Source organism: Heliconius melpomene, chromosome 7 (assembly GCF_056956725.1).
Source record: "Heliconius melpomene rosina isolate 202511_hmr_F chromosome 7, ASM5695672v1, whole genome shotgun sequence".
NCBI lineage: Eukaryota > Metazoa > Arthropoda > Insecta > Lepidoptera > Nymphalidae > Heliconius > Heliconius melpomene.
In genome coordinates this window covers 13,953,329-14,066,031 of record NC_140395.1, presented here as the reverse complement: position 1 = coordinate 14,066,031, position 112,703 = coordinate 13,953,329, and the positions used below count along the sequence as shown (strand labels likewise).

At 33.3% G+C, this 112,703-nt stretch overlaps 15 protein-coding genes and 1 long non-coding RNA gene across 28 annotated transcripts; 10 read left to right on the top strand and 6 right to left on the bottom strand.

The window, feature by feature from the left end:
* The first annotated feature begins 1,597 nt into the window (after positions 1-1,597).
* LOC146537959 (uncharacterized) lies at positions 1,598-19,689 on the top strand. Of its 8 annotated transcripts, none has more exons than XM_085188442.1 (7): positions 1,602-1,909; positions 2,447-2,652; positions 3,047-3,301; positions 5,757-5,970; positions 6,710-6,781; positions 15,366-15,648; positions 16,039-19,268. In XM_085188442.1, exons 2-6 carry the CDS (start codon positions 2,479-2,481, stop codon positions 15,635-15,637), a joined length of 987 nt encoding a protein of 328 aa, XP_085044568.1. In that variant the 5' UTR covers positions 1,602-1,909; positions 2,447-2,478; the 3' UTR covers positions 15,638-15,648; positions 16,039-19,268. The 8 variants fall into 8 exon arrangements, with proteins under 8 accessions (XP_085044565.1, XP_085044566.1, XP_085044562.1 ...); XM_085188443.1 differs by lacking the exon at positions 1,602-1,909 and adding an exon at positions 1,960-2,278; XM_085188439.1 differs by lacking the exons at positions 15,366-15,648; positions 16,039-19,268 and adding an exon at positions 8,405-9,111 and having other exon boundaries at positions 1,598-1,909.
* Positions 19,690-19,751: 62 nt separating this feature from the next.
* Positions 19,752-21,542, top strand: Cox11 (Cytochrome c oxidase copper chaperone COX11). The gene is made up of 4 exons (XM_085188446.1): positions 19,752-20,332; positions 20,466-20,621; positions 20,739-20,906; positions 21,274-21,542. Exons 1-4 carry the CDS (start codon positions 20,099-20,101, stop codon positions 21,415-21,417), a joined length of 702 nt encoding a protein of 233 aa, XP_085044572.1. The 5' UTR covers positions 19,752-20,098; the 3' UTR covers positions 21,418-21,542.
* A 635-nt stretch (positions 21,543-22,177) lies between these two features.
* On the bottom strand, positions 22,178-32,808 carry LOC146537957 (tektin-3-like). The gene is made up of 11 exons (XM_085188435.1): positions 32,680-32,808; positions 29,858-29,997; positions 29,498-29,749; positions 27,288-27,378; positions 27,070-27,211; positions 26,902-26,999; positions 26,460-26,579; positions 25,039-25,171; positions 24,614-24,744; positions 24,008-24,162; positions 22,178-22,432 (listed from the first exon to the last, which is right to left on the bottom strand). Exons 1-11 carry the CDS (start codon positions 32,722-32,724, stop codon positions 22,222-22,224), a joined length of 1,518 nt encoding a protein of 505 aa, XP_085044561.1. The 5' UTR covers positions 32,725-32,808; the 3' UTR covers positions 22,178-22,221.
* On the top strand, positions 30,421-40,622 carry Nubp1 (NUBP iron-sulfur cluster assembly factor 1). Its single transcript, XM_085188444.1, has 9 exons — positions 30,421-30,624; positions 30,705-30,785; positions 31,061-31,221; positions 37,035-37,136; positions 37,389-37,479; positions 38,182-38,253; positions 39,064-39,257; positions 39,808-39,994; positions 40,440-40,622. The coding sequence occupies exons 1-9, from the start codon at positions 30,594-30,596 to the stop codon at positions 40,469-40,471; spliced, it is 951 nt and encodes a 316-aa protein (XP_085044570.1). The 5' UTR covers positions 30,421-30,593; the 3' UTR covers positions 40,472-40,622.
* A 487-nt stretch (positions 40,623-41,109) lies between these two features.
* Positions 41,110-44,173, top strand: Alr (Evr1_Alr domain-containing protein Alr). The gene is made up of 3 exons (XM_085188447.1): positions 41,110-41,473; positions 42,343-42,536; positions 43,400-44,173. The coding sequence occupies exons 1-3, from the start codon at positions 41,363-41,365 to the stop codon at positions 43,560-43,562; spliced, it is 468 nt and encodes a 155-aa protein (XP_085044573.1). The 5' UTR covers positions 41,110-41,362; the 3' UTR covers positions 43,563-44,173.
* A 747-nt stretch (positions 44,174-44,920) lies between these two features.
* Positions 44,921-56,878, bottom strand: E(z) (histone-lysine N-methyltransferase E(z)). Of its 2 annotated transcripts, XM_085188433.1 has the most exons (15): positions 56,671-56,878; positions 56,403-56,586; positions 55,953-56,168; positions 54,624-54,760; positions 54,300-54,466; positions 53,978-54,141; positions 52,744-52,758; positions 52,168-52,268; positions 51,419-51,569; positions 50,973-51,163; positions 49,979-50,261; positions 49,393-49,618; positions 47,270-47,460; positions 46,724-46,889; positions 44,921-45,928 (listed from the first exon to the last, which is right to left on the bottom strand). In XM_085188433.1, the coding sequence occupies exons 1-15, from the start codon at positions 56,743-56,745 to the stop codon at positions 45,868-45,870; spliced, it is 2,328 nt and encodes a 775-aa protein (XP_085044559.1). In that variant the 5' UTR covers positions 56,746-56,878; the 3' UTR covers positions 44,921-45,867. The 2 variants fall into 2 exon arrangements, with proteins under 2 accessions (XP_085044559.1, XP_085044560.1); XM_085188434.1 differs by lacking the exon at positions 52,744-52,758.
* Positions 56,879-57,178: 300 nt separating this feature from the next.
* On the top strand, positions 57,179-60,346 carry COX6B (Cytochrome c oxidase subunit 6B). Its single transcript, XM_085188430.1, has 3 exons — positions 57,179-57,313; positions 59,652-59,735; positions 60,088-60,346. Exons 2-3 carry the CDS (start codon positions 59,656-59,658, stop codon positions 60,254-60,256), a joined length of 249 nt encoding a protein of 82 aa, XP_085044556.1. The 5' UTR covers positions 57,179-57,313; positions 59,652-59,655; the 3' UTR covers positions 60,257-60,346.
* LOC146537953 (uncharacterized) lies at positions 57,217-59,626 on the top strand. The gene is made up of 2 exons (XM_085188421.1): positions 57,217-57,313; positions 57,540-59,626. Exon 2 carries the CDS (start codon positions 57,593-57,595, stop codon positions 59,501-59,503), a length of 1,911 nt encoding a protein of 636 aa, XP_085044547.1. The 5' UTR covers positions 57,217-57,313; positions 57,540-57,592; the 3' UTR covers positions 59,504-59,626.
* Positions 60,347-60,542: 196 nt separating the features above from the next.
* On the bottom strand, positions 60,543-61,072 carry LOC146537951 (cytochrome c oxidase subunit 6B1-like). The gene is made up of 2 exons (XM_085188431.1): positions 60,836-61,072; positions 60,543-60,763 (listed from the first exon to the last, which is right to left on the bottom strand). Exons 1-2 carry the CDS (start codon positions 60,898-60,900, stop codon positions 60,598-60,600), a joined length of 231 nt encoding a protein of 76 aa, XP_085044557.1. The 5' UTR covers positions 60,901-61,072; the 3' UTR covers positions 60,543-60,597.
* A 301-nt stretch (positions 61,073-61,373) lies between these two features.
* Positions 61,374-62,843, top strand: LOC146537950 (uncharacterized). Of its 2 annotated transcripts, none has more exons than XR_014878142.1 (3): positions 61,374-61,659; positions 61,753-61,813; positions 62,061-62,843. It is a non-coding gene; the product is annotated as an uncharacterized LOC146537950 (long non-coding RNA). The 2 variants fall into 2 exon arrangements; XR_014878143.1 differs by having other exon boundaries at positions 62,058-62,843.
* On the bottom strand, positions 62,271-65,279 carry LOC146537949 (oxysterol-binding protein-related protein 11-like). The gene is made up of 5 exons (XM_085188429.1): positions 64,901-65,279; positions 64,580-64,741; positions 64,053-64,150; positions 63,154-63,232; positions 62,271-62,834 (listed from the first exon to the last, which is right to left on the bottom strand). The coding sequence occupies exons 1-5, from the start codon at positions 65,084-65,086 to the stop codon at positions 62,724-62,726; spliced, it is 636 nt and encodes a 211-aa protein (XP_085044555.1). The 5' UTR covers positions 65,087-65,279; the 3' UTR covers positions 62,271-62,723.
* Positions 65,280-65,563: 284 nt separating this feature from the next.
* On the top strand, positions 65,564-76,169 carry LOC146537948 (uncharacterized). Of its 3 annotated transcripts, none has more exons than XM_085188422.1 (7): positions 65,570-65,914; positions 66,025-66,096; positions 66,498-66,708; positions 67,022-67,332; positions 67,960-68,045; positions 69,217-69,419; positions 74,435-76,169. In XM_085188422.1, the coding sequence occupies exons 1-7, from the start codon at positions 65,819-65,821 to the stop codon at positions 74,620-74,622; spliced, it is 1,167 nt and encodes a 388-aa protein (XP_085044548.1). In that variant the 5' UTR covers positions 65,570-65,818; the 3' UTR covers positions 74,623-76,169. The 3 variants fall into 3 exon arrangements, with proteins under 3 accessions (XP_085044550.1, XP_085044548.1, XP_085044549.1); XM_085188423.1 differs by lacking the exon at positions 74,435-76,169 and adding an exon at positions 71,300-73,470 and having other exon boundaries at positions 65,575-65,914; XM_085188424.1 differs by lacking the exon at positions 66,025-66,096 and having other exon boundaries at positions 65,564-65,914.
* On the bottom strand, positions 75,948-77,947 carry Trax (Translin associated factor X). The gene is made up of 4 exons (XM_085188428.1): positions 77,757-77,947; positions 77,456-77,681; positions 76,962-77,383; positions 75,948-76,588 (listed from the first exon to the last, which is right to left on the bottom strand). The coding sequence occupies exons 1-4, from the start codon at positions 77,767-77,769 to the stop codon at positions 76,401-76,403; spliced, it is 849 nt and encodes a 282-aa protein (XP_085044554.1). The 5' UTR covers positions 77,770-77,947; the 3' UTR covers positions 75,948-76,400.
* Positions 77,948-78,300: 353 nt separating this feature from the next.
* On the top strand, positions 78,301-81,268 carry Arpc1 (Actin-related protein 2/3 complex, subunit 1A). 2 transcript variants are annotated; one of them, XM_085188426.1, is made up of 4 exons: positions 78,301-78,460; positions 78,569-78,650; positions 78,750-78,835; positions 79,753-81,268. In XM_085188426.1, the coding sequence occupies exons 3-4, from the start codon at positions 78,763-78,765 to the stop codon at positions 80,796-80,798; spliced, it is 1,119 nt and encodes a 372-aa protein (XP_085044552.1). In that variant the 5' UTR covers positions 78,301-78,460; positions 78,569-78,650; positions 78,750-78,762; the 3' UTR covers positions 80,799-81,268. The 2 variants fall into 2 exon arrangements, with proteins under 2 accessions (XP_085044552.1, XP_085044553.1); XM_085188427.1 differs by lacking the exons at positions 78,301-78,460; positions 78,569-78,650; positions 78,750-78,835 and adding an exon at positions 78,865-78,977.
* On the bottom strand, positions 80,813-89,584 carry Sec71 (ADP ribosylation factor guanine nucleotide exchange factor Sec71). Its single transcript, XM_085188420.1, has 3 exons — positions 89,215-89,584; positions 83,912-88,776; positions 80,813-81,789 (listed from the first exon to the last, which is right to left on the bottom strand). The coding sequence occupies exons 1-3, from the start codon at positions 89,336-89,338 to the stop codon at positions 81,649-81,651; spliced, it is 5,130 nt and encodes a 1,709-aa protein (XP_085044546.1). The 5' UTR covers positions 89,339-89,584; the 3' UTR covers positions 80,813-81,648.
* Positions 89,585-89,930: 346 nt separating this feature from the next.
* Bub3 (mitotic checkpoint protein Bub3) lies at positions 89,931-94,587 on the top strand. The gene is made up of 5 exons (XM_085188832.1): positions 89,931-90,280; positions 90,427-90,651; positions 90,864-91,134; positions 92,514-92,646; positions 92,847-94,587. Exons 1-5 carry the CDS (start codon positions 90,068-90,070, stop codon positions 93,001-93,003), a joined length of 999 nt encoding a protein of 332 aa, XP_085044958.1. The 5' UTR covers positions 89,931-90,067; the 3' UTR covers positions 93,004-94,587.
* The last annotated feature ends 18,116 nt before the right edge of the window (positions 94,588-112,703 follow it).

Genomic DNA, 112,703 nt, shown 5'->3' with positions numbered 1-112,703 from the left:
ATAATAAAGCAAATAATCAAAGCAATAATTACAATTAATTATATTCTTGTTTGAACAATATAGTGTGAGCTCGATTGTACCTTCAAAGATGTGTGGGTGCGAATTTCCTGTAAGGACGTAGCGCTCACACTGACGCAAATGGCAAACTATGGCAAAGGGATACCGCACTCTCATTTTTTGTACCTCAAAATTTATTGAAATAATTTACCCAATATTATTTTCTTTTATATAATCTTTAAGAAGTTTAAATATTGCCAGATATTTCTTTATTCATATTGCATAGTTTATAAGCTTGTATTATGCACACTGAATGTTTATGTTGTACATAAGTGTGTATATAGTTTATACACATATACGTTAATATCATGTGCCATTAGTTATATAAGCAGAAGCTTGGAATTGATTAATTATTTATTGACTCAAAAATGTTATTATACTTTTCGGGCTAGTCTTGATTTTATTCTCGACAACAATGTATGGAACAGCTGATTATTTTGCGATATTTAGATATCCTCATAAAATATTCGTTTTGCATAATTTACTACAACATAAACATGATCAGATATTTTAATTATCGTATAGGTAAATGTAATTTGCTAAGCGTGAAGTAAAACAACATAACAGGGTAACACTGATCGAACGTTCTCTGCGCATACGTATACTGCGCAATTTACCGCGCGTGCTTCCCATTATCAATAACATATTTGCCAGACTATATCATATGATATTATATTCATATTTCATAGTAATGAACTGATAGCGTTGCACTCGACTGTACCGTAGCCCGGTCACACCCCGCAACAATTCCCCGCGAGCCCTTACGGGGAATCGGTCCGGCGTGAGCGGGTGTCTATGTGCAGACATCAAAATACGCTTTCTGCGCAGTTTGCCGCGGGTGCTTCTCATTATCAATAACATGTTTGCCAGACTATACATTATCATTTAAATTAGTTCAAATATTTACTAGCGTTTGCAAGTTCAGTTGCTTACTACTTTGTTTTAATAGTTTGACTGAGTTTAAATGCCACGTGATAGATGGCGCCACTTTGCGCCTTACGGGGAATCGGTCCGGCGTGAGCGGGTGTCTATGTGCAGACATCAAAATACGCTTTCTGCGCAGTTTGCCGCGGGTGCTTCTCATTATCAATAACATGTTTGCCAGACTATACATTATCATTTAAATTAGTTCAAATATTTACTAGCGTTTGCAAGTTCAGTTGCTTACTACTTTGTTTTAATAGTTTGACTGAGTTTAAATGCCACGTGATAGATGGCGCCACTTTGCCTAAGAAACATAACAGCATGTCATTTAAGACAATACAAATACAGAAAGAATTTTATTTAAGTTTAGCAATGAAGTTATTGAAAATTATTCACTAATTCGTTATTCCACATCTATGCATATAATTATTACTAAGTGACATAAATCACGAGACGCTTTCATATAAAAGTAGGTCAAGGCTGAACCAATTGAATAGTTCTATAGAATAGATTACAGTATTTACATTACTTTACATTATGATAAACAAATCAAACTGATAAATCTTATAAGTATATTATAATTGATAAATTATTTATTGTTCTTTATAGTAGAAAATATACACTATTAGTGTAATATTTAAAAAATGAGAGTTTTACAAGCTTTCTTTATTATTGACAATGGCAACATTATTAGAGCTTATTTTGGGTCATTCGTTTGCTCGCTTCCAACTTGTACTTCGTTTGGGTTATAGTAGAGGTGCCTTTCGCTTCGTTAAACTTGCAACATAGCATAGTTTAGTATTTTCATTCTAAGAAAGCTGGCGGGTGTGCAAAATAAATGTGTTTATTATAAAACAACTGTGTCGCATTTACATTGAGAAGTACAACACCTCTAATTGTCTATAATATAGTGAATGATATAGTCGAGGTAAGTGCCAACGAAGTTTTGTAAACCACAATGAATCCGACAAGTGCTTACCTTGCTCTTACGACTTTTCATCTTGAAAATTTCCATTTGTGAACTTTCGAAGTAAAGTTTCGAAAAGTTTTAGCGAGTTTGAAACTTTTTTGAAGTTTCACGAGTATCGTGTGTACATTTATGTTGATTTAGTTAACGTATTGCGAATACTTAGCCCAGGAAATAGTTAAACTTAGAATTTTCGTCGCCATTTTATTTTTTGTCGCGCTGGAAAAGCGGCCATTTTCTTTGTGCCGCGTCGCTTACGACGACTCGTATGTGGTCCGTAAAGTTAATTTAGTTAAGTTGAGGCGTGATCTCATCATATGAAGTAGATCGGTGAGATAATTTGCTATATAACGTGATAAAAACAACGTCTAATGTAATATTTTAAGTGCTCCGAGTAAAGTTTTCGCAATGGCCTAATTACTGCGTGGTGTTTAAAGAGTGTAGAGCGTATATTTTGTACGTAGATAGCTAGTGTCAATTAAGTGTTGGGTGTCGTAGGACGAAGGGCGCGGCGCGTGGCAAGAGACACCATGGACGACGACCAGCAGTTCTGCCTGCGGTGGAACAACCACCAGTCGACGCTGGTCTCCGTGTTCGACACACTACTGGAGAAGGGCATTCACGTGGACTGCACCCTGGCAGCCGAGGGGCAGACCCTCAAGGCTCATAAAGTAGTCTTGTCTGCTTGCAGTCCCTATTTCGAGGTTGGTACGATGCTAACGTTATCTAGGTCAATTGGTATCGCGTATAACTAAGTTGCAGGCACAGTTTTGCTCTAATAAACATTCCAGTTGTTTCGTTCTAGCTTTCATATGTTTGCAATTAGTTTGGATTAATGTATAGATGAGTTGGCAATTGAAAGTTGTTGCTACTACTTTTCAAAATACGAGTTTTAAAAAACTATTACAAACGCTTAACATTAGACTTAATTACAATGTCACCAGTAATTAATTTGATAATTATACCTTAATTATCTCTTATTAACTTGATTGGTACAGTGACAGGTTTTTTTTACAAAGTGACAAAATAAAATAAAACCCAAAAACAAATATATGCATATTTATAGATAATAATCAATAAACATAATAATTGTTTCAGAGTGTACTATCCCAACAGTATGACAAACATCCTATAATAATATTAAAAGATGTTAAATATGCTGAACTAAGAGCAATGATGGACTATATGTACCGTGGTGAAGTAAACATATCTCAAGACCAGCTAGCTGCTTTGTTAAAAGCCGCAGAGTCTCTTCAAATCAAAGGTTTATCAGATAACAAGCCCTCAAGGCCACCGTCGCGCCCTGCCCAACCTACTGCACACCCGCCACGTGCCCCATCTCCACCTCCACAAGTAAGAAAATTTTTATTTATTGTACTTAATTTACCTTTACAATAAGTATTACAGTTACATTAAGATACTTAGTGTAAGTAAACATTTTAATTATTCCGTAAACTGTAAATTAGGGCCATAATGGCTGACTGTAAATATGATGGTTGTGTAATTAATCTATTTTCATTCATTCAGAGAATGAATTAAAATGATTTCTTTGTTCTAGAACTTAATGTCTCAAAACATGGTGCATGTTGTCTTAACTCTTTAAGTTCACTGTTTACGCTGCTATATGAAAAATAACTTGTCACATAAATAATGAAGGAATAGGAATTATGGAACAAATCTGAACTACATGCTAAAGTCAATTTCAACTATAAAAATATAAAATATAATAAATATTGTATACTAATATACTATTAGCTTTTTATATGAATAAATAAATAACAGGCATTATTAAAAAAAAAAGGATTTAACTGTAAAGAATGACCATAATACTTAAGAATCTTATAAATATAATGTTTTAGCCTACTAAAAATATTATAAATATAAAGTTTTAGCCTACTTTTAAAGTTAAAACTTATATTTTAAATTAAAAAACCATATTATTACCCTCAATACAAAAAATCATTTCAACATGCAAACAGAACAAACAATATGTTAATCAAATCACTAAATATTTTTGATTACTTGCCTGTAAGCATTTGTTGTGTTAATGCAAACTTCTGTAAACATGAAACATAATACACATTATGTATTCACGAGACACAATTCTAGGAACATTATAGTATTTAAATTAAAACAAAAGAAAAAAAATTTTGCATGTTTTATATTAATTTTACTTTATACCAAATAACTAAGGCTCATATTTATAAATGACTCCACTCCAAGAGTGATTTTAGGAAGCTTATTCTTATTCATAAATTATAATCATTATTAATAAATAATAAATACTTATTAATAAATTCATATTATGAATGAAAACAACACCCCAGGCTGAAGAGTTTTAACATGACAAATTCTGAATCTGTGTGGTAACCCTGACAGGGTTATTATAACTTATATATATATATAGCCTTATAGCCTACTTTGATAAAGTAACTATTCATTGCTAAAACTTTTTTCAAATTGATCTAGTAGTTGATATTAACATGTTTGAACAAACAAATTCTTTTATTGTATAATATGAGTAGAAATAATACAAATAACTTGTTTTAAAATAATAAAAGCTGCTGCTTAAAATGCAATATGTATAATTGTGAAATGAGGTGAACAGGTAGACCATTTGGTCTTACCACCCACCACTTGGCATTTTTTCATATATATAGCATGTGGGGAAAAAACATTAAACTGATAAAAAGCTAGGTATTTGTTTTCTTTAAATTATGGAGGATATGTTAATTACCGATAAATCTTAATAAATTTTAATATTCTATTTTGCTTTGAAATATAAATAAAATATTATACTTTATTAAACAATATGTCACATTTATGTGTAAATTGATATTACAAAGAGCTATTTAAGCTATTTTTTATGATCCAAGTAATTAAATTAATTTGCTTTTGAATGTTGTTTATCTTATATACAAACATAATAAATGTTCAAAATTTTAATTCATTAATTTAAATAAATAATATTTTTTATAAATACAAAATCTTGAATGTTTTAAAACTGCAAGCCAGCATAGTTCTTTTAAAAACTAGATGTTATCTTTGATATATTGTAACTAAACCTCTTCTAATATGATGACTAGCCATGTAAATAATTAATTGTATGATTATGCTCTTTGAACAGGTTTAAATATGAATTATGTTATTCTGTACAGCATTTCTTCTGTTACTGTTTATGTTTACCACCATAAATAAATATGGTTGACCTTGAGTAATAACTATGTTACACATGTCTATTTGCCTCATTCCATAGTGTTTATTCATAATATTTTTAAAGTTACTAAATTGTTATTGTTTGCTATATAAACACAAAATAACTCAGTGATTCTAAAAATAATTAGAATTGCCATTGAAGGTCACTGTAGGATTCCTTCCAATTATAATAATTCTATTTGCAACAATGTAAATGTGCTAATTTATTAGTTCTTAAAAATATTTCAACTACTTATGTCTATAACATTAATGAAATATTTTGAGAAATTGAGGAATTAATCGATTGTGCGATGCACAGGACGGTAATGAGTTTATCTATATGTTTGTTTCTAATTTCTATGCAATCCGATTTTTGTGACCTTCCTCTTAACTTTGCTAGTATCATTAAGACATTGCAATAACCTAAGTTTACCACAGTGACTCCCAAACATATTATCAAAATAAAAATAAATGTACTTGAATTCCTTAATATTATTTTTTTCTAGGCTACAGTTTTGGCTAGATAATATAAATATTGCCAGCTGTAGGCTTAATCAAAACTATTATGTTGTTGACATAAATATAGTAATAACAGCATAAATTACCTCCCCAGGTGAGAGATGGTAGCATCGACAGCCGCGAGGGCTCCATAAGTCCATCGCGACGTCGGAAGAAAGCCCGTCGTACGTCCACCGAGAGCACCCCCGTACCAGCGCCCGAGCCCGAGGACCTGCCATTGAAGGAGGAAGTGTCACGAGATGGAGTGGAGGATCTGACGTTAGATGAAGAGGCCGAGCCTTCTGTTACACATAATGATGTTGTACGCAGTAAGTATTGTAAAATGTTCTTTGTTTTCTTTGATTTCACTGTACATTCAATATATATATAGTACTTTTCGGTATATACATTGTAGTTGAGTGAGTCCAACTCAACGTCTCCATACTAGAGCAGAAAAAAGAAAATAATTAATTTTCCTGTACGGAAAATGAATCCACAATAATTATGTTTCCCGTTTTACACTGCTACTGTGCAACAACTAGGGAATGGAATTAAGCTGTCTATAAAAACCGTTGTTTAGTATCATGCTGCTCATAGTTCATGATTAATTGTGTCATGAACTTGAAAAAAGATTTATGGAGAGATAGGAATAGTAAGGTGTTAATGTATTGAGGGGACTGATAAAAGAAGACATGCAGAAGGATTTTACATTTAAATTATTATTAACTTAAATTACGTTTCCAAAAAAATATGGATTTTTTTGGGAAAAAACTTGAAAATTTTGCTTCTATTATAATATTTTTATAATTATTAAATAATTTAACAATTTATGTCCATTAAAACCTCTTCTAAGATTTTGCGCGTAACTAACTTAATTAATTTCTCTCAATCTTCGTATTTTTTGACATAATATTATCTCATCCATGCAACACTAATCTTTTCGAAAACTTTTTTAAGATATACTTATAATACTAAGCTATATTGGATTATATAGAACATAAGTCCCATTAGTCTGTTTAAGGGTAGCTGCAATTGCAAGTAAGATCTGATTAATTTGAATAATTTCAGATTTTCAATGGCATATGGAAAGATCTCAAGATGAAATGATGAATTCAAATGATAGTGTTCGAGAGACTCAAGGTAAGACGCTATCATTATAGCGATCGCTGTTACAGACATTTATGGGACACCATGAGTGCTTGTAAAAGCTATCTAACTTGGAACATCTTGTATTGCAAGTACGTTTTTTTATATGTTTTTATTTACTATTAAACATAATTATGTGTATTATTATTAAATTTCAATACAAGATGTTAAGTGGGACTCGAGATGTTTGTTTTTGGGGCAATCAACTTTTTTGTATCTTTATTTTGATATAATAGTATTTTATAATAGTACTTTATTGTTGTATGAAGAAAAAGATCATTGCCCCAGATGTACAAGGAACGGATGAAATGCGCAATGTCTTCCCATAATTTGAAATACAGACAAACAGTTATTGCTTAAAATAATGTATTTATCTTGTTATATATAAATATTATATACCAGAACAGCAGATACGAGAGTGCTAGTGTTTTCACATGTGAAATTTTCAACCTTTAATAATTACTTATCTAATATTAATATTATAAATTACTAATCTTATTGCAATTTTATATTTCCTATATATGATTTAGGATATTTCAGAGCAAGGTAAAGGTAATGGCTAAGAGGTATTGTTTTATTGTTTGTAGCCCGTTGAGGCGAGGTATGCGACAAGGTAAGTATAGGTTCACATTTATATCACTAGTTAGTGTAGTGTACTGTGTATTCGCTTTGTTTGTGATGTGGGACTCGAGTAGATCATTGCATGCTTCATTACTTTAGAAAATTTTACCCAATTGTAGAGTAAATTGTGAGCACACGACCTTCGGTGTCGATGTCTCCATATTTAATTACTAGTGCTAACTTTATTAATTTTTACATTGTAACATTACGGAGTGGACTATGAGACGGTGAGTACGAGACGTATCAATTACGCCCATATAAATAGAATATAGCAAAACAATTAAAGCCAGATAAAAATAACCTTATTGATGAAATTGTCAGTAGTGTTTTGTTATTGGTCAGTCGAGTCGAGTCGAGCGTACCGTGTTCTTGCCAGTTGTGTGACTGCATCAAATCATTTGTTGTAGAAGAATATGGACTCCCCCCGAGGCTTGAACTTTACAAGGTAAATCAAATCTATTCATTTTATCTCGTAGTTTGTTGGTTTATGTGGCTTATTTATTTATTATTTTTATTTTTTCGTTTCTTTATTTGCATTCACATGTGATTTCACTGCAGATGTTTTCTTAGCAATTCATGTTTAAAATTATTTTTTTGACTCTTTTATTTGCAAACGTGCATGTGTTCACTGGGTAATTTTTTTTTAATAATATTGAAAACGGGCATGAAAATTTCCTAGTGGATGCGCATTTCATTTCATCTTTACTAAATTGTAACAAAATGAATAAAGATTAGGGCTGCGGTGTTGAAGCTTTTACGACGTAATAATTAGGACAGGATATCAATGTCCTTAATACCTACTCCTTGTGCATAATCCCGCTAAGCTGTCCCAGCATGACTACACTCTTACTTCATTCATTTTTCTGTTATCTTTAAAAAAATGTACACTACAAAAACAAATTTAAACTTGCTAAAACATTACTATTGTCATTTACCTGTGCAACTAATTGTAATGCTTGTTAACCTCATTCTCGCTTTCATAATTTCCCCTTCCAGAACCATCCACCGATCTACCAAGTTACTTGAATTACATTAAAACTCCTTTTCCATTAACGCGCGGGTATCTTAAAACTATCAACGTGAAAATAGAGAGTAAGGAGGAGTTGACCGAAAACATAAAAGTTAGAGGTAGAAAACCCTATAAGAAAAGAACTATTAAAACTGAAAAGAAATTAAAAAAAAAGCGCGATATAATAAAAGAGGGTCAACGTACAGATAGAAAATACGTGTGCTCAATTTGTAAGAAGAAAAAATATAAGTATCGAAGGAATAAATTGAGACATGAGAAATATGAATGCTACACTGGGCCGCAGTTCACTTGCGACAAATGTGACAGAAAATATTCGCAGAAAAAAACGTTAACAATGCACATTGCGCAAAAACACGAGACGTCCAGCGAAATACAAGCCGAGACCAAACCCTCAATTGATCTATTTTGAATACTTGTTGCTTTTACTTTTGTTTATTATTATTTTTTCTTATTGTCTTTATTTTTTTTTCTTTAAAATATGAATTGTTAAGAATACTACATTTTTTTTTCAAGTTAAAATCATGTTTCTTTTTTGTTGATTTTTAAATGAAGCCAGTGCCATATTTGATTTTTTTTAAGTTTAGATAGTTTGTAGATTGCAAAAAAATCCTATTTTTTTGAGTTTGTTTTGTCTTGAAGTAAAAGAGTTTACGTTATATTTTTGTTGATTTTTAATTAGGTTTTTTTTGTTTGAATATACATATTTTGCTATATTATGTTTTTTCTTTAGCTTCTCAGTATTCGTTAGTAGTACATATAAAAGTCACAAGCGATAATCCGGACTGTACTGAAATTTTCATTTCAGGAAGAAGAACGACACCGAGACACAGTATCATGACACGTAGTAAAAAAGTCAGCGAGGAGACGAACACAACCACCCTCGCCATACTAAACAACGTCAGCGCGCCGCCGGCCGCGGCCCCCGCCCCCGCACCCGTCCCCGCCCACGACGAGGCTAAGGAGAATAAAAGACAGCGCGCCAAGTCACCGCCCAAGGCCAAAACCGAGCCCAAGCCTAAACCCGAACCCGAGCCTGAGCCCAATGACACCAAGCCCGACACCCGCTACCACATCTACTCGCGCGGCTCCCAGCAGCTGCCCTGCGCGCAGTACAAGACGGACAAGGGCTACCGCTGCCCCAACTGCCACCGCTGCTACAACGCGCGCAAAAACCTCGTGCGCCACGTCACGCTGGAGTGCGGCCGCGAGCCGCAGTACAAATGCCCGCACTGCTCCTACAGCAAGCACCGCCGCAACGAGCTCAAGAAGCACATCGAGAAGAAGCACCCCTCATGCGCAACGTCCCCCGCGACGCCTGCAACGCCCCTTGGTGTTAAGTAATCGCGTCCCTAAAATTACCCACGTGCCTTATATAAACTTCCTTTTTATATAATATTGATTGTAAAGTGTTATGAGCCTCGTTTACTGCCTGTGCTGCTACAAGGTAATGATGAGCGTTTCTACAGCAAGCATATGGCAATGAGCTCAAGAAGCACATCGAGAGAAAATATCCATCATCCCCAGCACCCTCACAAGCTCCTCGGTGTTAAGTAGCCACAACCCCTCCCCCTCACCCAAGTGCCTTACTCGCCGCGGCGAATTTCCTCTTAGATGATATTCGTTCTAAAGTTTAATGAGCCTCGTATACTTATTGTATTTTGTGATCGATATTCGACGATATATTTTTACTATTAAATGATGTATCTCGTCAACCGGACTTTGATTTCTCACCCTCGCCGCTCGTTTGCCGCTCTTATGGGAAGATAACTCGAACGCGGAGACGTTCGGTTTGTGCATGTCTGCATGAATTAGAAGCTTCGCCTCTTTTTGATTTCTAACAGAAATTAATTTTTTATTTTATTTATATATATATATATTTTTAATTATTATTATAACGCATTTCTTTGGTTCCTTAATTTTATTTTAGCCTCTGGTAGTATTAACAAAACGGCGTCGCCCGCAGTAGCGCTTGAGTTATTATTTGCAATACCGTTAATGTGTTGTATTTCAGAGGTGCGCAAGGAGGCCCTGCCGTCGGCCTTGCTCTCGCTGCTGTCGGCGCAGCGCGCGCAGGCCGCGCTCGTGCCGCGTCTCCTGCCTCTCCCCGACCTCCCCGACCCGCTCAAGGCGCACCTGCTGCAGCAGGCCTTCCTCCAGAACAACAACACCGTCGCCGCCGCCGCCAAGCACGACGCGCTGGACGACCGCGACTCGGACCCCGACCCCGACTACGACGACACGGACGACATCGTGCTGCCCGAGGAGGGCGACGCGGGCGAGCCGGGGGACGCAGGGGGGCGCCGCGACGACGATGCCAGTCGCCAGTTCGAGTGCCGACACTGCGGCAAGCGCTATCGCTGGAAGTCCACGCTGCGTCGCCACGAGAACGTAGAATGCGGAGGCAAGGCGCCGAGCCACCAGTGCCCGTACTGCTCCTACCGCGCCAAGCAGCGCGGCAACCTCGGCGTGCATATTCGCAAGCACCACAACACGGAGTGGTACATATACGCCAGCAACAAGGTGCGCCGCAACAAGAAGACCCCCGCCTAACACACACACACACACATACAAGCACACACGCGCGCGCGTCTCACACCAAAGTAGATACCCAACCAAATCGGTACTGCAATAATATTATTTATATTTACATTTTATTTTGTTAAAGACATATTTTTAATTTTTAATATACACTAAAGATAATAGTTGTAATTTGCACATTCCCTAACGGCATTAGAGTTAATTTGTTGTTTTTTTTTGTTTTTTTAGAGTTTATTCGTCGTAGTTAAGACTGACCCTAAGTATTTTTGTTCACGAGAACGTTTTTATTGTTGTATTTATTTCGCCGGCCGCCGGTCGAATCCCCTTCCAAATGTTAAATCTGACCTGAAAGGTTGTTTTCGTAGAACTATATAATGTTAACTCGAATTTGTCTAGTTTTAGTATCCTAACATTCCTTTTATGGAATAATTCCAAAATATGAAAACTTAGTGCAATTGATATTATATAAATGTTGATATTCATTTTGAGTCACTGTTACAATTATTTAAAGTCGCGGAAGCTTAGCACTTCCGACACGGGTAAATTTTTGTTTAAAGTTCTCCACCTGAAAGTTATGTTTATATGTTCTTGTTATATTTTAATTTAAATTATCTAACATATTATCAGGGACCATTTACTTGTCTTCCCGTTTGTAGACGATCCAAAGTTTATACTTTAATAGTTGTATTATTATTTATTAGGCTAATGATGGTTTTGGACCGCGAGGTCCGCAGTTAGGTAAGCGAGCTCATCGACTATGTGCCTACAATGTTACCTGTAGATAATATAAAATATTTATTATATATTATTATGATTATGTGGTATATCTCGGTTAAATGGGTTAAAAAAATGTGTTCAAAATTTAAAAAAATATATGTTGGTTGATATTATCTGATATTTTATCGCAATAATCAAGTTTCTTTTATCATATTGACTGTTGATATTTTTTGTTGTTAATTTAGGATAACAAAGCTATTTGACCAAAGTCAGTATTAGTTTAAAGTGTTATGAGTAAAGTCGTTGCTAAGCATTGAATAATGGATAATAATGAATGCAATGTCTCATCATATCAAGCTAGTTGAAGGTTTTAGGTATTCATTGTATGATAGAATTAAATTGGAATGTTACGATGTTCACATTGTTTGTTAATGTTATTGGATTGAATTAGTTAGAGTGACTTTTATATGAATATATTGGGGTTTACTTGGTAGAAAAGTTTATTAAAATATAAATATAGTGTATAATTATAGACTTTTTTATTTATTTTTTATTTACCCCTTTTTATTTTTTTTTGCATTTGTATTTTTTTTACATTCTGTTAGGTGAGTTTGCATCGTTTTTATTTATTTTTGTTTTATTTAACAGTGCATGGACGCATGATTCACCGCTTGCTTTTTGACTTTTGCATTGTTTTGTTTTTCTTTTCCTTTCGTTCATACTAATATAATTAATAATTTCAGGTAGACAAGAAAGCCCATGGGGTCGGGAGACTACATTTAATTAACAAAAGTTATTTAGAATAGCGCACACAGTGACTAAACCTAAAACCTTGTCGCTCGTATTGTACAGTGCCACGAGTCTCCTCTTACACGTTTGCAGGGACATACCATTAAAGTTACCTTCGAAATCATTGATCGTTTGGACCTGTCAAAATAAACGTTTTGATGATTCTTTTTTGTTCTTTTTTTTTTACTTTCCTTTTGCAAAAGCTTTCATCACAGCACTCGGTGGACACTCACAGTAGAATATATCGTATGTATATGTATCTATCTTATTTGTTTATGTATATATTTATCTATATATAATATGTATTGGTATTCTACATATGTATATATTATTTGTGATTCGTATCAGTATTATATAATTTCGTATATAACATGTATGTATAATTGTGCTTGTACTGGTTAACACTCGGGAATGTCGAATGTGTGTGGCGCAAGCGTGGCGCGTGGCTCGAGTAGTGACGGTGTCGCTGTTGCAGGCGCGGGTGCCGGAGGGGGCGGAGGCGGGGAGGACGCGTCCTTCACGCGGCTGGGCGGGCTGTCGTGGGAGCAGTGGTCGGCGCGGCTGGCGCTGCCGCTGGTGGCGGGCATGCGCGTGGCGGCGCCGGCGCTGCCGCCCGCGCCCGGCGAGCCCAGCTTCACGTGTCCCGATTGCGGCCGCGTGTACAAGCTCAAGTCCTCGCTGCGCAACCACCAGAAGTGGGAGTGCGGCAAAGAGCCACAGTTCCAATGCCCCTACTGCGTGTACCGCGCCAAGCAGAAGATGCACATCGCGCGCCACATGGAGCGCATGCACCGCGAGGTGCACATGAAGCCCGAGCAGTACATCAAGCAGGACAACGTGGACGCATGCACCTAGGCGACTTGCCGCTCCGACGCTTCGACTCTCGCTTATATACCTATTCAGGCTCCTCAAGATTATTGCCGATTGTGATAAATGTGATGAAATCTCTCTTGTGATAGTGACTCGAGACAGTCACGTTAGATGTAGTCGCCTGGCTCGTTACCGCTATACATACTCTATGAATTTAATCTCGCGTCGAATTTCTGTCTTACTATTGACACTGGGTGCAGATTTTGCAGCGGTGTGAGCGACTGTTGCATTTATCCAGTACGTTAAGGAAAGTGATTTGTATAGTTACGCTTTATATATTTTTATGTAGAGCATTTATCGTGTAAATGATCATTCCTGGTGTTCGTCGACGTCGGGCGTGTTCTAGACACTGTGGGCTAGATCGTTGCTTAGAAAAGTTTACTTCTTGTTACCAATTACAGTTACTACGGACTAAATTTTAACATTGATTACGAGATTATTAGAATCGTTGGCAAATATAATGTACCTACTTTACTCCTTGTCGAGTAGGTACCTAATGTAGTGAGAATGGAAGAGCTATGAACAGATGCGTTCGTTGTTTTATACTTTTAGTTATTAATTAAAATGAAGCTATTCGTCGCTTAGTTTGCAAGTTATAGGTCTTTGCCATAATGCATGTTCCATTATTTTTGTAATACTCAATGTAATTATTTTTTTTTACTTTTTCAATTATTTTAGATCTCTTTACGTGTAATGCATTTATTTTATATTAATCTAGAGCGTAAAGCCGGCCCGTGCGTTGCGCGGGGGCGAGATCGTATATTGTATAAGAGGTATTCATTGTAAGTTCCTGGAGACGTTATTTGATGTTATACTTGGGGCCAATTGTTAGTTAAGATATGGTTAGACCAGTGGAATCGAGTGCCTTATTAAAAATGATTGTTAAATTTTAGACTACACTTGTATAGACACTGCCATTGAGGGATTATTACTAGTGACCCGCACAAATCACGTCATATTATTAGGATGATAGCAAAATCTTCCACTTAGTGTTTAAGTATTTTTTATACATTACCATTTAGATATTATAAGTTAGCGATATCGCGCCGAGCAGAATCTTTCGCGTTCCCTTTAAGAGAGGCCTAGTTTTTGACACGAACGATTGTGTTTCCGCGATAATTGATTAGAATTTTAGCTGCAGGAGTTACCATCAAACAATCAATATGTAGAACTCGTTAAGTACAACCATTTAAAGTCATTTCAGTAACATTAAGTGCCTTCGAAAAGTTAGTCATTAGGATTTAAAATGTTAACAACAAAATATCTCGGTTGTGATCTTTGAAAATAACCGCTGCGACCGATGACGGAACAAAATGTTGCTTTTGTATTTCCCGAACATATTTTTAAGTACAACATATCTGTGATAAGGATATTCTCAAATTAAAGTAATTTCGCGTATTGCATTGCGAGTTTTTTTCACTCAATGACGCAGACCCAAGTCTAAGTGATCCTACGATAGCAGATCCTTCAATAAGAATTGACACCTAGAGCATTCAATAAACTGTAGCATATAAACTGACAATAAGAAGTTACAGTGATTATACGCATTTGATTGTATTTTATAACCTTTTTGTATTTTTAATAAAGTTGCTATTCTCGATATTATTTTAGTTTTTATTTATCATATGTTGACCTGCAATAAATGACCAATTGGACTTAAAACATGGATTAATTACGGTAACTAAGATTTTTAACGATTTTACCAATATATCCTGAATTTTAACACTGCATGTTCTCTCTTATATTAACATTTAATAAAATCACGTTTCATCTTCACTAAAAATGATGGTACTTTCAATTGAGGTGAATATGAAACCGATGGTCGCATGTTAGGGTCGCCTTGGTTGAAGGGTTACTAGGACAGTAGCATTAGTATGTTAGAGAAGGAACAAATTAATGGGAGACATGGTGCATTATCCTACGCTTCTCACGTCGGCACTGTGGTTTGGCTTACTGTTACGGTGGCAGCTTATTATTTGCACGTATTTATTTTTATTTGCGTTTTAATTTCAGTTGCACAGTTGTACACGCCTTATATATTGGGTTATGGTACGCCCGGGCTCAGTGGTGGCAAAGCCTGGACGCTCTATGAGTGCGTGGATTGTGGGAACAAATACAAGCACAAAGGCTCTCTGCAGCGACATATTAAATACGAGTGTAGAAAACAGCCAAGTTTCAAGTGTCCCTACTGTGTGTATCGCGCATATCAGAAGCATAACCTGCTTCTGCACGAGAGGCATCTCCACAAAGATTTACCAGAGAAGGTGGATTTCGTGTCGGAATGACACGAGTCAATGTCAGTAAACAATTATTTAACACTAACTGGCTAACGGGGACATATTGGGCATCCATTGGGCTTATTAACAACACTAACTGTACAAGTACATATTAGGATAGCTCACCAAGCAACCAAATATTTGTATATATATCTACATATACACGTATGACTTCTTATTTTCGCTTCTTAAGCTTTTTTTAAGTATTTATTATTTTTCATTTGTTACAAATATACATATTTTTAGTTGCTTCTGTGTAAAATTCTGTCGGCCTCCTTATTCATTAAGTAAAATTATTTGAATGTTAAATATCATCAATTACCTTTTACGTTCCTTAACTTTTTAATCTGAGAACATATCAATAATTGCAAATTTTAGAGTTATTAAAAAATCTAACTTTTATGTTACAGCTAATGAAGATCAAAAGAAAATTTTAAAGATGATGTCGTCGGAAATATCAATTGGACTACCGAATATTCGATTGCCGGTGATTAAACCGATCAAAATATTTTAACTAACATATTTACATTACAGAGCATTTTGATTTATATACATTTTGTTAAATATAATGTTGACAGGCACGTGGGATATAGGATCACGTGATTGATGCTAGATTTATTATTATATTCGTAATGGAGATATAACGTAGTCCTAGATTTAATATTTAATACATTTATTAAATATTTTGTAAAATGTTATACGTGGAAATGTATTATATACAGAATGTTCTATAAATGAACTAAGAAAGCGAAATGGAAGGCAGCGACATAATAATAAGCATAATACATATTTATAGTTACCACCGAGATTTTAATATAAAATTTGAAATTTTGGTTTTTGGTGGCAATGTTCACTTTTTAATATAGATTATACGTAAGACATGTTTTTTGTAATTTTACTTGTAGTTTGTTAAATTTTCTTGTTCTTGTTATTATTTTTTTGTTTAGTGTGTGTTCCTTGTTGCCAAAGAAATTTATCAAAGTAATTTATACGAAACCAAATAACTGTATTATAGTTTCAGTATTTTTGTTAAAATGTATAAATATGATATTTGCATTTGTTATTGTTAATAATAAGTTACCTTTTAGAGTTCAAATCGAAACGCGCAATATTTTATACCAAAGAATCTAGAATCGACCTGATTCTAGCCTTGGTAAGTGCCTTAATAACGCCTAATATATTGTTACTAAGTATAATGTTTTGTATTTAAGTTTATAAATATATTTACGTGTTGAAACTTATGCCTAGAAAAATATTTTTGTTGTAAATTAGAAACGCTATGCACGGATTTTGCCTAATGTTGCCCATGTACTAATAATCTTATTGCGATTCAAAGACTTACAAGAAACAGCTATGACTTAATTCGTTATAGCGAATGAAAGTTTGTTTATATTAAGGATTTTTAAAAATTTCAATTAAACTCGCTAAAATTCATCAATTAATACGTAGCCTTACCACAATATTTGGCAAATTACCAGAGGATTTTAGTGATATTCGCATATTGAAGTTTACAACAAGTTTCCAACTGCTAATGAAGAATACAGTAATTCCTAAAAGGAAATATTTAATTGTGAATGAAAAGTTTAATTTCATATAGTATATTAATTTTTGGTTCTACAACCATCTCAATTTCGTTTCTGATTTATGAAAATACTTTACGATTTATATAATGAATCATTAAATATATGTACAAAAATGTTATAATTTTTCAAGATTTGTTTGTGTTAGCCCGGACGGGCAGCGAAGTATGTAATGGTTTTCAATTCAAAATTTGAATTTCTACAAGAACAAAGCAAAGCTACATTAGCGTTGTACTAATTAAAATAAAAACTATTTTATATGAAGGCACAATATACAACTATACACCTTGTTATTCATATATCCGAGATGGATTCCAGTAAAATCTATTTTGATATAGGTCTTAACATTTATGTTATGCCCATTAGATGTTACATAGTTGTGTTAGCCATAAATTTGTAGTGATAGAATTCTTAAACTGTTCGTAGTAAGATTTGACAATCTTAATATCATCAACTTTTCATGTTGATTGAAGTCAATCAATAAATTACTTAGCAACCTCTAATGGTCCTACGGCGATTTTAGAGAATCATAGTTCAATTCAATTAAATATTTCTTTCACTTAAGAAATAAAATAAATAAATGAACTTCCCAAATGTACTTTTAGTTTCATCATCAGTTCATATACTTAAATGACCACATTTTTTATAATCTATGAAAACCTAACCAACCTTACACAAAGATGAGGTGGTATACATTGATAAGAAGAAAATGGGTAGGTTCGACGCTCCTCCAAAAATCTCGTTCTTCAAAATAATATTACAAAAATATTTTTTATATAAAATTTTTTATGTTGCATAATTGTTTACGAACGATTTATATCAAAACTTAATATGAGAATATTAATTCAAAAGGCCGACTTGAAAGTATGAAAAAACGCTTTAAAAGATATTAAGATACGTTCATTATGGAGTCTTAAAGTTTATTTAAATAATTTTGAAAAATACATCGTAACTTGATAAATATTATTGAATAGAAATTATAAAATTTTATTATCTTCTAAATAATTTGGTGTTAAGTAATATTATTTGCTATTTTTTAATATAGATTGTGCAAAATTCATGAAACAAGTAACAATTAAAAATAATCTTATGTATTAAATCCTTTTAGACGCAATTTAATTTTAATTAGAAATCGTTAAATTATACGAAGAGTAAACATTACGAAAAATATATTTTAAAAGTCCATATAAAATTTCGTTAGTATACATCTGCTTAACCTACGTTAGTAATTGATATAATTTTTAATAGAAAAATATTCTAACCACATTTTGATTAGTATATAAATAAAAAAAGAATATACTGATACACATTTTTTATCAAGATTTTGTTTACAGAGACAGTATAGAAGCTACATAAAAATATGTTTTATTCCTACACTTTATGAACCATTTAGTTAAATTTAATAACACTAACATTTCAAGTTTTATGTAATGTTTAATAAATTGCTAAATATTTTCTTAATGTTAGTGACTTGTGCCAAAGCATTATTAATAATGTATTAAGAATTATGTTTATTAATTTAATTATACATTTTACATTTACAATTGTACATGTTTAAATGATGGGTTTATATAAACGTTATTCAGCCACATTTAAGTAATATGATAAGTATCAATATCATATTAACAGAAATATGTATACATGGACGTGGGAATGGGGCGATCTGGGTAGGCCGTGCCGACCTCAAAAAAAATAAGTGTAAAGAAAAATACTTTCTAAGGTAAAGTCAATGCCCCTGGAAAATATCTCTAGATACGCCGAATTGACGTTTCAGAACTCTGTGTCGAGTTGTATCATATTTTTACCAACTTGAAGAACAAGTAAATTTTTATAAAATTTTTAAACTTATGTTAAATCAAAATAAATTAATAAAATCGACAATTTCAAAATGTTAATTAATGTTAAAGTCTGCCTTATAGTTCAAATAATTCAAATTACTTATTGGTACACCACAAAAAACTAATGAACTATTTTTATTTTATAAATTATTATAAAGTGGAGTGTGTTTGGTTTGTTTTAATTGCAATATGCATGAGAATAAATGTTCTGAGTTTAATAAATACTTTTCTTATGTACCCATACCCTCAACCCCCAACGGCTATCGTAAAGGTTATATTATGGCAGGTATCTAAGTAAAACAAGTCAATTATTTATAAATTGTTGGAATATACCTTGTTTCAGGTGAACTGGACTTCTTTAAAACAATGATGCACAATATGTTGCCCATCATGCCAATGAAGACTAAAAACTACTGGTCCCACTGTGACTCCACTTTTGAATGTGAAAAATGCAAGAGAAAGTATAGGCATAAAAGCACATACAGACGACATGTTACCTACGAATGTGGCAAGGAACCTATGTTTCGGTGTCCATTCTTAGACTGCACATACAAAGCTTATCAGAAGACTCATACAGACGCTCATATCAAGACAAAACATAAAGTTCTTACTATAGAATATAAAGGATGATGCGTCACTCAAAGTGAATATATTAAATGTGATATTAAATATAGTTATAATTAAAGTGACGGTACAGTTTAATGTAGTCATTTCATTTTTATTGGATAAGGTATAAAAGTAAATTAAAACTTACCACATTTCTGATATTCTCCGAGAACGAAATTCATAATGATCATCGAAACTCGAAAATTGCGCCAAAACTGTTCGGGATACACCATAGACAATCTATCCAAAATATTGTAATGCGGTATAACGTTATATTTTCTAAACGTGAAAAATTTATTTTTCTTTTATGTCACTGTCTATAATCTGTCATGAGAAGGAAATACTTGAAACGTCAAAATTCAATAAAATTCTTAATTTACGGATTTGTTTTACAATATAAAATGTCGTGATTGAATTTATGAATAAAACAAAAATAGCTTATCAAAATGAATAAGTTATTTTCCATAAACAGGTGTTACTTTAATACTTTAAGGTGTACTATTAGTAAAACACCCTCAAATATATTAGCAGCTAAGAATGTATTACCGAATATGTATATTGTCCGTGCGGCTCATGAGCAAAAGAAAATCCGATCTACTATGAACTATATGATAGCAATTGGTGTAATGACAGTCGGCTTAAGTTACGCAGCAGTACCTCTGTACAGAATATTTTGTCAGGTGAAATAATCTAACCTCTGGACATTATTTTTTTTATCTAAATTATTTAATAAATATATAAATTGAGTGATAACAGCTAGACACAAATCCATTTAACTTATTTTTGTACTTTTTCTTTTAAAATTCTTTATAGGCATATAGTTATGGAGGCACTACAGGTCAAATTGAGGCAAATGAAACAATAAGTAACATGAAACCTATTAAAGATCGACCACTCAAAATTCGTTTCAATGCTGATGTAGCTTCTTCAATGCAATGGAACTTTAAGCCACAACAGGGAGATATAACAGTGAGATTTTATTTAAATTAAAGAATTTTATGTAATATTTCTAGTTCAGTCTGTTCAACTAATAAAACTATTCAGCTTTATAAATATTAATATTAGCATTGATTTCAATAATTTCAGGTTTTGCCAGGAGAAACTGCCTTAGCATTTTACACAGCCCGTAATCCTACTGACAAGCCAGTAATTGGTATAAGTACATATAATGTTATTCCTTTTGAAGCAGGACAGTATTTTAATAAAATTCAGTGCTTCTGTTTTGAGGAGCAGTTGCTGAATCCCCATGAACAAGTACTACTTTTCTATATTGTGAAATGCTCTTTTTAGCTTTAAGCTTTATAAAGAATGTTCTCCAATTTTTTTAGGGATTGTGTATGTGTGTGCTAAGTGGCAAAACTTAGTGTTGTAACTCAATGCCTCCCAAAGTTGGGATGAAACCCTAAACTATCATTGTATATTGTAAAAGAAAAAGATATAACAAACGAGTGGAATCATTTTAAATAAAACAACTAAATTCAATTTGTGGTGTTGGTGTGTGGTAGACTGAGGTGTATGAATATATGCAATTTATCTGGTTCAAGAGTTTCATTGGAAATGTTATCTACACATATCATATCATGAAAATTAATAATTATATTAAATAAGTGAATATTTTCAGGTAGACATGCCAGTATTCTTTTACATAGATCCAGAGTTCAAGGAAGATCCTAAAATGGAATATATTGATGAAATAGTATTATCTTACACATTTTTTGAAGCCAAAGAAGGTCTCAAGCTTCCTGTTCCAGCCTATGCTAGATAAAATGCCTAAATGTTTGAAAACAAATGTAAATAATAAATATATGTAGTACTTAGTACTGGCTTAAGTTTTTTTTCTGCTATGTATTAAATTTCTAAATAAAGTCTATTAAAATATTAATTTCTTAATTAGTAGATTATTATTAACCTTATTATTGCGTTTTGTCATACCAAAGCAGGTAAATGATAAAAATATACATTAAATCATTACCCAAAGTGATTTTAAACCCATAACCATCGCCTTAATAGCATGCAAGTAGAAAATTTTATTCAAGTAAAATTTTGAGCTTAAATTGTCCAGAGTGAATTTTTCAACTCGGCATTCATATAGATTCCTGATTCTTTTGTCGTTAGATTCAAGAACTGTGCATTACACTACATTGAATGGCTCTCATTTTACATTTATGCCATATTGACAATATTAGTAATTAATTATTTTGCTTCATATATCTACATTTTAAATCTATCATTGTTATAATGTAAGGGAAATAAAACACATTTTAACTTAAACACTTGACAGGGCAAGTCAGACTTCAGAACGGTAATAAAATATCTTCTCAAACCCATTAACTGGACTCGGTCTTTAAACAGCGTTTCGTAGTGGTCTTATTACGGATCTCTGACTCGACACCCGCGTGAACTCCCAGAAATATATTATTACTATATATTAGTATATATAGTACTTGTCACACAAACAAATTTATATTACCTACCTAAAGTCAGAAATTTATGATTATTATTAAATAATGTCAAATAAAACGCAATTTAACTTGCACGATTTTTATTCAACAATACAAAAAGGACCGACTTAAGATTTAATAGCTGCCGTAACGGGATACCCTCTTCTCAGACCCATACACTGGTCTCGATCTATGAAAAGCGTAGTGGTCTTATTACGGAGCTCAGACTCGAGACCGGCGCGGACTCCAAGCAGGGTTTGATGGGTTCCTTCTGCTGTAGCTATCTTGGATCTTAGCATTTCCATGCTTTCTTGGAGGTCACACACTTCTTTCACCAACCTATGAAAAGAATTTGAATAAGAAGATTTTATTTAGCTTTAGCATAATTCCGCATGCTAGCAGATTAGACAGAAGCTGTGGATGAACTCAACGCCGGGCTTTTGCTTGTTACTGCGAGGAAATGAAAATAATTCATTCCCCCGAGTGGGAATTGAACCCATAACTATCATCGCGTTTACAGTTAGATACTGTGCCGCTGCGCCACGACGACTTCATACTAATTGAGGGATAAATTATTGTGATCGCCAGTTGTCTCTCCATTGTCTAGGTGGTAGACTTCTTTAAAGTATATTGTAAAAAATAAGTTTCATATAAAATAAATTTCGTATAAAATAAATTTCGTATAAAATAAATTTCGTATAAAATAAATTACGTATAAAATAAATTTCGTATAAAATAAATTTCGTATAAAATAAATTTCGTATAAAATAAATTTCGTATAAAATAAGTTTTATTGTCAAATTTCAGCGTGAATTTACTTTACAACTACTTTATCATCTGAACTTCGTTATATTGTAAACTTTAAATTATAAATTAACACACTTTATAATATTAGTGTAGATAAAAGCTACTATCGCCCGCCGCTTGCAGGCGTTCGCGAGTCTTACCACGCACTACGCGATGACTTACAATCTCAATACTCAATTTTGAAAATGAAAAAGGCTTGAAAGGTTGGAAAACGAGCTTGTAGGTTGGAAAAGGTGGTTGAACAAAAAAAGATGGACGAAGCGAAAGAGGTATGTCTCTGACTACCTCGCTAGGGATACAGCGTGAAGCTACGTTAAGTTATGTAGTAGAATGGTATCTAATGTTGTTTATTTCTTACTCATTCTTATGTTAAAATCCAGTGAAGTTACCTATAGAGGTACATATTATGATAAATAAGTATTTGTTAAAAATTTTCCTTATTACGTACTAATCTTAAGGAAAACCCTGCAAGACTACCTTACCTACTTTAAAGTTATTCATATAAGTATACGTACAAATAAAACATTACTATTTTTATTTCAACAAAATAAAATATGGCGGTAAAGTTTAAATAGCGGTCTATCTTAAACACACATAACCATTTATCATTTTTCGATGATTCGATTCGCACTCGGCGGATAAAACAATAATTTCACAATTTAATTGGATATAGCGACGCATTTGGTTTTCCACTGAACAAAAAATTGGGAGGATAACCGAATGTCTTAATAACTGACTGTAAACACGACAGGTTGTGGGTTCGATTCCCACTCGAGGAAATTAAATATTTAATATTTTCATTTCTTAACTCTGATGACTGGTATCGAGACAAAAGTGCACCGTTGATTTCCGCCACTCAACACGCAATACCTCCAGAAATAGCATAGGCTTCTTCCGCCGGGACCCGTCAATGCACCTAAACAAATGCTAACAACAAAAATATACCAACTAAATTGAGAACTACTACTATTTACCTTTTAAAGTCGGTTAAACATTAAGTTATAATAAGTATATTCAATAATTCAAGGTTCTAACATGAGCCCTTGCCTATACCTACCTCATAAAAACACTCAATCAACTTAAATTAATGAAGCACTCACAACTGACCTGTGCTGAGCCTCGTCCCTGCACTTCTCTAAATGCGGCCTGTTGGTGCGCGCCTGCAGCCGCGTGTGCGCCACCTTCATCGGTTGCAGCTTGTCCTCTATCGCCTTGTTCAATAACTCTAGCGTCTTCTCTACATCGAACATCTCTTGTTGTATCTTGAAAATAAGTAGACATTTTATTATTATTTGGTATCACATGACGTCCCGAAGTAAAGTACGACCGAAATGTCGTGGTCGCCTTGAAGTTAGACTTTCTGAACTTTTGAGCATTAATAACTGGCGAAGGAAATAATTAAAAATAATTACGTAAAGTGGCCAGAACTCGTCGCCGTACCTACTGCATAATTCCTAGATATATTAAGTAGGTACAGGTGGGTGCACTGCATTAATGTGACGTGTCTCGTATCTTTTCAAAAAGAAAACACTACAAGCTTTCCTTCGCTGTAAAAGTATTTTGCCTGGGCGCGAGTTAAGCTCGCTACGACACTGTTTCCAAAGATCTTTTAAAACACTTACCTATAATGAATTATATTACATTTATATTCGATTTTAGTAAATAAAATATGGCTATTTACTACAAAAACACAATTTATGTTTACAAAGTTACCTTATGCAAATGCAATTGCAACTTATTCTTTATTTCGATAGTCTCCGCGATGCGTCGTGTGAACGCGCTGTTAGTGTTGCTCCATTGATCCCAGATCTCGGTGGCCGACACATTAATCAGATTCTCCGCATCTATTGAAAGTGTGGTATATTTGTTAGGTTCTTTGGACGTAATAATTGTTGTTTTATCTATTTTCTTAGTTTAGATATTCTATCTAACTTGTTGCTTACCTGTATAACATCCGATTGTATTAAACGAATTGTTTGCATTTTCTCACTCTGGTCATAAAATAAAGCGCGGCGTTCCGCCACTCAAAAAATGAAGATACGAAAATTGGCAGTTGCGTGGGGAGCAAAGTGACTTAACAAGGTTCGCACCAACACTGCTAAAAGCGGGATAAAGCGTGAAACTTGTAAATAGCTGACCGGATAGCATCTGCACGGCCTTGGCGCGCTCCGACTGCGAGCGCTGCAACGTGGCGGCGGACGCGGCCGCCCAGCGCGCGCCGTCGCACACCGTCGGGTCGTAGCGCTCGATGCCCGCGTAGAATTGCAAGCCCTACGTACAACGTACAAAATATTATTCATTGAATTTTTCAATTATGCGGATTTGCCTTGGTTACTTGACTTTTGGTGCACATATGTAACATATATTGGAATTTTAATTTTCAATAAAATATCGGACATATTATATCCCGAATAAAGACAGGACTTGCACCCATAGAAATCCAAAAAGAGAAGACAATTATCAACATTGAACTTGGCTCTCATTCTCGTTTATATTTCCACATTTCAATTTCAAAATGCTCTTGTTATGAAAATATTGCCATAAATTGTCGTTGTTCTTTATTTATGGCGTTCCCAGAGTGCCAGTTCAGCACTTATCACTTCGCCAAAGTCACGTTGAATGGAAAACACATAAAGGAGAATGTACGGTAAAAAGAGACAATATTACGCAATAGTAGAATGCACGTTAAAAAGAGATCCAGCTAAGATACTGCCTTCACCTATAAGATAAACAAAAATGATATACAATATATACATAATAAAGGGTTAATAATAAGTAATATTTTACAAAATTGTTAGCTTATACTTTAATATTATTATATCTAATATATTTACATAAAAATTTGCACACAGGAGTGAATACAAACATTAACAAACATTGAACATTAAGGGGACGGGGAACTATATGAGGAAGGACATCATACAAGGGACAGATTAACTTAGGACAGGTGAAAAGGATGTGGGAAGGGGAACCTTTATCCAGGCGACATTCACACAGTGAGTGGTCCCTGACCCTGATCTTAGCTAGTTGCACAGGTGTACATGTATATCCATGGCGCAAACGGCAAATAGTTGATATAATTGCCATCAATGGTTGCGAATAAATTATAATATGTTTAACTTTGAACATGACAATGACATATGACACCGAAAGAGGTGTAAATAATTAAATATGAGTGATAAAAAAATAAGTTGAGGCAAGTCGTGGCGCAGGGCCACAAACTATGACTGTATGCCCAACTGGTCGTGGGTTCAATCCCCACTCGAGGAAATGAAATATTTATGTAGATTTATAATTTCAGCTCTTAGCTCCTGTGTCGAGGCAAAAGGGCGACGTTCAGTTCCGCCACTCAACACGCAATGCTTCTAGAATTCGGCGGAAAGTGGGGAACGGAGTGTCTTAACTTCAGGTTTTTTCTGCCTACGCGTGATTTATTTTTTTTTAAAATACGCCGCCACTATGAGCTGCTAGACTTTTCTCCAATTCCGCTAAGTATGTTAAGATATTTATCCATTTTCTAAAATACTTGAAAGCTATAAAAATTAAGGTATATACTTACCTTGGAGAAGTTATTGAGCTGGTGGCACATTGAGTCGATGCCGAGCGCGTACTCCTTGTTGCGCATGTCCGTCTCCAGCTCGTGCTGCGTCGCGCGGCAGTTCTTGGACTGCTGCCGGACCTAAGAATATCAAATAGATAATATTACTATTAAAATTAAGAGGAGATAGAGAATTATGAAGAGAACTGTTAAAATTAAGAAGAAAAGTACCTACTATTATAATTAAGAAGGACTTGTTCTGTATCTGATATGTGTGTAATTATATAAAGACGTATTTAGGAATAGGAAGGAAAATTCTAAGTATGACGAACAAAACCAATTTAAATATGACATTCTTCAGAATAACTTATCGTGTAAAGTCCAAAGTTCTCATTTACGTCAAAATAATTTTCCTCGTATTTTACTTATAACTTTTACATCATTAATATAATTTTCTTATTACCTTTTCAAGCATATTACGAAATTTATCTTGACTTTCACGAAGTATGGCCACCTCCTTCAAAAGTGATTGTTCCACTGCATCATGAACTTGTTCCAAACCTGACAATTTATTGATTAATATTAAAACAGTAAGTTTTAGAGTTGTATAATCTAAATTATATTTTAAGACCTTGTCTTTTTTCTCTATGATAAAGACATTCTTGTACAATATGCAAGGGTCCTTCAATCCCAGCTATTGCTCTTTCCAGTTGCCTCCTCGTATCATTCAATTTCTGACAGGTGGCCACCAACCGTTCCATTTCTATAGACACCTAAAACCGCAGTATTCATTTATTTTTTATATATTTTAATATTATTATTTTTGAGTTGAAAAAGGAAAAATCTCACCTCATTTCTCCAAAACGTAGTATCGGTAATTCTTTCGCCGATTCTTCTACCGGAGTCTCGTTGACCCTGAGTGCCAATTTCATCTGTTTCTCTAAAGAGAAGCAAAATTTACTTTAATAAAAATAACTTTTCATTAGGCTATACTTAGTTTGGTTGAGCTGAGAAAAAGAAACTGCAGTTTGTCTAACTAAACAGTTATAGACCACTAGCGGACGCGCGCAGCTACGCTTGCTTATTTGGGGGTGAATTCTAGAAAACCATGAAACACATGTTCAATTAAATATTTTTAAGAGTCTAAATTTTCAATTTTATAAAAGTCGGTGTCTATTTAATTTTTTTTCCATACAAACTTTCAACCGCTTATTTGCACCCTTAAGGGGTAAATTCTAAAAAACCGTGAAACACGTGTTCAATTAAATATCTTTAAGAGTCTGAATTTTCAATTTTATAAAAGTCGGTGTCTATTTAATTTTTTTTCCATACAAACTTTCAACAGCTATTTCACCGCTTTACGGTTAAAATTTCTCAAAATCCCTTCTTAGTGGATGTCCAGATTACGAAAGTAAACATTTGTCCAAATTTCACGTTCCTACGCACAGCGGTTACGGCTGTGCGTGCGTCTTACCTCAGTCAGTGAGGACAAGTCCTTTTATATATATATATCAGATAAGTATAATATAAGAAAAAAGTAAAAAAATGTGTCTGCACATTGAGTATATTTGCGAAAAAACAGTAGTTCTGTTTGTACACGCAGATATTCTGAACTCTACTGGATAGAAATCGGTAAAATATGATAAAGTATGTAAAAAAGGTTACTTCATTTGAAGCTAATAGGCCTACGAAAAATTTAAGCTATATTTGATTTTGAAGACTGGCACATCTGATGTCGAACCATAATGGCCCAGCTAAATTTTTGAGAAATAATTAAATGTATAAATATAAAAATCGATCACCTGATATATTTTATGAATAACCATAACTGTCCACCTAAATTGTAGGAAATAATGAAATGCCGCATTAGCTTTAAATGTTCATCATCATGGATATTTGATATTGATATTAAAAACTATAATAGTCTCACCTACATTATAAGATAAAAATATATTGTAGCCAATCTAATAAGTCCATATGGTTGCTAAACCACCACACTGAGGATACCTACTGACAAATAAAGATATTGAAAATTTTAAATGTCGCGATATAGGTAACTAGCGGACGCGCGCAGCTTCACTTGCGTATTTAAGGGTGAATTCTAATAACCCATGAAACATGTGTTCAATGAAATATTTTTAAGAGTCTAAATTTCAAATTGTATAAAAATCGGTGGCGATTTAAAGATTTTTCCATACAAACTTTCAACCCCTTATATGCACCCTTAGGGGGTGAATTCTAGAAAACCACGAAACATATGTTCAATTAAATATTTTTGAGAGTCTTAATATCAAATTTTATACAAATCGGTGGCGATTTAAAGATTTTCCCATACAAACTTTCAACCCCTTATTTGCACCCTTAGGGGGTGAATTCTAGAAAACCATGAAACATGTGTTTAATTATATACGTTTAAGAGTCTGAATTTAAAATTTTATAAAAATTGGTGACGATTTAAAAAAAACCTATACAAACTTTCAACCCCTTATTTGCACCCTTAGAGGGAGAATTCTAGAAAACAATGAAACACGTGCTCAATTAAATACTTTTAAAAATCTAAATTTCAAATTTTATCAAAATCGGTGCCGATTTAAATTGTTTTCCATACAAACTTTGAACCCCTATTTCACCCCTTTAGGGTTAAAATTTTTCAAAATCCCTTCTTAGTGGATGTCCAGATTACGAAAGTAAACTTTTGTCCAAATTCCACGTTTCTACCATCAGCGGTTAAGGCTGTGCGTGCGTCTTACCTCAGTCAGTGAGGACAAGTCAGTCCAAGTTTTATATATACAGATAGTACCTACAACGCTTAACTGTAATCAAGATCGGTATGAATTGGTATCTATTCGGAGTAATTATCGGTTCGGTTCTTTATTTATGGCGCTTCGAGCGTGCCAGTTGAGCACTATTCACTTCGCCAATGTCACGTTGTATGAGGAGTAATTATTATATCTACACTGTTTGTGTGTGTATACGGTGGTTGACTTGTCAAGGACCGTAGAACACACTAACCATAAATAAAACACACAAAAACCTAAAAAAATTAAAAATATACAAACCTTAACAACCGCATAATATCATTTCGAACACGTTCAGAATAATTTCTTTTAGCGTCTGATTCATTATAATTTTTTATACTGTTCTGGTTCCATTCGTTTTGGGTGTATCGCGTGTAGAGGGCAGCTCGAGCCGCGTGCTCGGGACTTCTGTCGAACCCGGTTACCAAATTTGGAAATCGTAGAGGCTCAGTGGCCATTCCAGTCGGCGTGTAACAAGGATCTACCATTGTGTTAGTAATTGGCTGAGATGGCCTATATTAGGACGGAAAAAATGTTATTTATATATTTTTTTAGCCTCATACTTAAAAAGGAATAATTGTATAGTCGGCCGATTTATTTTTTTTCTTGCCCTTTACTAACATTGGCGTTACTTCTATCTCTTCGTAGCCCATTATAGGTCTCCATGGGTGTTTTTTTGGAGAATGGAAGCAGTACCCCACTTGAGGCGGTACACTTGGGGCACCTGGTGTCTCTTTCACAGGGCTCCATTGTTGAAGTTGCTATAACAAAACAATATATAATGTTTTCCATAAAAATCGAATTATAGCTCAAACAGAACTTTCAAGATATTTACAGTGCACATAGACACTTCTTTAGCCATTTTGTGTGATAAAAACTAATTAAGATAAAAATATATATAATTAAAAATAAAAGTAAAATATAAATATTCAAAATTTAATCTAACGTCATTATAACCATATGACGGTTACTTTAAATGAAATTTATATAAGTGATCTCTGTTGTATAATAATAATTTATCTTATAATAAAAAAAATCGACTATATTGACTGATTGAATTATGAAATTTAAATAATAATAAAATAACATAAACTAATTAATAAAATCGTATAGATATTTGAACATAGCCTGACGTTTACGTTTGTTTTATCTGCAGTCGTTTATGTCAAGTCAAATCTATTCAGTATCAGTCTTGTCAATGTCAAAAATAATAAAACTAGACAGAACGAAATATAAACCTTGTAAACGAAGAATAGGTGATTTATGCGAATATTTGGTGTTATATAGAGAGCATATTACGTTATACAATTAAAGTGACCTTAACCATTATTTCATTACTTATATAACGATTTAAAAAATGAGCAGCGTTCCGGAAAACGCGCCACATCGTAAGAGATTTTTAATTTAATCAAAATAAAAATATTTTTAATTTTTTCGAATTTATATCTTATTTTTTTATGGTATTTAGATTGTCCTGGGACACAAAGCGAGGACGCAGGCAAGGCCTCAGCTTGTGCTGGTTGCCCCAATCAAAATATTTGTGCATCAGGTACTATATCATTTTATTATTCATTACTGTTGTATGAGTGTATCACCATTGTTCCTTTTTGTACACGACACTAGAATATTCTGGTGTATGTATGAAGATATGTTTAATATAATTTTTTTCTGTAATAATCTGATTTCCAAATTAAATGTACACCTTATGTTTGTCTTAATGTATTTGCTCCATATTATTATTAGATTTTGAATGGAAATGTGAATTGCTTATACATTATTTAAATTAAAGTGGTATATAGAAAGGCATTTTATATTGGTTTTTAGGTATCCCAGCTGGACCTGATCCTGCTATAGAAATCATAAAGAGCCGTCTAGCAAATGTTAAACACAAAATACTGATTCTCTCTGGAAAAGGAGGTGTTGGTAAAAGCACAGTCACATCACTACTTGGACATGGGCTTGCCAAACTTAATCCAGATTTAAATGTGAGTTTTTAGAAATAGAATAAGATATTTGCATAATATTTCACCATTACACAATATACACCACCATGCTACAGTACACAAATATTAGATATGCTCTAGTGTACACAATATCAATAAAATATCACTAACCAAATAGTGTATTCTCATTTTTATTTTAAGAATAGAAATCAAATGTATCTAATAATAATAATAAAAATATTTTAAAATACATGATAAAAATAATAATAATTTATATACCTAAAAGAAAATTATCATTGCCTTATATTGGCTGGAACAAACATGCTTATCACATTTGATTGACATGTAATTGATTGGTCACAGTAACACAAAATATTATTTTGACTTTATCTTTAAAATTTACTAGATAGCCATCCTATCTGAGTTTATTAATTTTATGCTGTACTGTACCACAATTCTTAAGATATCAAATATATGTTATACTAGCTTTTCACATGTGGCTTGACCTGCATGGTCAAACAGAATTTACTATGAGTCGTGTTTTACTGCAGGAGTTAACTGCAGGTACAGTGGGATAGATTAAAAGGATTGTTGTAATATAATATAATGTTCCTCTGTAAATAGACTATACAACACAATAGGATTTTTTCAATTTGAGCCTACTAGTACTTAATAGAGATTCTGTCATTTTTGTATTCTAAAAAATAAATTATCTTAAATATATTAGTATAAATTTGTTAAAGCACTTATATTAAAAATATTTAATAAAAATTTTAGTAAACAATTTTATAAAACATAAAAATTTTAATATTGTTTGGTTCAAACTTGCACCTGTTTTACTCTCTCAAAAGCGATATAATATAAATTTGATCAATAAGAATATATACATTCTTATACATTTATTGCTAACAATAAATAATATACAAATTTTTGTGAATTTATATTAATAATATTCTTTACTCAATTAGAGCCATTACTTTGGAATGGTCAAGCTACATTTATAGATTGGTAGTTTAATTTCTGCTGGACCATATCAGAATATATGTATAAATATGCGCTATTATTATAAAAAACAATTACAAATAACTGATAAGATAAACACCATATTCTACAATTATGCACAAGTAAAAATCTATAAATAGGGATAGGGATTATGATATTTAAAAATATATATATATTTGACATGTGATTGATTTATTTTGTAAAATTACTAATTGATATCAGAATCAATCAATCAATGTGCAGATATTATTGTGCTAGAATCACAGTGGACATGGACTAGTTGTTCTTAATTAAAAGGAAGCCCTTTAAATTATATGGTAAATATATTCTATGTTTAATATATTAGTTCAGTTTTGATAAAACTTCGTTATAAATATACATTTTAGTTCTAATAACTTCTAACAGTGTTTCATTATAATCTACAAAGATAGATAAGTGATATCAATTAAATTCTAATTCTATTTCTTTATTATATAGAAATAAATAAAAATACTTTACCCTATTGTACCTGGAGCGTCGTTCGTGAGAGTTCCCAAAGTCCATGTCCAAAAATATCCAAAAATACGGCACGTGTATCGATTACGAAGGCTTCAGTAAGATTTAGCAAAGGCCCACTGTTGTAGCGCCGGCACGGGGTGGCACAGCCAGGCCTTGGATATATAGAATATAGGTCAATTGTTGTGCATACCACTCACTTAACTAGTTGTTGCCTAACGGTGGTAAAGCTAAAATACCTATGTTATGTCAATAAATGAGTGTTGGATCACGAGATATGTAAAGATTAACATTTTGTCTTAAGTTCTACATATTATATTTTATCTACTTCATTGATTTACAATTATTATCAATTTATTTTACTTTTAATGCTCTAGTCGTTGTGCCTAAAGTACGTACATACAGTACGCTATTCTTAAAACTGTAGGTAGTCGTCTATCTAGCTCTATAGAAATAGTACCTACGATTTAAATTTTCCACTTTGTAGAATAATATTGCATTATTACAGTATCTTTTTGATTGTATAACACAATAAATACAGAGCATAAAGCTTTATAAGCAATTTCTACTTTAGTCTTTTTTACCGCTTTCACGCTGTATTTCGCCATTAGTAGGCAGAGACAACCTTGGAACCAAGTGTTAAGATACTCCTTTCCGAATTAGACTTCTAGTTCCCATTTTACGCCGTAATCCAGAAGCATTGCTTGTTGAGTGCCGGAACTCAGCGCCGCGCCTAGCTACCAGAGCGAACAATTGAAAATATTTCATTTTATCAAGTGGGAATCGAACCCACAACCTATAGTCGCATACTTGTGCCTCTGCGCAACAACTGGCTTCCTGACTATAGTCATGAAAAATATATTCTTTGTTGTTTACATCGAAAAAGTACGATACTGTGTTATGCAATACACAAAACGTTTTCAGCCATAATAAACATGTTATACAATAAAACAAACAGACACACCCACGCGGCTGAGGGGCTTGCTTTTTACTACGATTTTATTTTTGCATAAACGTCAAATAAGATAAATGAATTCCACACCAACTAGCAACAAGCCATTCCTTTCTTGATAAATGCGGAAAATTTTGGTTGTCTCGCGAACTTTACTTTCTTATCAAAGGTGATTATATGTTTCCATTTCAATAACCAGTTATTTTTATATACTAAGTTGTGATTATTTTATCAGCTATGTTTTATTAGATTGTTATTAATAAATTGCTTTTAATATCGTCTCCACAAAAATATTTTAATAGGTATTTCGTACTAAGTACTTACTTAAAAAGCGTGTTGAATTCTGCTAGAATTGACTTGAATACAAGCTCTAACACAGAATGTCTCTGAGGTTGGACAGAACGATTCTTAGATTTTTAAGACTAGCTTTCCTCTGCCTACTCTGCTATAGGAGAGAACGTAAAGCTGATTTTCCTAAGAAAATAGAAGTCACGTAGGTACAGAGCATAAGGACTTTGAATCGATTTGCCAGCTACGTTTATTTTTAATGTTAGAAAATTTCCTAAAGAATATTAAAATTATGTCTTCTTTTCGTTAAAATTATTATTATTTATTTCAATTCATCATACATATATATCAATGTAAGTTACCTAGTCCCGAGACGTGGTTATCTAGATGTGGCGGAGTTGAACTCTTAAACAGTTCAAATATTTATATAGAAAAGCTTTTGATTTTGCTTTTCTCCATCAGTTTGAAATACAAATTCTATTCTTATCTACTCTATTAAAATCAAAAGTGTATTATAACACCAATCCGGAAAGACAAGAAGGTCGATATTTTGACCTTATCTAAAACTTGTTTTTGAACAAGACTTTCTAGTATTTAAAGTATGTTTCAAGTTACTTTGACTTCTTTACTGGCTAGATTTATACTTCTTAAAAGCTGTTTTTTACAATCTGTCCTACTAACATTATAAAGCTGAAGATTTTATCACGTTAATCTTTAGAACTCCTAGTTACAATTGAAAAAATATTTTAGTGTTGAATAGTCCATATATCAATCTATTGATCTGTTCTCTTTATTGATTGACCGATTTAGACCTTTTATGACCTTTGAACTTTATACAAGTTCCTACGTCCAAACTGTTAAGGTACCTAGATTAATTTCTTTAATTCTGGGTTTGAAATATTTAACCCTATATGCAGTTTCAGTAAAAGGAGCGCTGCCTCTTCCACCCTGTATATTTAGAATTAACTACAAAAATCATATTAACAGGATGTATTACGTTATTTTTCGAAATACACATTATATAAAATACATTTAAATCCATATAAAATCGTTTTTATAGTCTAAATAAGTATTTTGAGTTCACTTATAACGATAGCCGTGAATAAATAAAATATTATTATATTTTTATCTTCACTTATTTCCGGTATTGTCAGAGAGAACTTAAAGATAACCGCTAATAAATCGGTCCGTTTAGAAATTGTATGCTTTATCGCAGTGGCAAACTCTTCTTTATCTTATAAAAGAGAAACATTTTAAACATTTATACCTATTTTTTAAGTGTTAAATATAGTATATCATTATACTATATGTTATTATTAATAAAAGGCACATATCGTCGGCGTCAGTGCACGACCTTCTAAATGCATACATTTTTTTACATTAAATAGTAAAAACTGACCTAAAAGTGATGTAACTACTTTAAAAAGGTACTGAGATTCTCTGTTTTATCGATATAGGGTACTTGCAAGCTAATATCATTGCACCACTAGATAGAGGGATATTTCAAGTAGCCATTTCCCATTTCCCATTTAACTATTAATAGGTAGCGGGACTCGAACCCGAACTTCTTGCAAACCATTTCCATAGTGGTCATGGCATGGTCAGTGCGTTTGGACGGTTTCGAGTCCTGATACTTTTAAAAATTTATACATACATATCTAAATATTCTTTACAATTTTACCTCAAATAAGATTAATATTTCAAATCCACACTTATTGCATTCAGACTTTGACACGCTAACTACGCCACGATAGGGTAATAGGAAGTAGAAATGGGAAACGAAGTTATTTAAGCAACTGTTAAAGTTCAATGAAATATTATTCCTTTCTAGTTGCATTCGGTAGTACAAGGCCCTTCCTATGTTATGCAAAGAGAATGAGATACTGAACATTTTGTTAATGTTTAATGATATTGGTGGTCCTCTGATTCTGCTCAAAATATTCGTGCCCCTGGGTGGTAGGTGCCACGACAGCCTTGAAAAAATAGTATTAAACAAGGTTATTGTCATATTTCGCAATTTATAGCGTTTATTCGCAATCGTTATATATCATTGTATAATATCTTTGAGGGCAGCCCGTGGCGCAGGGGCACAAGTGTGACTGTAAACGCGACTAGTTGTGGGTTCGATCACCGCTCGAGGAAATATTTATTTAAATTTATATATTCATTTCTTCGCTTCGGTGTCCGCTACTCGGCACGCAATGCCTCCAGAATTCGGCAGAAAATTGTAAACCGAGTGTCTTAACATAAGGGTTCCCTCTGCATACCCTGCTGCGTACGGGATACAGCGTGAAACTGAAGTTGTATAATATTTTAAAATGTTCAATTATTTGGAATTATAAAAGCAATGACATATCCTATTTGAACATAACAGCTGTTTTGATCGGATGTGTGTAAATAATATCAACGTTACAATATTATATAAAAAAATGTTACCTTCTTGAATTGTTTTCCTCTGTAACATTTTTTATAACATTTGGATTACAAGGCTTTCCTATCAATGAAAGTATCAACGCTATCCATAGAATTTGATTGGCTTAAACGGTTTGATAGTATCTAAGGACCACGAGATCAAATATGATATTAATACAGTGATGCAGTAGAGTATAAACTTCTAGATTCTAATATAGGTATAGTTAACGGCTCCCACACCATTGATAACTGCAGTAGTGTGTATTTATGATCAAACTGAAGCACTGGATTATTGATCTGAAACACCTAGATAAGTCACATGTCATTCCAGCGCGAGTGGAATCTACTCCTGCTCGGACGATCTTTTATTTATAACAAAGATAATACCATCTTTCGAACTCTTGAATATCTAGAGAGAAATACAAATATATCTGTATGATTAATTTTATTTTATCGTTATGTGTTTTTGAAAATGTTAATGACTATGTGCTTGGGAGCCTGGGAATAGTGTTTCATACGAGTAGGTCCCGATTTTCACCGCGAACTCGCAAAAATAACGAGCAGAAAGTGTAGGGAAGTAAGTACCAAGCACAAAACTTTGTTCATGGGAATCTCGGTAAAAATCGGGCTTAGCTATAAAACTGATCTTATTATAACACTTATTTTATGTAAAGCAATCAACCGAGCCTCCATATTTTGTATCCAGATAGGTATCTTGGACGCGGACATCTGCGGACCGAGTCAGCCCCGCGTGCTCGGCGTCAGGGGAGAGCAGGTGCACAAGTCCGGCTCTGGGTGGTCGCCCGTTGTAAGTCAAATTCAAATTCCTCTTATAAAGTAAGCACGCAAGTTTAATAGAACGAGAACGAGATATTTAATAGATTAACTATTAATATTTCCTTATTAATTATTTATATTATATTAAGAAATATTCAAGTGATGCAATTATTTACTAAGGTCTGTAATGTGCAGTATACAACGTAAAAACAATATTAGATTTTTTGTCATATAATAGAAGGTACTGAATTGTTAAACCTACATAAAATATTTTTGTTTTTAGTATGTAACAGACAATCTATCACTTATGTCCATCGGTTTTCTATTGGGAAGTCCGGATGATGCTGTTATATGGAGAGGGCCCAAGAAGAACGGTGAGTAATACTTACATAATATAAAAAGATATTAAATCTATAAATATATGCCTACTCTGGACCTTAAAAGACATAAATTGGACTTAACTAACTGGACTGGACTTAATTTAACTTGCCTGTAAATGAGACAATTGTGAGTTCAATTCCCACGTAAAGAGAATGAATTGTTCTCGTATCCTCGTTCTGGTAAGAAGACAAAACGTGGCGTTGAGTGTCGCCATTCAACTAGTCTCGGAAATTGGACGGTGCGTGGGTAACGGAGTGTGTTTATGCTAGGTTCCCCCTGCCTAATCTGCGGTATTATTTACTATTTAAAGAACCAATTAAATAATAAATTCTTAAAAAAATCCAAAGTTTCAATAATTCTCAACTATTATAAATTTTGTCGTCCTTCTTATAAAAACAAAAAACTACAATGATATTTCTTATTTTATATAGATTATTTATATAGAGAAATTTAACTTATCCAGTAAATTATTACAGAAAAAAAATAGCAATGTAATAATTACTATATTTTTTATATAACAATTTATAAGCCTCTAAGTGCAATTAAATCGCTGCGCCATATACAGTAATAAAATTCAGGCTCAGAGAGGGACAGCGTCCGGATAAATGGTTCTCTCTAAAACTAAAACTCTCTAAATTATTCTACAATGCTGAAGGGTGTCGTTTTTATGACTATTTATTGTTATGTTATTGCAGGCATGATCAAACAGTTCCTCAGCGAAGTGGACTGGGGGGATTTGGATTACTTACTAATAGACACTCCGCCAGGTGAGCAGTATAAAACAACTATTACACAATAATTTAATGAAATGAAATACTAATAATTAGCCAAGGCTTGTAATACCGGTATTTTTTGAGTATACGCAACATTGACCCTGAAGAATACTGCTATTGTAATAATAATGGTATTGAATTTCATTTAATTTTATTTTACTTATTATATACAGTTTTCATTTATGTAATAAAATATCCAAATTTAATAACTATACGGTATCTCCTCCACAGTACTCTACACCACAGATTGCCATTAATGACCTTTTGATGTATTTGCACAGTTAAGAGCATGTACATATTATAATACATTTTCATTAACAAATATTCTCCTTCTACCGATTTTTGATTATGCTGACATTTGCTATCTTGACTTAAGAGGGGATCAAATAAACTTGTGCACATACAAATTTTATGTATTCGATTCATTCAGCCTATGCAAATTTTATCACATATCTAATTTCCTTAAAAAACTCGAGTGGCTCCCTATCCGCTATTCTCTGCCGTATTCTGTTCAATTTAATTTCCCCTCCTTACCTTAAAGAACGTTTTGAGTTTTTGGGCGAGACATGTATCCCATCTCGTCACTCTGAACTATACCCTAAAAATACCTTTTCACACTTCTTCCTTTTACAGTGGTTAATTTTCTGTGACGGCGTGGAGAGTTCTTGACATTCATAAAGCCCCGACCTACAAACTTGACGTATTTGGCGATCTACAGAATCTAACTAACAATTTAACTAAGCGGCATTAAGCTACCGTTAAAAGTACGCATCTTATTATTATTATTATATTTAATTAAAACAGGTACATCCGACGAGCATCTATCGCTAGTGCAATACCTGTCAGGCGCAGGCGCGACCGGCGCAGTGGTGGTCAGCACTCCACAGGAAGTGGCCCTGCTGGACGTCCGCAAGGAGTTGCAGTTCTGTTCCAAAGTGGGGCTGCGGGTGCTGGGCCTGGTGGAGAACATGTCCGTGTTTGTGTGTCCTAGTTGTAAGGTGAGGAATACACTTGGACATAAGTTAAGTGTGAGTGTGTGTGTCTGCCACTGCGGCAGTGTTTCAAAAAGCGCCTCTATCTCCACCTCAAAGGTTGTAACGCACCTATAGCTCCTCTGATCCTACACAGGTGACCCATACCTCGTTTGCCTTGTTTTTGGTTAGTGGTTGTGAGTTTGATTTTTTAAATTTTATATTTAGAATATTCATATCTTTTAGTCCTAGTACATCTCTTAACCATGAACGAATGGCTTACTGGTCAGAGCGTTAAGGCGGTTTCCGTAGTCGCGCTCGCGCTCGTGTCTATTTTTTATACTTTGTATAACTATCGAGGTCAGTCGTGGCGCAGATGCACATGCTGGTAAACTGTAAAAGCGACTAGTTGTGGGTTCGATCCCCCATTCGAATGGGGGGTAGTGAAATATTTATTTCTAATTTATATTTTCACTTCGCTTTGGAGTCGAGGATAAAGCGCGGAGTTAAGTTCCGCCACTTAACGGCGGTGCGTGCGTAACGTGTCTTAACACCAGGTTCCCCCTTCCTCCCGCAGTCCCGCAGCGAGGTGTTCCCCGCCACGACAGGCGGCGTGCGCGAGCTATGCACGCAGTGGTCGCTGACGGCGCTTGGCGCGCTGCCCATAGACCCGCTGCTGGCGCGCTGCTGCGACTCGGGACGCGACTACACGCAAGAGCTGCCCGACTCGCCCGCCGTGCACGCCCTGCACGACATCGTTAATAGTGAGTAAACTGTATATACACGCAATAACAGCAGCAACACATAACATAACACACATTCGGCTACAGAGAGAGATTCGTAGTAAAGCGCGGAAGCGTCTGCGCTCCTTTTACGGGAGCAGCATATAGGGAAAATATTTCACACTCACTCACACCTAAAAAAGATAATCAAAATACCTCAACAGCTTAAACGTAGGATGCTATGTCCTGTTATGTACAAGATACAGCGTAAAACTAAAATAAGAAGATACTATACTATTCTATATGAAAACAAAGCCTACTTAATTTAAAAATAATAATATTCAAAATATATTGTTAAAATATTAGAACAGTTCCATAACATTTTTATATAAGTCATAACTTGCAAAAATCTATTCCATGACTCCTGAAGTCTGAATATAAGAATAAAACATACCTTTTAAATTAAGTCACATTTAACCTGTTACAGAACTCGTCGCCGCCTGTGAACAATCTACGTAATTTGAAACTTTGTGCTTTAATAAATAAATAAAGAATTATACTGTACTTGTAAAGCCTAGTCACTGTACCTACAAATCAATCGGACTACGCAATGTACTGTTAACTATATTATATGTATAAAAAATTAATAATATAATTTACTGACATATTATATACGTGTTTTATTTTACACTTAATAAATTATTTATTAGGCACCTGCGAAAGTTGTGTGAGCTGTTAAACGTAAAATTCTTTTTCTGTAGGCTGTAGAAATTAGAGAAAAACTTTCTTGAATTTGAGTTGAAGAGTTGTTTCGTGTGTAGTTCACTAGTCACTGTCAGTCACTCAGTAGCAGAAGAGATTTTTTTAAATATCAATTTATATTAAAATAATTGTTCAGTCAGTTACCAGTAGTTTTGACGTTCCAATTAGAGATAAGTTCATTTTCATTTTTATCATTTAAAAAAATATATTTCTTAACTTAACATAGCTTTTTGAAATTTTTATCTTTTATTTACCAGTCGATATCATAGTGTAGGTCTGTGTTAATTTTTATAAACTAATTGCAATTTATTACTTCTCTAGTATTTATATAAGGCAATTTTTTATTATTTCTGCGTCAACAGTGTGGTAACATTCAATTGATATGAATTTATCATTTCAATGTCACATGTATTTGACAGCTTATTTAGAAAATTGGAGCTATCGTGAATTTAGAATATTATAAATTATTTTAATATTTACAAAATAATACAGTGACTCTTATTATTACATTTTCAAAGCCGAATATAGTGATAAAATGAAAAATCCTGCAATGTTATGAATATCATGTTATACAAAAATATACATCGGTATTGCAAAACTATTATAACTTTTTGCAAACTATTCAAATTTAAAACATAATATAAAATAATGCCGTCACATCACGGTGAAGAAGAGGACAAGCCTTGTAGAGCGTGTTCAGACTTCAAGTCCTGGGCGAAATCACAAAATAAAACCAGCGTTAAGACACTCGCTACACCGGTGAGGTTATCTTTAGTTTCATAACAGTAGTCTTTAATCTAATGTCTAGAATTTTCTGTACGACTTAATTGAAAAAAACTAGTAGTAACTTCAAACTTTAGTTTTACAATATATATATATATATAATTTATAAAATTACATTTTATAAAAATTTTTTTTTGCATTTTCCAATATTACATTTAATACAATCATTGTAAAATGTAACACAGAAACACACTTATTGCAAGAAACTATAAGTATTTTTAACTTCATGTTTAATTTTTACTGTATAATGAAAAAAAAGAACCTCATCCTTCACTCTCTACAAGAGAAATACAAGAGCTCATAAATGGTGAAAAAAAATATCATCACTACATGTCACATGGCACATTGGTGTAGTCTTGACATCTTTATTCAAATAAAAGTACATATTATCTGTGATTTGACTTAACAAGAGTCAACTATATTAACAATATCCTATAACACCCATTAATCTTTTTTTAATAAATCCTTTATGGGTCTGAGTATATGTGTTTATAATAAAATTCCGCAGTGTATTCTCAGTTTGCCCCTACAAAAATTTTAAAATATCTGTAAAAAAAATTCTAACAAGTAAAGCGTATTACACTGTTCAAGAATATTTAGAGGATAAGCATGTATGGAATTAATGTCTATTGAATGTAATGCAGGATGGCTGCCAGCTAATGTAATAGATTGTACCATTGATTTTGAAAAGAGCAACTGTTGAGTTTCTTGCCGGCTCTACTCAGCATAACTGCCTTCCGAACCGGTGGTAGCTTTTTGTTCATATGTTCATTCTACGATTCAAAAGTGCTTATAATAATTACCAATTTGAATAAAGAATATTTTGAATTTGAATTGAATTTCAGGCACCATCACAAAAAAAAGATTGTCCTTTAGATAAAGATGAGCTTGGCAGTTCTACATGGGGCTTTCTACACTCCATGGCGTCTTACTTCCCTGAGAAGCCCACCAAGTCCCAGTCAGATAATATGACACAGTTCTTTAATATTTTCGCCCAGTTCTACCCTTGTGAACCTTGTGCTTTGGATTTTCAAGAAGAGTAAGTTGATATTTAACTAAAGCCTTTATGACACAAAAAAACCGAATAAATTTCTGTGTAAAAGTTCTTTATTTTTAAGTAGTGCATTGAATATTGAATTGAAAATATTTAATTGAGAACCTCCTCCTTGTTTTGAAAGTTGGTTAAAAATATAGATTTATCATAAACAAATACAGATTTATTATAAGTATAAGTATAGATATGAATTGCTTTATATTTGCAGGCAAACTCATGCTTTTCAAATGCCTATAACTTTTTTTTTTAATGAACCAATTTTGATGAAACAAACTTTAGGTGTTGAGTTAAAACAAACAATTGGTGAAAGTTGAAGTAAATTGGTTTAGTATTTTCAGAGATTAGCATGACCATACATACAAACAGACAGACAGACAAGAAAGATATTTCTATTATTCTTTTTAAGTGTCCATTCATTGTCCATTTCAGTCAAAAATACTAAATGTACAGACAAAATATTTTTCCTGTTTTGTTTTAAATATAGAATAGATTTCTACATTTTTATTTAAAAAATATAATGGAATATGCTAGTTAGTAGCTTTTTAGGTATAATGAAGTATAATAATGATATTTTAGCTTGATAAGCCCACTGTGTTGCAATTACAAAATATATTTTGTCTCAAAGTGCTTTTCTTCAACATGTAATTAACAAAATATAAAACACCTAAAACATGGCATATATTAGGACTTTGACCATAGAAACTGAAAAGTTTAGACAACATTAAAACAAGGTTTTCACTTAAATTCCATCCCAGAAATCATTTGATTATAGCTAATCAGCCAATTGTAGATATAAAAATATATATATGTATTTCAAATATTATAATCATCTATTATTTTAATTCCAGCATAAAAAAGAATCCACCTAAAACTAAATCTAGAGATGATCTAGCAAAGTGGCTCTGTGAGAGACACAATACAGTAAATGTAAAGCTCGGCAAACCTACATTTGATTGTACTAAAGTGCATGAAAGATGGAGAGACGGCTGGCTTGATGGCTCTTGTGATTAAACGTAACTATAATTAATAATATATGTACTGAATATGTGACCTTTTTAGTAATTATGTACCAAACACACCTATTACACCATTTTTCTTATCACATGTTCTATAATCTATAGGAATGCTTTATTTATAGGTTGAATAAATCTATAGGTTTCACTTATTTTTAAACTGAAGTTGTGAATTTATAAATTTTGAACATGCATGTCTACTTACCAAATTATTTAGACCTCATACAGTATCATAGTTGTGTATTGAAGTCACAAATGGATGATATATCATGGTAGAACACTACAGCAACAAAAATTGTTGTAAACGCCATTGAATGATTATTTTTAAATAAATAAATGTTCAAACTACATTGACAACATTCACTTTTATATGTATATAGTTGTTGCTGTTTTTATGTAATTGATTTATCTTTTATGGCTGAAATGAGCAAAGTATTTGGGTTATTATATATATAGCATTATGTTGAGGCTTCAAAAGGGCTGTTAGTTATTTAATAATGTAGTAATGTGATAACTACGTGAAGTTTACAGTTTTACAATACTTGTACAAAATGTTATTACTAAATATTGTTATATACTGTAGTGGAAATAAATAAGTTGTTTGAATAATTTTGTTGTTTATTCATCCTTACCGCTAGTAGGCTAGTCGTAGCGTAGGGGTACCGTAGCGCGACTTTAGTCGCGTTTACACGCGGCAGGTTGTGGGTTCGAGGAAATGAAACATTTCCTTTACATGTAAATGTCAATATTTAACTATTTGCCCGGTCAACATTAACCTTGGCTATAAAGGCTTAGCAATGGTAGTAGCGTATTATAGTATTGTGTTAACACATTTAATAATGCTAATTACTAATACTTGTTTTTCCAAATTCACTATGGGGCAATTTCATTGATATATCGATGTTTTTATTTTCTTCTTTATTTTTTATTTAATAATGTTGCGAGTCGTCGCAGTAGGATAACATGGATAATGAATTAGTCGAGGCATTGCATTGATTGCTGCCACATTTGATTTGAGTCATTGCATGTCTCCAATATTACTACTAAATACCTTGCTATATAAATATATTGCTATAGCCCCACATAATAAAGAAACAAAAAAAGACCAGATGCCATTGTGCTTGTGTTGGATTATAAAAATGTACACATGAATACACCCACAAAGGTTTGATCACTGCACAGGGGATAGCTGGCGTATCTCGAAATTACAAAAAAACGAGGTCTTCTCTTCATCTCTAAAGAAAACTTAGCAAGACTACTTTTTAAAATTTTAAAGTATTATTCCACACTTAAACAAACATTTACTGAAAGTGAATGAAAAATGCTGTATTAGAAAATGGTAATAAAAACAAGAGGTACTTACAAATACCAGATTTATTATAAAAAAAAAATACGTCAATAATCCTTAACAACTCATGCTAACCTAATATTTAATACAAATTCTCATTCAAAGTTCTTGAAATTATACAAAAAAGATGTATGAAAAAATAATATTAAAATAATTAATGTTTTAACTTAAACCAGACTGTGTCAAAAGGATACATAATACCTACTTTCTGGCACACTTCACAGCCCAAATAGGTGGACTGTTTGTGACATATGATGTGTTGTTTAATTCTAGTAGCATGTCGCTATTAGGCAAAATTTTTGAAAATTATTTTCCCAAATGGAAAAGTATCTTTTCTTCCTACAGTATATTGGGTATCAAATAAATAGCTTGTTTTTAACTACACTACAGACATTTCGTATGCTATTTTTATAATTATACTAAATTCACTCCCCAAATGAAAATTATATCTGCAAATTCAAATTTTTGAGAAATTACTATAAAATCGTAATAAAAGAAGCTTAGGTTTAGTTTTATAACATAATTAAAAGTTATTAAGTGCTAAATACATTTTTATGCTAATGGTGCAATATTTATAATTTATGTCATGCATGCTATATAATTAAATATTTTAAGCATTTCCAATGCAATGTCATACAAATACATATTTGATGTGGGAAACGAACAAGCAACCTTTATTCTACAACATGATATACTTAAGATATTTTAAAATATAGATAACATTACTTCATAATACAGCTACACAGATATAAAAGCTACAATAAATACAACTGTCACAGATTATACAATATTTCATATTGAACTTTAGTGTTCTTTTATATTTCCTTCATTTTGCCACAGAAAACATTTTTTTCACAGATGTTATGCAATTTCCACAGATAACATATATAAAGTGTTGTGTATTTCAATCACTGTCCGAACAAGAAGGCAGTTTTTGTTATTGTTTGTTCTGGTCTCATAAAAATTCCATTTCACGTTCTATACCGACAAACTTCAGTTGTTCTGTTGGTCCGTATCTGTAAATATTAAACAAATATATCATACAGGCTGTTTTTGTCAGCACCACTTTAAATGAAACCACAGTTTTAACTACTCTATAAAAGCCTAAAACAATTTTTAAAAAAATCCCAAAAATGAAAAAGTTTTTTTTCAAACAAAATAAATAATAAAATTATCGTTGTAAAATAAAACGCCATTAGTTAAGGACGACGCAAGCACACCAACCTATCCGCAGGGACACCGCCGCACACGCCTCATTCCGAAATAGAGTCGTAGGTATTGGCGTTCAAAGTTGTTTAACCTTTAATAGTATTTTTGTAGACATGTGTTTACGTTATTGGTCTATGCGTTACTGCACGAAATGCAGGTATATTTCGTGTAACACAGTGTGTGGGGATAAACATCATAAAACGAAAAAAAATCTTACGTCTAAACTGTTGAGGTATCTTGATTAATTTCTTTAGGTTTGAAATATTTTAGCCTATATGCTGTTCCCGTAAAAGGAGCGCTGACGCTTCCACCCTGCAAAGACCAGCTGGTCTTTGATTATAAATACGACGGTTGTGGGTCCGAGTCCCTCAATATCCCGCATGCAGCCAGGGTACGCAGAGGGAACCTGGTGCTAAAACACTTCTTTACCTTTGGCGTAATGCGGAAATCAGCGCCGCTTTTTGTTTTGTAACACACGGCATCAGCATCAGCGCCGCTTTTTGTTTACACGAGTTTGAAGAAAATCACACGCTGCACCAAGACAGTCTCAATATTATCTAATAAATATATAATAATATCCAAAATCTAGAATATAAGGTTACCTGTAATCAAAGAACAATTCCTCTCCAGGCTGTATGGCGCGCTTCGCAAATATCCCGATGCGGTGGTCGCCGTTGACCATCATCACCTTGGCGTAGCAGTTGGGGTTTATCGAGTGGTTTGCGAAACGGATCTTATTACCTTTTCTTGTTGCGTCCACTACGAAATCTGTAACAAATCATTTTTTTAAATTGTTATGAAAGTCTTTAAAAATAATAATGAAATCTATATTGAATTATTCATTCTACACAACCCACTGGTACAGGTGCTTAATGTTTCATGTGTCATACATAACATTTAGTTACTTCCATTGAATTAGGTAAAAGTTAGTACATAATGGGACGTAATAACACGACGATTGTGGGGTTCGATTCCCACACGGGAAAATATAATACGCCATTCAAGAATTTGGTGCAAAGTGGGGAACAGGAGTGTCCTAATAGGACGTCTTCCTAACGGACCATCTTAACATTAGGTTCCCTTTGCCTACCCTGCTATGTGCGGGATACAATGTGAAGCTAGTGCACAATAAAAATATAAATACTAACCATTATTAAGATTAAACAAGAAGGAGCACATATATTTATCGTAGACCTTCCCTCGTCGGTCGGCTTCGTCTTGAGATATGATTTCTCCACAATATTCCGATATGAATTCATTCTTGTGTGCGGCTTCTTTTAGGAAAATTCCCCAACCGGCTACGTCTGATGGCGCTAATAGCAAATGCTTATGAAGACCCCTGAAAAAAATATATAGATTAATATCAATATTTGTTATAGAATAACAAATAAAAGTAATTAAAGTATAGGATTTTTTCAGCGTCACGCTGTATCTCTCACACAGCTGGGTAGGCAGAGGAAACCTGGTGATAAGATGCTCCGTTTCTCATTTTCCCCCCGAGTTCTGGAGGCATTGCGTGATTGGCTGCCGAAACTGAACATCGCACTTTGCCTCGACGCCAGAGCGAAGGGAATGAAAATATTAAATGTTTCCTCATAACCTATCGCGTTTACTGTCACGCTTTATGCTCCAGCGCCAAGCCTGGCCTCAAAAGAGTTTTTTCTTCTTGATATTTTTTTTCCCAAGAGAATGTGCAAGAATTCAAAAAACCTAACCTCCACCGATAAAAACCCCTTTTATATTTCTTTTGCTTTCTCAACTGCCAGATGAACATAACAAATTTCATATCATAAATGCTTATAAGCTCCTTTAGAAATACTATTATATGTTAATAATATTACTGTAGTAATAATAGACAAGAAATTCAACAATTCAAAAATATATTCTACTAGCGGACGTGCGCAGCTTCGCTTGTGTATTTAAGGGTGAATTCTAATAACCCATGAAACACGTGTTCAATGAAATATTTTTAAGTCTAAATTTCAAATTTTATAAAAATCGGTGGCGATTTAAAGATTTTTCCATACAAACTTTCAACCCTTTATTTTTGCAGGGTGCAAATAGGGTGCAAATAGGGGGTGAATTCTAGAAAACCATGAAACACATGTTCAATTAAATATTTTTAAGAGTTTAAATATAAAATTTTATAAAAATCGTTGGCGATTTAAGAATTTTTCCGTACAAACTTTCAACCCCTTATTTGCACCTCTAGGGGAAGAATTCTAGAAAACGATGAAACACGTGTTCAATTAAATACTTTTAAAAATCTAAATTTCAAATTTTATAAAAATCGGTGCCGATTTAATTTTTTTTCCATACAACCTTTGAACCCCTATTTCACCCCTTTAGAGCTAAAATTTTTCAAAATCCCTTCTTAGTGGATGTCCAGAATACGAAAGTAAATATCTGTCCAAATTTCACGTTTCTACGCACAGCGGTTACGGCTGTGCGTGCGTCTTACCTCAGTCAGTGAGGACAAGTCCTTTTATATATATAGATAATATTTACAAATGCAAATATTAAAGATAATGTTTTAATAATTGATATAAAGGGAATGAGTTCAACAATTACAACAAATTATGTATGACCAAAACATAAGACAACCCATTTGTCTGTCCATTATCAAATACAAGGGGAGCAATATGGGCTAAAGCCTATGAAAATTCTTACAGTACCCGGTTTAAACAAATTTATACATGAGACAGGCTATATGTCATAGGATTTTTTTTTCTAATAACTAACTAGCTGACCTATACAGGGTGGAATTGTCAGCACCACTTTAAATGAAACCACAGTTTTAACTTCAAAATTCTGAAAAAAAATAATTCCCAAAAATGAAAAGTTATTTTTTTGAAACAAAATAAATAATAAAATTATAGTTTTAAAATAAAACGCCATTTGTTAAGTATAACATAAACACGCACACACTTACCTGTCAAAGCGGCAACGTCGCATACGTATGTGTGCGGCACACGAAATACAGGTATGGAAAAAAATCGTAAAATGAAAAAAAAATCCTACGTCTAAACTGTTGAGGTGGTACCTTGATAAATTTCTTTGGGTTTGAAATATTTTACCTTATATGCAGTTATATTAAAAGGAGCGCTCCCTCTTCCACCCTGTATACTCTAATAGTCCAATAGAACACAGGTGATCTGAACGAGTATGCATGGGACTGTCCATGGGTCTGGTTATTAATATAAGCCTGGCCACGACAAAGGGTCAGGGATAAGGAATTAACTTCACATATGGCACAAAGTCTGTAATTTACCTTTGCACACTAATATTCCTACAGAACACAGGGGGTCTGGAGGAACCTGCATGAGACTGGGTCTGGCTGTGCACATGGGCCTGGCCGTGTCCAAGGGTTGGAGAAAGGGCGTCAGCTCCACACGCAGTACACAGGTCTGGATCACACTCTCGCACCCCAAGATAGCAGGGACATTGCTTTGTATTGCACTGGGCCTTGCAACGGCAGCCAGGGAACCGATTTTGACCTAGAAAGGTTTAATTTATATTAAATTATTATTTTCTTTTGAGTTGAAGAGTGAGAACAGTCAAAATAAGAAAAAAAAAACAGATAAGTTGAGGTTTGGAATATTACACTATTTTATAATTTAATGTCATATAATCTTTTTTGTTTTATGTATTTTACCAATAACAAAATGGAACAAGATTTCAATGTCACGAAGCGCTATTGACAGCACATTACAATATTCAATTTTTAAAATATGGAGAAACAAAAAGAAGTTTCACGGTTTTGCCCACACTAAGCCAGCAAGGGGAACCTAATGTTAGGATACTTCATACTCCACTTTACAACTAATTAAGAAATAATTTATCAAAATAGAACTCACAATCACTGCTACACTGACAGAACTTTTCGCAGAAGTTCTGGGACTGCAGACACGGACACATGGAGTCGCACGGCTGGTTGGGGTGGTCACACGGAGTGTAGTTGTACACGTGGTGGGACGCAGAGTCCTTCTTCAGCTGTATCTTCCTACAATGGACGGACCAGAGACGATGCTTCTTCTTTTTCTTCCTCGGAGGTGTTCTTTCTGGTTGTGATGTTCGGAGGGCTTTGCCCGTGCCCGTGCAGTGCTTGTAGACTTGTGCACAGGTCTTGGATACCATCACCTATATCATCATAGTTTTTGTCATTACCACTTTAAAAGAAACCGCAGTTTTAACTACTCTATAAAAGCCTCTATAATACAATTAAAACAATGAAAATGAAAAAGTAATCTTTTCAAACAAAATTATTTTGCAATGATAACTTTATTAAAACGCCATTGTTAAGAACGACGCACGCATACATAAACCTATGAAGTGGACACCGCCGCACACGCCTCATCCCGAAACAAAAAGGAAAGTCCGCCTTTAGTAGTACTTAGTAGTATATGTTTACGTTATTAGTATCTATTCGAAGCACACGTAATAAAGTATGTTAAATCGTGAAATTAAAAAAAAACTGTTGACGTATCTTAATATTATTATTATATTTTTCCCTATATGCTGCTCCCGTAAAAGGCGGGCAGACGCTTCCATCCTATAAATATTTATGTACATATGTATTCTGTATGTATATAATAGCTATATATATATATAGTGGCACAACAATCTTGCTGTCAACGCGACGATCGTGGATTGTGTTCTCGCTTGACGAAATAAATAATTTAATATTTTCATAGCTGGTAAAACGCGTTGTTAAGTTCCGCCACTCAGCACGCAATTACTGTGCGTAAAATAGGCAAGAGGGTGTCTTACCAATTTAACATTAGATTCCTTCTGCCTGCCCTGCTATATGCGGGTTACAGCATGAAGACAAAAAAATAATATTATATATACCTGTGCTATAGCACAGTATTGGCCTGGGAATACTTTATGTAAGGCTCTGAATAGAGATGAGTCGGAGCCAGTCCACTCAGATTCATCAATGCCGTCTGTGCCTGCCAGGCCCAGGGTGTTGTAAGAGGGCTCGGTTAGTGCAGGTTTGGTGCCATTGCTCCAGTTGCTGTTGCTTGAGTTGCTGTTGCTGCCTGTCATTATTTTTTTTTGGATTTTTCAATTGCAATAAAAAGTTGTAAGTTAATTAATAGTAATTAAAATTAAATATTAGTATAATAACATTGTGGCATCTAAATAGCCACATACTTAATTAATATGAAAGTTGTGACTTTTTATTTTTATTGTGTCACTGTAAAGTATTTTAAAGGCCAGAAAATATTAAGCTGATCTAAAACTATGTAATAATGACTGCTACTATTAAAGAAATGACAGAAAGTAAGTGAAACCTTTCTGGTATCTATTGCTGTCATTGCTATCCTCAGACGAGGCGTCGTTCGGTGAGTCTATTGCTTTGGAGTGTTCTCCCTCATTCGCCTCAGCCGCATCACCAGCTTCGCCATCCGCTTTTTCACGTGCTAGTTTTTCTTTCATACCCTCCTGGAATATTAAATTATTATCATTGATTTTAACCCTTAATCCAGTACTGGAAAACATTTTCCCAGCATTCCAATATTCGGTTATAATCCAAAATCCAGTAATGGGGCCGTCATAGCGCAGGGGCACAAGGGTGTGACTGCATCACGACGGATGGGGGTTCGATCCCCACTCGAGGAAGTGAAATATTTATTTACGTTTATATTTTCATTTCTTCGCTCTAGTGTCGAGAGGCAAAGCGCGGCGTTGAGTTCTGCCACTCAAAACAAAATGCCTCCGTAATTCGGCAGAAAGTGGGGAACGGGAGTGTCTTAACACTAGGTTCCCTCTGCCTACCCTGCTGTATGCGGGATACAGCGTGAAGCTGATTTTTTTTCTTATTATACTAAATATAATAATTTAATGCCAAAAGAAAATAATTTACCAATATTTTTTTTAATGTGTAAAGACAAATTATTTTAAGAATACAAACTCTCACTCTCACTCTCTTTTAAACAGTTAGATTATAATTTTACTACAATAATAAAGATTAATGAAGGAACGGGAAGTGGGAAACATAGTGTCGAGTATTAAAAAATAATCAATTTTAATGATTTCTCACCAGCAGCATATAACAGTTGGGTCCACAAGGCTCTGGGAAGGACTTCAAATCCGGGCCTTTGTGTTTAGAAAGATTGGGTCGAGGATGACATGCCTGTAAACCTACATTACAAATTTATTTAAAAAATTACAAAAAAAATATGAATAACAATTAAATGAAATTTTAATAGAAATATTTTTTTAGTTTTCACTTTAACTAATATTCCTAAATATCACAATTTAATAACTATAATATAAAATATGATAAAACAAACATACAATAAAAAAAATATACATATAAAAATCTAAATTAGTAACATGAAAAAATATGGATGGATTAAAAAAAAATATGTGTACATTGCAAAATAGGTGTAATTATTGTTTATAAACATACTCATATATAATACTTACATTATATATATATATATATATATATATATATATATATATATATATCAATTCTTTTAAAGAGTTTTTTATATACAGCCAATTCTCCAGAACTTTTTTGTAATTTTTTTATAAAAGACATAGATAATTGCAAAATAGCCAAAACATAATAGGAGAAAAGGTGATTTTTTGTATATATTTATTGCCTTACCTGAGGCCTGACTGCCTGTCGAAGCCAAACAGAACAAAATATAATGGTAAGGCAGTCAAAATTATCACTAGACTAGATAACAAACTAGGTCTATCACTAAAAACTATTACGAAATACACACATATATGTATATAATCTTTTGTATAAAATAATTAAATATTTTAAATTGTATGTATTTATACTTATATAATAAAATGAATGTTTAACTGTCCAAAGTCTTATTTATATAAGAAACACATTTCTCAGATTTGAAGACTATAGAATTTTTATAAGTAATTTTTTCAAAGTGGTATTCCCACACTAGGGTAAGAAAAATATTAAGAATAGAATAAAAATTTGATGTTATCAGGATTTGAACCTCCACCTCCACCTCTTGAAACCTGGTCAATCGCCCTAGGGAACTAAGCCATAGACTCTTATAATAGAGCTATGTTGAAATAGAATGCCATTTATATATAAATGTATATTTCAATATTTCTTAGTGAGAATCAGTGAAAGAATACATATTCCCAGTTACTTTACTGATATAAACTTGGAACAAAATAACTTTATGAATTTCCACAAATCTGACTCACTGACTTTAACAAATTTAAAAAACAGCACATAACTAAATTGTTTCTGCCATAATCTCTTTAAAATAGTAACGCCTCTGAAATTATTAGAATTGAACATTTATACAAAATAAAACTCATTTCACACACATAAGAACCAAGTTTATATGCTTGTATGTATATGTAGTGCAGTCAGCAAGGTCAAAGCCGGCTTTACACGTGTGGGGGTAGATGTGACATCAGTCGCGGCGGTTTATACTGGTTTTTGCAGCCGACCCTAGTACTAATAGCACCTCACTAATGATAACTATCACTAATTAATTACTAAAATCTTAGGTTTAGGTTCAATTTATTAAAAGGGAAAAAATTTTTTTTTTCCCTATCAACACACAATAATGCATAAATATATGTGACCAATGTATACAGTTTCATGGTCACAACGGTGTTCTTGATGATGTAAAGGAACAATTCAGTATTAATTTAGATGAAACGTCAGATAAGAGTTGATATGAAGATGCAATTTGATTTCCTGAAATTATATATTTTTTTTACCTTGAATCTTTATTGATTTTAATAAATTATATTTTTAAATGGAATTGAATATATATGTAATAAGAGTTCTAGTGTATGTATGTGTATAAACGTGCATGTGTTCGTATTTGTATATAAACAAGAACACTCACGGTGCAAGAAGCAGTCATACTTGAAGCATCGTCTACAGAACAGTGTGTGGAAAGAGTGCATTGTTTGATCTCTGGACACGGACTCAGCTAGCGGTCCGTCTATATTGGGAGTGCACTCCGGTGGAAGGGCATTGGGGTCACTGCGGGATGTTAGCTCTATGTACCTGGAATGTTATATTTATAAATATAAATGATTGCAAATTATATGTATTTTGTAGGCGTTTTTAATACCTTGTTAAGATAAGAATAGAATTATACACTTACATAGTATGTATATAGTTTTTGATTTTTGAAAATCTATTAAAAAACTAATGAAACATACTTCTCCCTTAGTTCTTGAGCTGTTCCCTTATCCGGGAACTGAGAACTGATTGCTTGAAATATAATAAATATTGGGAACTGCTTCTCATATACCATTTTCTTCTCTTCTTTCATTTCTTCTTTATCTTTTTCCTTATCCATGTCCTTTGAATCTTTTGTGGCTTCTTTCTGTTAATAAATATAATGTACAAAGTTACTGCTAATTACAGCAGAAATAAATTAATGACAAACTTACATCTAAAAAATGATTTTTATATTTATAAATTACACAAAAAATTACTTATTTTAATTTTAACAAAAGAAAAGATATCAAGTACATAAATACCTCTTTCTCATCTTTAGAATTGCGTAACTCCCGCTCCTTTCTTTCTTCGGCAACTTCTTCTTTAGTTTGATATGTAACTAACGCGTGAACTAAATCTACAAACAGTTGGTCATCTATAAAACCGCCTTCTTTATCACCTACAATAAAAAAAGAATTGTTAAGTTCACGAAACAACATAAACAAATAAATTATAACATTTATTTGTTTTCTGTTCAAGTTCTTTATTTTCTATAGTCCCTAGGTAAATTACAGAAGTGAAAAATTACACATTTCGTTAATTGGGGTTTTGAACTACTAACAAGGTAGTTTTCGATTACATATACATTTTAAAAACGCATAAATAACAGTTTTTATTTTAATTTTAAAATAATTCATTAAAACTACACTTTATAGTAGTTCAAAAGAGTAATAAAAACATTTTAAATTTTTCACTTTGAATACTTTACCTAGGGATCATCATTTTGATTTTGATAGTTTACTTTTAAATTTTATCCTCCACATTATTTAAATAATCAAATAAGCATCTTGTGGTTGCTATATGTACATAATATTTTCAATGCCCACAAAATAAAAAGTGAAAGAAAGAAAATATATATATATATATATATATATATATATATATATATATATATATAAACCATTATATACATATATATCTAATACATATAGTAAAACTATAACTCATTGCTGTATGTACATGGAACATTTATGAGGAAATCTATTATTGAGGGCATTTATTAGTCTAATAGAAGCAAACATTTTTATTTTTAAATTTTGATTGCTTTTCTGTGTGTTTGTTCACACTAATTTTAGAAACAGCATAACCAATTTAAATGCAGTTTTTAAAAAACTTAACATTTCTTAATTTATTTCAATTGGTTGATAATTAAAAAAAACATGTCAATATAAAGATTTGCAAGTGTAACAATATTGCTATAAAATGTTTTATTGGCTGAAATATAGTCTAGATAGTGTTATTAGATTATGGAAGTAATTCAGATAATAAATAATTGTCGTAAATGCAGGCGAAGCCATAAGTAGTACATAATAAAATGTAACTGATTTATCAAAACATTTATCAAAACAATAGTACCCATAATTTTTATATTTTGTGTCTATTTGCCTTTGTTTATTTGTGCACACTAGTAGAAACAACAGAAACAACTTAATCAATTTAAATATCAATATTTAGTATTTATTTTATTTCAAATTGGTTTAAAAATAAAATAGTTATATTAAATTTATGAGAATACAAAAGTATCTAAATAGCTAATTCAAATCTAAAATACTGGTTCAATCCACAAACATACTGATGTCAAGTCAATGTACCATGTACTTTCCCATCGTAGTTCTTTATGAGCTCCTCAATGAATGTACCATCCTGGTCAAGCACCTCATCTCCCATATATGGTATATTGTGGAGTACAGTTTCGTCTTCCACCATAAAGTTCTTTTGTGTGGGCGCCCAAGTGTACATAGTAGGAATCGGATTTACTGAGCTGATGATTCTTATTGGCACTTGCTGTGTTGTGACTACACCAGACACTGATAATAAAAATAAGTGTATAAATATGTGTATTCTAATTAACTGAGGCCATTGTGGCCTATGTTAGTGACAGTAAACAATGGTTGTGCGTTGGATTACTATTCGGAGGACTTCATATATATTATTTTCATATGCTTGCTCTTGCAAAAAGACAAAGCGCGACGTTGAAATCCGCCATTCAACACGCAATGTCCCGAAATAATTAATTTAATAAAATATATATTGAAAATTACCGTCAGTAGAAGTGACTTCAGCGCGTTTCATGAGGCTTTCGTGGCTTGAGGTGGGGGCCGGAGGTGGCCAAAAAGGCCTGCGACCACGTTCAGTGGTCTCATTTTCACGAGACTCGATCGCCTCCGACATTATACGTAAATTCCTAGCCCATGCCACTTTCACATCATCAGCCCGCTTGAATCTCTTCAAAAAATAAAAGTAATTTGATTAGAAAATCATAAGACTAAGATCATTCATAACATAACACCAATGGGATGTTTCCTATACCTTTACTTGTCGCAATCGCATGTACTCCGATTTTACCCGTTTCTTCCATTCTGCTGATACTTTTGATTTGTTCATATGTTAGACAAATAAGGAAGAATTAAATATTTTGTGAGAAAAGAAAATTATAACAAATCACATATAAACTACACTATAAGTACAAATTGATTTTGATACAAATTACAATAGAATACACATTACACAGACTCACAGAACCACAGAACACATTTACTTTCACAGGCTCGCGCGCGTTTACCGGTCATGTCAACTACATACACAGACTCAACACAGACTACAAAACAGATTAAAATTGTTTAAAAGAGTAAAAGAAATTGTAAAAATGTTTATATTTCTAAATTTTATTTATTTCAAAATATACAATAGTCATAAAATAAACATTTACTTTAAATATTAAATATACTGTGTCTTTACTCTGTAAGACATTAAAAATTATGAAGGAGAAGGAAACGTCTTCATATATTTCGAGATAGCAATTTGTTTATGGTTCATAGAAATATTTTATAATTTATATTCTATATTAATATATCTCTTGTATTGTCTATAGCTATCTTGGGAAGCGAATGTGTTCGCTGCCATTTTCTATGAAATAAAACTTGAGGAAATATATATAATAAATACCAAAAAGGTGAGCATGAGTAGAAAGGTATTTTTCATTTATTTACATTCCTTTATGCTTTATGTGTATCGCATGCCATTTCATTATAATGTAGTTTAAATGGACTCGTATTACGTAATTTATGTTTCTTCACAAACATTATTTACAACGAAACATGATTAGCGTTCGAGAGAGCGATATCACAGACGCGGAAGATAGAATTGTTGTCTACACCGAAAAGTTGTTCTTTTTGTAGGTGTGAGCATACCTACAAACTGCCGCAGGTTATGCGAAGAGGCTCGTATAAGTATGTCCTCGTATCGCGGTGGGCGAGTGGAGGCGGGCGCGTGGGACGGAGGGCCCCCGGGCGCCGAGGCTGACTACGTGCCGCCGGCGCAGGCGCCCCCGCTGGCCGCGCCCTTGCCCACCACCGATCCTTGGACTGGGGTCAGCTACAGCCAGTACGGCCAGCCTCAGTACGACTATCAGGCGTACAGTGCCAGTGCCGCTCCTTACGGTTACAATTATGATTCCACCCAGTATTACCAGAGACCAGAGAGTACCTATTTTGATAATTCTAGGGCTCTTTACCCACCCGCGCCAGACTACGACTACAATCAATCTCGTGAATCAAGATCAAAGCGTGTATCTCGCGACTACGACCGCCAGCGTTCTTCCTACAGGTCTGACTCTAGGAGTCTTTCACCTTACAACCGTGAACGGGAGTATTCTAAAAAGAGAGAGAGCAGCTACGACGGTCGGCGACGAAGGTCTCGAAGCCTCTCCAAGCTAAAACACTCAAAGTACTCATCCAGTGATAGGTCGAGCCGATCTCGATCGTACTCAGAATCGCCAACTAAAAAGGGCAAAAGCAAAAGACGATCTGCATCATCCAATTCCTCAAGATCTGAAAGGTCTTATAAGAAAAAGGAAGTAAGAAGAATTGATCATTCTCTAACACCACCTCTAAAAGGTCGAACGTCACGTAACAGATCTTACGGGAAAGAGCAAGATAAAAGTATCTACCCCAGATATAGCCAAGAAAAAAGTAAAGGAAAACGATCAGCTTCGAGGAAACCGACAAAATCAAAAGATGGAAGAGAAAGAGATGTTTTAACTCCACCAAAAATACGATCAACATCGCCAAAACCACATAAAAAGTCTGATAGATCCTCTGGGACGCCTCCAACTACATATAAAAGATCTGAGCGTTCACCACTTAAAAAGATTAAACGAGAGCGAGAATCGCGAACACCGCCGCCCAGAGACAGTTCAGTAACACCACCTCGATGTTACGCACGGAGCCGCTCATCCTCCACATCTAGGTCCCGTTCGAGATCTTTAACCCCAAAATCGAAACGTAAACGATCACGCACACCTAAAGCAAGAAGAAGTAGATCTTCGTCGAGTGGATCATCTCGATCATCGAGATCACATTCAAAAGCACGACGATCGAGACGTAAATCACCGTCTAAACATAGATCTCGGAGCACAAGCCATTCCAGGGAACGGTCGAGGAGTAAAACCAGGTCCAAGTCAAGACGTCATTCCGTTTCAAGATTTAGGGGTAGAAGGTCGAGAAGCCATAATGAATCTAAAATATCGCGTTCAAGATCCAGAAGTTCTCGATCGCGCAGTCGCAGCCGAACGCCAAGTGACGAAGAATGTCGTGGACAGTTCACTGTGGCCGACAGAAAACGATTTTGGAAATTGCACAGAAACAGGCAGGAGCAAGCCGAGAAATGTAGAACCCCGCCTAAAGAAGTCAAACCACCGCCAGGAGCTATAGAATCGACGACAGTGGATGACATAACTTATGGAGACCCACCTGAGGTTGAAGGACCAAATTTTGCTGACCTCCTTCCTACTCCTGATCAAGTTATGCAAGTCCCATCGAGCTCCAAGTCCAAGCCAATGCCAATACCAATAAAAAATGATGGCAGTTTCTTGGAGATGTTCAAAAAAATGCAAGAGCAAACTAAAAAGGCTGAAGAGGCTGAGAAAAAGCCCAATATAAAAAAACCTGTTTTGCCATTCATTGGCAAGAGACGCGGTGGACGAGTATTGAAAACGGGACTAGTTAAAAAGGCTAAGGCGATAGATGAACAAACAGTAGATAACACTCCAAAGGATGCATGGTCATTGTACATGCAAGAAGTTAAGAAGTACCGAGAGACATCCTGTGAAGAGGAACGGAAGACTAGGCCTCTTGTCAAATAGATGTTAGATTTAGTTAGGATTCCCCTGCATTTAAGCAGTTATTATATTTTTTTTATGTAATCACTTGTCTGTTTATCCCCTCATATTTTTATGAAAATTATTCCCAATAAAGTATTATAAGGATGATTTTGTTGTTCTTTCGTTACAGTAAAATGCCTGAAATGATCAAATCACCAGCAGACATCAAAACTGCCCCTTTTGATCCGCGGTTCCCTAACCAGAACCAAACAAGGTAAATTTATTATGCTAATTGCTTGATGCCGCTGCAGATGCCAGAAGGACAACCTTATGTAATATTGAGTATTTAATTATAGCTCTAATAATAGTACTGGATATGGGATATTATTGGTGTATGAATAAACTATTTATAAACATTTAAGAGTGGCAATTTTCTTATATAATAATTTATATGTAGCAATGCTTGCTATATAGTATTAAAATTTATAAGAAACATTATTCATACACAATTGATAAAAAATATATTACTTAATAGTTAGGATGCCTGTACGGTTTCCAAAAGCTCTGGTTCAAATCACCCTACATATATTTTTTTTATATATTTTCTAAAACACGAAAATTTACAGGCATTGCTACCAAAGCTACCTAGACTTCCACCGGTGTCAGAAGGTCCGCGGTGAGAAGTACGAGCCTTGCCTGTATTTCAAGAGGGTCTACAAGTCCCTCTGCCCCAACGAATGGGTTGAGAAATGGGACGATCAACGCTCTGTGGGCACTTTCCCCGGCAAAATATAAATATACTAAACTATTGATTGTTTAGTCATATTAATTTATGTTTTCATTTCCCATAGGATGCGTGATATAGAATAAATTCAGTTACAGTTATCGGTGTTTTATTTGTATTGTTTTAACTTACATAATTTTCGTTATTAGGAATGACTTTTGAGTAAATGATTTATTCAATAAAAATATGTCGTTAAATTAATAATTTTAATATTCATACAAATCTCTTTTATAATTAAAAAACTGATATACGAAAATTTTTGAACATTGATATAACACTATATTCAATAAAACAATGTTTGTAATAAATTTGTATAGCATTTATTGCTCAAAATCAGAATTTTATTTTTAAATTAAATGGGCCCGGGGAATGCTCCTTTCTGTCTTAAATCGTCCCAATGTTCAATCCAGAAATTAGGGCATATAGTTTGAAAGTACCGCTTGAATATCTTACAGTCGTCCACATCGCCTAATAAACGAGTACATTTGTAAAAATCGCAGTAGTTATCGTAGCAAGCTCTAAAATAATAAAATATATATTAATTTTGTTAATAAAATAATAAGAGATATTTTGAAAATAAAAATTATTACTTAGTTTGGTTTTGAAATGGATATCGAGGATCCAATCGTTGAGTTCTGAATTCTTCATCACACATTTTGAAAAATAAATATAAAAATGGTTACAAAAAACAATTTTAGTAATTGAATAATCACAAAACAAAATAGAACTAGTTACGTCAAATAAAAATTGCTTAGATCTCGATGGCGTAGTTTATAGCACTTAACCGACCTCTTTTCTTGTCGTAGAAAAATATACGTGCATACTTGGTGTGTATTAAAATCCTAACAAATTAAGAAAGTTAATCAACATTTTTTTTGTTTCACAATATATCCCGCACATAACAGGGTAAGACGAGAAGAGAGATAGAACCTGGGAACCTAATGTTTTCTGGAGGCATTGCGTGTTGAGTGGCGAGAGCGAGGAAAAGAAAATATTAAATATTTCATTTCATTTCTTCGAATGAGAATTACCACGATTGGCTTCGACACAAATTATCAAAATTTAAAAATGCATATAATACTTAATCTAATAAGATATTATTACACATAATATCAAGGTAAGCACAAGCTGGGGCTCTTAATAATAATCCGCTTCTTTTTCCTTGAATTGCTTAAAATTTGTTGTATGTATGTATGTAAAAAAAATAATGGTTAGTGCACAATAAGCATTGTTGGAAACTCGAAAGCTATTAATATATTCGTTTCTTGAAGAAAAATTCTTGCCCTATATGGAACTTTAAAGAATACAGTGGCATTTGAAACCGTGCCAAGAAATTATTGATCATTCTGTGCTCGTGCTTTTACCTCTTACGTAACAATGCCGCATTGCCTTTTGAGTTAACTGAAAGTTTAATGTTAGTAATCTTATTGTTTAGTAATTCTAGTTTGTAGTGTAAATTATAATGAACGAGATTTCAGATTATGAATAATTTCTGACAAATTTGCAGGAAACTTACGACGGTCGTACACAGGTGCAAAATCAGATTAGTCTATTTTTCAAAAGATCTGGTAAATAACTTTCAAATATATTAATCTTAAAATATAAAATAATCTAATTCTTCATAAATATAATTTTAAATGTAGTGTTATCTTTTAATGGCTTTTGATAAAATATGAACGTAGCATAGTGACAACTATAATTTCTAAAACACATTATTTCTGTTACATTTTTTTTGGCCTTCTGTTTTCTGCAATCATATGGCAATGGCAGTAGCCAATTCTTTTTCTGCTTCACCTCTTGTTCTGTATAAAGCAGAATCGACGGAGGGGTGGTGGGGTGAAAATAGAAACAGTCAAGACAGTAAGTTCTTCGCTTTCTGCCCAAAGTCAAGACATTGAATGTTTCGTGACGGAAAAGAACGCCGCGCCGCGCGCAAACGCCGCCGAACCACAACGAATACATTTACATTCAGACGCCGCCCATTGAATCAGCGGCATGATTCTCCGATTTAATAAAACAAAAATATTTTCATAATATATTTATTTGTAGCACAATTAACATACTAAAAATTAAAAAAATGAGAAATTAATTTATAAATTCGGAATGATCACATTTATTACAACTAAATAATAAAACCATTTAAAATATTATTTTTCATTTACAATACAACATATTTGAAATCTGTCCAATTAAATATTTTGATATGATCTACTTTTATAAATTATTATTATTTTTAAAATATATTTATGAAAATTTCTTTATTACAATTATTCAAAATTTTGAGTTAATATTTACAATTTACATAATTATTTATAAAATGAAATGTTGAAAAATTTTTAAAAAACAATAATAATATAGATATAATTTTAGTTATTTTATTGTATAATAAAAATAACTATGACTAAAAAGAGTAACAGCTTAATTCCATAATGTACTAATGCCAATAAATTATATACAAAATAAATATCTTTTTAATAACTAATGATCGTTACTAGATGTTTTAGAAATACTTAGCGTAGCATACTGCTGTTGACGTAGAAGTATACCGAGACACTGTAGAAGGCATTGCATACTAGCTGCTGAGGTTGCCTAGAAAAGAAAAGGTTATAATATAGGATATAAACAGGGTAGAGAGAACCTGGGAACCTGATGTTAAGACACTATGTTCCTTAGACATTACGTTTCCCTAGTGTCTTACACTTCCGTTTCCTACTATCCGTCAAATTCTGGAGCCATTGCGTGTTTCATCGCCGCGATATTCCCTGGTTTCCAAGGGAATGCCAGGGTAGGAAGTATTGTATATTTAATTTACTCAAGTGGGAATCGATCCCACAACCTATACTGTTTACAGTCGCACGTTTGTGGTTCTGCACTGTTACTTGCTTCAAAAATATTAAAATGAATATACCTTTAAAAGTAACAGATCTGGATCGGTATGTGGGAATGGAGAGTCCGATGATTCAATGCACCTTGCTAATGCAGCGTCACTGGAAGCATTAAAAAATATATATAAGTATTGAATTAAACAACTGTACAATATGAATGTATTGAGCTCTACAATAAAGGATATGTTTATTTATTTATTTTACAATTATACCAAGTGTGTTTTCATTGATATTGTGAAAATGTTAAGCTTTAAATGCGATAATTTCAAATCAGTACAAGATTGATTTTTTTTTTTTTTTGATTGATTATATTTAAATTATGCACATTTCCTTGCTCTGGTAACAAGATAAAGTGCACGTTGAGTTTCCCCATTAAACACGCAATACCTTAAGAATAATCAAAAATAATAATTATCTATCTATGTAAGGTAACTTTACAATAGCAATCTATAATTAGAATAGACAAGTATTCTATGCTTGGTATTTTTTTGGCATCACATTTTCGTGTCTATCCCTCAGCATATTATTTATAATTTGAGAGAGAGTGTAAGACACTCTGTTCTTTTCTTATTGTCTAAATTTATTGCATGTTTGTCAAGAGTCGGAACTCACCGCTGCACTTTGTCCTGTCAGAATGGGTAAAAGAAAAAAAATGATTCACCACATGGGGATCAAATCTGTGAATATTATGATTATAGTCACAACTCAGATGTTGCCCCGCTGCACCACAAGGCTTCAATCTTGATATTTTTTAATTTAAGCAGAAAATATGTGTATTTCACGAATTCCAGCCTCTAAATAGCATCTAAAACTAGTTATTTAAAAGTTTCTGATAAATGTTTGAGTTTAACAAGATACAAACATGACTATATAATAAGTACAAACTAAATATAAAAGTGATCATAGATTGCTTCTAAAGTACCTCAGCTCAGTAGCTTGTAGTTGTTGACGTGCAGATGCCATAGCATCATGGACTGCAAGCTGTTCACGAGGCTGTAGCGGTGGGTTTGCCCCCATTGCCTATAGATAATATTAGTATTATCCCTTATTATTTTTTTACCTACCTTTTTTTACCAATAGTTTTATGTAGGCATTTTTATAATCATATTTTAAATTATTTTTGGGTTAAACTTAGATAACATTATCCAAAATAAGAAATTAATATATCTACTTCATTTTCAATGCTAAATAAAAAATCATTAAAGTTAATGAAATAGATGTACCTATTTTAATATAAATATAGATAGGATATTTTGATCAATAGAACTCTTACCCAAACAATCTTTGTGACCCTTCTCCTGTTTTACAACAAGAAGCATATTGAAAAAATATATATATGAGTGTGAATTAAATTTGAATTGAGAGATTTCCATAGACTTTCTATAGGTTTTCCTGTAATACTAAGCAAAAAACAGTTTTTTGTATTTTTTTTTATTCTAGCCCCAGTACCTTAGTATGTATCTCTGCTATAGCTCTCAAGCCGTTCACCCATTCTTGCCGAGCTCTGGCATCTGTGGCTCTAAGTTTCAACATGTCTCCTGAAGCACAGTTAATTGTAAATGTCTTGGAGTCTTCATCACTTGGACATATTACTGCTGCAGCTAAGTGAGCCTGGAATTTATGTTAAAATATAGACAACACTATGCACATAAGGATACATAGGACATTGATGCCAATATGTTGAACACATCGTGATCCCAGTGGATATTATGAAAAAGTGTCGATAGCAATTAAAAATAACATAAATAATAAAAAAAAACTTTAGAATACCTCCCCTCTTGCCGGCTGTCCATGTGGTACGGTATCACCAGGTCCATCGAACAAGTAATACGATAGAACACCGGTTTCAGGATCAACAGCGAACCACCTCTGTTGCCATCCTTTTACTACATTGGTGTATTTATAAAGTTGGCCAGAAAGCGGCCGGTTGGAACCTAAGCCTGTGGACTTCATCATATTTTTAAAGAATTATATTTTAACTTTAATTTAGAAGTCCAAGTCCCTGTTTGTGGCTCTAATTCGTGTTCACGAACCAGAATATTTGTAAAATTAGAACATTATTTACAAAAATTATAATTTGACACTTGACTCATTTGCACAGAACACATTTGCTCACTTGTGTACTTGGCTGCGACAAAATTGACATGCGATGAAGCGAGAAAAAAAATATGCAACAGACAATTCGTGCTAAACTGTCAACTGAGATTTTATTATACTAAATTTTGTAATATTTTAAATTTTTACATAAGAATAATCTCACAGAATTATTACCACATAATTTATATTTAAAAAATAAAAATCTATAAAAAATATTTACTATATTTCTTTCATCAGATATCTGTGTTTCGTGTTGTAAACTATGTATACAGTTTTTGAGTTTAACACTGTATTATATACTGTGTATACCTCTGAGTCAATGTGTTCTGTGTCTGTGCTGTGCAGTGACTCTACTTGTCAGTGACAAGTAGGTTTAATTACGTTGACGTTTGAAATACCAGTAAAAACATGTTTATGTTCTTAGTTCTATAATATTATGAGTAATAGATTTTATTAAACCTTTTGGAATATTTAATACATTTGTTCTAATAATTACTTACTCAGTTTTAGTTCATTTTTGTTTAGTAGCTTCTTATATGTATTGATCTGATCATGTTTTAAAATATTATATTTTATGCAGAAATTATTAAAATGCCTTTTAAACTTATTATACTTGGTTCAAATGGCGATAATAAAATTAATTTAACACCTGGTGCCCATAAATTTGGAAGAGAAAAACTTTTACACGTGAGTTGATCAATGAAACTTGTTTAACTACTGCTTACAAATATTATGCGTTGTTATTTAACTCAGTCTAGATAACTTTGGCGTAGTGTAACCTAATATTTATTTTCTAGTGTCAAGATAAACGTATATCTAGAGAACATGGAGAGCTAATGGTTGAGAAAACATCAATTATTCTAAAATCGGTAGGAAAAACGTACTAATAGCAAAATTTATTTATATATATAAACCTTAACCTAGTACAATAATAGCGTATAATTATAACAGTAATACAACTTTGGTTAAGCTAACAATAATTGATAAGCACTACCCTCCAAACTAGTTTTGCAGTATGATGGTAGGATAGTATTCCTTGTATGCTTGTTTTCTTACTTCATGTAGCATATATAAAAAGTTTACATGCTGCCATTTATTGGTTTAAATTTTCTTAATAATTATATTACTGACAAAGAATTTGACAACTTCTATGAATTAATTATATAATATGCTCTAGTAAAAAACACATCCATTAAATAAAAATAATAATATATGTATTATTAGTAGTAATTATTTGTTTATCTTTAATAAAAATAATTTATTTTTTCAGTTACATATAAATCCTTGCTATTATAAAACAAAGAGTTCAAATGAAAGTGAAATACTGAATCTAGGTGACACAGTCACATTAAGTAATGGTGATAGATTTGGCTTGTTATTAGATAATTTTTGGTATGAAATTGTGTATGTGTCTGATGATGAACACACTGATACTATACAGTCTGATATAGAAGAAAAATCTTTACAAGAAGATATAAATGGTAATATATAATATGTTATTTAAATAAAATTGTAAATTTACAACTTTTCCTGCTTAGCAGGGTAAGTGGAGGGAACTTATTTTTTGACACTGCACCCTCCACTTTTCACTTTTGTAATACATTTTATTGTGTGCTGTGCTTTAACTACTAGGGAGTAAATAATTTAAATATCATTATTTTCCTTAGTGAGGATTGAAACCACATCATCACATTTACAGTTAGTTACTATACCATTATACTATAACAGACTATATAAAAATTATTAAAAAGTACAAAATTTATATAAACATTTTTATTTTTTGAAAAATTACAGCATTATTAAAAAATGAAGATGCTGCTAGTTGCGACTCAACAAGCAGTAATGAGACCATACTAAATAAAGACATAAAAACAGAAAATACAAATGAATTACAGTCCATTCTGAATCAAGATGAACCTCTAAATAATGTTATTAATTCTAATGAAAGTACAAATGAAAATAATAATGATAATCAAAGTAACTCAAGTCCAGTAAAGAGGTCTCATAGTGAAGAAAATAGTGTTGATATTGAAGTTAAAAAAATTAAGAAGGAGTCTGACAATGAAACTTCCACTGAAGCTAAACCAAGTACTAGTGATCAAGCTGTAAGTTCCTTTAGTAAAATACACTTTGTTATTATTTCTTTTTCCATTTTTATATTTTATGCTACACTAGCGGCCCGCCCGCGGCTTCGCCTGCGTGAACTACGTTATTATTAATTTTTTTTTCCATGAGTACCTACGTCCTATAAGTGACGTCCATGTAAAATTTGAGACTCCTAGCATTTGTAATAACGAAGTTTCATACAAACTTTCAATCCCAAAAACAACCTTACCTACCTACACCTACGTCCCATAATTAACTCCTATGTAAAATTTGAGATTCCTAGCTCTAGTAGTTTCTGAGATTTCGTGATGAGTGAGTGACCTTTCGATTTTATATATATAGATATAGGAAGTAATGCGAATTGAAGAATGCACCAAGCCACAATGGGAATCAATTATAGATGTGATGGTTTTGGGTTTGATTCCCAACCAGAGAAACAATTTTGTTTAAAGAATTCCATTTCCCTTTTAATTCTATATTCAAAACTCAACATTTTGAAAGTTTTAGAAAGTGTCAAATTAAATATCTTACATTATGGTTTCCTCTGCCAACCCTACATATTTGTGAGGATACAACTTGAAGCTAAAAAAATGGAACCTAAATTAATATACTATTGATTGTTTTAGAGTACTTCAAATGACAATGATGGCGCGGCCACTAAGCCTTCACAACCACTGAGAGAGAGGTGCATGTATGGAGCGAATTGTTATAGGTGTGCATTTGTAAACATTTTTAACTTTTTTTTACTGGATTATTTCATACTGTTGAATAAGTAACATAAAATACACACTAACTTTACAATAAGTATTGTATTACGTAAACACCCTAATATAAATTGACATTGCTATACATAATTCCAGCTTATCCACTTTAATTCTTCATTTTACATCAAAGGGCCTTCTAGCATCATAATATCTTTTTTTTAAGTTTCACGCAGTATCCTGTATAGGGTAGGCAGAGTGAATTTAGGAACCTTCTTGTATGATGTAATGTAATATGTTATTGCAATTATTTGCTAGTTGTCTGATACTAATATTATAAATGTCAAAGTTTGCTTGGGTGTTTGTTTCACTTTCACGCAAAAATTACTGACTGGAATAAGACAAAACTTTACAGTAATATAGCTTGTGTATTTATTTATTTATTTATTTATAACAAAGTACGTTAAAATTAATTATTCTTCGCGGTCTTAAGCCCGCTTTGGCTTGTGTGACCACTGCACATTCCTAAGTACATTAAGTTATAGAAAACATAAAAACTATACAAAGATACAAATATTTTTAACAAACACAAAAATAAACAAAATTACTACCGAAAAAAAATGTGATTGTGAGGTAGATTGAAAAAAGATGCGTATTTATAACTACGCGTACGTTTTAAATGTCAAGCTACAGTGTGTTACTTTTATTACAAGAAATATATATATATTTTTTTCATTTCTTAAATATTTATTTTATATTGTTTAACTTTAATAATTTGATAAGAAAAAAATCTTTTATTATGTATTTTATATTATGTATAGTAGTTTTATCTTTGAGGGTTTTCGGTATTTCATTAATCAGTCGTGGGATTATATAGTTTGTTGTCCTTTTACCATAAAAATTGCTTGCTCCAGTTGTTTCTATTGTATTATTTGAAATTGATCTCGTTAATATTTTGTGTTCTTTGACGTTTCTGTTGTGATAAAACAAATTTTCTTTAAGTAAAATATGTTTTACTTTATCTTGTACTGGTAAATTAAAATAACATATGTTATAATTTATTAAAAGATTTTGTATAATTTGATTATGATATATTATAATGATAAGTTTAAGCAGCCAAAGCTGCATACCGGCTGCTAGTTAATTATAATTCAATCCCTAAACTTAAATCCTTTATTCCAGAAAAAACCCAGTCCACTTGGTACAGTTCAGTCACCCGCGCGACGCCGACTGGGGCGCGGGGCTTCAGGGTGTGTGCCCCTTTGGTGCCGCCTGCGCCAAGCGCGACCCGCGACACTGGCGCGACCACACACACCCCCCTGGCACCCAGCCACCCGCGCCCCGCCCCGCGGCCGCTGCTCCCGCCGCGCCCGCGGGGAGACACGGTGAGTGCCTCTATAAATACAGTCCACTTGGTACAGTTCAGTCATCCGCGTGACGCCGACTGGGGCTCGGGGCCATAGGGCGCGTGCCCCTTCGGCGCCGCCAAAGCTAAGCATGACCCCCCGACCACTCACAACAGCGGGGAAGCACGGTAAGTGCCTCTAAAAGCATAAGCTTATGCCCGTGTAACGTATTAACGCTATAAAGCGTTCTTACTTTCACTTACCCGCTTCTTCGATGCCCTCGCAGCGTCCTTCTAGATCCCGACGACCCAATCTCAGTCGCAAACGCCCAATACAGGCAGGATATAAATAAATAGGCAGGATTCACTCCTCAGTCGCACGACATACTTTCCGCCGCCATAAGAGCGTACGCAGGGCATTCCTCTGCGGTCGCCAACCCTTCACGCGCGTCCATCAACGCTCGTAATTTTTCTTCAGGGGCGAGCTACTCTTAGAAAACTTAACTTCAGAACACTACTCGTCGACTGTATTCGTTTATAAACGCATCCTTTATACATTCAATCATTCATACATACATACATCGACTTGTAAAAATAGACTGGCAAAATCTCTTGCACACTACATGACAGTGACATGTTAACCCTTTGCACTCCAGTCTAATTTACTGTTAGCTATTTAATGTCGCAAATACGGCGACAACTGAGTGGTAGGGTAAGGTATTATTATATATTATGAGAGCCACCAACGAGAGACGGACGATGGTGGAACTAGCTTAATTTGTTTCCTCTTTAGCTCACTCAGTCTTATTTTCTTTTTCTATATATATAAAATCGAAAAGTCACTCATTCATCACTAAATCTCAGAAACTACATGTGCTAGGAATCTCAAATTTTGCATAGGAGTTATTTACAGGACGTAGGTGCTCGCTAAGACGAGAATTTGCAATATTCGACTTCTAAGTGGTTGTTTTTGGGGTTGAAAGTTAGTATGAAACTTCGTTATTACAAATGCTACGAGTCTCAAATTTTGCATGGACGTCACTTATAGGACGTAGGTACTCATGGAGACAGAAATTAATAATAACGTAGTTCACGCAGGCGAACCCGCGGGCGGGCCGCTAGTATTATTATTTATATATTTATTTATTTATAATATCTTTTAGCACTTTATGATGACAACGCAAGTAGACAAATGTTACATCGGCTGAGAGTGTAAACCTGCTGCTGATGATGCATATAATATATTTGTATTTCCTGATAATTTGTTTAATAGGCTATTAGCAGGTTTACTCTCTAAACCAACGGTATCTAAGATAAGTATTTCATCTATATAATTCATTTATTGAAATCGATTGCCCACCTCTGCATTACTGACTCTTATTAAATATAAAATATAATATAGGTACGAGTTAGTTTTAATAATCAATGGTGGAACCATCTCCACTCGTATACCCAGCAATATGTTTTCTCTGGCCTTAGTTTGAAAGCGGTACTTTTTAGAAAACAAAATTTTGAACGTAGCGGGATTTGAAATTTGGGATGAACAACTCTTAAAAAATGTAAAAAATATTTAATAAAAAGCGATAATATATTTTTAAACACATAATATGACCTTTCTGCGGAGTCAAGATTCACCACAACTATCGGTTATCACTGTATAGTTCTAAATTAAGTAATTTAATTTAGTAATATGTAGGAACTAAGCAGAGGATACTTAGTGTTAAGACATTCCGTTTCCATATAACGCCGAATTTCGAGACATTACTAGAAAATGACTCAAAAATTACTAGAAAGCGGGAAACGGGACGTCTTATCACTACGTTTCCTTTGTCTTCCCTGCTATATGCGGAAATTGTATGAAACTAAATAAAACTCTTCTGCTTTTTTTTATAATTTACAAATAAAAAAATATGTTTGCAGGCAGCCAAGTAGTAGAGAGGCACGGCAACGTGTTCATTATAAACGCGCACGCGGTCAACTTTTACGACGATCACTTCCAAGTGACGGACAGTGATGGCGATAGTGTGGACTACGATTATGAATTTTGACTTTAGATGTTATTTATTTTTAATGAAAATAAAGAAAAAAAAATGTTTTTTTTTGTACAAAAAATGTTATTATAATTGTATATATTAAGAATGTGTCTATAGTACAGTGAAGGAATCATGGTCGTCTTGGAATTTTCTTATATTTGATTATTTTCTCGCACTTACAACGAGTGAATAATGCGCAAAAATTCTGCAAACTTAACTTCAGGGCGGCCACGACTAGTCCACCGTATTATAGGTGTGTTAAAACTTTCAAATAATATTCTTTACCAGGTTTCTTAAAATGTCGAATTTAAATATTAATTTAAATTCGACATTTTTAATTATAATGTAGTAAAATATAATGTAAAATAAAACTGTAAAGTATGTAATGTAATACTAAAATATAACAAAAAATTTTGGTAAATCAGTTTAAAGAAAACACTAAAAATGATCAATTAAAAGATCACGATATTTTAAAAGATCAACCTATTTTCTTGTATTATTTTTTCATACATAATATTCAAACTGAAGTATATAAATTTTTAATTTTCTTTTGTGTAAGTCTAAAGAAAAATCGTTTGATGTAGGTTAAGTTAACAGTATAACATATAAGTTAATCTCGGTTAAAAATTATGATTATTACTTATCTATATATATAAAAGGACTTGTCCTCACTGACTGAGGTAAGACGCACGCACAGCCGTAACCGCTGTACGTAGAAACGTGAAACTTGGACAGATGTTTACTTTTGTAATCTGGACATCCACTAAGAAGGGATTTTGAAAAACTTTAACCCTAAAGGGGGGAAATAGGGGTTGAAAGTTTGTATGGAAAAAAATTTAAATCGGCACCGATTTTTATAAAATTTGAAATTTAGATTTTTTAAAATATTTAATTGAACACGTATTTCGTCGTTTTCTAGAATTCTTCCCCTAAGGGTGCAAATAAGGAGTTGAAAGTTTGTATGGAAATATCTTTAAAACGCCACCGATTATTATAAAATTTTAAATTTAGACTCTTAAAAATATTTAATTGAACATGTGTTTCATGATTTTCTAGGATTCACCCCCTAAGGGTGCAAATAAGGGGTTGAAAGTTTGTATGGAAAAATCTTTAAAACGCCACCGATTTTTATAAAATTTGAAATTTAGACTCTCAAAAATATTTCATTGAACACATGTTTCGTGGTTTATTAAAATTCACCTCTAATTACGCAAGCGAAGCTGCGCGCGTCCGCTATTTTTTTATATATTTAATGTTATACCTGTGGCGCGGCATCTCGAAATACTTTTGTAATAATAATAATTTTATATATATATTTTAAATGTTATTAAATTTAAATAACCTAGATTAAGTCTAAAATTGATGAGATTGTTATTGATTAAAAAATAGTTATTGGTCATTAATGTTTAATCCCACATCTTTTACTTGTAAGTCATATAGCTATTAAGCAGAGGTATTAAAAATTAAACCTTATGTAATATACACTTTATTTCACTCATTTATTTTTTAAATGATACAGATAAAAAATTAAAACAAAAAAAAATATTGTAATAAGTGATTTGTGTCACCTAATAACAATACTTCACACGAGCTTCCTTCCAATGAAGGCCGTTGCCTACAAGCAGCTGCCCTCGATTGACACGATTCCATTGCTTTTACACGAGTTTGCTAACAATACAATATGCACCTATAACTAACGAAAATATTTGTTTTGAAGTATTACAACTTTTTATTTACTTTTATCATACCGTATAAAAATTTCGGACGCAGCTGCACTTAACAATACAACACTTTTTTTGGAATCTTACATAAATTTTAACGCGGGATTGGACCCTCTTGGTAATCGTCCTTCGTCATTTCGCCATCATTCATTAGTATCCCGTTATGTTCAATTTTTTATGTTTTTTCTAAAAAAAGTATTTTGTTCGTAATTGTGGAATAATACTTTTAAAAACTAAATACACAAACATTTTTTTATATGTATGTGTAAATTTTGTAAAATAAAGATTCTTTTTTGTATTTTTTTTTTAAATTTTACTTTGATATCTATAAATCTAATATTTAGTGTTTTAACTCCTTTATATAATTAGAGACTAAGATAGAGATAGGCTTTAAATAAAAATATCATATTGTCGCAGTGAAATAAAATTTGCTTGTAAACGTAAAGGTCTTGGGTTAAATTAGGGATTAATTAATTTTCGAAACATTACGCCTTGAAAGGGTCACGGTTGACTCGACGCTACGCTTAAAAAGTGGAGACGTGAAAATTATTTAAATATAATTCATTGCCTGATTGGGAATCGAATCCACACGTTTACAGTCTCACCTCTCCAACTGTGCTACGACGACCTCTGATTATATTATTTTTAATTATATTATTTTTTCGTTCTGGTAAAGGAGCTCATGCACCTTTCTAACACATTACCTACACATACTTACCTGTGTATGTGTTTTGTGTTCTAATAGATTAAGGTTTCTCAGGGACACAAAGTGTGACTGTAAAATCGACTGGTTCGATTCGCACTCGAGGGAATGAACTTCTTCTCTTCATTAAATTTTATTTCTTCTCTTTGGTAATAAGGCAAAAGCACGGCATTGACTTCCACCACACAAAACACAATGCCTCGAAAATTCGGCAGAAAGTGAGGAAAGGAGTGTCTTAACCAACCCTGCTGTTTGCGTGATACAATGAAGCTGGAGCTGAAAAAAATATTATTTCCTTTAATATTGTAAATAAGTAGCAAGCGTATAAGAATATCACGTTGATATTCTTATACGCTTGACGAGATCGTATGCCTTAGTGGTCAGAGCGCTTGGACAGCTTACCTACTAGATTCGCAATGATTTAATATGGTGGGTTTAAATATTTGTATACGTTTTCTCAATAAGTATTTTTCTTCTTAGGTAAGTGTGGAATAACACTTAAAAAATGTTTAAAGAATCTACTATTAATTTTCGTTTTATGGAAACTATCTTTTACCTATATTGCGAAATATATTTATTTTAAAATTTAAACATACAGGTAAACATAGAAAGCCAATGCCGACCCTACCGCAAGATGTCATTGTAACTGGTAAGAGAGTAAGAAAAGTGGTGCAGAGAGATGTTCTCAGTGATTCCGACCCGGAGCCCGATCCTTACGGCACCGACGAGTCTGATGAATGGCAGCCAGATAACAGCAGCCAGGATTTTTCCGAAGACTACGTCTGATGATGAGATTGGTTAAACGCTCTAAACTAAGGAACTATTAGTTCGATTTCTTTTTTATCTGTTGGATAGTTCATTTACTATTTTTTATGCCATATTATATGTAGGTATATTAAACGTTAGATACTTCGGGCACTTAGGATGTGGCCATTTATTTTTCGACTCAAAACAGCGATGTCTTATTTTTTTTTCGTTGATTTATTTCATGACTAGAATTTCGTTTTCGTTGATTTATTTCATGACTAGAATACGACAGTTTCATTTATCTCGAGATTGCGTGGAGGCATCAAGCTCAAATTAATATTAAAATATATGATCCCTTGAAGCGCAGAACAATTCAAGCTTCTAAGTCAACGCAATCAAAACACGAGATTTTGCTGCATTTTATATGAAATCGCCGCGTAATCAAAACCTACAGGTAGGTAGGTACTTCCCGTGGACCTACAGTTGTGAAATTTGGCAACAAGTGAGAACGTGCAGTACCTATAAATAAAGGGAATCTAAAAAGAGAAATATAGATACCTATTTCATAGAAAGAAAATCATTACAAACTTGCATTGCATGCGTCCGCAAACTTAAGTTTGTCAAATTTTATAAATTGTATTAACCCGTTGGTATATAATTCTGAAATTGGTACGGAGCCCTCGGTACCTATGCGAGTAGGTACGACTCGTATCTTATTATTCGGCGGTCCCGTTCGAAAGGTAAACGTAAAAGCTAGAATGTCGTAAAATGTGAATAGTTTTTGTAACAGGAGAGAAATCAAAATAATGTAGGTATTATTAATTACTACCGTACTTTATTTAAAAACTGAATTGAACTTTTTTTGCGACGAGTTAATGATGGTACGGTTTATGGTAACTGCAAAAATTTAGTTTTAAGCATTATCGGTCTTAAAAAAGTTTGTTAAATGTTGTAATTATAAGTAGGAAAGTAATAAAACGTATATTTTTGGAAATTTATTTAAGACAAAGTAAATAGAATGAATATGATACTGATGAATCTGATAGCAACCTAATAGTGGTTAAGATGTTTTCTTTTTCTTGTAAAATTTAGTACAAAGAAGATTCATATTTGATATGAGATTTTACCTTATAACTTTCAAGTGGCAATATGAATTAAGCATCATAATTCTTATTCTGTACTTAATAAATAAATCATTTGTTTCTGAGATCAAATTATCTATTTATAGATATATTATTTTCTAATTTATTCTAACAGTCTTAGACTAGGTACACCATCCTTAAAATGTAAAAATGTCATTTCTGCTTACAATTAGGTATATGCTTCTGGCGAATGTTAAAGTTAATAAAATAAAAGAAAGCGACTGACAAATAAAATTATTTATATCTGTTTTAAAAATATTGTTGAATAAAATATTTTCTATACAAATAATTGTTTTTATTGTGATAGCAATCTCTTACAGACAACTTTTGAAGAAATTAGTATTAAGAGATACAGGCTAGTGCAGATTTTAGATAAGAAGGACTAAAAGGATTACATTATAGAATAAAGGAGTGAGAGGATGTGCAAGATGTGGCAGTTTCTAATAGTAAGCCATTTGAGTTTCATACGGTATTCTGAGACATCTTCTTAAACATATATTTTGTAACTGTTCAAGCTTATTAAGCTGATCCTCTGTAATGTCCGGGTAACAGCTGTCTGCATAGTCCAAAATAGGAAGTACAAGGGTATGGGCTTATTAGGCTAACAATATTTTGGTCTTAATTGGTATAAAATATTTCCAGTGCTTTAATGAGCCAAGTGTAGCAAAGGTTCTCCTAATAATATCCTTCATCATCTGAATGTTCCATGACTTCCCATTCAGGCTTTGATGGTAAAATTAATAATGTAGGAGGGGCTTCCCCTCCGCGAACCCTTAAAGCATAGACTGCAGTTTCTACTTTAGCTACATTATTGCGAGTAGTAGACATCTTTCTTGCTAACTCTTTACCCATACCAAAAAGTCCTGAAAAGAATCAAATGTTTAATTTTCAAATATTTTCTTACACAGTGTCGCAGTATAAAGATTTCATCATTTTCTGCCTGAATTAAAGATACTGCATGTTGAATGATGGAGATTGGAGATGAATACTACATTTTGTGTAATTCCACCTATAATATTTTTTGTTGCTATTGTGCACATTTGGAGAGTATCTGCCTGTAAACATTAGTTGTGGCTTTCTCCTCATACTTTGATAAGACAAAGTGCAGCAACAAAATTGCACACCAATATCAACATTATATGTTCAGACACATTCACAGTGGGTCACAAAAGGGTTCTCTCTTTCTGAAAAAGTGTCAAGCTGCATTTTCTATAATGCTTTATATAAAATATTTACCTAAATAACCAGTATACAGGTCTCTTACAACCTGACAAGCATAGAAACACTCATGGCTATCTCCGCTAGATATGGAATTTATTGCTTTCCTCATCAGTTCCCCAGTCAAGTCTGCTATACCTAGCATATAATCTGTTTGCGGCAACAAAGTCATCACAATCCTTTCTTCACTTTCATCATTATTCTTAATGACATGTTGAAATTCCTTTTGTACTTCAGTATAAGTTATTATACTTTTATTTTGCATTAGAGAACAAAATGTTCTGGCTTCAATATATTCTTGAAATCCAGCTGTAACTGCTCGTGAGTGTAAGTAAGCTGGGCTATTTTCAAGTTCCAGACCTATGCTCTTAATTGGTCCCTTTAAAAGCTTTTGGAGACGTTCATTAGCTTCTAATACTGCTTTTTCAGAAGTCTCTTCACTGTAAATATAATAATTGGAAATAAAAAGTAAAAAATTATAATTAAAAGAGTATTACTCAGTAAATTCTCACGTCATAGCAGAGTGTAGCAAAAAAATAATCCTCTTGCTTTCAATAGTTATATCTCTGGAAAGTTTTACTAGTCTTTCATGTCGGTCTTGACGGTTATTTAATTTTACGGCCGCACTTTTGAACATAGCCAACACAGGACTATCGGCTGGTAGTAATATAGTTGCTTCTTTTGCAACTTTCGATAACGTCGTATGGCCATGGTTTTGTCGATTATTACGATATCTACCTGTGAAAAATGTTAAACTAAATAAATTTGATATGTAATACTATTATTTTTAAATGTATTAAGTTTATAACGTACCACGACCAGACATTGTTATGGTAACTTAGAGTTTATCTTAAATTCTTAATATTTATAAGCTATAATCACTACAACACAAATATGACACACAAATCACAAACTACAACAAGGAACATATCAAAATAAGTAAATGTGTTCTGTGGTTCTGTGCACAGAACACATTTACTGGTTCTGTGGAACATATACTAGAACTACAATCAAATATGATATTTGACGTTGAAATTGAATTTGTCGATTTTTTTTTAATTTCACGCGCTAAAGCAAAGATACTTATATAGCCAAATTATCTGTAATGTTCCAACCATTAAAGACTTAAATAAAATACAAATACAACCTAATTGTATATTTGTAGAGAACACAAATCACTATTGTCGACAAAACATTTGTGATCATTTTTGATGTGAGTAATTCCAAGTATAAATAATAGAAACTGGTTCAAAAATATAATTAATCTGTAAGTTACAAAATCAAAATAATAGATTGCATGGGAAAATTAATATTAAGTAAAATAAACTTAACATTTTGTCTCTCATACACAGATAATTTGCTGTTAACTCTATGGATTCATACAGTTTCAAACTTTTAACTATTTAGTTTAGTGACAGTGATCACTCTTTGGATATATATGTTTTGTTTTGTGACTTCTGTCACTGTGCTTTAAAATTTCAAATTGTCAAAGTAGACTGCACGGATTGTATTTGCAGGTACGATTTACCGATACCAAACATTTCATTATTTATTTCTTCTAATTCGTTAATAATTTAGTTTATATCGGTGTACTTTTCTTATTAAATAATATTTTTCCTTTTCAGGATTCGTGTTGACTGCCCAGAGTCCACGAATTCGTTTGTAGTTTCCCCTCCCTAAAGTTGTTTAACGAGATTTGTTTATCAGGTGAATATGATACATATGTACATTAGTACTTGAGAAAAATATAATTTTATCATAAAATATTACATTTGTATTCTAAATAATGATTCATAAATTTTTCAGATATCTATTGAAAATGTCTCAAACGCTAACGTTCGGTGACTCATGCGCCCCGATAACTTGTCATGCGTGGAATAAAGAGAGAAATCGTGAGTTATAACATTTTCAGTTCAACAAGTTCAGTTATTCAATTAGGCTTTATTAATTAATAATGTGTAATTGTTGATAAGAAAAAAAAAAATAGCTTTATTCTCATAGTTTTTTTATAAGTTGAGTCGCTGAGACTTCCCAGTAAATAATCAAGGATACTTGTGTTGGGAATGACTCGCTTCTCCGTTTGGTACATTTAAGCTTAGAGAATAGTTAATAGATATAACAGAAAACAAATAAGGGGGCCGTAAATGTAGGCATTTGTGCCTGTGCATGAGTGTGTGTGTGCGTGCGTGAGTGCCTGTGTCTGTGTGTGTTCTGTGTGTGTGTGTGTGCGCATGAGGTATGAGAGGGTTGTCTGTGACTGTCCTGTTCTATATATTTATCTGTGCATTGTGAATGTATTAAAAGTTGTAAGCTAAAGACTTTCAGAGTGAAATGTTTATTACTATTCACCACCTGCACCTTCATTTGCATATTACTTGCATATTACCCCAAACCCAATACTGTAGCAAAATATACTATATGCAGTACACCAGCCCTTCCTATGCGTAAAAGCTATCCTGGAACACATTTTTTTTAATTGGACATTGTGAAGAACAGATTAGCTTACTATTAATTGTATCTTTATTTTTTTTAAGATACACATTTTATCTTACATGCAGCAGGTTAGGCAAAAAAACCTAATATCTAACTATCACCTCAATTTCATTTTCTCAACCCAAGTTTAAGAGATTGTAAATTAAGTAGTGGAACTCATTGTTTCACTTCGCCTTACAGAGCTGAGAAATGTAAATAAATCTTTGGGGATCGCACCCACAACCATCACATTCATATACAACTGTGCCACAACAGTCACAACGCAAAATTGCCTAAGCCAACAAAAATTAAAGCATACAAATATTTTCTATTACAGAAATAGCCTTTTCACCCAACAATAATGAAGTCCACATTTATCAAAAAGAAGGTACCGAGTGGAAACAGACTAACAATCTTGTCGAACATGACATGAGAGTGATGGGCATTGACTGGGCACCTAATACAAACCGAATAGTCACTTGTTCAGTCGACCGTAATGCCTATGTCTGGACACAGGATGAAGACGGGAAGTGGAATACAACTTTAGTATTGCTACGTATTAATAGGGCTGCCACATGTGTTAAATGGTCACCCATGGAGAACAAATTTGCTGTAGGTTCTGGAGCTAGACTGATATCTATCTGTTATTTTGAGAAAGAAAATAATTGGTGGGTCTCCAAGCATATTAAGAAACCGATACGTTCCACTATAACCACTTTGGATTGGCATCCTAACAATATACTTTTGGTTGCGGGTTCAACTGATTTCAAGGTGCGAGTATTCTCAGCTTATATTAAAGATATTGAAGATCAGCCCGGACCTAATGTCTGGGGATCTAAGCTTCCTCTTGGGCAATTATTAGCAGAGTTTCCTTCGACCGGCAGTGGGTGGGTCCATAGTGTTTCTTTCTCAGCCAGTGGTAACAAAGTGTCATGGGTTGGCCATGACAGTTCAATTAACGTGGCCGACGCGGCTGAAGGCAAGACTGTTTACAAAATAAAGACTGAATATCTGCCATTTTTGGATTGCATTTGGATTTCTGACAACTACCTCATTGTCGCTGGTCATAGCTGTATACCGTTGCTTTACTCTCATGAAGGGGATGAAATTAAATTTATTGCCAAATTAGATAATACTCAAAGGAAAGAGTCCGGTGGATTATCAGCTATGAAGAAATTCCAGTCGTTGGATCGTCAAGCACGTATCGAGACCAGCGATACCTTCTTGGATTCTATACATCAGAATGCTATTACTTGTATTAATCTGTATAAAGGAACTAAGGCTGATGCAGTCAAGTTCAGCACTTCTGGTTTAGATGGTCAACTAGTTATATGGGACCTGGTCTCCCTAGAAAAAACCTTTGACGGTCTCAAAATATTCTAATGAAAGACAAAACAAATGTTTTATTATATTTATTTATAAGTGATAATATAATCAGTTTGCTTACGAGTCCCGAGATCACTCAATAAGATAATTAAAAGGAAAGCTGTGAAAAAACATCAAAATCACAGTTTGTTCAGTCTAGCGAGAAATGAAAGAAGCTTCACGCGTATCCCGCACATAGCGGGAAAGGTAGAGGGAACGTAGTGTTTAGACACTGTTCTCTAATAAGAAAAAACAAGCAGTGAGTGATATCAGCTCGGTATTATAAAAACTTCAAATATACACAATAAACTATAATTATTAAATAGTTACAACATCTATGTTTTATACAATTTAAATTTTAACTTCAATAATAATCAAATAATTTATATAATATTATTATAATAAATATTAGGACAACTATGCACTATGTAATAGATCACTTTTAATACTACTGAAGTACTGTCATTAAATTTAAATAGAAATCAAACGTGTTTTTTATTGAGACAAGCCTTATTAAATACATAATATATATAACTACCCCGGCTCGTCGTAACGTCGTACATTACTAAACTATAAGGCCATTCGTTTTAAGATACAGCAGACTCGATTATCCGGCCCTCAGTTATTCGGATACAGATTTATTCGGGCTACAATACGATTGGATGACTAAAAGGTAGTCTTTGAAAAAAGTATGAAAGAATATTAAAAAACAAGAATAATTATTTTAATAAACATGATATTTTTTCTTGAAACCTTTAATAAACACAACATTATATACAAAACAAGAAAATCGTTTGTCAAAATAATCGATTATTTGAATAGCCTAGCAATCAGTCCGGATAATCGGGTGTCCACCGACATAATTAATTTATTGCGTATTGCTAACAATATTGAATACGGGTCCTATGCGTATGAAGACGCGTCGCAACACCGACCGCAGCTCCGGCTTCAGATCGAAGCAGGTTATTTCACATAACACCGGGTAGTAGCTCGATACGTGCGCTGCAAACTGAAAAAACAAATATTAGGGTTAGGTTATTTAACGTGTTCAAATTCAAATATTTTTATTCAAAATAAAGTTACAAGGTTCGTTTTTTGAACGTCAAATAATTTACCATCAGTTCACTTAAGTTAGTGCCTCAGACCTGAGAAGAACCGGTGCAAGAAACTCAGCGGGGCTTATTTTTTTAAAATTTTAAACAAATACATATTTAATTATTTGTTTGTGTTTGTGTTGAGGTTAAAATGGTTTTTAAGATGTTTTCCTTAATATAAGGAAAGTTTTAACCTACTAAGTAAGGTAAAGACGGTCGACGAGTCGTGGCCACCCTAAAGTTAGCTGTAGCTAGTAGCTCTATGGCCTGTTCTTCTCAAAACGTGCAAAAGTTTCAGACATCCTGACTTAGGACTTTTATAGTTAAACAAATTTAAAATATTCTTTATTTAATTAGATCATTTTTAAGTTTCAATGTTGTCAGTCCGTCATAAAATACGTCTTGAGAGATCTAAAATTATATTTAAAGTAAAGAAAATATAGTAAACTGATATTAGCGCATTTTATTTCTAGATAATACTGGATTTTATAAAACTTTAGCTCTTCAATTCTTTAGGATAGAATAGAATTTTCTTTAAAATACAACCTGGAATCTGGGAACCTATTTTTAAAACACTCCGTTTCCAACTTTCTGCCGAATTCTGGAGACATTGCACGTTGAGTGGTGGAAGTGTCGCGCTTTGTCTCGTTACCAGAGCGAATAAAATGAAAATATTAAATATCTCATCTTAGGAATAGAACCCACATGTCGTGTGCCACAATTTTAAATATTCAATTGGATTAAATGATATGATAGATGTCACCATAACACTCGCCATTACACAGCAAGGTACAAAAAGAATAGTATTCATTTATATATATTATCGATGACGTTAAACGTATTTAACCGAAATAAACATCTTTCTTATACCATTTTTAACCCAACTTTTTTGGGTTATTTAAATTTTGACATTTTATTATGGTGTAATAATAAACACCTAAATATGCTGTACAAATAAAATTGTAATATTTTAAGAACAATATACTTCCTAGTAAGAGGTAACTGACTAATAATCAAAAAAATTATCTAAATGACTTAATAATAATTTATTTTGTTTAGAATTTGAATGTTAAAAAATCAGCTTTACGCTTTATCCCGCATATAGCAGAATAGGCAGAGTGAATCTAGTGTTAAAACACTCCGTTTTATCTAAATCCGTACAGTAGTTTTTTCGTGAAAATGGTATAAACATCCATCCTCACAAATATGCAGAAAACATATACACTAACAAGCTATAATCAATAAATATCAATTAACACAATCTATTCTAAAGTGTTAAATTTTCAAATACGCTTAAGTAGTGTTGTAATCACGATAACATCTTATCAGTGAGAGATATGACGTACTTATAATAAAATCCAACATTAGCCGCTAAGTTCAACATATGAGTAACGTTAAATTTAATATGCAAAGTGTATAATCGCGACGGATCGAACGGTGAATATCCGTTTTGCGGTTGATATTGTATACAGGTTGAAATTTTATTGACAAAACCGTTATAACTATACCCTATTTGCAGATTTTTAATCAAGTCAAATCAGCTTGACGCTGTATCCCGAGCACAGCATGGTAGGCAGAGGGAACCTAGTGTTAAGACACTCCGATCCCCGTATGGGGATCGAACCCACAACGGTCATTTCTTTCTTCACTTTAGAAGTTATGTTTCGTGGCAAAACTCAACGCCGCACTTTGTCTAATCAAATCAGAGAAGCATTTATGTATAATTAATATTGGCCTATCCCTTCAACAAATAATATAGCATTGAATAACCAAAAAAATAAGGTCGTATCTTGTAAAACGAAGAATTAATCTTGTTATTTAATTATTTTCCCTAGCAAAAAAAAATAAACAATTTATTTTTATGAAGCATGTATTAAAAGTTTATGTACGAATATGTATAAAAATTCAACCACGCAATTTTTATGTCACAAACGTACACAATATATTACACACTACTCACAAGCAGATTCATACTCATGCGCTATAAATAATATTTTTTTACTCATAAATATTACTAAAAAAATCAAGTATACTCACTCTTTCATCAGGCATTTTCAATATTCTAGTGAGAATAAGTAATAGTATCGAGGTCCACGCGTCCCTGTGAGCTTCGTTCGTTAAAGAGCCAAAATATTCGAGAGCCTCACAAGATATCGTTATCAAGCTCTTCTGTACCGCTGGCCAGTGACTTCTCCGAGCTTCATCACTGTACATTTTGAATAATATTCGGAGAACGCACGCCAACGATTGCGTTTCTTGTTTCAACATGTTAGGTTTCACTGATCCTTTGAAATTGGCTTTCCATAGGACGTTTCTTTGCGCGTTGTTCGTGTTAAATGTTTTCGCAAATCGATGACTGCACATCAAGCACTCCACGAGTCGCAGTAGATGAGGTGAGCTGAGGAGCCTGTACATGCCTTGTTCTTCACGCTGACATTCTTGTTCAGTTCCAGGAGTACCACCAGTTAACTCTGCAGCAGCTAAGGCTAGTGTTTCGGCGTCTTCCTTCCGTGACGTGGCAGGATAAAAGACAATGTTGTCGATCGTTTGGATAAGTTCTAACTGTACCACACATTTTATAAGAAGACTATTAAAGACTCGATTGGATGACTTGATCTCATCTCCTCCTTGTGGCTTCTTTAAGATACCATGGCGGACTTGAGGAGTCTCGCCGTCCTCGTTTTCTTCAGGTTTCCAAGTAAGTAACGTGGTGGGTAAAGTACTGTTAAAAATATCTAACATTATTTGGCAGGTTTTGCTCCAAGTATCCTCATCAAATTTTGTTCCGTTCGATATGACTAGATTTTCTAAGCAATTAGTACCAGATCTCGCTAACTGTTCATTGTCTTGTTGCACACACCAGTGAAGTTGTGCATAGAGCTGCTCCAGTAAGAGGGAGCCAAGAATGTCAAAGTATTGCGTGAAGACATCTACAATAGCGTACAACGCGTGGTTGCACGTTGTAGTCATCCATTCATTTTTCTCTAGTTGATGCTCAGGTAATTTCATAATGTCAAAAATCCTAAACAATATATTGAATAAATCTCTCCACCAATGAGGACGGAATGAATCGCCATGTGTTTTTATTATTTCGAAGAGAACAGTTAAGCCTCTTGTACGGACATCAAGTTTACACCGACTTACTACACAAGAAAGTGAAAATAGAAGTGGAAACCATCCCCGCAACCACACCCTATCGACTTCAGGGGCACCCGGCTCTCCCTCCAGCCCTGCGTGCTCAGCAAACAATTGGGGAGAAGTGCCAACAGCTGTAGCACAAGACCTAACTAATCTTATTGCTTCCATAGACGTATCAGGGAATTTAGCATTGCAAGCAAATTCAGACAGACATTTTACTGCATCTTGAAATGAGTCTATCATAGCTGAGAATTGTTTTTCATACAATTCTGTTATTATTTTACCTGTAGTTTGGAATGCTAAATCAACGATCGCTTCATCTTGATCGCTCGCTGCTAAGTGGAATACTGAGAATATGTTTTTCCAACCAGATTTAATGTTTGGTGCTTGTGAGTTTACCATTTGTGCAATGCATCTCACAACCATGTCTCTTATTGTCGGTGAACTATTCTTTTTCATGATATGTTCAAATGGCCGCAAAAAGTCTTTTTGGAATTTGAAGTTAGCAAATTCTCCTTTCTCTATAAATTTCATGGAGAGTTGTCGCAACGAATCAACTGCGAAAAATGCAATGTCTTCGTTAGCGCTACAACCAACCTTGTTGAAATGGTCCCCAAGTACTTGCCAAATACGGGACCACTGCAATCTGATACGGCCCATGTTGTAATACGATATTTCTACAATTTTCTGAAGAGAAAACATTCGAGGATTGGTAGGGTGACTTAATTCATCTAGTGACACCTGACAAAGCGCTTTTACAAATTCAACAATTGCGTTACCATCGAGTCTAGTTGATCCTGTAAAGATCCTGTCCACGGCAACTACAACGCTTTGCGAACTTGTTTCTCCTATGTGTTCCTTTACACTAGGATCTAATGCTAATAGGCTGAATTTCAACGAATCCGGTTGAGGTTTAATTCCAGATCCAGAGAGAAATTGAGGTCGCACTCCCGTTCCAATAAGCTGCGCTAATTCTAATTGCGAAATACATTTCACTACATCTAACCAGCTCGATCCCAAATAGTTCCCATCAGTATGTGCCACAGTTATCAAGGTCTTTATAGTATCAATATTCTTAGCTTTCATTTCTGTAATAGGTGAATTAGCTGTCAGAAGTGTAAATCTTGCAAGAGCTTGGACATAAGCATCTCTTTCAAGCGACATGTGGAAAATACAGGCAATGCGGATTGCACATCTGATACCATCCAAGCAAAGTGAAGCTATTTCAGGATCATCGCAATCTTGAAGACCTACTGAGAAGGCAGCAAGAAATGGCGTCCAAGCCATTTTAAACATCGGCCGTACGTGCTCCACGTGTTTGGCTGTTGTAAATTGTGTCTGAACATGTGAAACAGATTCCATTAAGTTCTTAGCTGCGGTCGATATTTGTTCCATTTCCATATTCCAGATCAATTTACGTTTTTTCTCATTAGATATCATATGTTTGCCAGGCTTAGATGTATTCTTCATTTTTATCTCATGGCCGGCTATTTCATCGTAAATTTGTGATAAGTATTCGCGTGGGAGATCATTATTATCACTTATACCACTATTTAGTTTAATATATTGCTCTTTTGTCATTTTGTTTTTAACTTGTGGTGAGTGCAAATCTGTTGTTAACATGATTATAGAAAATGCCAAGACATAAACAGTATCAGCACTAGTGAACAATGTATTATTTGGATTGCATTCACAGTAGCGGGCGGCAAATTTCTCCATCAGTCTATCAATTTTCTGCGCTTCACCAGGCAACCTGAAGCCCTCTAAGAAATACCGTAAAGCAGCCACAATATCCATATTCGAAAAGTTCATAGAATCTACATATGCATACATTACTTCTTTGGAATGATCATCATTTTCACCTAAATATTCTCCAATAAATATTTTATCTATTCTTTCGTCTGTCAATAACCACTCTGCTATTTCCTTAGTAGAAGTACCCAGTAGGCCTTGTTCTTGCAAAAATGTTACACCTTTCTTTGGTTTCCTGTTAAAGAGATCAATGCCAGTTTCCCACACCTCTTTTTGTTGCTTTAAAACTTCAAATTGTTCAGGCGAGTCTAATGTTTCTCTATTGCCAATATTACTTGATCCTGTAGACACTAGACTAAGGCTAGATCCACCATGAGACTTAATGCTTTGCCGATCTGTATCTTCTTTCACTGGTCTTTCACCAAGTGTAGTTTGCATGTTGGGATTTATGTAAAGTTCTTTACTCCATTCTACCATACATTTTAATATGGACACAAGGCATTCAAGTCCTCTGATTCTCATAGATTTTTCTTGATTAGGTGTTGCACCCAATTCTAAAGCCTGTCTACCTTGTGCTATCTTTGATACATCATTAACTAGTCTCTGAAAGAGGTTAGCAGCAGAGAGATCGCAATCGTAATTAACATATATGTCTACTACACTTTGGGCATCTCCACATATCCTTGTCAAAGCTTGGATTACCATCCATTTATGTTCAAAAGTTGAACTAGAAGTTTCCAAAATATTCATAAAAATTTCTTTAAAGAATACTTCAATCTGTTTTTTGAGATGGACTTTGAAGTTTTGCAATAAAGCTAAGAAAATTGCAAGAGAAAGTTCAAACACTTCGGGCACAGAGCTGACGCCATTTTTGGACAAGGCAACACACAGGTATTGTTTAATAGCTGTTATAAACATTTCATTATTTCTAAACACTGGGCCCGCATTTTGAAGGATAGAGAGAAGTAAATGTAAAGACAGTATTTTTGATCTCAGCTCATGAGACTTAGGATCTGGTGTACCATCAGGCAGAGGTTTCATTGAAAGTTTGCATAGAGCTCGGAAAACAAGGAAAGCATCTTTCTGAAGGACATGAGTGAATTTAGCTGTAACAGAATTATCATTTTCAGATGCAGCATCAACACTTTCTTGTGAAGGGATCCTTGTCATTGTTGTGTCAATATTTGTTTGTCCATTACTCTCTTGTGAAATACTACCACTGTCTTGCGAGTCAGTTGGGTTTTCATTGTTTTCAGGACCATTAAGACTCATTTCTGTGGCAGTTTTTTTTGATGCAATACTAATAGCATTATCTATGACTGAATCAACTATTTGTTTTGCAATTATTTTTGCTTCTAGCACTTCATCTATTTCTTCTTCATTTGGTGTCATTTCTTTACTGCTTTCATTTACTTGAGTTCCTTCTGTAGGTATATTACCATTTGGAATTTTATGACTTTCAGGGGGAGGGTTTGGTGTAGATTCAGTTTCTAATGCTTGGTTTTCCATTTTAGTAAATATCACATTTAGCATTTGTGTCAGAGTAGCTCTCGCCGTAGTTTGATTGATAAGATTTTTACTGGCTAAGTAAATATTGTAACAGGTACGGACAGCGAGGAGCACAGTTCCTTCATGGACTTCGACATGTTGACTCGTTATCACAGTTAGGAGGGCTTTGATTATTTGGAGTTGGACTCCTTCATCTGTTTGGGGGCCATTGAAACAACTACAAATAGTTTCAACAATTCTATCAATTAAAAGCTTTCTTGGTGTTGTAGAGTCAGGAATGTTTCCAGTCAAATGGCCATAGGCTATTAATTTTTGGAGACAGTCAAGAGCTGTCACAACTATTCTGGATGCCTTGCTCTGACAAGCCAATTCAAAGGGGAGGAAATATTTTTCTGCTGTAATGATGTTAGATGAATCATTTTTGGGTAAAGGGAGAGTGCCTGAAGTTGGACTTTCAGAAGCTTCCAATTGGCCTCCATTTTTTAATTCTGCCTTTATTTCCTCTGCAACAAAATAAATAGAATAATTCAATAATTTGCTATTATTTTATTTATGAAGCATAGTTTATTTAAATGACAATGTAACTTATGACATGACATTAACTAATGCCCTTGCTTTCTATATTATATTTCATAATCTATTAGTTTTTGCAACATATAATCAAGAAAGTTTTTCAGAAAATAGAATGTTATGCTTCACTGAGAGATTTGAAAGTGATTTATGAATGAATGACTGCTAGCACTTGATTATTATGCAAAATAACGTCAATAATATCTAGAGACATCCCCTCCATACAAATCTCAAGGTCACAAAGTAGTCTAGTTCACATGAACTTTTAACAATCTCAACATATTTAAACATAACTTAATTAGCAGAAATATGACAACAAATTAATAAAGTTGCAATGTTATCTTTTATGGTATGTGTCAAGATGGCCTTACCTAGGGCTACTTCGCAAGACTTTTTTAACTGACTATGATAGGACCTTTTAATATCCTTATCAGCTAATATTTTTTCTAATGCTCTGACTATAAACATTTCTTTAGTTTTAAGATTGGTTTGCATCGTTAGTTTATGTGTTAATCAATCCATTCGATCCAATAGGAATCGACTTATGTGCGCGGTGGTTTCGTCTTCTCATTTATGGTCATTTATACTTAGGCACCAATATATTTTATTTATTAATTTAGCTGCACTTTTAACAAAAATACAAATACAACATCACAAAACTTTATGCAACTAATGATTTACGTGAATTCATTTCACCGAGACGGGGATCTTTCTACTCACACCTCATCACAAACATGTCAATTATAAAAATGCGTTCAGAATTAAACTATACCAAATAATTGTTGGTGTCATATACAACAAAAAATATATTTTTTTAAAAATCTAATAAAAAAATTGTAAGAAAAATCATTGTTCATTTCTTACCTATGGAGTATTATAAAATATGAATATAGGCTATAATTTTAAAATTAAAACATAGTCCAACATGTAATTGAAAATATTAACTACGTAAAATTTTATAATAAATATTTATTGTTTTACAAAATACAAACAATACATAGGTACTATGTCCTTATAATACGTGGTCATAAAAAATATTAATTATTAGTTATTGTAAGAAAAAGCAGTGTTCATTTCTTACCTATGGAGTTAACCTTTCTTTTTATTTTTATCTGTAGTAGCCCCGCTCTTTTGACATAAATAATAGTTTGCAAGTATATTTTCAAATAGTGATCCTTTTCATTTTGTGTTAGTTTGTAAATAACCAACAAAATTGCTTCCACAATGACTGTAACGCGGGTGGCGGAGTCCCGTACTGAATTCAAATTAAAAAGTCTTCCAGAGGACGCTATATCTAGTGTAAAGTTCGCACCAAAATCAAATCAATTTCTATTAGTTTCTTCATGGGATTGTTCTGTGAGATTGTATGATGTGACGGCTAATATTGAAAGATACAAATACAATCATGAACTTCCTGTACTTGACGTTTGCTTTAGAGTAAGTTTGTTTATATCTAAATGTTTATAACCTCTTAAAAATTATCTACTCATTGTTCCAAAAAAAATATTACATAGAGTAAATAATTTATTGGAAAAGCTATCACTTTTGTTCATTTAATAAAAAGTATACCATAATTTTTACAGGATGCCGTCCATTCATATAGCGGTGGCCTGGACCAAACACTTAAGATGTTTGACTTAAATGCTAACAGTGAAACTATTTTGGGTGAACACAAAGGTGCGATAAGATGTGTAGAATTTGCGAACGAAGTTAATGCTGTATTGACTGGCAGTTGGGATGGTACTGTGAAAATGTGGGACAGTAGAGTGCCTAATTGTGTTGGTACTTATAATCAAGGAAATGAAAGGGTATGTTTAATTATTATAAAGCTAAAGAGTTTGTTTGGTTGTATTCTTTTTATTTTAATGAAATAATTCATAGTAATAACTTTTAGTATATTTTTCTTTGTTATGGTCATATGTAAATTTTTGTATGAAATATATTTTTTGAAGGAATATTCTATATGTATAAGTAGACAATTATTATTTTCTATTTATATAATGTTAACTAACTATTTCAGGTTTATACAATGAGCATAGTAGGCGAAAAGTTTGTAGTAGGCACATCAGGACGTAAAATATTTGTATGGGATGTACGTAATATGGGCCATGTCAATCAAAGAAGAGAATCGTCACTCAAGTATCAAACAAGATGTATCAGAGTGTTTCCTAACAAGCAAGGTTATGTCCTAAGTTCAATAGAGGGTAGAGTGGCCGTAGAATATTTGGATAGCAACCCAGAGGTGCAGAAAAAGAAATATGCTTTCAAATGTCATAGGATCAAAGATGGTGGTATGTTTTTTTTTAATTTCCTTGCTTTATTGCAAGATATACATTTTGATCAGAACTTGCTGCACTTTGCCTTGTCCATAGAGGGTAAATGAATAAACTGATTTTACAACTCATGTATCACAATAATTAGCAGACTGACACCTAACAAGGACTTAGTTTCGGTTTGGCCGAAGGTGCGGCCGTATTTTGGCCGAAACCGAAACTATGGCCAAACTGACGATTTTGGCCGAAACCGAATCTTCGGTTGGTCACTACTAAGTGCCTCTATAATATTCCAGGGAGTGGTGAGGGTTGGGCTCCAGAGCCCGGCATTACCTTATGCGAAACATAGTGGCATATGGCCACTACTTACCACTGGTTTTAAATGCTGGGAGTGAGTAATGACCCGGTCGAGTTTGCCCATGCATGTTACCATCGCTGGCGAAGTGACTCTCCCACACGTACTTAAGTCGCCTCTTACGACACCGTCACTGCCAGAGTGATCCTATTCTAAGCCAGGAGCACCCGTTTTCCTGTGTGTGTGGTAATTGAACTTGCAACCATCACACAGTTTACAGTCAGACACTTTCTCATAATGGATTACAGTGAGATACTAAACAGAGTGACTGGTTGATCAATACATAAATCAAAATATATGGCTGCAAAATATTTGCAGGAGGCTATTGCTGATGAGCAATTTTTATAGTTTTTTAGATATTGGCTATTTAAAGATTTTTTCTAAATCTATACTTCTATAATATAATAAAGCGGAAGAGTTTGTTTGTTTGTTTGTTTGTTTGAACGCTAAGATCTCTGGATCTACTGGTCCGATTTACTTTGTTTTTGTTTTGTATGAATGCTGCATTCTTCAGAAGTGCTATAGGCTATATAACATTACATTACACATAAATACTAATATATTTTAAAGTACTTTCTAATTTGACATGCAATTTATTCTGCCATGTTAATAACAACAGTCGCATCGCTACGCAACCGTTACCGCGACATTTTGATATTCATCCTTAGGAAAATAAATAAAATAGTCAATAAATTACATTCTAATAAATTCGAAATGACCTAGCCTTCGAGCGGCATAGTTTTAGTATGACCGACGCGAAAATATTCTTATAGTTCAAGCAGGCTTAGCCGCGTCCGGGTCCACTAGTATTATATATATAACGTAAATAAAGTGAATTCTTAATTAGTATTGTATTGGCTAGGTAGCCTGACACGAACTAAACTTGTCATAAATAATTTCAACTTACCCACTTGAATTCACTTTATTATTTAACAAAGCAAATAAGTACCTACATTTAAATCTACATAACAATCTTTGACTTTATATATGACACGAAATACGAAAAAAATAGTGAAATAAAATTATTTAATAAATTTTTCAGGCCTAGAAAAAATTTACCCAGTGAATGCAATAAGTTTCCACTCAATGTACAACACTTTTGCCACGGGAGGATCTGACGGTTATGTCAATATATGGGATGGTTTCAATAAGAAGCGGCTTTGTCAGTTCCATAGGTATGAATTATGTTTTAAATTAATAAAAAAAAACTGGGCCACTTGTGGCACAGGGGTACAAGCATACGCGACTGTAAACGCAACAGGTTGTGGGTTCGATTCTCACTAGGGGGAATGAAATACTTAATATTTTTATTTCCTCTCTGATAAAATAATAATTATGCTAAAAAAATCATATATTAATAATTGTTCTTTTACAGGTACAATACAGCGGTATCATCGCTAAGTTTCTCCCATGATGGTTCAGCCCTAGCCATAGCGTGTTCCCAACTAGACGAGACCCAGTCAGAAGAGCCCAAGCCTGAAGACACTATATACATAAGATATGTGACAGACCAAGAAACTAAACCCAAATGAGTGAATACTTAATGGCTTTATAGTGATGTGTCTGTGTTATATCTTGTTTAATAGTGATGTACACTACTGGTCAAAAGTTTGAGAACACAATGAAAAAGTATACTTTCTTACTTACTTAACATAAACACGATTTTTGCCACAAAAAAAATCTTTTCCTTAAATATTTCCAATATAAGCTTTCGAGCCTCATTTGTTCTCTTATCATCATACTGACCTAGCATTCCCTCGTAACCGCTTCCCGCAGTTCCGACCCATCCGTTCACCATATATTATTATTTTTTTCATCCCCTGTAAAGTCGTTCCTGTTCGCCTAATGGAGCTGAGGATACTGGCGCATACGCCGCTGATAAGAATACTCTTATTATCCTCTTTGTTAGCTTGAAGCAAACCCAAAGCAGCCTCGGGTTGATCAATGAAAAAATATGAAAAAACAAATAAAACCCCAACATATTTAAAACTTTATGTAAAACTGGGTTTATTTTTATGTTACACACAACATTTTAACAAAACACACAAGAAAGTTTAAACAGATTTTTGTTGTACCAATCTAAAGGGATGAAATAGGAGTTGAAAGTTTGTATGGATTTTCAGCACCGACTTTTATAAAATTTTAAAATTTAGACTTAAGAATATTTCTTTGAACATGTGTTTCATGTTTTATTACAATTCACCCTCTAAACTGAAAATAATTTCATAAACATATTTAATAAATATTCGTATAGTTCAAGCGGGCGAAGCCGCCCAGGTCGGCTAGTGCGGTAATAAACTTTTTAAAATCGATTTGTCGGGCTACCTCTTCCGCCTTACATTGAAGTTTGGATACAATGCTTGTTTATTGCCTTTTCCTTAGCTAAAAAAATATAAAAAAATAAGCTTTTAGGCAATCTTTATGAACAATAGAATATACAGGTTTGCAGATTACTTTCTATCACCAATATTTTGTAAAATATTTATTGATAGTAAAAGTTTTTATTCATCATCATCATCATCAGCCTGTCCTCGTCCACTGCTGGACATAGGCCTATTCAATGGCACGCCATGAGCTCGATCTTCAGCTCTTCGCATCCAGCCGTTGCCCGAATTGCGAATATCGTCACCCCATCTAGCTCGAGGAGGTCCTAAATTACGCTTGCCGAGGCGTGGTCTCCACTCTAGAACGCGCTTACCCCAACGATCATCGATTATGCGGCAAATGCGACCAGCCCATTGCCACTTCAGCCTGCTAATCCTTTGGGCTATGTCGATAGCATTGGTTCTCTGTCGGATAACTTCATTTTGAAGTTTTTATTAGTGGTCTCAAACTTTTGACGGGTAGTGGATATCAGTATTGATTGAAATTCATGCATTCTTTTGATAGGTTTGTTATTTTTTGTAAATTAAAAAGTAAATTGATAATAAAAGTAATACAAAATAATATACTTTACTTATATAGGTAGTAGAAGGTGACTAATAAAACATTTAACGAAAGTGATTATTGTTTGTATGAAATCAAGAAATAATCACTATAAAGCCATTTTGATGATTGAAATGAATTGTAGCTGTAAGTAACTGATATGGATATTTGAAATAAATGCTTAAGTTTTATTGATTTTTTATTTTTTCTTAGGTAAATAAAATAAAAAAATATAAAGAACAAGATGCTTTTTTATAAGCATCAAACGTTATAACTACGTTTCTGACTAGACGAGACCCAGTCAGAAGAGTCCAAGCCCAAAGACACTTATAAGATATGTAACAGACCGACGCTTTATAGAGATGCGCCTGTGTTATATCTTGTGCATATCAGTATTGATTGAAATTCATGCCTTCTTTAAGTTAGTTAGTTTAAATGAAAATGTTTTGATTATTAGGTAGAAAGCACAGCTTCACGCTGTATCCCACACACAGCAGGGTGCCTCCCTCCCTCTGCCTAGTGTTAAGACACTCCGTTTCCGTTTGAAATTACCTACAATGATCATTCTCTATACATGACGTTAATCGTTTCGATGTAACTTTAGAATTTGTTAAAGAGTGTTATGTGTCATAACTTACTTATTTCCAATTGACCGTGCGGGCGAAGCCGCAGATTTGTGCTAGTGACTGCGTGTGTCTGTACAGAGTCTAAGCCAGAATAACACGTTAAAAGCTAGTAAAACGAAATTTGCAAACCATATATGAACATTAAAACGTTCGCATTTTCTAATTAACACATCTTGCGAACCAAACATTCTATTAAAAAGAGCTGAAGTTCCATCAAAATTACCAGTCTTGCTATTATTCCTTATTATAATAGAAATAAGGAATATTTTATAACATGTCCTAGGTGTTTTAATTTTGCCGGCTATTAAGCTCGGGTCGAACTAAATTGGCAAACAATATTTGTTTGAGACCACCTAAAGTCTAAGGCTTTCTAAGAATCGTTACTATTTACTGTATTTGCTATACGTTCTCTTGTGGTAATTGAGTTTGTTAGTTATAAAGCGTAAGGAAGTAATTTTGTTTAATTTTATATACCTAGCTAGGGCTTATGAGTGTTCTAATTGAGATTGGCTAATCGTATAATTGTCAGTTGAGAAGTGCGGGGTAAAAGGTTAAGCTAAATAAATTTCGATATCTTTTCGAGACCATTTGTCTCGAGATCGCGTGAAGGTGTCGACTTAAAATGAATATCGAATATCTTTTGGCCTGACCGACGGCCAGACGCAAAACAAAGTAATCGTAGAAGGGTTTCCGTTTTTTAAAATTATTTAACCACGTGGGATTTTAACCAATAATTCTCATTTAAGTATTAGTATTTTCCGCGTACTCATAAATGTCAATTTATTGGTATTGATAGGTAGTAGAATGCATCATAATTTAAGTCTAGACTAGCCTAGTTATATGATAGGTACGAACAGGCTGAAAGTAATGAAAATCCCTTTTCGGTCAGAATTGCTTGAAGACGACTAGAGTCGTAAAATGAAGTATTGTGTTAGTAGGCGGAGAAGGAACCGCTACTGTTCATTTGCTTATACCGGTGTTACGTCTTATTTATTACCTTATAGTATTTGTATAGAGTAGTATAACAATCTTTTGCACGCGGATTTATACTATCTGGTTGTGAGTTCGATATTTACTTAGAAAAATGAAATTATTTGATTTTTGACAAATATAAAATAGTTGAGGCCGGTCGAGGCGCAGCACAAGTGATTGTAAACGAGACGGCTGGCGCGACGCCTTTCAACACAATACCTCCAGAATTTGGCGGAAAGTGCTAAAAGAAAGTGTCTTAAAAAGGAACAGAGTATTTTAACACATGGTTCACTCTGCCTACCCTGCTATGTGCGGGATACAGAAGAAAATATATTTTTCATTTTGTATTTTATAAAAGTGATATATGTTTTTTTATTTCCCAGCCCTAGTAAGACTTAAGTGTGGCGTTGAATTGCATCACATGACACGAATAATATTCTATGGGCGCGCGACTGAAATTGGCAGGATACGTAGTGAGGGATGTTTAACTATACATACAAGAAATCATAATTTATTTGTACCTAACAAAGGAGAAGTTAATTAGCTTGAATTAATAATTAAAATAATAATAATAAAATAATAAAATCCTCGTTTAGAAGATTTGCTTAATTTAAATACTAGGCGCTGTAAAAGTAAGAATTGTCGATAGAGATTGTCTCACGTCAATGCTATATTGACTGCTATCAAGTTCATTTAGAGTGAATTGCCCAGACTTTTGAATGAAAAGAAGAGTGAATTCACTTCGATCTTAATTAGACACAGAATGTTTACATTTCAATGGCGAAACATTTCAAAGTTTTAATAAGCTTCGAGAACTCAGTTTCAATGATTCTGGGGCACCTTGCCACGTAAAAAGACAGGAAGGCATGTATGAAGAGGTAGATGATAGTGGACGAGGGAAAGACGTATCGGTCGGACGGTCTGTTCTCTCTGGCCTAATCCGCTATGGATAAAGTGAAGCGTGAACTTTTAAAGTTAATTCGGGCAAATGTTGCATTATAGACTGGTAAGACATTTTACGATGTTGGGCAGCGAATCCAAAATGATCGTGAATGTTTAAGTTATTGCCAATTAGTAAAGAAGAGAGATGTTATGACGCTCCGTAGCCGTAGCGGAGTCTAAATGAGCAATTTAAATTAGAGCCGACACACTCGAACTTACGTTACTAGAAACACATAATTTTTTCAATATAGAAGTATAAGAGTACTTCTATATTCATGATCAAAATTTTATATTCTATACATAATCGAAGTTATTCGAAACTAACGGATAATTCTATTTTTTATTATGCCATAAATGAAACCGATACCGATTTGGCATTCGGCGAAATTTACATCTGTAAACTTTCCTTGAATAGACATTTTGCGTTCTTAGGTGCCGAATTTAAAATGACAGATGGATGGATGGAAAGAGAGAAGGGAGAAGCTGAGGGAACATGGTAGACGTATCAGTTGTGTATTGGGAATTAGTAGAGAATAAAGTGATGTATACTATACACTAGGTTCCCTTCCTCTTCTCTGCCTGCAACATGCTGCAAATAAATCTTAAAGATAAAAAAAAATTAAATCGGTTCTCAAATGACGGAGAAATTAAGTGTCCCTCGATTTAAAAAAAACAGACGACGAATATAGAACCTCCTCCGTTTTTGAAATCGGTTAAAAATATATAAAAGCTTAAACAGTTGAGGCGAACGCATAAAATATCTTAATTTTCATAAGGATAACCCAATAAGTGACAGGTATCGGGCGCGGTCGCGGCGAAGCGCGAGAGAGAACCTTACGGTACATGAGATTTGTTTGTCTTTCCATTTAATCCGAGTGAGGTCATACCGGCCCGGGCCTGGCCTGAGCGCGAACGACTGTCAACTCAATATTTATATATTTTTTGAAATGACAGTTTCGGACATTAAATAAAAATATTTTTAAATTTATTCCAAGGATATTTTAATACGTTTTTGTTGTAACCAACTATGTAATAAAATCTAAGAATCTAAATTTAAACTACTTGTAATAATAGTATTCTCATAAAACTTGGAAGTTATACGTAGTGTAGGTGATAATACAATATTTTGATATCAACTAGCTGGTGTGACGCAGCCAGGACCTGATATTGGTAAACCATTCATGTTTAGGCTCATGTAATTCATAATACCGAGCACATTCTATTATAGCACTTGGTGGAGGAAAGCGTGTTTTTTATTTAAGTATATATTTCATTTATTTCAAGGCTGAAAAAATGTATGGCGTGCACATATGCACGTCAAATGTACAATAGTTAGTTTATACTCTATATAATATTATTGAGCATTCCATTCGATATATACTGTACCAGAATTAAGAGTGTACCTACTTGATGTGATACATTCATACATATCATTTACATAAATTTTACCTTTAATTTGAAAAGTTTGCGCATTATAAATACCTAATATATCTTCGTATCACATTATTAGAAATTTGGTGATAAGAGCAAATATTTTTCATTGCACGACCAAGCCTCATTAGCCACAACGATAACAAATATTAATACTTTATAATTTTAATACGGTACGGTATACGTAGTTCACTGTGCGTGGGTGTGCTTTGCAAATCCGGATACTTATATGGTAATAAGACAGTGCTGCCATCTCTTTCTAACTCGTATTATGTTATGTATTTAAAATGATCAAGCTATATATTTTTATTTAAGTTTAATCTAATATAAGATGGTAGTCGTGTTTAAGGAAATATGTACTGGAGACTTTACACGATTTGGGGTACGGTTGTGGGTGACTCTCACTCGGCGAAATGAATTATTTACATTTTTACGCTCTAACAAGACATACAGCGGTGTTGAGCTCTTCCACTCAACACGTAATGTCTCGAAAATTAGGCGAAAAGTTTCGAATAAAGTGTCATATATAGCAATTAGTTCCCTTTGTTCCCCTTGTGATATGCAAGATACCGCATGACGTTAAGTAATTAATGTTATCCAATATGAAGAATATTTAAGTGAAGAATATTATGATCACTAGGTAGTCTCTATTCCTGATCTTGCTACCCTTTTTATGCTTAATAAATATTACAACTAAAAGTTTTTTCAACGTGTAACCTTGAAAACCTTATAAATTGACTTTAGCAGTTAGTATAAATCGATGGATTTCGCATTAAGTAGGTATACTTTAGTAGTAGAGACAGATGTGCGACCTAATCATGATTGAGTCTAAGACATTTAAAAGAAAATGTCTTGTAGATTGCAAGCGACAATATGGCGGTAATTATAAAATATTGGGTAATTATCACTTTTTGCTCAGCCATATTAACTATCTTAAACGACCATACATTGTCGATGTGACTGTAACATATGAAAACTGCTCCAGACGCTACTTCTTAATTGATAGTCATTAAATAAATAGACGTAGAAACACTGCTTATCTCGATTCTATTGAAGGGGGTCATTTACATTGATAAGGTAGGGTTGCGATCGTTGTTGCGAATTATATCAAAATGTATAATAAATTGGAAAACATTATGAGATATTCGATGTCAAACTTAGAGACTAATTGACAAATATAAAGATTTTATATGAATAAATAAAAATAATAAAATAAGTTAGTACAAACAGGAAATATTATCTAATACGTATAAACAAATTACAAAGAAAAAATATTTACGATTTTTTAAAAGACGAATAAGTGAATAAACATATTTAGTGACAAACGTTTATTTCCCGGACATCTCTAAAGTGCAGAGTTAAATAATATCAACTATCAACAGAATAGAAAAAATAAGTAAGTGATAAATAGAATATTTATATTTAAAGCACTAAACTCTATACATAGGTAATATATAAAATTATAATAATATTTTTTATTTTTCTGTAAATATAATATTTTATGATTATATTAGATTTTTATCAATATAGGGAGGAATTTTATTGTCCTTTTTACATGAACAACCCTACAGGTGATAGCAAGATTCGCGCTTATCGTAACGATATGGTCCGTGATTAAAACAGAAATTACTTTTATTCGTTTTTAAACTAGACTTCCAGATACTCTTGATGTATCAGAGCTTTTAACTTACCCATTGAAATTTATGCAACGCTTAAAATGTACTGCTAGCTTTGGACATTTGTGTTCGTGTAAAGGTATTTTTATTTTAAAAATATTCATTTTATAAAGAAGTTGTTAGCTTTATGTTTTATCCCTTGCTTGGGGTAGCCAGAGAGAATAGAGCGCCTAATACCTCTTTCGCCTAATCCACTGTCATCAATCTTTCCATGTACGACTTCATAGGTCTGCTGGGGTTCTTTATGTGACCTTCCTCTAGCATCATTGGTACTCTTTTCTCGAAGCTCGACCGAATTATCTTAAGGGATAAGCTCTACGTAGGTGTTTTTTCTAAAATAGAAGAAATTACGATACGAAAATGAAAGTCCCGCATCGCGCTTGCATCTTGCGCATCCTAAAATTAATAAACCGAGCTGTTACGATCCCGATCACTTCTTATTTAAAGCCAATTACAACTTATTACGGCTAAGTAGTACTATTATTTTATATACTTATTTAAAAGGATAAGAAACTTCGTTTCGATGTTATCGTAATGGTATCGCCTGGTTATTAAAAAACGCATTTACGCTTATGTATTTTTATTCACGTTTCGGTACTAAATAGGCATCCACTATTTTACTGTAAAATATCATTATTAGTTAATAATGATATACTAAATAACAGTTTCACGCTATATCTTATGGTATAAATAAGGATAACAGTCCTCGATATGGTTTTATAGCATGGTATTTAAAAAAATATATACTATTTTTTTATATTTTATATGTAATGAGGCCGTGGAATCTGGAGAATTAATTATTTTCATTTCATCAGTATGGCAAGAAGACAAATGCCGCATTGAATTCTGCCACTCAACAGGTAATGTATCGGAAATTGGGCTGTAGGTGGGGAACGACATTTCAAGAACACTACGTTATAAGAAGAATAACTCCAACTAGTGAAAGTTATTGTCTATAAATTAAAACACTATTAACTAAATTAAAACACTTCGTTCCTCAATTGTGAAATTCAGTTCCAATCAGTAAGCGGAGGGGAGGCTGTCATGGCTATTAAGGTTCTTCTAAAGAAAATATGAAACGTATATAGCTATATAAAAATATTCTACACATTTTCTAATCAAATAATATTTTCCCATTCAATTAGACAACACGGAAGAAACATTTAGTAGATTGTACATACATACAAACATACATTCATATTTCTACCACATGAATGGGTCCGCGTGGGCGCGTATTAAGAAGCCCTCGATACGTTTCGAGTAGTTAAATGTTATTGTGCTTATGAATTATTCCACTACAGCGCGTGGTGTTCGTCTACTACAAAAATAACAATTGCTCATAATCGAGTGTGGCTAGAGACTGTGTGTTGCTTGAAAACGTGGGATATTGTTTAAAAATTACATTAATTTTTATTTTTTTATGATACGTATTAATGGTATATGTAAATAAAAATGTAATTAATGTATATGATAAGAAAATTAGACATAATACCGACAGGATACCGACCAAGTATGGCCTTTAGGTTCAAATTAAACTGTAGTCAATATTTATTTTGAAAAAAATCTTAATATTTATTTCAGTGATTTGATTAGACTGAAGAAAGTCCGGTTTAGCAAAAAAGAAGTGACAAGATTTGTAATATTAATAAACACACTACCTCTTAATACTCTTTGTGCAGCACAGCTGGGTAAAAAAGATAAACATTAGATAACTTTTATGTCTGAGCCATGTTGTTTTTTAAGGAATTTGAAAATTGTTATTGAATCTGTAATTGATTGTGCAATCGAAATTATTTTTTTTTTGTTTTAATTTCTTAATTCTATTAATTGGTAGTAGGCCTTATAATAATAAAAAATGTTGTAAAAACATCTAATTAATAGTTATTAAGTTAATTTAATTATTATTTAAGTTTAAATGTACACAAGTCCCACACATCTATTTCAATATATCCACACTACAAGCCTAGTCATCTCGCCTGGGAATCGCGGCGAAGTGGAGCGTCGAATCGTTGAAACAGAACAAATTTGTCGAATCAGCACTCGTCTGGCTTTCCCGTGGTCTGTAAGTGCATTTTTAATGATCACTTATAATATATTGGAAATATTACTTAGCCTCTACAATCTATGTTTTATATATACGAGTACATAATATGTAGTTACATTTAATATACGTGTTACATTATCTATATGTATAGGATATTAAAAAATAAATAAATCAGCTTCACGCTGAATCGCTCAAGGCAGCCCCTCTGCCTGCCCTGCGGGTTAGATTGTACCTAGTATTAAGAAACACCGTTCCCCACTTTCTGTCGGATTCCGGGAGCATTGCGTGTTGAGTAGCGGAACTCAACGCCGCGCTTTATCTTGGAACTAGAAAGAAGAAAGAGCAAAGAAATTTAAATATTAAGTATTAAATTTCTTCGAGTGGGCATCGAATACCCATCCGTCACCATTGTGACATGTTGTGGATTTGTTGGTGTTGTTTGTTTGCTTCACATGCTTGTGTCCCTGCGCCACGATTGCCCTCTGGTAAATAATTTATAAGTCTAGACCAATGGAATCATAACATGAAAATAAAAGTTTTTAATAGTTTCCCTTCGAATTAAATTAATAAAGAGTGATATTTCAACAGCCTCTCCATACCGTACCCTATGGGCGATAGGTTAAGATAAAAAATGATGTGTTGCGTATAACTATAAAATCGATGTCGAGTTATTAATATACTCATTAGAGGCCGTCCGCGTTAAACGTAAAATATTAATGAACACGAAACGCATTAAGTGTGGCCGGGGCGAGCTTTTGCGACTCTCACACTTGGGCGCGTGTCAAATATTGCTTGTGTGTAAGCTATGTATTCATTTGTATAAATTATTATTTATTTATTTATTAATGGAACATGTCTTTTTTAGCTTCATACTGTATCAGGCAGGCAGAAAGAACCTAGTGTTACGCGACTCCTTTCAATAACGCGTTAAATGGCGGAACTCAACGTCGCGCTTAGTCTTGTTACTAGAACGGGGAAATGAAAATAATTCATTCCTGCCAATGGTATTCGAACCCCGAATTGTCGCGTTTACAGTCAGACACTGCCGTTATGCCACGATGGCCTTAGGGAAGCTTCGTTTTTTAATGCAATTTTTCTACTACTATATGGAAAAATAAAGAGCGGTGCTGGCTTCCTCTGCCAAAGACGATGTTTTAGGTGATGCGAAAACGAAAAAGGTACATCACTGACAACTATTTAATATTTAACAGTGTTGATAAATGAGCGTAATGCTTTATGCCCTTTTTTTCTGTCCTTTGTTAGAGCTTCAGACTGCTTTAAATTGCTTGCTTATTAAAATAATATATAAAATAATTACTATACTAGAATCCTCTACAAATATTATAATTAATTCAATTCTACATACATCCACTTTCAATAGCATTTGCTTTAATAAAATGCATACCACAGTTTACAATTTGAATTATTGTCCCATACAAATAAATCGCTGTATGGGTGGTTTCAAAATAATACACTTACGTTATTATTTCCCGCTGAAGACGAACAATATACCACTTTCTCACATCGAATGACAAATTGCGAGTGAATTAATACCGAGAGGCGTTTGTATGTATAAATCAAATAGGGTCATTTTCACAGCGGGCTGTAGACCGTTGGTGCCGGCATGGATATACTTGCCTTTGGACACAAAGCTATTTCTTTAGTGGAAAGACTCAAAATCCAGTCTATTTTATATAATTTTGTATTGTAATCTTCAATATTGTATTATTAACGAGATTAGTTCTTATTTATATGTTTTTAGAGTCCCATTTGGTAGTTTTCAGGAGGCACGCCGGCTGAAGTATTGTTAAATATCGCGCGGTCGCCAGAGGATGTTATTGCTCAGTGTCTTCGAGTACCAGTAGGGATGTGCAATTTACACCACACGAACCTTTATGAATGTCCCACTATATAATCTGTGGTTAATTTATAAGACTCGAAATATTGTTTGTGATTAATGGCGGCACTATCTCGGGGAGGCTTGTTGTACTTTTGTTATAAGTAAATTGTCACGCGATTTATTGTTCAAATTAAAATGTTATGAACTTTTAGCCGTGCCGTAGAGATCTGCTTATAGGCGTACACAGTGTTTTAACTGAATCTCATTTTTATCGTACAATCTCCTTCGTGTGTTCTCCATGCAACGTGACATTGGCAAAGTGATAAGTGCTCAACTGGCATGTTCGGACGTGTTCAGAACGTGCCAGTTGAGCACTTAAAACAGAACAGAACACAGACTATATGTACTTGTTGAATTGATTGATTAGTTCATTAATACTACGTACTTAGCCTAAAAGTAATCTTTCTTTAGTTAAAACTTACAACAGAATTTGATGACGGGCGTATGATAAACTAAAAGTATTTTAGAAATAAAGTAAGAGGTAGAAAAGAATTAGATATCAAGATAATAAGCAAATCTATATGAATATTACTTAAATATTAGGTTTCTTATATATTCTTGTAGTATACCATGAAAATTAAATTCTCATTGATTTGAAGGTGAAATCACTTTATATCTTTAAAAAATATGGTTAGAATTACATTTATTTCATGTTATTCGAAATAGCCCAATGAGAAGATATTTTTAAAATTGAAGGAACAAGAAAATTTTGAGAACAGCAATTGAAAATTACAGTATGTGTCAATTTTTTTACGTGTTTAAATTTATCTCCCAATAAACAAAAAAGTACATCTTTTAGGCGGTTTCATGTTATAATATTATTAAATGAGGCATAATACATGAGAGAATACAAGAAACTCAAAAGTCAGTGGAAAAACATGCGAAATAATGTGATCGAGCATTTGATTGCGCACATATGGTATTAAGATATTTATTTTAATATCCAACATCTCGGAAGTGGTAAAATTCCAAGACATTGGAAATTGCCTCCTCTATCACCTGCATCAGTTTATCTATCTATCTACCAATCAGCCTGTATTATCCCACCGAATATATATCGAACATAGCGTTCACAGATCGCAGACGTTGTCCCATTGCGGACGACAGCATAAAAGACATAATATAAGAAGTTTTAACATGTGGAAATTAAGCATATACATGAATAGAAATGCACAAGTTCATATTTAAAAGTATTTTTGTTTTGTTTTGTGAAAGTTAAACAATGGGCTGGAGTCTCATCTTTAAAAATTACTTCGATGAATATATGAAAAGAGGCTAGTAGGGGAGAGAGCACTGTTTGTACATAATTTACTTTAAAATTGATAAATATAAAATTGATCGTACCTATATTTGATTGAAAAATATTTGTTTCGGTGATAATTAATTTATAGTAAGACAGTCCCCAAAATATAGTACGTTCAAAAGCATTAAACATATGACTCCTTATTTGTATTTAAAATCAAATATGATATTGAGAATAATACATGTAGTTTTCTATCAACCTTACAAATGGAATACACAACCGACCATCCCTAGAGGTCCCAGAGGTGCTCAGAAACAAATGCGCCGACCATTACGGCGGAGTGCACTATTACACGCTAATAGCACGCGAAATTAATAAATCGCGTGCGAATCGTTTGCCCTCGTTGCAAGTAGGAAATTGATTCAATTTAAATGTGAGTTATGTGTTTTGAAAACTAGTTTGAGTTCCCGACTGTGTTCCGAGTGTTTTGTTCTGATTTTGTTATAATTTTAATAACATAATTATTTAGAAAAAGTATAAAAATCACACACAGTCACAGAAAATTGGGCGGTGCATGGGGAATAGAGTTTTTTATCACTAAGCTCTCTCTTCGTATTCTATTATATCCGGGCGCTGCGCTGTCATAAAATATTAGGTTAACCTTAGAAAATGATACATATATTTGCACTATACTATGTCTAACGTACAAAACTTTTACGAAATGTTAGTCAACACAATATTAGAACTTGTAGCAAGGTATATTGTAAGTAAGAATAATAGAATAAGAAACATAAATAGAGCTTCAATCCATACTGTTTAAAAATAACGAAATTTACTAATTTTTTTAGCTTCACGCAATGTTCCACATAAAACTCTAGAGAAGTCTAGTATTAAGACACTCCGCTACCCACTTTCCTCCGAATTCTATAGACATTGCGTGATGAGTGGAGGATCTTGACGTCGCATTTTTCCTGGAAACCAGAGCGAAGAAATGACAATATATTTCCATTCCGAATGGAAATCGAACCTCACAGCCATTAGCATATCTAGAGATATTTTCTGGACCTGGACTGACCTGGACTTTAGCTTTGAACAGATATGTACGTGACAACGTAGCCATAACGATTCATATATAATCAATATATTTCATAGATACGTAGATTTATACAATATACGTATATACATATTATACCCGTTATTCACTTAGCGTGGTAGTCGTAAACCATAAGATGGCACGAGAGCTCTAATTAGTTTTATGACACGGTGACATCAGACATCGATGGTGTTATAAAATGTATGAAACTGAGCTTTGTTTACAGAGAACCGATAAAAAGTCCATACCGGTTTGTGGCGCAGCCACACTACTTCTGACAGTGACTGCGATGGCTGTGACTTCAATCCATACTCGGGGGAATGAATTATTTTAATTTCCAAACTCTGGTTAAGTAAAATATTTAGTATTGTAAATATGGAGATACTTTTCTCCTCTTTGGCTCCAGTATCAGCTTGAATCATTTGACCGCATACAACGTAGAGCCGCCCGAATCGTTGGGAAATCAATAATGTGTGCAAAACTTAACACTTTGGCTTTATAAGATACGTCTTCTCGCTGTACATTCTCTGCCACATTTATCGATGGGAGCGTTCTGGGGAATTTTTTGACCTGACAATTTTGGTACCTGGTAATTTTCTATCCGTACAGTACATCACAAGCTTAAATAGTTATCCTCACCATCTAGATACGTGGCGATCCACTCCTTTACTGTTCACTTCACCTTAAACTTCAAGATGTTATACGGGCTCTTGAGCAGCGGTAATCACTTAACATAAGGTAAAAAAAAAACTTACAATCACTGACTTTTTAAAATATTAAATCAAAATGTATATCTGTTTGAGAGGATCATAGATAACAACAAAGTTACATTTCATACGTCGAGAGCGTAATAAGTAATTTACTGGCCGTAACGTTTAAAAGAGCTATCGTAAATCAAAGTTTATCAAAATGACACTATATCAAGACATTTATGTGTTATTATTTATGTTGAGAAAACTTCATTGCCTAGTTTGATCCGTATACTTGCTATAAAGTCATTGGTTTATTTTATTTATCGAGAATTTTGTTCAAAAGTTCCTTTTTTACAGTATTACGCTGTATCCCACGTATAGTGTAAAGACACTCCGTTTCTTACTTTCTGCCCAATTTTTTAACTTTGTCGTGTTACCAGAATTCAGTTAAGAGCGAGGAAATCAAATTCATTCTTCCGAATGGGAATAGAACCCACCAACCGTCACAGTTACAAAATTTCTAAATATTATGTGTTCTTTTTGTAATAACTAAAAACGATTTCTGGTTCTGCTTAAAAGTTTCAAAATAGAGCTTTTCTTCCTCTTTTTTTCTTTTCGTCCTCACTGGCTTTCCTATCCTGTAAAACAAGAGGGAAGAATGAGAATGCGAAATATATAATATACGATTATATGGTAATATGTGTAATGAATATAATATATAAAATAATGAGAATATATGTATAAACTAACTTTGTATCATTAAAAACCATTATAAGACATACAGATTAAATTAATATATATGTTTTATAAGTAATTTGTTCTAATAAATTTATACCCACCACGTCTAGCAGGGGCGAGGTTATTTTTTCACTTCATGTCATTAGGACGTAAGTTTTCAATTTCAAGAACGTAGTAAATTGTACACATTTATAGAGCTCATGTGCGCCTTGGGTGGCATTATTTCACACGAAGCATATTAGCTCTATAAAAATATATTAGCTCTTATATGTATAGAAAATAGAGTTGAAAATAGCTAAATTGATCAGTTTTCAACAGTAAATTTAGTTTGGACAAGTGTTTCAGAACGCAGGTATTGTAAATCTATCTGAGCTAATGACGTTCACAGTGTCGCTCAGGTCACTTGATGAATATAGTGATAAAACTCTGTGACAAATCAAATGGAATCACTCGGTCTGATGACAGCCGATAATATTTTATAACAGTGATAGTGTGTTTTGGATATATGTGTATGTAGGTACAACTTTTATGTGTTGTATTGTTTTTTTCTTGGCGGTATGGGCTAAGAGAATTTAATGTGATATCTCTTTATATGCCATTTTTGTGCTTTTGGAGTGCTTAATTAAGTTTTTTGACGTAGCTCAACGTAGAATAGAAAGAAGTATAAAAAAGAAAATAATTCAATTCCCGTGCGGCTGGAAGTGGTGAATTCGCAAGCATCTCTTTATGACATTACATTTTTTTTTTTATAGCGATTCGAGCTCGTTCATTCGTTCGATTGTCGATTTGTAGCCAACTAGACTGAGGAAGGCGTATAGATTAAAAGTATAAACATAAACATATATCATTAATATAAACTTGCCTCAATAACTTAGTTGGATTTGAACCTCTGCTAATTTTGCATACTTTATCAATTATATTTCATTTTGTTAATTTCATCACTTATCTTAAACATTTTTTGACAGAAAATTTAAATTTTCAAGTTTAGGGGTTTAATTTTTAATTCGTGACTTACTCTCGTATTACAGTACATACGTACAGTATTAGCATAATGCTTAACAAGTGTATTTAACGTAATAACTTATAAATAGATGATTACTATTTCACAAGTAGGTACGCCATAAAACTGTATAAATTTATTAATTTTATACTTAATTAGAAGCCTTAGATTTCATTATACGATTAGAATTATAGAGCTTTCGCCCACCTATTACATAAGAAATTATAACTTACCTTCCATTTGGTAACATTCAATCAGAATATACTTGAAAATAAGACGAATACTTTTTAGAGATGTTATAGTAGACATATATCGATTTTTTTTTAATATGACATATATTTTGTCGATACTGAATTGGACGATATCGATATAATATAATTCGTATTAAGTGTCAAAACGTATTGATACATTTCTTTTTTATCCCGCATTAAATAGGAAAGTTACGGAGAGTCCAGTGTTTAGACATTTGATTATCGATTTTCCGAATTTTCCGAATCGAATCTGCTACTGTTGGGCTTACAGACGCGCGCTCGTGCCACTGCGCTACGACGGGCTTCTTTCCCCTAATGTTTCTAAGTAGGCTCTGTAAATAACAATTTATAGTGTACTTTGACCTCCGAGCTTCGCCCACGCGACTCACTTTACTAATAAGACGGGTTCGGTTCGCTTCGATTTTTAGTTATGTGATTCTGATTTAGCGTCGTGAGGGCCATATATAACAATCTTTTAATTATTCATTAACATTTTTTTATATTTCTACTTAATTAATAAAGCTAAGCTTTATCCTATATCAGGTATATAACAGGATAAGTTAGACTTACTGCAAAGTTAATTGTGTCAATTTTATTTATACTTCCCGTTGACCTAAAATTCTGAAATTGGTATGTACACTCTTTCTTGTCATGTCTTTTCTTTCTTGTCTTGTCTTTTTTAACATATTATATTTTATATAAACAAGACTGGTGTGATAAAGATGTCGCTTTAGTATGTGTCGCAAATAATTAATTAGCCATGCACATATTGATTATATTGTATAATTTTGGAGTTATTGCTTTTTAAAGAGACATAATGAGTTAATATAGTCATTTCATATACAGTTAAATCGATTTTAGGCCAAGATATATTCTTTGGAAACTTGATTCAAAGAATAATAAAAATGAATAAGTCAATATATTTTTTAGGGTTTCTTATATCAAAAGGAAACAACGGAACCCTCACTCTGTTGTTTGTCTGTCTGCCTGTCCGTCTGTTCACATTGATTTAAATGTATTCATACACCTTCCAAACTCATAGCATAAATTATTTATTTTTTTAATACATTTTTAACTTAATGCTGTATCTGCTCTTAGCAAGGTAGGTAGAAGAAACCTGGGAACCTTGTATTAAGACAGTTCGTTCTCATTAATAAACTACCTGTTGAGTGGCGGAACTCAACGCCGAGCTTTGCCTCGTTCTAAGAACCAGAAAATTATTTTTATTTAAAAAAAAAATAAGCTTCACGCTATATCCCGCACACAGCAGGATAGGCAGAGGGAACCTAGTGTTAAGACACTCCGTTCCCCACTTTCTGCCGAATTCTTCGGATGCATTGCGTGTTAAGTGGCAGAATTTAGTATTATTTTAGTTTAGTAAAATTAAGTAAGAATTAAAATTATATTACATAAAACATGGAATCAAAACATGATATCTTATTTAAATTTAAATTGTCGTTAAACAATATCCTATATGAATATTTAATTTAATAATACATTATGAATGTTTTAAGTTAATTAATATGAGAGACACTAAAAAAAGTAATAAAGTGTAACATTGAAAGATATGTTTATTCATGGATTTGAACTTGTAACCCATTTACATTTTTATACTAACATAATGTTTGTTATAGTAACAATATTTACGTATATTGATCTCCCATCAAAAACATAAATCTGAAATGATACCGAAGTTAAATATTTAATATGTGTCGGTATCGACTTCACCGACTTCAAAAGAATGGGAGATTTAAATGGGTGCGACTTCAATTTTCAGTTGGGATGAAATTCAAGTTTATTATTTATTCAAATTTGCGAGTTAGTGTGCTGTTCAAGTTGTACTGAAATTTAAGGTTTATATTTAGTTTGGAGCCTGGTGGTAAAAAAAGTCAATAATTTAAAAACAAAAAATATTATTTAAGCACTTTTTAAAAATAAGCTTTCTAAAATATAAAAAAATCGGTTAAGTGTGAGTCGGACCGTTGCGTACCTTTTTATATATTGTTTTAGGTTTTGTGCGGTGTATATAGTAGTTATCTTTTAGTATTATTTTTGTATTGGCAAGCACCAAAGGTAAAATAACATCTGACTATACATCGATTCCAACTTTGATATGAATATAATCGATACAAACAAGTATCCACATATAATATATTCTACAACAATTTTAAAATCTATATAAAATGTTTCATGGCCTACGATACCATTCAGAGCGGACGGCGGGGACCATAATCGTAAATTTTATATAAATAATACACAAGTACAATATCGGTTTTCCTTGCTACCTAATAGATAATTTTACCTAGAAATTTAATACTTATTACAATAGTAATACAATGTAAAATTCTATGAAAAAGAAATAAGATATAATTCCTCGTGTAACAAATATTGTGTTAACAATGTTGTATTCAAATCAAAATCTCATATCGAATGTAAAGTAATCGTAGATTTTTAGTGTGCTCGTGCTCGTTTCAATAAAAATTATGTCAATTAGTTGAGTGTTACTACAGTTTTAGTACTTTTGTGTAAATTTCTATCGTAGATGAAAGACGTAACTGTTAGTACTCTCATTCTTTTTAGGGTTTTTAGTTAAAACGGAATCCTTATAAGATCAGTCTGTTGTCCGCCTGTCCAGACCATCTGTAATTAATATTAAATATTCATGTCTATGATCCGTTAAAGTCGTTCAAGTTATGTTTGCTCGTAGACCTAAATTGTACAACAATTGCCAGCAAATCCATTGTGCAACATACACAAAATCGTTAGTAAAAAGCTTAAGTGTGAAATGTCTTAAGACTAGGTTCCCGGGGTTCCATTGCCTACCTTGCTAAGTGTTATAGCATGAAGTTAGAAATTATGTTTTAATAATAAATATTAATAAAAATCTTACAATTAAGAGAAAGTACAAATTTGGCATGTCGGTGAGTTAGGGAGTTTAGGGAAGTACTAATATATTAGTTGGATTCCCAAAATTCTATAGGAATAGAAAATTAGGGGATTTACTGTTTTATGTTTAAAATTCACGCAAACAATGTCGCGGGCTACAACTATTTACTTTAAAATGTCAAAGCCTATTAAAATATATAATCGTATTAAAAATTCTACGAGATGCTTATCTTGTATAACATATCTTTTCTTAGATATAACGATCGTAATTAATTATAAAATATTACATATTAATATGATGAAAAACAGTTCTTAAGATTTACATCATTTTAATTATGAATACTTTATTTTTTGTATGGTAAAATTATCTAGTATATCTACACTTGTGTCAAAGTTTGTGCAAAGTAAAGAAAAAAGCAAGGGGATGAGGGTAAATATGAAGAGATTTATCACAGGGAACGAGGTGGAGAGGTATATAGAGATCGTGGCATTTAGTGCTACGTTCTCTCTACCTACTTCGCTAGAGATGGAACTGGTTAAAATAATGTTGTTTATCTTTTCTAATTATTACTCTTCTCTATTGCTTGTATAAGAACAAAATAATTTAATATCTATCTGCAATACAAATACGCTCCGTTCCCATTCTGCCTAATTCTGGAGGCATTCTGTGTTGAGTGGCGGAATTCAGCGCCACGCTTTGCCTCGTTACCAGAGCAAGGAAATAAATTATTGAATATTTTATTTCCTAGAGTGGGAATCAAACCTACAACCTGGCGCATCGCTACGACTGGCTTCAATGTACTCGTATGTTTG

Bases quoted from the DNA above. Each gene is read 5' to 3' on its own strand.
- LOC146537953 (XM_085188421.1), top strand. From the start codon at position 57,593: ATGTCCTCGTATCGCGGTGGGCGAGTGGAGGCGGGCGCGTGGGACGGA.
- Alr (XM_085188447.1), top strand. From the start codon at position 41,363: ATGCCGTCACATCACGGTGAAGAAGAGGACAAGCCTTGTAGAGCGTGT. The intron at 41,474-42,342 runs GTGAGGTTATCT...ATTGAATTTCAG, and splicing joins TTAAGACACTCGCTACACCG to GCACCATCACAAAAAAAAGA. The intron at 42,537-43,399 runs GTAAGTTGATAT...TTTTAATTCCAG, and splicing joins GCTTTGGATTTTCAAGAAGA to CATAAAAAAGAATCCACCTA.
- Sec71 (XM_085188420.1), bottom strand. From the start codon at position 89,338: ATGCAAACCAATCTTAAAACTAAAGAAATGTTTATAGTCAGAGCATTA. The intron at 88,777-89,214 runs GTAAGGCCATCT...ATTTTGTTGCAG, and splicing joins GTCTTGCGAAGTAGCCCTAG to AGGAAATAAAGGCAGAATTA. The intron at 81,790-83,911 runs GTGAGTATACTT...TTGTTTTTTCAG, and splicing joins TGAAAATGCCTGATGAAAGA to TTTGCAGCGCACGTATCGAG.
- Arpc1 (XM_085188426.1), top strand. From the start codon at position 78,763: ATGTCTCAAACGCTAACGTTCGGTGACTCATGCGCCCCGATAACTTGT. The intron at 78,836-79,752 runs GTGAGTTATAAC...TTTCTATTACAG, and splicing joins GTGGAATAAAGAGAGAAATC to AAATAGCCTTTTCACCCAAC.
- LOC146537949 (XM_085188429.1), bottom strand. From the start codon at position 65,086: ATGATGAAGTCCACAGGCTTAGGTTCCAACCGGCCGCTTTCTGGCCAA. The intron at 63,233-64,052 runs GTACTTTAGAAG...TAATGCTTCCAG, and splicing joins CTACAAGCTACTGAGCTGAG to TGACGCTGCATTAGCAAGGT. The intron at 62,835-63,153 runs GTATATTCATTT...TTTCTTTTCTAG, and splicing joins CAGATCTGTTACTTTTAAAG to GCAACCTCAGCAGCTAGTAT.
- COX6B (XM_085188430.1), top strand. From the start codon at position 59,656: ATGCCTGAAATGATCAAATCACCAGCAGACATCAAAACTGCCCCTTTT. The intron at 59,736-60,087 runs GTAAATTTATTA...GAAAATTTACAG, and splicing joins CCTAACCAGAACCAAACAAG to GCATTGCTACCAAAGCTACC.
- Cox11 (XM_085188446.1), top strand. From the start codon at position 20,099: ATGAATAAGTTATTTTCCATAAACAGGTGTTACTTTAATACTTTAAGG. The intron at 20,333-20,465 runs GTGAAATAATCT...AATTCTTTATAG, and splicing joins TGTACAGAATATTTTGTCAG to GCATATAGTTATGGAGGCAC. The intron at 20,907-21,273 runs GTACTACTTTTC...GAATATTTTCAG, and splicing joins TGCTGAATCCCCATGAACAA to GTAGACATGCCAGTATTCTT.
- Bub3 (XM_085188832.1), top strand. From the start codon at position 90,068: ATGACTGTAACGCGGGTGGCGGAGTCCCGTACTGAATTCAAATTAAAA. The intron at 90,652-90,863 runs GTATGTTTAATT...TAACTATTTCAG, and splicing joins ATAATCAAGGAAATGAAAGG to GTTTATACAATGAGCATAGT. The intron at 91,135-92,513 runs GTATGTTTTTTT...TAAATTTTTCAG, and splicing joins TCATAGGATCAAAGATGGTG to GCCTAGAAAAAATTTACCCA.
- Trax (XM_085188428.1), bottom strand. The intron at 77,384-77,455 runs GTGAGAATTTAC...TTATATTTACAG, and splicing joins TTGCTACACTCTGCTATGAC to TGAAGAGACTTCTGAAAAAG. The intron at 76,589-76,961 runs GTAAATATTTTA...GATTCTTTTCAG, and splicing joins CCTGTATACTGGTTATTTAG to GACTTTTTGGTATGGGTAAA.
- LOC146537951 (XM_085188431.1), bottom strand. From the start codon at position 60,900: ATGTGTGATGAAGAATTCAGAACTCAACGATTGGATCCTCGATATCCA. The intron at 60,764-60,835 runs GTAATAATTTTT...TTATTATTTTAG, and splicing joins CCATTTCAAAACCAAACTAA to AGCTTGCTACGATAACTACT.
- LOC146537959 (XM_085188436.1), top strand. From the start codon at position 2,479: ATGGACGACGACCAGCAGTTCTGCCTGCGGTGGAACAACCACCAGTCG. The intron at 5,971-6,709 runs GTAAGTATTGTA...GAATAATTTCAG, and splicing joins ACATAATGATGTTGTACGCA to ATTTTCAATGGCATATGGAA. The intron at 6,782-10,449 runs GTAAGACGCTAT...GTTGTATTTCAG, and splicing joins TAGTGTTCGAGAGACTCAAG to AGGTGCGCAAGGAGGCCCTG.
- LOC146537957 (XM_085188435.1), bottom strand. From the start codon at position 32,724: ATGGACTTTGGGAACTCTCACGAACGACGCTCCAGGTACAATAGG. The intron at 24,163-24,613 runs GTAACTTTGTAA...CTTATTTTCAAG, and splicing joins TGCAATTGCATTTGCATAAG to ATACAACAAGAGATGTTCGA. The intron at 22,433-24,007 runs GTCAGTTGTGAG...TTCTTTTCATAG, and splicing joins AGGGACGAGGCTCAGCACAG to GTTGGTGAAAGAAGTGTGTG.
- LOC146537948 (XM_085188422.1), top strand. From the start codon at position 65,819: ATGCCTTTTAAACTTATTATACTTGGTTCAAATGGCGATAATAAAATT. The intron at 65,915-66,024 runs GTGAGTTGATCA...TTTATTTTCTAG, and splicing joins GAAGAGAAAAACTTTTACAC to TGTCAAGATAAACGTATATC. The intron at 68,046-69,216 runs GTGTGCATTTGT...CCTTTATTCCAG, and splicing joins TATGGAGCGAATTGTTATAG to AAAAAACCCAGTCCACTTGG.
- Nubp1 (XM_085188444.1), top strand. From the start codon at position 30,594: ATGAGCAGCGTTCCGGAAAACGCGCCACATC. The intron at 37,137-37,388 runs GTAAGTCAAATT...TTTTGTTTTTAG, and splicing joins GCTCTGGGTGGTCGCCCGTT to TATGTAACAGACAATCTATC. The intron at 39,995-40,439 runs GTGAGTAAACTG...AACCTGTTACAG, and splicing joins CCTGCACGACATCGTTAATA to AACTCGTCGCCGCCTGTGAA.